Source organism: Polypterus senegalus, chromosome 9 (genome assembly GCF_016835505.1).
Source record: "Polypterus senegalus isolate Bchr_013 chromosome 9, ASM1683550v1, whole genome shotgun sequence".
Taxonomy (NCBI): Eukaryota; Metazoa; Chordata; class Cladistia; order Polypteriformes; family Polypteridae; genus Polypterus; species Polypterus senegalus.
In genome coordinates this window covers 125351357-125488955 of record NC_053162.1, presented here as the reverse complement: position 1 = coordinate 125488955, position 137599 = coordinate 125351357, and the positions used below count along the sequence as shown (strand labels likewise).

General features: G+C 39.2%; 1 protein-coding gene across 1 annotated transcript; it reads left to right on the top strand.

The window, feature by feature from the left end:
* The first annotated feature begins 75505 nt into the window (after positions 1-75505).
* Positions 75506-128728, top strand: LOC120535729 (CD209 antigen-like protein C). The gene is made up of 6 exons (XM_039763755.1): positions 75506-75636; positions 93151-93237; positions 105276-105362; positions 106224-106375; positions 107530-107639; positions 128106-128728. Exons 1-6 carry the CDS (start codon positions 75507-75509, stop codon positions 128224-128226), a joined length of 687 nt encoding a protein of 228 aa, XP_039619689.1. The 5' UTR covers position 75506; the 3' UTR covers positions 128227-128728.
* Positions 128729-137599: the final 8871 nt, after the last annotated feature.

The following is a 137599-nucleotide window of genomic DNA, read 5'->3' as shown; positions in this document are numbered from 1 at the left end:
CAAGCTAAGATCAACAAGCCTTAGTTCAAGATATGGCCTTTCAGAGACAGACCTGGATCAGATGGACGAAAGTACAGACTCCTTGGGACCACAGTCCGCTACATCTTTGCCGGCTGAGAGCGAAATGGGGAGCGAATGTACAAGCGTGAGTGAAGCAGGTCTCGATAGCTCGCCGATTGGAGAAGATCACCTGAAACTGGAAAAGGCCTTGCAGTCCATGGTCTCAATTACTCCACGCGAGCCAGGAACAGCGTGGACACCGGCTACAATAGAGCCTGTCGCTTCACCTACGGTGCAAGAAAGCAGAATTGAACTATTTGAACTGAAGGTGATGTTCACTGAGCTCATGCAAGAGATAAAGAAAAACGACAAGGCAAATGAGAAGGCAAGGGTAAAGGCAAATAAGAAGCTGCAACAGGAGCTGCAACAGGCAAATGAAAGGCTACGACAGGAGCTGCAACAGGCAAATGAAAAGCTGCGACAGGAGCTGCAACAGGAGCTGCGACAGATGCAGCAGCAGAAAAATAAAGTCTTTAATGATATGCTGGGTAAAATTGAAGAGCACATTCAGGAGAACTCGATTATACTGAGCACGCATTCATGACTTGGATTGAAACAGCCAAAAATTTAGCTGCCAGTGCTGAAGAAAAAGCAGTAAATGTCAGCTCCAAATACAAAAAACTCTGAGACAGACTGGCTGCTTTGGAAGATGGAAGCAGAAGGAATAATGTCAGAATTGAAGGTCTGCCTGAGAATTGAGAAAGTCCAAAACCTGTGAAACTCGCAGCTGAACTTTTTCTAAAATAATTGGGGAGGACTTTAAAGCAGATTCTGAGATAACAGCGGCTTATCGTGTACGCGGATCAAATACCATTAGACCTAGATCTTTTATTATTCGCTGTGAAAGATTATCATTTAAGCTAGAGGTGATGGCACTCCTCAGACACAAGCAAGAGATTATATATGAAAATAACCACATTTGTATCTTCCCTGATTTCTCTCCAGCAACGGCTACTAAACGTGCCGCCTTATACAACATTAAACAGCGGTTACGGCAAGCCAACATCAAATACAGCCTCTTGTATCCGGCCAAACTGAAAGTGGAATTGCAGGGTCAATTCTATGTCTTCGCTAGCAAGGAAGAAGCAGAAAAGGAATTAAGAAAGCTGATCCCGGGACTATTCTGATACATAATAGTGAGTCATGGCCATTAATGATATGGCAAGGATTAATAATCTACTGTCTGATCTATTTGTTTAAATTACGGGTTTTTATCATATATATTCTCATTATCACTCATTATTACTCGGGTGCTACAGTATCTGTTTATGTTTTACTGTGCTTAATTACTTTTTCTTTTTTTTCTTTTTTTATTATTATCTAATTATTTTCTCTAAACCCTAAACGAGACTGTTCAACATCATACCCTTGGTTTATTGTTATTGCTATTATTGCATTAAGACTTATTATGCTTATTCTGGACACATTTCTAACACCATCCCCCGGGTTTATTATCTGGGTATATTATCTTAATGCACTAAGATTGCTGAAGATTATATATATTTTAAGTGCACATTTTTTTTTTTAGACTATATTGGTAATAGATATCTCTATTTTTAACCCTAAAAGCGCTGTGTGGGGCTTGTTTTGCTTTGGACGTGCTCTGTCTCTGGGTATGTCAGAGGACTGGGACTGTGTGAAGTGGGTTTAGCCTCACTTGGGAGGCAAAAGGGAGGGTGGGGGGTTAAGGGGGAGAGAAAGAGAGCAGGCTTGATCTATACCTAATCTATCCTTTAATCTTTATAATTATAACTACCAACGTAATAATAGCTGCATGGCAACAACTCTTGGGAAATAGGAAATTAAGGCTAAGCTGTCTCACTTCCAGTTAAGACTATAAAATTACATCAAAAACTCAGAATCAATGTCTCCATGATGGGACAGTTAACTTCATGAGCTGGAATGTTAAAGGCCTTAATCATGAATTAAAGAGAAAGAAAGTACTCTCTCACCTAACAGGTCTAAATGCTAAAATAGTATTTTTACAGGAGACCCACTTACTAAGCAAGGATCAGTTCCGGCTGCAAAAGACTGGACTGGCCAAATGTTCCATTCTAGTTTTACAAAGAAAACTAGAGGTGGGAATTCTCATACATAGAACAGTACCATTTGTAGCATCAGATGTAGTATTGGATCCTGAAGGGAGATATGTAATGGTCATGGGAGACTTATCTAACTGTAAAATGATTTTGATAAATGTTTATGCACCTAATGTTGATGATACGGAATTTATACAAAATTTATTTGCATCCATTCCCAATCTGAACACTCATAAAGTTATAATGGCTGGGGACTTTAATTGTTTTTAAATCCACTTTAGATAGGACTTCCACAGGGGAAGCATCTAACACGCAAAGATAATTACAAAGTTTATAACTGATCACAACTTATCAGACCCCTGGAGGTTTTTAAACCCAAATTCAAGAACATATTCTTTCTACTCACCAGTACATCATTGCTACTCAAGGATTGATTATTTTTTTATAGATAATTTCTTGCCTATGATTAAATCTTGCAAATACGATGCTATTGTTATTTCTGACCATGCACCTATGATCTTGGAGCTAAATTACTAAGCCCCACACTCACCTCAGATGGCGCTCAACCCGCTTCTATTAGCACGAGAATTGTACAGAATTTATATCCAAACAAATCAAATTCTTCTAGAGACAAATACATCCTCAGAGATCTCTGCAGGAATACTCTGGGAAACTCTTAAGGCCTTCTTAAGAGGACAGATTATCTCATATCTTTCCCACAGAAATAAATTAGAAACCAAGAAAGTAGCAGAGATAAAAGCGAAATTACTAGAATAGATGAAGAACATGCCAGACTACCAAGCGAGACTCTACATAGGAAAAGGCAGGCTCTACATTCAGAATTAAACCTCTTGACAACTAAAGAAACTGAACAACTAATTTATAAATCCAGACATCATTACTATGAACATGGAGAGAAAGCTAATAAGCTTTTAGCTCAACAAATTCACAAGCAAGAAGTGCGCAACGCAATCTCAGTAATCACCAACACGAATGGAGATAAAATCATCGAACACAAAAATATAATGCACACTTTCAGAGACTACTATAAATCCTATATACTACTGAGTTTAAAGAAGACAATACACAATCTAATGCATTTCTGGATACATTACAGATACCACAAATAGACACTTTTAGTGTGGAGGAACTTGATAAACCTCTGGTGTTATCAGAATTACTAGATGCTATAAAGTCACTCCAAGGCGGGAAAGCAGCAGGCCTTGATGGCTACCCTGCAGAATTTTACAGGAAATTCTCCTCTCAGCTAGCTCCCCTCCTATTAGCAACATTTACAGAAGCCAGAGATAACCAAACTCTTCCTCAAACCTTTCGCCAAGCACTAATCACTGTTTTTCCAAAACAAAATAAGGACTTATTACAATGTGCATCATAAAGACCAATTTCACTTCTGAATAATGACGTTAAAATACTCTCTAAAATCATAGCTAGAAGGATGGAGAAAGTGCTCCCCTCGGTAATATCACAAGACCAAACTGGATTTATTAGGGGCCACACTTATCTTCAAATCTTCAACGCCTGTTTAATGTAATATACTCACCAACTAAATCAAACACCCCAGAAATATTATTATCATTGGATGCAGAAAAAGCATTTGACACGATTGAATGGAAATACCTTATTACTACATTGGAGAAATTTGGGTTTGGCCCAACATTTGTGCATGGATTAAATTACTGTATACAAACCCAGAAGCTTCAGTTTGCATCAACAACATTTGCTCAGACTACTTTAAACTAGAACGTGTAACTAGACAAGGATGCCCCTTGTCACCGCTACTTTTTGCAATTGCCATTGAACCACTGGCAATACATTGTCGAAATACTGATCAGATAAAGGGGATTATCATTATATGCAGATGATATGGTACTGTATATATCAAACCCACAAAATTCTGTGCCTGCAGTCTTAACAGCACTCACAGAATTTCAAAAGACCTCTGGTATCAGAATTAATCTGAATAAAAGTGTACTCTTTCCAGTGAATTCTCAAGCATATAATATTAGATTGGGCGGCATAGTGGCGCAGTGGTAGTGCTGCTGCCTCACAGTTAGGAGACCCGGGTTCGCTTCCCGGGTCATCCATGCGTTGAGTTTGCATGTTCTCCCTGTGTCTGTGTGGGTTTCCTCCAGGCGCTCCGGTTTCCTCCCACAGTCCAAAGACATGCCGGTTAGGTGGATTGGCGATTCTAAATTGGCCCTAGTTTGTGTGTGTCTACCCAGGATTGGTTCCTGCCTTGTGCCCTGGGATTGGCTCCCGTGACCCTGTGTTCGGATTCAGCGGGTTGGAAAATGGATGGATTAGACACCCTACCTTTTATCATTGCAGAACAGTTTAAATACCTAGGGGTAAACATTACAAGTAAACATAAAGCTATTTAACAACAAAATTTCACCATCTGCATGGAAAAAATTAAGCAAGACTTGCATAGATGGTCAACCCTTCATCTCACACTAGCTGGAAGAATTAACACTGTTAAGATGAATATTCTTCCTAAGCTCCTTTTTTATTTCAAAACATTCCAATATACATTAATAAATCATTCTTTAGGCAATTAGATTCAACAATAACCTCATTTATTTGGAATTAAAAACATCCACGCATCAAAAGAGCAACCCTACAAAGACAAAAGGCAGAAGGCGGCATGGCTCTACCTAACTTCCAGTTTTATTACTGGGCAACAAATATACAAGCGATAAAAACCTGGACACAAACAGAAGAACATACACAGGCTTGGTCCGTAATAGAAGTAGAATCCTGCAGTACTTCTTTATATTCCCTGCTCTGTGCTCCAATAAACACAAGTTATTGGCAATATACTAATAACCCAATTGTGCTTCACTCACTTAGAATATGGAACCAATGTAGAAAGTATTTTAAGACGGAGCAGATTTTCCTCATCTTGCACCCTCATCTATGCTGGAAAAAATATTGCTCAACCTCAAGGACTCAGACACCATCTCTGCAATATATAAAATTATTTTACAGTCCTTTACTTTCAAAGATCCAAGAGGACACTGGAAAAAAGATCTCTCAAATAATATATCAGAAAAGGAGTGGAAAGTAGCAATTCAGAGAATTCACTAGAGCTCCACATGCGCAAAACATACAATTATACAACTCAAAATTATATATCGAGCACATCTGTCTCGTCTAAAACTCTCTAAAATGTTTCCAGGGCATGATCCAACCTGCGAACGCTGCAACCAAGTCCCAGCCTCACTGGGTTACATGTTCTGGGCCTACACCAAATTAACATTATTCTGGATCAAAATTTTTAATTACCTTTCAGACAGCCTTGGTCTCACAATCTCTCCTAACCCATAAACAGCTGTGTTTGGGGTTCTTCCAGATGGGTTTAAAGTGGAGAAAGACAAATTGTGATTGAATTCACTACACTTTTGGCACGCAGACGTATTCTGCTAAACAGAAAGAACCCAAACTCTCCTCTTTTAAGTCAGTGGGGAACCGATGTGTTATACTACTTGAAATTGGAAAAAATCAAATACTCAGTTAGAGGATCCGTACAGACTTTTTTCAAAACTTGGCAGGATCTAATCAGTAATATTTTAAAATAAGCTCTTAAAGCACAGAGGAAGCAATTATTTCCGTATTTCTTTGTCTTCTGCATTCATCTCTATTGGCTTATCAAAGTTATTAATTTAGGTATGTTTACAAGCCATAAATTTTATGCCGTTTGCCTTGCTCTCGCTCTCAGGGGTAGGGATCGATTTGTTCTTAACTCAACTTTACTTTTTGTAAAAACTGATTGATTTGTATGGATTGCAATAAAATTATTAAAACTTCAAAAAAACAAACAAAAAAAAGGATTCAGTTATGACCGTTACGTGTAGAATTTCAAAATAAAACCTGCTTAACCTTTGTAAGTAACATGTAAGGAATGAGCCTGCCAAATTTCAGCCTTCTACCTACACAGGAAGCTGGAGAATTAGTGATGAGTGAGTCAGTGAGTGCTTTGCCTTTTATTAGTTTAGATACCTCCAAAAAGTTGACAAAAGCACAAGCATAGGTTTCCACTTGCTTTCCACCATACTCTATTCTCTCACCACCACACTGTCCTCCTCTACTCGAGTGTTGCCTTCCTTCCCTCCTCTCGGCTCGACTGAATAAGAGAGTGCGAACCCTTTTATTGAGGATGCAAGAGTACTTCCGGTGCCAGGGCTGCTGCTCGATGGAAGCACTTTCGGGTCATGCGGAAGTCCCATAAGTTGGGGAACACAGCTCCCTCTTCTTGCGGCACCCATGGACCACAACAGGGCTGTGCTGGCAGACTACAACTCTTGGCTTTCCCTGCTGGCTTTCCCTGCTTTTTCCCTGGGTGCCAATATGGAGGGCTGCTGCCATCTAACATCTGAGGGAATTAAACATTTTTTTTTTATCATGGCCAGGGAGAGTATTAAACCCATGCCCAGTCAGGAAGCCTGACCTTTTAATTGGAGCTTCCCACCTGGGTAAGGAACCATCCGTTCTGGTTGGGATGTCCGTTCATCCATTAGGGCCTCCTAGACCAGGTGCAACATTTTTCCCTCTCTTGGCTGGGATGCCTTTAAGTTCACTCTCCTTCTAACGTCCAGGTAAGGGATCTTTCTGCCTCCTGGCCAGGATGCCTGTCCATCCCGTGTGCCACATTCTACAGATATACAGTATATTGTCCCAGACGGCTGGGGACCCTATCAGCCGGGACGCCTGAATGATCCATGAGTGGGATGATTCCTTCTCTGGGCCACGAGAGGGCAGCCACCCTGGTCTGCTTGGGGACCACTGGAACAGAGCTGGGAAGATCATTTCTATGGGAGGACGTGGCCACAGCCAGGGGGCGCCTGGACGGTTATGGAACCCTGGATGGCAGCACTTCCACCACACCAGGAAGTGCTGCCGGAAGAAATCCCGGGGCACCTGGAGTGCTTCCGGATGCTCATCTGACACTTCCGCCACACCTGGAAGTGTCGTCAGACGGAGCACCTGGAGCCCATCCAGGTTATTATAAAAGGTGTTGCCTCCCTCCAGTAGACGAGCGGGGGAGGAAGGAGACAGAGCTTGTGAGGAGGGGAGTGGAGGTCAGAGAGAGGGAAAAGAGAAAGAGAAAGAGAAGGAGACAGCTGTTGGAGAATAACACATTGTGGTGCTTAAAGAATAATAAAGGAGTGTGTTTTGGGCATTCTGGTGTCTGTCTGTCTGTGGCTGGGGGCTGTCTTTCCGCAATGGCATCCCAAATGGGACTTTCCGCCTTTTTCATGGCAGGAACTAGTCACAAAAAATAATTTTGTGGAAGGCCCGGCGCAGCATGTGCACCCACACACGCGCTGCAGGAGCAGCATGCACACAACCCCATGAGACACTTGGCACCGGTCCGCAGAAGGGCCATTCCCACCTGGTCGTCATCGGGCATAGCAGGAATGCAGCGGGCTCCTACGAGAGTGCTGCTGTTGGAGGCGCCCGGGACGGCATTGCGTCTAGCGATGCCACACCGAGAACATTTTCTTGAACAAACAGGACCTGGTAGGTAAGTTCCCTGCTCACTAGCAGCCAGCCCTGGAAGGCTGGGCGTGTTTTGTGTGTCGTAGGCAGGGACTGCCTGAATCCGCATTGGTGGCTGACACATGTCGGTCTGTGGGGCTTCGACAGTGTGGCGGCAGCAGGAAGAGCAGGAGTCGCTGCAGCTTTGAAGGCTGCGGCAGCTGCAAAACTGCTCAAAGGCTTGCCACCGCATCAGGAGGGGGGGAGACAAGATGGCCGCAGACCGGAAGTCCCTCCCCGACACAGGCAAGGGATTGGATGGTGTATGTTGTATGCCCTCGAATGATTTGATGGGGGTGGGATCAACAAATGTCTATCCCGAGCCGGGGACGGACCTGATTGGGCCAGAGGAGAGGCCCCACTGGAAGCAGCCGGCGTGTGTGACTGATCGAGAGGTAAGTCCACCATCGGCTGACTTTCTGTGCTTGCCGGCAGCTCTGCGTGAGCTGGAGGAGTGCCTTCAGCCCGCAGAGTCAATTTTGCAGATGATACTTGTCCTACGTGAGGATTGAAGGAGCTGGAGGTGAAGGCAGTTGCATCCGTGACAACACTACGACAGTGGGCGGAATTGGCGTGACGCTGGAGTCTTCGGCTGGAGGGACGTGGCGGGACAGGCAAGTGGATCCGGCCCCGTAAAGAATAAGGGAGGCTCCACCGAAAAGAACCGTGACGAAAGTGATCGGATTCAAGTAGGTGGGGCTCCGATAGTGGACGCAGCAGTAAGAGATGATCGCGTGGTGAGGGGAGAGAGAACGAGAGGGCAGGCAGGACGCCGACTGATGAGTGCCGCGGGTCCTAGTGCCCTACACCCCGAGCTAGCGACAGTCTCACGCCGCTCCACGGGGATGCAGACAGGACAGGGTCTATAACATTCCCATAGGGAGACCCAAACCATCACGGCATCCCAGAGAAAGAGCAGGAATCGAGGGAAGAGAGCTGGTTCCTCCAATAAGGGCGGACGCGAGGAAGGTTGCTCACGTCCAGAGGAGGGCCGCCCTCTGTGGAGGCAGAGGGAAACCCTGAAGTCGGCTGAGGTGAAGGGGGTGCAAGTGGTCCTGTCTGAGGTCCCAACTAGGGGGGCATGAAATGCGCAGAGGAGGTGCCGAAGAGGCAAATTCCGGGGTGCCAGTCGGGTTTGCGCTGCCTGTGCGTTGCACAGAAGTCTCCGCCCTGTTTCTGCTTGTTGTGTTGCAGGACCGGACCCTGGATACGCAGTAGGATCCACTTCATCAGAGATCTGCCCTCGCGGGACGGGCCGCTGGCCCCTATTGGTCTCAGCTGGTAGACAGGCAATGTGGCAAGCGGCTGGGGGTGATACCCAGCTGGGACGCCCAGAAGGACCGGAAGAGGGGCTATGCCTCCTCCGGACCATGAGAGGGCAGCCGCCCTGGATGGTATGGGGACCACGGGAACAGAGCTTGGAAGCTCAACCATATAGGAGCCCGTGGTCACCGCCAGGGGGCGCCTGGATGCCTGAAAAGCCCTGGCCCTCAGCACTTTTGCCACAGCCGGAAGTGCTTGGGGGAAGACAAACAGGGACACCTAGAGTGATTCCGGGTGCACAGCCGGCACTTCCACCACACCAGAAAGTGCTGGCAGTCGTTTATGGGGAGGCATCTGGAGCACGTCCAGGTGATTATTAAAGGGGCCGCCTCCCTCCATTCGCTGGCTGGAGTCGGAAGTGGAGAAAGGCAAAGTCTTGAAGGAGAGAGGAGAGTGAAGGCAGACCTGAGGAAGGCAGTGTGAAGGAAGGCCTGGACTTTGGGGAAGTACTGGGGTTGTGTGTGCAACTTGTAAATAAGAATGTATAATAAACGTGTGTTGGGTGAACTATAGGTGTCCGCCTGTCTGTGTCTGGGCAATGCTCGACAATATACAGTATATACTGTATATATAGGCACGTATGTGTGTATGCGTTTGTGTACGTGTGTGTATAGTATTTATTATTCTGCTTTCAGTAATGTTCATGAAAGCTGTAAAGATGCAAAGTATTCAGTAGATTGGTTACAGGTGTTTGTTGCAAGTGTAGACAATTTCTAGAAGAGACCATATCAGAGTCTAATCTAACTCATCTTGGTATCTAACTGCTTCTTTGACATTGTACAATGCATTGTGATCAAGGACATTATGCGGGGCCTTTAGACCATCCATTTTCTGAAAATATCAATTTCAATCCTGTATTGTTGAGTGCTGAAGTCTATCATGAAATCAATGGTCACACTGAAGTGAACTAGTCATGGGTGTGACTCGGGTCATTTTCATGGCACACGTTCACAAACCCACACTGTCAGATTAAAGATGACACTGCAATAAGCAGAAGAAAAGCTGTTCATATAAGGGGAGTTGTGATGTACCAGGTTCCACACTTTTTGGCTGCTTGAAACCAGAACCAACGATAATGAAACCTAGGATGAGCCAAGAAATTGAGGAAACCCACACATAGTCAGCAAGAGTTAGGTGCAAGTGCGTTATGCAAAATAGTGCAGTGCTTCTTCTTATCTAATAAATAAATAAATACATAAATAATTAATAAAATTAAGGTATGTGGTAAAAGTTAAAATTTCATAAAATAACAATAAATCCAGAAAAACAGGTTTAAAACTTAGAGACAGTTCTTATTTAACAATACTGTATATGAGCTCCAATTCTTCTAAAATGAAGCATCTCCTCTGCTTATGCCATCAGGGCTATGTCGCAAGAGGAGATGCCTGCTGACAAGTGCAGTCAATCTCAGGTCCCCACTACCAGTCTTGCGGTGTCTGAGGGGCGCCACACCAAACCACACACCTATCTCCCTCTGCAAGTCCTTCGGTCTCACAAGGTAGATGCCATACAGTAGGCCACTCCTATTCCCAGACATCTTCACTCTATAAGAGCGCCTTCCTGCAGACCCACACAAGCACTGGACCCATGCTCAGCCTTCTGGGGCTCTAACTCCTGACCACCTACCACCACATGGAACAGCATGGACTTCTCCACGATTCTGCCTTTCCTCTCTTTATACACCTTTCTTTCTAACCCCCATTTTCCTCTTGTCCTCCTATGCTGGCACTGATTATAGCCTCTTACTATAGCCTCTGGAACAGTAATGAGGCAATAAACTGAAACCATGTGGGTCTGCACGCTCAACCAGTCACCCCAATTCACACCCAGGAGTTACTCTGCCATGCTATTACACACACCTACACCCCACAAAAGCTTGACCATTCCTTAATTAATTTATTTTTTATATACATAATGCCACCAACTCCTCTTATGTCAAGATTGTGTTCACACCTCACTTAACCAGTGTTCAGGCCAGAATATGAACTCAAGACTCAGGCTGCAGCAGTAATCACTATTCATTTGTTCTTTCCAGAGTAATTACAGTTTTACCTTAATAGAAAATTTGTGTAATACCCCTCATTTTAAACTGGACTATGACCACTGACCATTTTTTTTCAGTCTCCCCCTCTCTCTTTTTACTCTTTGCAATTCTTTATGATACCCATCTACTTTCTCCATTTTTCCTTGTACATTCCTCAACTTGTATTATAAAAGGATCTTATGCCGTTTTTGTTTATTTATTTTACTTTCTGGATGTTATAATCTATAAGTTATACATTCTTTGATGATTGAATAAGGCCAGTAGATAAGCTCAGTCACTTCATATTAAGTGTTTTTCAGATTCATTATCACACTCTGCTTTAAACTCAAATCTATTCCCTGCTTTATAATTCATGCTTGTAAAATATTCAGACACTTAAGTATGGTGAAGAGTCCTTTTTCTTTCTGTAGAAATGCCGTGCCTTTATTAAATGGAAAGGTTTGGTGACGTGTGAAATGGAAACAGAGATGTGATTGGTGCTATTTACTACCAATCAAGGTATCGCGCACCGTTATTACTCCAATGACTTTTTTTTCTTGGGGAGGTGAGTGGAAGAGCGTGTACAGTATAGACAGAACGAGTGTGTAAGAAAAAAAGAAAAGAAAAGAGAAAGCCGATACTAAGATTGGGGAAAGCGCAAGAGCGAGAATTTTTGTGGTGCTAAGTGTTAAACTTGAGAGGCACTGAGCGGGTTTGGCTAATTGGAACCCGAATAGAAAGGGGAGCTTGGCTTTGAAAAAAAAAACAAAAAAAAAAAAAAACAAAAAAAAAGGGTCAGACAAACGAAGAGCCGGATGCCTACTTTACAGAATTTGCCGTCTAAAGGAAATACGAAAAAGGGAACGCAAATAAATCCCGCATCAAGACGAAGCTACTGGCGTCATCCCAGACAGAGCTGTGAGATTCTTGTGATTCACCACGGACTTAAATGTGAAGTGTGGCGAAAGTTCTGGAAGGACACAATGAGTGCATGTGGAGTTGTGTACTGCATATGAGCTCCAACGATTTTTTTTTTTATATACTAGGGGGCTTCTGCGACAATATTTTATTGTTGATTTCTATGTGTGAACCTTGCCTGTGTTGTAACTCGGACAAATGAATTGAGTCAAGCTAAACTGTAATAATATTCTTTGAGTGGCTTGTTTAATAAATGTGTTTTATTATTATTATTATTTTTTGTTGTTTCCTATCCATGATTGTGTGGAGTGCTTACATGGTGGTTGTATTCAACATAATTAATAAAAGGAGTAAGAGTTTACAAATCATTACTTTGAAATATTATAACAGCAGGGATAAATATAATTGTTTCATTGGACCCATTGGTTATTAAAATTTATTTGGATGTGTTTTAGTTGGATCCCACCAGTGAAATTTCATCCTATGACATAGATAACGTGCCAGTTCAATGGTGGGAGGACTACAATAGATTGAAATATTCCATGAACTATATAATTTAATGAAAGTAAATTTTGTGAAGACGTGGCTGCAGATAAACAAAGAGAAGCGGCTTTAACAAAATAACAGACACTAACTTTGCAATAAGCTGCAAGCCAAGTTCTGAAGTTGAGTAGCATGTCCCATGCTAACTCCTGCATTTGGATGTCTATTTTACCCATGACTTCTGTATATCCCTTTAGAAAATATCTACAGTAACTTGTCAATTAAATGTTATGCTTTGCTAGAGTTTACAAGAACTGTAATGATTTATTCTATTGATCAAATTTAACAAGCCGACTGTAAAATAATAGAATATAAACTCTTCTCTGTTATCTTGGATACTGTGAGTGGTACCCTCATTATAAATATATTCAGTAAGGCAGGACCTACCAACCAGAATAGGGATTGTCACAATAGTTTGTGTTACTGGTAATTGGGACAGCAATTCTTGGAGGAGACAGAGAGGGACAGAAGGAGAACCACTGCAGTGACTTAAAATACTTAGCTCAAAATAAAAATGAACAAACTTTTAATCCACTGCACCCTGTAAACCCATAAACAAACACACATATAAATCTAAAGTAAGTAATCTTAAACTGTGTTCTGGAGGATTCTGCACGACCTTTTAGCAGTTCAAACTAAACTGATTATATTAATATTACTGTTTGTTTTAATACAGGTAAACAACTTAAGTCAGAGTTCTTTCCTTTTTATTATTACATACAGATATCCACTGTTTTTCACCCAGTCAGAATTTTGAAATTATTTTGTGGTAACCTGAAATGTGAAATAATTATAATCCTATCAAACAAAAACTGTGACCTTGTGCAGTTCTTCAAAGATAAAGATAGAAACAAAAAAGTTAAAGTATGTTACCTTGAGGCCTCCATGGACTGGACTTGTTTTACCAGCACATTCCACAAATGCTCAATCAGATTGACAACTTATTGAACTCTTTGTCAAGATCCTCAAACCATTTCTGAATAATTTTTGCAGTGTGTCGGCTGAAAGAGGCCACTGTCATCGGGGACTATTATTGTCATGAGGGAAAGCATGGTCTGCAACAATCTTTAGGTAGGTGGCATGTTTAAAAGGAACATTCCCATAAATGCCAGTACTCAAGATTTCCCAGCCATCTTCTATTATTCCATGGTTCAGTTCTGATGCTCACATACCTATTGTAGGTGGTTTTGGCAGTGGACAAGAGTCAACATAGGCAATGTAACTGGTCTGCTGCTATGCTGCTTCATACACAACATTATTTTGTGATTTCCTTTTTGTTTTTGCTATTTTCATAGGAGTTGTGCAAATAAGATTTAATTAATCTTATTTTAATTAGTTATAACTTAGAGATATTGAGCATCCAAAGAAGTACAGTATGCTTAATTAATTGATGACAGCAGTAGTAAATACATGTCAGATTTACAAACAATTCCTCATAGAGTTAATTAGATTTTTTTATTGTTAATTAAAATAGGAAATTATTTTTCCATTTGGTTATGAAAGGTGGGTTATCATTTTCCCAGTTATCTATACTAATAAAAGGCAAAGCCCTCACTGACTGACTGACTCACTCACTCACTGACTCATCACTAATTCTCCAACTTCCCATGTAGGTAGAAGGCTGAAATTTGGCAGGCTCATTCCTTACAGCTTACTTACAAAAGTTGGGCAGGTTTCATTTCGAAATTCTATGTGTAATGGTCATAACTGGAACCTATTTTTCTCCATATACTGTAATGGAATTCAGCTCGATGGCCATGGGGGGCAAGTTGCGTCTCACATCATCACGCCTCCCATGTAATCACATGAACTGACTGTGAACACAGTACGTGGAAAACAAGGAAGACCTCAAAAGAGCGCTAAAGAAAAACGCATACAAGCTTATTCATAAGTGCAGCTACTTCGGAAACAAAGCACGGTGTAAACCGTAAGTTTAAATGAAGTTTATGAACATGCTCCCGCTGCCGTTTGTCATGCCTTCGTCGAATACTTTATTCGCGAGATACAAGTTTAATGAGAAGACACGAGGTATAAATGAAACTTTGGATCACTTTGTAACGGAGTTAAAATTATTGTAGCGAGAAACTTTTAAGTGCCGGGTCTTAGCTAACATTAAATAAAGCCGTGTACATCGCAACATCACACAAGAGAGCAGCTCACGTGAACTGACTGAACGCAGTACGAGTGATCACTTCCATGTATCAAACCTGTTCAAAAAACACATTACAAAATTGACAAGGTATGAAAAGAATATGCTCTGAGCTGAGCTCCACAGCTAACACGGTCTTGCGGAACCAACCGTCACGCTGCCACCAAATACTCACAGACAAATCCACAAGTTAATACACAGGCTGTCTCTAGAGTTTCTCCACACTCAATGTATTCCTTGCATCCCCATTATACCATCTGATCTCCCATTTCAATTCAAAGCCTCCAATTTCCAGTAAGGCTCTGCTTCGCGATGACAAGTAATAAGTCTCAGGGACAGACCCTACAAAAGGTTGCCATTGATCTGAGGCAAGATTGCTTTTCTCCTGGACAACTATACGTTGCATTCTCAAAAGTGAGCTCGCGCAGCTTCGTCATATTACAACCGGAGTGCTGAACTGACAACATGTTATATAAAGAGATCTGTAACAATCATAATAAACGAACAATAAAACAGCGGAGAACCCGTGGATTAAATATAATGGCAGCTTCCTTAGCAAAGCAAGGAAAAACGATGGCCTTATATGTCGTTCGTTTTTAAAACAGCGGAGAAGTTGTGTAAAGGCTGCTTCACAAAAAACCAGCGGAGCGCCTTATATGAGCAGGCAGTCAGCTAAAGAAGGGAATCAATAAATATCTATAATCGTAATAAACAAACAAAAAATAGCGTACAAGCCACGGATTAAATAAAGGAAATGGGTACCTGAACAGTAAAGTAAGTCTCAAATAGCTACACAATAACTATAAGAATCGTAATAAACGAACAATAAAACAGTACAGGGCGGCACGGTGGCGCAGTGGCGCAGTGGTAGCGCTGCTGCCTCGCAGTTAGGAGACCCGGGTTCACTTCCCGGGTCCTCCCTGCGTGGAGTTTGCATGTTCTCCCCGTGTCTGCGTGGGTTTCCTCCGGGCGCTCTGGTTTCCTCCCACAGTCCAAAGACATGCAGGTTAGGTGGATTGGTAATTCTAAATTGGCCTTGGTGTATGTGTGTCCTGCGGTGGGTTGGCACCCTGCCCATTATTGGTTCCTGCCTTGTGCCCTGTGTTAGCTGGGATTGGCTCCTGCAGACCCCCGTGACCCTGTGTTCGGATTCAGCGGGTTGGAAAATGGTTGGTTGGTTTAAAACAGTACAGAACCGCGAAGCAAGGAGAAACGATGGCCTTATATGGCGTTCGTTTATAAGGCAGTGGAGAAGCTGTGTGAAGGCAGCTACACAAAAAAACAGCAGAGCGCCACACTCTGAATGTATTCCTCGCATCACCGTTATACCCTCTGAAACTCCTCAAATTTCCAGTAAGGCTCTGCTTACAACCGGAGTGCTGAACTGACAACGTGGTATACAAAGAGATCCTTAACAGATAGTTATTGGTATATTTTCCCTCCGTTTAAAAAGGTTTTCTTTTCATCTTAATAAAAATTTAAAAGCAGTACTTCATCAATGCGAAGCGTGGGGATTTTTCTATATACAGTATATATATATGTATGTATGTTAGGGTGACCATATTTTGATTTCCAAAAAAGAGGACGATCGACACAGCCTCCAGACGAATTCAGACAAGCTTCTTGGTGGTTGATGAACATTATTTATTATACTTCAATGGTGCAGAATTAACCTCTGTAATAAAATAAAATGAAATCTGTAAAAACTTATAACAAAATAATAGCTCTCTTAGACTCTTCAAATAAATAATTAAATATTGTTCTAAATATGAACTATTCTGTTCCAGCTTCAACAATGTATCTCTTAAATGTAATAAAATAAATAACAGAAGAGTCTCAGAAAGACAAAAAAAACTTAAACAAAAAGAATCTAGACTTTTCATCTTTAGTTTTCTTCTTCATCCAGCTTCTCTTCTTCATCCTCCTTGTCAGCCCATCCATATTTTGCTGTAGAGCTGATCTTTCCTAACAGTTTTCGATAGCTTAACAAATAAGCATGAAAGTCTTTGCAAGACATGTCTTTGAAGTTGTACTGAACTAGTAGAATCCCCTTTAGTGACTCTACGGAGAGCTGGTTCCTCTACTTGGTCCACTGACTTTGCATTAGTGAAAAAAACCCTCTCAACATTTACATTGTGAGAGGGAAGTGCAAAGACAAACTGTGCAATTGTCAGTAGCTCTGAGTAACATGCAATGCTTTTTGCCTTTTCAAAATATTTGGTCCACTTCTGGTGTACCTGCAGGCCACTGAACTCCTCATCATGGTTGCACGTTTCTGTGAATTTCCTCAGATTGGTGACCTGGTCAAAACACTTAACATCATCAACTGCCACCCCCTTCTCTCCAAGGTAATTGATGCATGCCTCCACATCATTCCAGTTTGGTGGCTCACTCAGATCCATCCACATGAATGTTGAGAACTCTTCCATGGGAGTCACCCACTTCTCCAGATACTCCAGACATGCACTGTACATGCCATGCACATCTGCACAGAACTGGTCACAGCCTTTTTCAAGTCCTTCTTTGAGCTTCTGTGCCAGTAGTCCCTTAACTTTAAGGGACATGAAGTTGTTGCTCTTGCGTTGAAGAAGAATAGTATGTATATCGTTTAATATCTTCTTTACTTCCATAATGGACATGTTCTCCTCTTCCATTTCTTGAATGTGGGTGTGGAACACAGACATAAGTGTGTGCATGTGCCAAAGGTAGATTTCAGCAAAATCACAATACTCCTTCAGGCTCTCAGTGCACACAGTGTAAATGTGAAAGTACTGGTAGATTTTAAATATGATATTCTCAATGTCAATTTCTTTTGTGCCTGCCCCATTGTGTGCACGATTATTCAATATGTGTGCTGGGCAACCCACACCGATCAGAGTCTTGTTTTGCAGCAAACTCTTCAAATTTGCAAACACATTCTTTCCAGCTTCATCACGTTGGATTCCTCCAAAATTTGTGCTGCAATTGTCTCCAGTAAATGCAATGCATTTTTACGACAGATTGTTTATTGCCAGGGTTTCTGTGAGATATTTTGCAATGGTTTCTGCTGTCTCATTGGGTGTGTCTTTAACTTCAATCAATTTTGTTTGCACGCCACCCTTCTTCCAGTCAAAATACTGGATTATGACTGGGAATATTTTCACTGCTCCATGGTTACTCCCATCTGTGGAAACACCACAGTACTGGATTTCTTTGAGTGCTTCATGAGTGATTTCAACAGAGTGGGGGGCTATAGCACAATTGATGATGGCTTCGGTCTTGGTGCGAGCACTACTAAACTTTTTTGCAATGTCAGAGTCAGGAAATACCTTTTTAAGCAAAGTACTGGTGCAATCCATGGACCTGTAACTGTTGTGATGTTTCACTGTATGAAAAGCCATTGCACCTTCTGCAGCATTTAAATCATCCACTGTTTTACTTGGTCTGACAAAAAACTCTGTCAACTTTGCAGATGAACTCTCACCTCGCACAGCTTTTTTATGTTTCTCGGTGTCCATGTGGGCTTTCAAATCCCCAGCACCTTTATTAGATACCGAGACATATGTACCGGCTTTGCACACGGTCCACTCCACCTCCCACTTGTCCTAACCGGGACAGTATGTGGGAAATTTTCTTTGCAGTTCATCGGTGAAGCTGCACTTACGCTTCGGCATTTTCCCTGCTATACTGCTCCGCTCTCTGCTCTGATCCCTGTCTGCACTGCTGCCCACAAGGCAGCCTCCCGGTAATTACGTCGTGCAAAAAAAGTAGTACCCTAGTATTGTGTGCAAAACGCCAGTCAATTTTCGTACACGCATAATGGTCCTATGAAAAACCGGACATTTTCGTGAATTTATAAAACCCGGCATTATGCCCCGGGCAGGACGTAAAAAGTGGACATGTCCGGGTAAAAAAGGACGCTTGGTCACCCTAATGTATGTATGTGTATATGTATATATGCAGATATGTACTGTATATATATATGTGTATATATATATGTGGATATGTATATATATACACTCACCTAAAGGATTATTAGGAACACCATACTAATACGGTGTTTGACCCCCTTTCGCCTTCAAAACTGCCTTAATTCTACGTGGCATTGATTCAACAAGGTGCTGAAAGCATTCCTTAGAAATGTTGGCCCATATTGATAGGATAGCATCTTGCAATTGATGGAGATTTGTGGGATGCACATCCATGGCATGAAGCTCCCGTTCCACCACATCCCAAAGATACTGTATTGGGTTGAGATCTGGTGACTGTGGGGGCCATTTTAGTACAGTGAACTCATTGTCATGTTCAAGAAACCAATTTGAAATGATTCGAGCTTTGTGACATGGTGCATTATCCTGCTGGAAGTAGCCATCAGAGGATGGGTACATGGTGGTCATGAAGGGATGGACATGGTCAGAAACAATGCTCAGGTAGCCCGTGGCATTTAAACAATGCCCAATTGGCACTAAGGGGCCTAAAGTGTGCCAAGAAAACATCCCCCACACCATTAGACCACCACCACCAGCCTGCACAGTGGTAACAAGGCATGATGGATCCATGTTCTCATTCTGTTTACGCCAAATTCTGACTCTACCATTTGAATGTCTCAACAGAAATCGAGACTCATCAGACCAGGCAACATTTTTCCAGTCTTCAACTGTCCAATTTTGGTGAGCTCGTGCAAATTGTAGCCTCTTTTTCCTATTTGTAGTGGAGATGAGTGGCACCCGGTGGGGTCTTCTGTTGTTGTAGCCCATCCGCCTCAAGGTTGTGCATGTTGTAGCTTCACAAATGCTTTGCTGCATACCTCGGTTGTAACGAGTGGTTATTTCAGTCAAAGTTGCTCTTCTATCAGCTTGAATCAGTCGGCCCATTCTCCTCTGACCTCTAGCATCAACAAGGCATTTTCGCCACAGGACTGCCGCATACTGGATGTTTTTCCCTTTTCACACCATTCTTTGTAAACCCTAGAAATGGTTGTGCGTGAAAATCCCAGTAACTGAGCAGATTGTGAAATACTCAGAACGGCCCGTCTGGCACCAACAACCATGCCACGCTCAAAATTGCTTAAATCACCTTTCTTTCCCATTTTGACATTCAGTTTGGAGTTCAGGAGATTGTCTTGACCAGGACCACACCCCTAAATGCATTGAAGCAACTGCCATGTGATTGGTTGATTAGATAATTGCATTAGTGAGAAATTGAACAGGTGTTCCTAATAATCCTTTAGGTGAGTGTATGTGTGTATATATGTAGATATGTATATATATGTATATATATGTGTCTGTGTGTATATATATATATATATATATATATATATATGTATATATGTATATGTGTGTGTGTATGTATGTGTGTATATGTATGTGTATATATATGTTGATATGTGTAAATATATGTATATATATGTAGATGTGTATATGTAGATATGTATATATGTATATGTATATATGTCTATATGTGTGTGTGTCTGTGTGTGTGTATATACTTTGTATATGACAGCAACACTCATAACAGTGACAAAACAATTACATTGACAATCATGTTATTTTTAAAATGTTTCCTTTTCTTTTTCATAACTTCTTTAACACACTACTTCTCTGCTGCGAAGGCAAAAAGGCAAAGCCCTCACTGACTGACTGACTGACTAACTCATCACTAATTCTCCAACTTCCCGTATAGGTGGAAGGCTAAAATTTGGCAGGCTCATTCCTTACAGCTTATTTACAAAAGTTAGGCAGGTTTCATTTCAAAATTCTGCACATAACGGTCATAACTGGAACCTACTCTCATCCATATATACGGCTATAGCCTGCAGCTCGGTCACCGTGTGAGGTGGAGTTGCGTCCCGCATCATCATGCCTCCCACGTAATTGAGTGCCTGCCCATATAAGGCCGTCCATCAGCAGCAATCCAATAGACATGTTGCCGCAAAATATCTGCGGGTGAAGGACTGTGCTTAAGCAAACGAAGATGAGATGATCAGGCACAAACTCAGCGAAAGTGCAAGGGAAACTTTTAAGTGCCGGGTCTTAGCTAACATTAAATAAAGCCGTGGACATCGCAAGATCGCATGACATAGCACAAGCACAGCTGAGAACCTTCGATGCATGTACTCCGAGCGGCTCACGTGAACTGACTTTACAGGACTGGGAAAGGTAACCCTGTGCATGCAGTGTGTGATGTAACAACCCTCTGACGTGAACAAGCCTTTTGTACACATATCAATAGGAAAGCAAGGTGTATAGCTTAAGTTTAACTTATGTTCATAGACACGCTGCCGCTAAATATTCGCAGGCAAATCCACAACTTAATACCAGGAATGCCTGTTAAACATCTTAGATTCATGAGTACCAATTTGGGTAGTGATCACTTCGATGAATGAAACCTGTTCAAAAAACGCATTACACAATTGAGAAGGCAGCAAAAGAATATGAAGAGAGTGACACATACAAGCATATTCATAAGTGCAGCTACTGCAGAAACAAAGCACGGTGTAAACCTTAAGTTTAAATTAAGTTCATAGACAGGCTGCCGCTGGCGTTTGACATGCCTACGACGAATACGATATTCGCGAGATACAAGTTTAATGAGAAGATGCAGGGTATAAACGAGACTTTTGATCACTTTGTAGCAGAGTTAAAATTGCTGTAACCGAGTTAAAATTGCTGGTGAAGGACTATGCTTATGCAAACGAATAGGAAAGCAGGGTGTAAAGAATAACTTTAAATTAGGTTCATAGACACGCTGCCGCTGGCATTTGTCATGCCTAAGATGAATACGATATTCGCAAGATAGATCGCACGAGATAGCACAAGCACAGCTGAGAAGCTTCGATGCATGTACTCCGAACGGCTCACATGAACTGACTTTGTTCTGGCTTTAACTACTGTGAAATAAACAGACATAAACTGGAAGCATGACTCTGTGCCTTTTAATAATCTCGAGAGAGAAACATGGTGGCAGCGTAGGTGATGGAACTGCATCGAAAGTCATGCCAGTTTGCTGTTAAAAGTTCAGGACGCGGAGACGCTAACACGAAAGGAAAATGGAGGGTCTGAGACCGCCACTGGAATTAAGCCTCGAAGCTAAAGACCTGGCGAAGTCATGGAGAACATCGAAGGACGAGTTCAGATTATTCACAGAACTTGCAATGGCGGAGGCAGAGGAAAACACTAAGGACAGATTATTCCGTTATCTTATTGGAGAGAGCAGCAGAGAATTATGTTAGGCGCTGACCGGTGATGTAAGACCTGGGGCCTCATGTATAATGCTGTATGTAGAACTCGCACTATAATATGGCATAAGCACAAAAGCCGAAATGTGCTTACGCACAGAAAAATCCAGATGCAGGAATCTGTGCGTACTCCAACTTCCACAATCTTCCGCTACATAAATCCCGATCAGCGTGAAAAGTAACGCTCGTGCACGCGCTTTATGTAATGCCCCCAATCCTCCCAGAATTACGCCTCTTTGAATATGCAAATCAATATAAATCGCCTTTAAGCTCAGTCTTCTGTGAAAAGACAATGGGAAAAGCATGGGGGAAAATATAAGAATTTCAGTGAATACCAAGTGGAGTCAAAGGAAAAGCATACTATTTGTTCAAATAAACCGTGGTATAATCAACAAAAGGAAGTTGATCGAGTGACATAGCATGTTGGAGAAACTTGAAAGCTCACATTCACAAAATCACGTTCACAGTGCCGGAAATAAAAAAGAAGTCACATATCAAAGTCGCTGTGAAAAGGCGAGTTGTAGCCCACTGTCTGAGTGTCATATGAAAGCTTATTAGGGTACAGAGAAAAAAAGGCACACAGTGGGGAAAAAGCACGAAATGTCAACTTCAGTCTCGACATTTCCACTTTAATCACGTAGTTTATTTTGCCATTAAAGCAGAACATCATAAGCTTCATCTTAAAATCGTTTAATTAACCAGTTTCTCAAATCACATCGTAATTAAAGTAGCACGTTAAATGCTTTGTTTTGTATTTGATTGTCTATGTGCTCTATGTGTATGAATCACTACTTGCTTCTTAAACCGGCTCTCTTCTTCCAACTGGACACAGAATCCATTACATTCATGATATTACAGCTCTCTGAATAACTAAAATACTGAGATGTATACGTGATATCATTTTTATGATGATAGGAGTTAAAGCAGGTTATTAAACATGAGTTTCAGGGCGCAGTGATTGTGTGCGACCTTCGATGAAATAATTTATTGCAGCAATACTTAGGGGCAGCTCTAGGCTTGTGGTGGCACTGGGCAGAGGAAGAATCGGTGGCTCCTTCACCCGCCAATGTCAGTAAGGTAGCTTATGCATGGTGGATGGCCACGTCAGTTGCAGACACTGCATAGCAGCCTCGTGCTCATGACACAAGCATTTAACTTTTGCCGTAATTTGTTGCTGCGTTTTTAGCTGTGTTGTTATTTTCTCTTTCTGTTTTATATTCAATATATATTGGCATAGCCACCACTGCAGTCCTTGCTTTTCCCAAATACCCAATCACCACACAATCAGCTCTGTAATAGAAGTTAAGCCATCTGTAAGCTTAGAGCGCCGATTCTTCAAAACGTTTAATGAACATTGAAATATCTTCGTAGCACATGTTTAATTATTCTATCCTTCACGACACTCCCAGTGAAGAATATTGATTATTTAAATGAAGTTAAAGTTTTATCTGCATAATATAATAAACATATTTTGCTGCATTTCATCTTAAAAATGATATCGTCATCATATGTAAATACGCGCTTTAAGTAGTATCTGCACTCCCAGATAATCCAACAAGGCATGAGCTGGGAGAGGTTTGTGAATGTTCTGTGACGGTGGGGTGATGGAATAGCAGGCTGCTTGCTGCTTGTCTTAATCGGCACATTTACAGGACAAAAGACGCTGACGGAGAGGTGCAAACGGATTTAAAGTGGGTCAGATTTACGAGTTTTCTCGCAGGCTCTGGTAATTCTACTGTTAAATGATCATTAAAGTTCACAAAATGTTTTTTAAAAGTCATTGTGTACACTTGTATGTGTGCAAAATGTAAAAAATACTAAATGTATCTCTACAAATAATCAGTCAGTAGCTTCCTCTTAGTCTTTCAGCATGAGGCATATAACAAAACTATAGAGGGTGCCAACTATTGTTGGGTCCACTCTCACAAACATCATAACTAAATGAGACATGCACCATAACCAGCAAGAGACACACTCATCGGAACATCGGAAGCAGCAGCAAAGTCACCAATGTTGAGCTTTATTTAACTTTTTTTTGTAATCAATTACAGTATTAGATGTTGTTCTTCTCCATAACAAAAGAAACATTTGTTTCATTTAGCCATCCACACCCCTTCATTAGATAAGTAACCAAATGTTTAAAAAATACTCATACCCTTGGTAGAATAAGCAATTTGATATTGTGCAAAAAAAATATGTTTTCATGTTTAGTTTGTTTTTTTGCCTTTTGGGTCATACTGCTACTGAGGGTTAAACCGGATAATTACAACATCAATGCATCAAACAGTTTTAGATTTTTTTTATCTAACATTAGAAGAAGCAAGACTTAATATCATTTGATTAAAAATATAGATAAATGGAAAGAGAAAGTCAACAGATAATGCTCATCAGTTCTCCTCACCTGCACTTGCACTGAAGTATTGTCAAAAGGATATTCAGTGTGAAAGTGAGTAGTCTAAAAAATCAGAAGGGATAGGTTGTATGGAGTAATAAAAACAGTCAAATATAAATGAAAGAATCCCTCACACATCTCACAATGACATAATAATATTCTTACTGCAATTTAATCAACAGTGGAAATGTTTGAATAATGATTAGATAGCTCTAAACATGTATTTATTGGGTTTGATACATGGACCAATGGACTGGAAGAAGAAATGCCTCAGTTTAGCCATTAATCTCTTAACAATTACTATGGATTCCTCAAAAAATCATTCCTTTCATTTAAAGATCATTGTCTTTCAGATTAATTACATCCATCCATTATCCAAACTTCTATATCCTAACTACAGGGTTACAGGGGTCTGCTGGAGCCAATCCCAGCCAATGCAGGACGCAAGGCAGGAAACAAACCCCGGGCAGGGAGCAGATTAATTACATTTTTACTATAATTTACCTTGTTGGTTTATTTTGTTTTGCCTTGTATTCTTCTTTACTTGCCATGTGATGATACACGCTATACTATGTAAAAAGAGCAAATATTCAAGAAATTTGAATACCTGGAAAACCCATATGAACCTGAGCAGAATATACAAATTCAAAATGAAAGCTCAAAGTCTGGAAATGATGCTAGGCAAAAATGCCACACATTAACATTAGTAATGATCAGCTCCAAGTAATTTCTTATGAAACTACAATTATGATAAATTTTATGCATGCATTCATTTACAGAACTGATCTTTTTCATTCTAGCGGTTTTAAGGATCTGGAGTTGTATACCTAGCAACAAGAAATACAACAAGAACCCTGAGCTGAATGTACTGTAATTCTATCAGAGAGCACACTTACACTTCCTTATATTAGTCAATTTAGAGACACCAATTAACCTAATATTAACAACTAGGTTCAAAATCCAAAGTAACATTTGTCAGTCTTAATTGATATAGGGAGAATGTGCTAACTCCATACAGATAGTGACCCAGCCAAAATGTGATACATTCTTGAACCCTATAGTTCTGTGGCTGCATTACTAATCACTGAGCCATTATGTGATCCCCCATGACAGATTTTAAGTTATAAAATGTACTAATGTGAGCAGTTTACAAGTATTATGCCACAGGATTACATTCTATATAGATATGTGACTAGATTTAATATAAATACGTTTCATTTTTGAAAGGGCTAAATGAAGGTAACCTACAAGTACAAAATGTTACTATACTACTGCATGAAACACTACCTCCAAATGAGAGGGAGGTTACCTTTAAAAGCTCTAGTCATTTGCAATACAAAAGTAACTATAATACATGCTAAGGTAATAGGCCCCGGGGCTTAATGTCACATGACAAGCAGACTTAAACAATTCTTCTCAAAAGTTTTTATGTACTGTTTTTACCTCAACACCAATAAATGTCATATTGATACAATGCCTTCAAAAAAAACTCATAATATTTTGAAGGGAAAGCTATATTGTATAGTCTTACCTGTGGTCTATGCTAAAGTACCTGTAGAAACAAAGTCTTAATTTTTCTGAGTTCCTCAGACTGTTGATTTTCACTAATTTCTTCTCTCAGACTATCATGCACTATTATGTCATTCTGCCTTTTTCCTTTCATCTGGATCTTTCTGTCTTTATCAGCATCCAATCACTGTTTGCTGACTTGTCACAGCTCTAACTCACATGGCTCATGCTGAGGTCACACCAGCTCTTAGAATATGTGGCACTTCCACAAGGAATTTCAGGAATACTATTCAGAGAGGTATAGAAAGAGAGACACATAGAAAGGGAGTGGGGTGTGAAAGATAACATGGAATTACATTCATAGCCATTTTTATTCAGGAAGGAATAAAGAATACAGTGCCTATAAAAATAAAACATTAGTGTGACAATGTGATTGCTTTAGCAGGTATGTACTATGTATAATGATAAGAAAACACTGTGTGATTAAGGCCTTTGAAGTATTATTTTTTTTAATAAAATGTTTATGCTCATTCCTTGAAATATAAAATAAACTATTGATTTTCCTTAATTTTAAAGAATAATTCATAAGATAGGAATAAAAAACATAAAATTTAGGTGTTCTTTTTGACTCATCTTTCTTTTATTATATATGTTCAAAATAAAATGATTTGCTTTAACCTTAATATATTGTTTGAATACTAAAGTAATGTAAGAATTCAATACATGTAAAAACTATTTACAGTATACATTCACATTATAATGGATTACTCTAATGCTTTACCTCTGTGGAATTTCTCTTCCTTAAAAATTACCAGGTAACACACGAAAAAGTAGCCCACAAATCATACTGTACAGACTACCATGGCCCTTGTGATTCACCCAACTGCTGTGATAATCACCACATCGGCAACCTCTGGGGTACAGACAAAATGGTTTCTTGGTTTCAGTGCATTGGTCACAGAACAAGTTGCTTGCCTTTCTACCAACTGCAGAATTTGGAATTTCGAAGGAGCACATGAAATGAGAATCCATCATATGTCAGTGTTGGAGAATAAATGAATATGACATGTTTTTGACATCATGCACACAGATAATAGCTCTAACAAAAACAAACTAAACCAACATGGGAAATTTCCACTAGCTTCATCTATGTTTGCTGCCGCTAAAATATGGGTAGCAAGGCTCCTTCCCATGTGAGTGGCTACTTTTTCATGTGCCATTCTGTATTTATCCATTTAATTACATGCATCGTAATAAATAGAGGAAATACTGTATTACTCTTTTACTTACGTATTGAAGTCCTTACAGAATCCTGCTTCCTAAAAGTCCTGAATTATCAAGATTTGGATTGTCTCACTTTGCTTTATCTTTCTCAATGTGTTAACACTGATATGCTTCATTGTACTCTGAAGTCACAAAAAGCAGGTTATATTTTAAATCTGAGAAAAAGAATAAATGTGGAAGAACCATTAGGTTTTAATCACTACAGTCTGACACTAAATACAAAGGATGTCCCATTAGTCCCTGCGTTTATGATAATACTGGCTACATTATTCTATAAACATTAATAATATTTGGTGTTACATTCAGCAAACTGAACATGTACTGTAATCAGAAGAAGAGTATTTTTCCCTTCATTTTCTGTGTGTTTGTCCTGATGAGAATAAAAATGGCAACACACCAAAGCTGGCCAAATAAGACCCGACATACCCAGCAATAGTGTACACCTCCTCCACTATACTGATTTCATATCAGTTTATTTTTTCTTCCCTGCTAGCAGTAATGTCAGTTAATTAACAAATAACGTTTTGTTGGAAGCTAAACAGACATGAAATATATTATTGCAAAACATGTTGAAATCCTACACATTGAGGAAACCATTTTCTTTTACAATAGAATTCTCTTATATAAATCAATTTGGTTACTTTCTCACCTACATGCGTAGAGAGCTGATGAGGTTGCTGTGCTCCTTTTCACACTTAAGTGAAAGAAAAACATTCAAGGAAAACATTTTTTATTTTCTTCTGAGGGCAAGAAGAGAGCTTTGGAATTTATTCATCAAAGTGTTTTTATAACTCTATTATAAAAGGTACTTGAGGAAAACACATAAGCTGAATGCATACAGCAAAGAACAGTTAGAACGAAACACATCTGTCCTTATTGGAACACTTTCTTTTTCTATGTAAACTTTAAGGGAGAAAGAATTAGCTTATGTTATTATTCAGTACCATATTAATCTTCTCTCTCTCTCTCGATATATATATATATATATATATATATATATATATATATATATATATATATATATATATATATATATATACCAGTATATATATATACTCAGCAAAAAAAGAAACGTCCCTTTTTCAGGACTGTGTATTTCAACAATAATGTTTTAAAAATTCAAATAACTTTACAGATCTTCATTGTAAAGGGTTTAAACAATGTTTTCCATGCATGTTCAATTAACCATAATCAATTAATTAACATGCACCTGTGGAATGGTCGTTAAGACCTTAACAGCTTACAGAAAGTAGGCATTTAAGGTCACAGTTCTAAAAACGCAGGACACTAAACAGACTTGTCTACCGAATGTGAAAAACACCCAAAGAAAGATGCCCAGGGTCCCTGCTCATCTGCGTGAACGTGCATTAGGCATGCTGCAGGGAGGCATGAGGACTGCTAATGTGGCTAGGGCAATAAATTGCCATGTCCGCACTGTGAGACGCCTAAGACAGCGCTACAGGGAAACAGGAAGGACAGCTGATCATCCTCGCAGTGAAAGACCACGTGTAACAACACCTGCACAGGATCGGTACATCCGAATATCACACCTGCGTGACAGGTACAGGATGGCCACAACAACTGCCCGAGTCACACCAGGAACACACAATCCCTCCATCAGTGCTCAGACTGTCCGCAATAGGCTGAGAGAGGCTGGACTGAGGGCTTGTACGCCTGTTGTAAGGCAGGTCCTTACCAGACATCACCAGCAACAACGCCGCCTATGGGCACAAACCCACCTTCGCTGGACCAGACAGGAGTGGCAAAAAGTGCTCTTCACTGATGAGTCACGGTTTTGTCTCACCAGGGTGATGGACGGATTCGTGTTTATCGTCGAAGGAATGAGCGTTACACCGAGGCCTGTACCCTGGAGCGAGATCGATTTGGATCGATGGCTAGGGCCATTCCTCCCAGAAATGTCCAGAAACTTGCAGGTGCCTTTGTGGAAGAATGGGGTAACATCTCACAGCAAGAACTGACAAATCTGGTCCAGTCCAAGAGGAGGAGATGCACTGCAGTACTTCAAGCAGCTGGTGGCCACACCAGATACTGACTGGTACTTTTGATTTTGAGCCTCCCTTCATTCAGGGACACATTGTGAAACATTTTTAGTTTATGTCTTATAGTGTTGACTCTTTTAGTGTTCATACAAATATTTACACATTAAGTTTACTGAAAGTAAAAACAGTTGAAAGTCAGAGGACGTTTCATGTCCCATGAGACGAGACTTTGTGCCAACAGATTTAACCACGCTCAGGGCTGGAAATCAAAGTCAAAGAGTAGATGAATAAGACAGCTGCTGTACAGGCTTTTAAATGTTTGAAGCACCACTCAAGATGCAGATCATGCAGCACAGCAACAGCAGCAAGCCAGTAGCTGATCTAGCAAAGAGGAGGTAAAAAAAAAACTGTATTTGTTTCCCATTGTATCACCGTTTAAGAGGGGGTTTTGGAAGAGTGAGTGCATCTCCTTCGGGTGCATTCAGCCTCCCTCTTCACAACACGAGCAGCAGAAATGCGAAGTGGCTGGCACGTAGTGCAGGCCACAGGGGTTGGCGAGCAAAGCGAGCAGGGGGTAAGCCCCCTAGTAATCCTATAAATAAGTACTTCCTGCTCATTAGACTTCTTTCACATGTTTGATTAATAGGTGCAGTATCATTTGAACTTATAGTTATATTTGCATTGTATGTTTAAATTATATACTGTACAATATGTAGGAACTGTTTTATAACTCCTAGAAATATTGCAGTATATTAAGTGCCTCTTAATCAGTCAAAAACATTTTCTTGTGACATGACATGCCTCTGAATTAAAGAATTATAGGACTTTATATGAAAAAGATATCAAGTGAAATATTACCATACCATTGAAATATAGAATTTATGAAGACTACAGTGCTATAGTACATCTGTAATGATTGTACTGTATTCAAAGTAAAATTCTTTAGGTACTAGACATTCCCAGGACAAATAGAACAGGAAAAACTTTAAAAATCAATAAACAAAAAGGTATCGCTAGCTAAGCGGAGGCAAGTTACGCTCCAAAATGCAGAGGTACACTGACTCCCCACTCTTGACATCACGCTTCCCCCTTGGCCCGCAGCATTTGACTTGGATTAGCACAAATATATCGCTCCTGCAAGCAAACTGTGATTCTTAGCATGATGAGAGAAGTCGCAAAATAAACTGGAATGTTCAAGTAAATTTTAGAAAGAAATCTGATCTAAATCCATTAAGTAGTTCTCTTGTTTGCTAGTGTAGAAGGAAAATTTTTATATTAGCATGAAAATAGCAAATTAACATGAAGAAGCATAAAAAGTAATTGAAAGCTTCTAAAACATTAGATTAAGCATAAATTAGAATGTTGAGAAAATAAGGTAGGTCAAGTGAATAGTTAACTAAAAATCAGTTATTTTGCATTATTTTTAAGCTCACAGCAGAATTGCTAGTACGGGAAAAGAACAGATAAGGACAATAAGATTGAGAACACCTGTGTCAGAGATAGGAAGCTAAAAGAATGATACCACAGAGAAAAGATGGCTCTGAAAGGCACGTACGAGGCAAGCTGAAATATTGAATCAGCAAAGATGGCAAAAAGGCATTGCTGCCAAGGTCAGGTGATGTAATGCAAGGAAAATGACAAAATATGTTCTGTATATATTTAGAAAATTAGTAATACTAGCATTTAACCTAAGTACTGGAATTAAATATAAATCAAGCATGTCACGCAAATGATTAAATAAAGGCACCTTCCATCCATTTTCTAACCCGCTGAATCCGAATACAGGGTCACGGGGGTCTGCTGGAGCCAATCCCAGCCAACACAGGAACCAATCCTGGGCAGGGTGCCAACCCACCGCAGGACACACGCAAACACACTAGGGCCAATGTAGAATCGCCAATCCACCTAACCTGCATGTCTTTGGATTGTGGGAGGAAACCGGAGTGCCCAGAGGAAACCCACACAGACACGGGGAGAACATGCAAACTCCACGGAGGGAGGACCCGGGAAGCGAACCTGGGTCACCTAACTGCGAGGCAATTATAACAAGTTTGGAAAGCTTAAAGGAAACCCACATATGGAATTGAAGCCTTGGCCAGTTAGAGAAAATGGGAACAGCATAGAAAAATAAAAATACCAGGAGGGGGCCAGTGATAGGAAAGTAAGAAAATAATAAGGGTTCCCATGGGAACTCAAGGTTCGGCCGGACAGGAGTAGAAGGAAGTCAGAGAAGATGAGCAAAAGAGCTCATTTGAGCGAGGTCGGAAAAGATAGGAAATGACATAAGAAAAGCCCAAAAATGGTGAGAGGAACCCATCTACCCAGTCTTAGACCAATCAAAATAAGCCGAACAGACACCAAGAGGAACAATGGACAGTAAAGCCTGGTGCAAAATGAGCTAATTGAGCAAGGACAAAGTGATAAGAAAATGATATATAAGTTTAAAATTTTGTACTGTTGGGGGCTCAGCTCAGTTTGGCAGTATTGGGTTGAGTCCTTGTTGTTTTTTTGTGTTGTTTTATTGCAATAAAGCTTTGAAACTCTGTCTGTCTATCCCAAGTCCTAATAGCCTTTATTTTTAGGTAAATAGCCTTCTGATGATGAATTTTTCGCCACGACACTAGCTAAGCAGATGTAAGATACGCCTCAAGGCTGGCGCGTGAGTGAGGACGGCCCCTCCCTCCTCACCTCAGCACGCAGGCGTTTTTCTCGGATTCTCGCAAATAAATCGGTACCACAAGTAAACTATCATACTTAGCACGACGAGAGAGGTCGCAAAATAAACTGGAATGTTCAAGCAAATTATAGAAAGAAATGATCTAAATCTGTTAAGTAGTTGTCTCAAGAAAAACAAACAGGTATACTGACAGTGAAACAGACAGACAGACATTGGATTTTATATATATAGAGATAACACCAAGCGTATGGTGGTATCTGTCTGTGCTGCATTTTCCCTTTAATTTCTATTTTCTGTTTTTGAATTTGAATTCTGTTGATTAGTTTGTAGATTTTATGTCATATTATAATCTTGTTTCCTGATGGTATATGCTGGTAATAGTACTATATTAAATAAACATTTAATGATTAATAATTTAGAATCATTTCATATCTTTGTGAACTGCAATAGTTACAGAGTTTGTTTAAGAGTCACATGATCTTTTTGATAATAATACAAGCCATGTTATATAACATAAAAACTTTTTTGTTCTCAAAACACTGTGTGTTTCTTACATTTTTGTTACTGTACCCCAGAATGTTTAAACACTGTACCACAGAAGCAGTACAAGTTATTCATTAAATCGGATTTAACCCCTAGCTTCTTCTTTGGTTGAAAAATAAATGCATATCCAAATGAGCTTGCTTTTGATTACAAGTGGAACAAACTCAAATGCAGTGAGCTCTTCATGTCACTTCACTGTTTTGTGATTATGCAAATTAAATTCTAACTTTATATAAGCCTACAGAAAAAAAAAATGACACCAGGCTTTCTTAAAGTGGTATATTAAATTTAAGTTTATTGTCAAGTGAACTTCTGTCACAGACACCTTTATCTAAAGTGACTTAAAAGATGAGGCTGTGTTACAACTCATTACAGATGTTTCTGTACCACTAAAGCACAACCACATTATCTTGTTCACTCAGGGTCACACAGTGACGCAGAAAGGGAACCAAACTGGCAATCTTGTTCTGGTATTGGTCCAATACCATTTATTACAACGAAGAGAAGGGAGAGAAATGATTGTGCAGGATGACTGGGGTCTTAAATAAATATAGTTGGTCTTTCTGAGCAATTTGTTATATATCTTGAATAGAAAAAAACCCTAACCTTGCAGATTTATTTTTTCTCCAGCCATCTGGAGTTTTTTTTTTTCTTTTGTTTTTTCTGTCCTCCCTTACTTTTATTCTGTGTTAATTAGTATTGCCTAATTTTATTTTTTTAGATTTTATCTTTTTTCTGTCAGTGTCACTAAAAATGTTGACAGCAGAGTTTGGTTTGGCCCATTGACAGAATCCAACATTGAAGTAGCAGGATTTTTTTTGTTTGGTAAAGTAATTGTAGTCTTGTTTGGATGTTCATTTGTATAGTGTAGGCTGGTATTTAATGAATTAGAAAAGTGGGAGCAGCATATAATCACATCATCAAAGTAATTATTATCAAATGAGCAACACAGACAGGTAAATAAGGACACTAGTAAAGAAATGCTTTTCAGAATAGATCAATTTACATGTTAGGCCCAGGATTACCAAATTCTACGTTACTCCTTCTGAGTCTATTTTTCACTTTTTTTGTTTTGAAATTCATTTGCAAATTACAATAAATCTTACCTGCATATATTGAAATATTTTGTGCCCAAAGTGAATATACTGTAGCTTACATCTGTCATGAATTTTCTGGACACAAAAATCATTTATAGTAAATTTGTTTACATGCATCTTGTTTTTATGTTGAATCATTACTTTTCTAATTTCTCAATTTATTCAGATAATAGATAATCAGTGAGTTCAAGTGTCAAGTGGCTGATTACAAGCAACAATTTTGAACAGTTTGATGATAACAGCCCTCTTCTTGCACATAAGACATAACAATTGAGATTTTAGGTGCAAAAATTATAGTAGGACGACTGTAGTTCATGAGCCTTCCTGTGAGAAGCAAGAATTAGTTTGACAGCTAGAGTATCAAGAACAATTTACTTGGGCTGGAGTTACACGTTAAAACAGAGAGATCTGAAAGAAGGAAGGGTTGAGGTAACACAGAAATATGTAAAGAAAGCAAAGAAAACAACAAGTAACATACTGTATGCTAGACCAAAGGAAAGACATGAGAGCAGTGCCAGAGTATGTGGAAAGTGCCATATTTTCCAAGAGGACATAAATGGCAGAAAAGGTCACTAGAAACAATTATCAGATAGCACTTACATGGAGTACTGTAAATTCATTGTAGAATTCCTAATTTAGTGAACTGATAAATAAGGTTTCTGGAGTAATATATTGCATTAATAATCATGGCATTCCATTCTTCTCAAAAAGATATCAATCTCTGCTCTTTGTAATTTTACATTATACAATATATCCTTATACCTGTTCGATAGATTTTCATTTCTTGACACTGTACAACATTTGTTGTTACTTAATAATAAAAAAATATCATATAGATGATTGTGCCCAAATTTAACTTATTTATTTCATCTCCAGTATTAGGTGTTCATATCCCAACCCAGACATGCGTGTTTGGAGTAAACAGCGTAAGTTCACATGGGTTTTTCACAAATCTTTAACACATACACATTAGAGCTAATTGGTGGCCCTAACTGAGCCTGTGATGAGTGACTGGAATCTCATCTAGAGTTGCCTCTTGTGTGATACCTATTGGTGTATTACTGGCTCCTGATCCTGCATACCTGTACTGGAAGAAATGAAAACAGAACTAAATTTAAAAACAATTACAACATTTTCTCAATTTCAGAAAGATCTCTTAATGTGAATAAAGAAAACAGAATTGCCAAAAATGCATCCCTTAATATGTGTTCAGTCCCTAACTCTTGCTGTCAGCAAACAGATACATCATTATACATTCAGCTTGAGTTCAAAATAACCATTTTTTAAACCTGGAGACATTACCTGCTCAAATGCAATGGTTCTATTGCATCATATTGTTATTACATTTATTGTTAATTTAATAAGATTATTCCCCTTCTTTTAAAAAGTCCATTCTCTGTCTTCACTAGACCTAACAGCAGCAGCAAATTGTACAATACAGAGTTCCATATTAGACATGCCATGCCAGTGCATCTGATGCCACTGTCAAATGTAGAATTTCTTGAGTCACCTGAAAAATAACAGCATGCATGTTTTTAATTTGTGGTAAGAAGAGGGAAAATGCTCAAGTTACTGGGAAATACATAATCAAGATTTTGCCTTTATTATAAAGAAATATAAAAATCACTCATTTCAAAAGATCTGGTTACATCATAACATGTAACTTGTGTTTGTATATACCTCAACTTAAAAAAGCTTTCACTTTTAAAGGCACTCGAGTGAGCAACTGTATTCCAAAGTGTTTGAGTATATGATTAGCAACACTGTTTGTCATTAGAGGCCCCCATTATTACACAGAAAATCTCAAATTAAAGGTTATTTTTAGCCCCACATGAAGGTAACTGTAGTCACTATTATCAGAATTCACATTGTGATGCAGGCAGTGGTGTACTGGCAACCTGGCTGGGATGAATTCTATTCCTGTACCCGGCCAGGAGGTGTAATGGGTGGTCAGAAGGAGAGGCAGGACATTCCTTTTCTAAGGGAAGAAGCTGGCATGAGAAGCCAGCATAGAATGAAAAACAGATGGGTGGACAGAAAACCATTACCTGACTGGGAGGCCATTATAATGAATGTAAAGGGATAAACAGCTTTCGTAGGTTGTATATTACCTGAAAGGCTAGGCAGCAGCATTTCTGGGCTGCTATACCAATATCAACACTTAAAGATCATACTGGGAACTGAAGACGCATTGGATATCCCTGCTGGGCTCCACAGGTGCTGCCAGGGAGAGCTGCAGGGGTTTGCTATCTCTACTTGGAAGGGCTTTAGTTTCACCTGGAAATGCTTCCTGCATGCAATATCATGGCATTGCAAGTAATTCTGAGTCCTGCATAAAATGGGGCCTCTGCGTCTTACTTGGGGAGTCAGAGTCAGGTGTGGAGGAAGGGCAAAGCTCACCTTGGAAGAGTAGAGTGGAAAGAAGGAATTGTGTTTGTGTTAATTTGGATTTTGATTGGGAAAAAGCCTGAATGAAGGTACCTTTGTTTATTAAAAAAAACATTTATCTAAACTCGGGATTGGTGCAATTGTGTCTGAGGTTTTGGAGTATGTGATGCCCTTGCTTTCACAGCATCTTCAAAACTTAGTGTGCTCGCAGTGGTGTACCAACAGTGCTGTCAGAAAAAAAATGGCTCACTAGTGCTGTTCTCTTACTTCAAAAGATCAGTACCAACTTGTCTGCAGGAGTTATCTGCACAAGACTAAAATCAAGACACCAAAGTTCAAATAAGTAAAACTGAACGGAAATGTTCTTTTATTTCATTTGTCTGTGAGGCTTTGATTTTTTTTTTATTTCTATAGGGTGGACACAGCCACGTGGCCATTTTTGCACCCCAGTGGAGTCACACGCTCATTTCTGGTGAACAACAGCAAAGAATTTAAAAAAATAAGTAAATAAAAAAAAATAAAGATGTTAATAAAGTTTTAATTTTTGAAAAAGGCTTTCACTTATATTCTACAATATTAGATTTTCACTGTGGTTACCTGTAGGAGGGGCAAAGGAGGTTGTGTGCACTGAGTTGGGTGGTGGCCGAAGGCAGGACCTTGGCAGTCTGATCCTCAGCTACACAAGCTGGTTATACTTTCATTAAAATAAAATCATATAATGTATATTTAGCCATATGTCTCTGGCATACTCTTTTATTGCTGTGACTGTGAGCTCTTATTTTACAAATGGTAGGCTGGTTGGACTTGACAAAGAACTTCATAATGACTGGTGTTTGTGCAAGTGTTGAGTCCTTAGGCTATACTTAACACCGTAGAATTTCCACTTTAAAACAGTGTTACACTGAACATTTATCCATGTCAGTTAAAACAAGAAGAAAATATTTCCACAGTTCATTAGTCTTTTTCTCCTGGTTTCTTTCAAAGGACATGAAGTTGTTTTTCCTGTTTACCAGCTTTTGTGCACTAGAGTTTTCCATCTTTCAATGTAAAGCTGAGGTAAGCATCAGTCATGCTAATCTGAAAAGAGTGTCTCTTACAGACTCGCAGGAATTTAATTGCATAAATTTAAAATAGGAAGAGTACTGTGTAGTGCATGTTTGTTTAAAAATGCATAAACATTACACTTTCGACATCTATGATCTAAAATATTTACAAGGCAAAGGTTTGACCCATACCTGCAGGGTACCCACTACACATTTTCCCTACTTGTTATGGCAGTGGATGTAAGGCAATACTTTTATCTACACCTTTGATTGTGTCGTGGACACCTATGGAAAATGAATCTGTAGCCACACATCAGTTAAGAAACTCTAGAGAAGAGGCTTCTGTTAAGGCTTGGCCCATGAGTACTTTCAGTACATCCAAAGTGAATTTCAGAAGCACTGCCAGAATAGATGAATGAGGACAAGGAAGCTGCACTAACAAGAGCTTTCACCACCAGCCCAAGCGATCCCAACCAGCGTGACCGTTCCAACTACATTTACTTTACAGCCTAGTGGATTCCAAAACCAGTGCAGTGCTGAAGGTATGCTGACATCCAGCATACGGTTGGAACATATTTACTTAGTAGGCAGTCTTCCTCTGCCCTCCACAGTATTGTCATAAGACCATCTGCAACCTCCTTCACAACAGGAATTGCAAGAATCATGCTTAGAAATTGTATATAAAAGATATTTACAGGATCACATTTTCACTTCTTTGAATTTTAATGATCAGTTATCAATTTCTAATTTATCAACAACAACAACAACATAGCACATTTTCATACAAATAATGTAGATCAAAGTGCTGACAAGATGTTAAAAAGAAAGTAACAAGAAAAGAAAAAACTATAAGATAAGGCAATCATATCAAAGAATAAAAAAGCAAATGAATCTAAACAACCTTAAAACAGATAAATATTAAGTAGACGAGTAGCATCCTTATATATTCATATTCATAAGTTCGGTGATAAGGTCAGATGACTAGAAGGAGAGAAAAAAAAATAACCTCCAGTTAGGGTGGAGAAAAAAAAAATCAGCAGAAGTTCCAAGGCCAAAAAAGTCCCCACTCCCCACTGGGCATTCTACAGTACCTAACATAAATGTTCATAATTCATTCCTCTTTTTATCCACCAATTATCTTGCCTCAACCTGCAGGCAAAAATCTTGGGGGTTGGTGGCAGAATTGGCACTCCTTCCACCATAAAAAATCCTCACACTGGCTCAATTCCATCTGAACTAGTGTTGTGCTGAGGTGACACCCCAGTTGCATGGCCGCACTCGGGTTCTAACCTGGGGTCCTGAGTTGGCTTGTCATGTGGTGGGTGTGGCAATGCACTGTATCAGCACGTGCTCCTAACACCACCACCACTTTTCCCATTTGGCTTAATAACTCAACAATTTACATAATAGAGCCAAAATAAAATTCAGGTGTGTACTACAACCTAAGGATGTTTGTGGGCATTCAAGAACTGGCTATACTTAAAATGCTCCTCTTGTGATAATGTAAAATCTTTTGCAAGAAGCAACGTTTTTCAACATAGTTGACACACTGATTGGAGTGTGGCCTAAAAGGAGTTATTTCTTTCTATGCAGTTCATGTTCTCTGCTTCATGTGAGTAATATCTTACATATAGTTCATGATTTAATATTAGTGCATGTTGTATGAGCAGCATCAAAACAAATCCTACTAATTTCACAGAAACACATGATTTCAAGGTGAAGGAACATAGTTGGTCACAATTAAAAAACATGACTCAATGCAAATTGTAAAGCCATCATTTACCGGTGGGATCCATAATATTATTTTGTAATGATGGGATGCCTTTTGCATCTTTCAGAATATTAGGGCACCAATTAGTCTTATTGAGTTAATGATGTGATAGTATGTGATAGTATATTAACATTCATAATTATGTTTTCATTAGTTTACTGCATTATTGATTTTGTTTACTAAGACTTTTGAATCCACAAATTCTTTGTAGATTTGTATATCAAGGGGTGCTTAAATCCTTTACGTGTCACCTTCACGTTCCACTCCTGATTTCATCTGATCTCTGTCTATATGTCAAATTCCCCATGTCTTCCTGGATTTAACCAGGCATGCCTTCTTTTGGTAGAGGCCAAAGATCTGCACCACATAATGATTGATGACTTAATATTAGTCTGGTGTAAGTGAGTATTGGTATGTGAGTGAATGTGAACAGCAAAGGACTGACATCCAACCCAAGATGCATCTTTTCAGTGCCTGTGATGCATGCAATATAGAATCTATCCCTCAGTGAATATATTTTGTCACATGCGGCTGAGGTTGGAGCCCACCCGGGACGCCCGAGCAGATCGGATGAGGGCTGGTGCCTCCTCCCGACCACGAGGGGGTGACCACCTTGGTTTTGTTGATGGCCTCGGGTAAGGGGCTTGGAAGCCTAACCCTGTAGGGGCCCTTGGCCATTGCCAGGCGGCACCCCGGTGTCTGAAGAAACTTGGAGCCCAGCACTTCCGCCACACCAGGAAGTGCTAGGGGGAAGAAGACAGGGGACACCCAGAGGGCTTCCGGGTGCGCAGCCAGCACTTCCGCCACACTGGGGCATGTCTGCGGAGGAATGCCGGGAAGCAGCTGGAGCCCATCTGGGGTGTGATAAAAGGGGCCGCGGAAGAGGACGGAGCTGGAGAGAGGACTGGAGGCGGCCCGAAGAAAGGCTTTAAGGACAGTGAGAGGTCCGGACTTTGGGGAATCGGTGTTTGAGGCACTGGGTTTGTGTGCACAGAACTGTTTACTGTATATAGTGTAAATAAACGTGTGTTGGGTGCAAAACGATGCCCGCCTGTCTGTCCGGGTCCCGTTCACAATGTATTCAAATGAAGTGTGTAAATTGAAATGGCCAACATCCACCATTAATGTGAAAGAGATACAGACATTTGAATCAATGTTCCTTCTAAGCTGAGCGTGTGAACGATCGCTCACATGAATTCAGAGCGTCGCTCAAACTTCCTGCACGATCGCTCATTCAACCGCCGTAGCTCGTACTTATCGCACGATCGCTTACTCCGACCGTCGGAGTCCAAAGCCGAAGGTCTTATTCTTTTAGGCCGCCACCTAAGAAATGTGCTTGCGTTATAAAAATCGTTTGAAACTTGTTTCTGTTTGTCTCAGCGAGCCAGCGTATGTGATTAACTTTGGTAAAAATTGTTTGAAACTTGTTTCTGTTTGTTTGGCTCTGCGTATGTGATTATCTTTGTTTGAACATAGGTTCGAAGTTCGAAAGTTTTATTTATTTCCGACTTCCGACTCACGTTTAAAGCCTTTCTTTATGCACATATTTTGATTTACATAGAATTAGGCGCATCAGTTTATATTAGGAGTTTAAAATCAAGAGCCATGTCTAAGCATCAGGCAGACAATTGTTCAGGAAATGCGAGTAAAAAGCGATGTTCGGAATTCAAGAAAGAAAGGTTGACAGGATGTTCAGTAGACGCAGACTTGCCACATGGCTCTGGACAACAAGTGCAGCTGGGTGAAATTTTCGAGTACTCTGAAGCACGTGGTGTTATATGCAAAATTTGAGTGAAAGCTGGAGCCAACAGTGAATGGACGACAGGAAAAACATGGACCGACTGGAAAGCTGATCATCTTTAAAAACATTTAGGTCAAAAATCTAATGTGGATTGTGTCACAAAACTTAAAAATCAAAGCAGAGGGATTTTAAAAAGCATGCTAACTGAATCAAAAGAAGATCGTGAAACCAGGAAAGAGACCACACAGCGAAAATAAGCAACCCCGGATGAGGTAAAGATTTTAATAGATAACGTTTTGCTTGCTATTAGAATAAATTCTTCAATGCTGTCAGTTCAGGATATTCATGATCACGTCGGAAAATATGTCAAAATCCCAGAGAGTTGGCGAAGTAAGAACTATGCCCTTGAGTTTAGTGAGTGTATAAACTCAGCTATCAAAACTGAAATGTATACTGAAATAAGGAAAGCAGCTTATCATACCTTGATAGTTGATGAGTCAACTGACATTTCCGTTTCGAAGATGTTAATTTTATACATAAAGTGCAGGAGTGAAAATGAATCCATCTATAAAACTGTGTTTGCGGGAATCCTGAAGTTAATAGCATGCGATAGTTCATCAATCTTTCAAGCTATTCAGAACTTTTATTTTGAAAACGGGTTTGATTTAAACAAGATGGTTATGTTTACTTCTGACGGAGCCTCGGTCATGCTGGGTAAAAGAAAAGGTGTAGCTGCACTATTGCAACAGTCAATTCCACATTTATCAGAGCAACATTGTATAGCCCATCGTGAGGATTTGGGTATAGATGATGCATGGAAGAATATACCCTTGATGAGAGAGATAGAAACTTTACTAAGGACTGTTTACACAATATTCTGCAGATTATCTGTTAAGAAGGCATAGTTTGAAGAACTAGCTAAAGCTGCTGATGCAGATGTGATTGCATTTAGACCACTGAATGAGGTTAGGTGGCTATCCAGACATTTCGCAGTAAATGCTTTGGTAAAGAATTATGATGTTTTGCTGCAATATTGCCAAGAAAAAGTGGAGGAAGACAATGATCCTGTTCACAAATATTGCTTTGAGAAGTTACGTAATCCAGAACACCATGTAGCAATTGGAATACTTAATGATGTTCTAGCAGAATTAACTAAAATTCTACAAAGAAGTGTGCTTTCAACTGTTGAAGTCTTTCAGTTTACAAAAGCAAACATTAAGAAATTGCGATCACAGTATCTGGGAGAGAATAAGCATTTCCTTGAAGAAACAAGCATTCTAATTTCTTCATTTCAAGCCAGTGAACACAACATCAATAATAAAATTTACCCAGCAGATGTGTGACCATATGGACAGCTGATTTCCAGATGATGAATTAAAAGATTGGTCAATATTTGATAAAGACTCTTTCTGTGCCACTGCAAATCAGGAGGAGTATTCATTTGGACATGAGCAGATGAAAAGCCTTGCAGCCAGATACTGTCTTCTCCTACAGAAAGATGAAGATATTCTTAAAAGTGATCTTTGTAAACAATATTCAGAATTCAAAATTCTTATTAATGAGAAGTTAAAATGTGGAACATTTTCAGATATTCTTACATTCACTCAACAATAGGATTACTTAAATGAACTCTTCTTAATCATGGATATTTGCGGCACTTTCCAGGCCTCAAGTGCAGACTGTGAAAGAGGGTTTAGCCTGATGAACAGTATAAAGACTAAAGCCAGAAACCGTTTACAAGTTGAACATTTGGAACATTTAATGAGAATTAAACTCTTCTTGAATTCTGGAAAGGCTGTAGACGTAGATACAGTTTATAACATCTGGAAAGCAGAAAAAAGCAGAAGAGAGACTATTTGAATTTGACTGAGGAACTAATTAAGTTTAACTTAGTACATTTACTTAATATAAATATTTTGCTTATGTAAACCTGCTTCTTCAATTTTTAAGTATTTTTCAAATGTCAATACAACTTGTCATTGTTCTTGTCGTGGATACCAGGGGCGATGACCCGGCCGGGATGCCTTGGAAGACCAGAAGTGGGTGTACACCCATCTGGGACCACGTGGGGGCTGCCTTCCTGGTTGCTTTGGAGGCCACGGGTACAGGGCATGGAAGCTCCACCCTGTAGGGGCCCGTGGTCACCGCCAGGAGGCGCCCCAATCCCTTGGGGACCTGTTACCCCAGCACTTCCGCCACACCAGGAAGTGCTGGGGGGAAGATTTAGGACGGAGAGCTGCCGGGAGGACAGCCGGCACTTCCGCCACGCTGGGGCGTGGCCAGAGGAGGAATGCCGGGAACACCTGGTGCTCATCCGGGAACTTATAAAAGGGGCCGTCTCTATTCATTCAGGGCTGGAGTCGGGAGGAGGAAGGACGAAGCACAGAGGAGGTGTGGAGGCGGCCCGAAGAAAGGCATTGTGGCCAGGACTTTGTATTGGGGTGAAGGTGTGCACTACTGGGTCTTAGTGACCATTATTTGAGTCTGAGTGATCATTATTTGGGTCTGTGTGACCAGAAAAATTATTGTAAATAAAAACGTGTGGTGGTATTGAACAACATGTCCGCCTGTCTGTGTCCGGGTTGACTCCACATTCTGAAATAAACCCCAGAATCGCTATGCGAAAATTTGTGCTCATAAATTTTTGGCTTAAACAAAATGTCACTTATAAACAATGTTTTTTGCTCACTATATGCTACTCCTTAGAGGGAACATTGATTTGAATGTGTGTCATCATTTTTAACAATAAAGCAAACTGAGCTTGGAAAATTCTACAAAGCTACAAAAAGACAAAATGAAAGAAAAACTCCTGTTTTTACAGGTTATATCATATACACAGAAGTATCAGACCGAAACACTCCCTTCTCATTCTCAACTTTTATCCCTTTGTTCCTTCTCATGCAGACACAAATGACTGGTCTTTCTTATTTCTGCCAGTAAATCTTTACCATAAAACCCGTCTGGATCTAAACACAACCAAAGATCTGTCCAGAGGTGGTTTTAGGCTCCATGTTGGGTGGCACTTCTGGCCATGTCACAGAACCACCTTCTAGGTCAATTGCTGTCTTGGGCTATAGGACACAAGAAAATCTCATTGAAGTTAGAGCTGACATACAGTAGTACCATGTACAGCATTTAAACCACCAACGTAAATAATGAATAGAAAGAAAGCCCATTAACATTTTTAATATACATGCTATGACAATATTTGTATATATTCTGTATTCTTTTAATAATCCATATTGCTCTTTTTTCACTAGTAAGATGTTAAATATACAAAAGGTTTTTTTAATTGAGAATCTACCAGTAAACCTGAATCACTAATTATAAAAATTAGCAAATACTTTCTAGTACTGGTAAAGATGATTTTGTTACAGATGTTTGTGGTTACTTTCAATAAGTGAAAAGTAATATCAATTTCAAAAACCCTGTAAGGATCATATTTGTGGAGCCAATTCCTTGAAATTACAATTAATGAAGGGACGCTGATTTGTTCATAAAAAATATGTTAAATGACAGCGCAGTCTAGACCTGTTGGCACTTCCATTTATAGTGTATGAAATCAGCTGAAGCTATACATTTTATGGGTCTAGAGCAAACAAACTACTCTAAAAAATCCATTAAAGTCAATGGCAGGTTAAACTGATCTGAAGGTCACAGCAGTATTCAAAATGAGTAGTGACTGTTCAAAAACGTAACATTTGGATACGTTTTTGCAAACTTTTTTGTTTTTTGTAAAGTAGGGGCACTTTGCTAAAAGCTTTCAAATTACTGTAAATGCAGCAGAAAGTTACAGTATTTAAAGTCAAGGGTGTGACAAAACTAACCTGAAAGACACAGCAAGGTAAATATTTTTAAACTGTATTGATAATGGGAAATTTGACTTTATATATTACTTTTAAATTTGGCAAAATGAACAGATGAAATTTAGGGTGCTTTTACTGATTTAAAAAATGGGTCAAATCTGACCCCAAGACATAGTGATGGATAATAACAGACACATGTCCTTTTTGTACTAATATAGATCAAGTATGATTTCTTGATCAGCTGTTGAAAACCTTACCACTGTTGTATGTTGTTCCCTGTTATGACAATTAAATGTTTCCAAACTGTAGCATGCTACACCATGTATATCATTAGCTTCAAACTTAAATAGGCTGTTCAGATATTCATGGTTCTAAAAAGGTAAAACACAACTCATTAATCCAGCAAGTGTGCTAGGTTCAAACAAAATTGATGACCTGTCATATAAGGAATTTACTGAAGTATGAAGTATGGTGAACCTTGTAAAAATGCATGTGAAATTGTGGTCCAATGGGGGAGGGGAGTTGCTGCCTCACATGGAGTATCATGCGTCTTATAAAGTCTTTGGTCCTCTTTCAAGTATTGACTGCCTAAAAACAGGACAAAATGAGACAAACAGGACATTCTGTTCAACTTCAAGTTATCATATAAGACTAGCAAGGTTAGGTACACTAACACTAATATTTAACACCAGTGTACATAGAGACTGGCCTATCTTAAAAATATGTCTCCTAATTGTACAGAATATTCACAACAATCATAAAGAAAGGCATACTTAGCTACTATAGAGATGAACATTAAAAGTATAATCTTTTATGCACTTTGGTAATAAAATAGATAAGTAGCATTATAAAATTAGATTTTTACCATGTATACCGATCAACTACAACATTAAAACCACCTGCCTAATATTATGTAGGTCTCTATTGTGCTGTCAAAACTTCTCTGAGGATTTCACAAGACCTCTGAAAGTGTCCAATTGTACCTGCCAACATGACTTCAGCAGCAGATCCTTTTTATCCTGTAAGTTGCAGGGTGGGTTCTCTATGGGTTTGACTGTTCTTCCAGTACATCCAACTGATGCTTGATTGGATTGAGATCTGGGGAATATGGGGGCCAAGTCAACCTGTTGAACTCCTTGTCATACTCCTCCAACCATTCCTGAACAATTTTGCAGTGAGTCAGTGAGCATATTATCCTGCTCAAAGAGGCCTCTGCCATCAGAAAATACTGTTGTCATGAAAGGCTGATGGGGTCTTCAACAATGTTTAAGTAAGTGGTATGTGTCAAATTAACATCCACATGAATGTTAAGTCCGAAGGTTACCCAGAAAAACATTTCCCAGAGCATCATTTGCTTTTGCAGGATTGCTTTCTTATACTTGCACTCTGCCATCCACATGTTCTAAAAGTAAATGTGATTTATCAGACCAAGCCACCTTCTTCCATTGCTCCATTGTCTAGTTCTGATTCTCACATGCCCATAGAAAGTGGTTTCGGCTGTGGTCACAATTCAGCTTGGGCATTCTAATTGGTCTGCAGCTATTCAGCCCCAAATGCAGCAAGGTGCAATGCACAGTGTGTTTTGTCACCATTCTCTCATGGCCAGCATTAAGTTTTTCAGCAATTTATATTATAGTAGCTCTTCTGTGGGATGGACCAGATGAGCTAGCCTTGAATCCCCATGCATATCAATGAGCCTTGAGTACTAATAACCCTATCACCAGTTCACATGTTGTCCTTCCGTGGAGCACTTTAGGTACTAACTACTGTATACCGGGAACACCTCACTAGGTATGCAGTTTTGGATATGCTCTGATTCAATTGTCTACCAAATTACAATTTTGCCCTTATCAAAGTCGATCACGTCCTTACACTTGCCCATTTTTCCTGTTTCCTACACATCGACTTAAAGAAGTGACTGTTCATTTGCTGCCTAATATATCCCATCCCTTGATTTATGCCATTGTAATGAGGTAATCAATGTTATTCACTTCACCTGTCAGTGTTTTTAATGGTGTGATTGATCAGTGTATTCTGTACTTTACTAGTATATATATTGTCACCCACGTGCGAGTAGGAGGCAGCAAAAGGGCCTGAGTAATTGTAATAAAACATCCAACCAGAGGGCAGCGGAGTGCGCTGACTGTCTTTCTCACTTCCCTAGAATAGACCTTTCCTGGGAAATCCTGCAAGGTTCCAGCGCCTCAGAAGACATCACTTCCAGTGCCAACCCCTTTGCTGACATCACTTCCAGACCAGAAGACATCGCTTCCGGTGCCGGGCCCTTTGCTGACGTCACTTCTGAACCATAAGACATCACATCTGGTGCCGGGCCCTTTGCTGGCACTGCATCCGGTCCAGAAGACATTGCTTTCAATTACGGCCCTTTTTTTTTATTAATTTTATTACAATCCATACATAGCAATCAAGTTTTTACAAAAAGAAGAATTATGTTAAGAACAGATGGATCCCCACCCTGAGAGGGAGAGCAAGCCAAACTGCGTAAAATTTAAGGCTTGTAAACATACCTAAATTAATAAATTCTCTGTGCTTTATAAACTTATTTTAAAATATTACTGATTAGATCCTGCCATGTTTTGAAAAAAGTCTGTACAGATCCTCTAACTGAGTATTTGATTTTTTCCAATTTCAAATAATATAACACATCAGTTTCCCACTGACTTAAAAGAGGAGAGTTTGGGTTCTTCCAGTTTATCAGAATAAGTCTGCGTGCAACAGTGTAGTGAATGCAATCACAATTTGTTTGTCTTTCTCCACTTTAAGCCCCTCTGGAAGAACCCCAAACACAGCTGTTAATGGGTTAGGAGGGATTGTGAGTCCAAGGCTGTCTGAGAGGTAATTAAAAATTTTTGTCCAGAATAATGTTAATTTGGTGCAGGCCCAGAACATGTGACCCAGTGAGGCTGGGGCTTGGTTGCAACGTTCACAGGTTGGATCATGCCCTGGAAACATTTTGGAGAGTTTTAGTCGAGACAGATGTGCTCGATATATAATTTTGAGTTGTATAATTGTATGCTTTGCGCATATGGAGCTCGAGTGAATTCTCTGCATTGCTATTTTCCACTCCTTTTCTGATATATTAATTGAGAGATCTTTTCCCAGTGTCCTCTTGGATCTTTGAAAGGAAGGGATTGTAAAATGATTTTATATATTGTAGAGATGGAGTCTAATCCTTGAGATTGAGCAATATTTTTCCAGCGTGGATGAGGGTGCAAGATGAGGAAAATCTGGAAGGTTCTGTTTAACAAAGTTCCTGATTTGAAGATAGTGAAAGAAATGTGTAGCTGGAATGTTAAATTTGGAATGTAATTGTTCATAGGATGCAAAGACGTTGTCTATATAAAGATCTCTAAGCAAGTTAATTCCAAATTTTTCCAGATATTAAAACTGCATATGTTTGTGAAGGTTGAAAGAGGTGGTTCTCTTGCAGGTGCCACAGATAGAAGCTTCTCCGTCTTAAAATGCTTTCTACATTGGTTCCAGATTCTAAGTGAGTGGAGCACAATTGGGTTATTAGTGTATTGCCGATAACGTGTGTTTATTGGAGCACAGAGCAAGGAATACAAAGAAGTACTGCAGGATTTTACTTCTATTGCGGTCCAAGCCTGTGTATGTTCTTCTATTTGTGTCCAGGTTCTTATCGCCTGTATATTTGCTGCCCAGTAATAAAACTGGAAGTTAGGTAGAGCCATGCCGCCTTCTGCCTTTTGTCTTTGTAGGGTCGCTCTTTTGATGCGTGGATGTTTTGAATTCCAAATAAATGAGGTTATTGTTGAATCTAATTGCTTAAAGAATGATTTATTAATGTATATTGGGATGTTTTGAAATAAAAAAGGAGCTTAGGAAGAATATTCATCTTAACAGTGTTAATTCTTCCAGCTAGTGTGAGATGAAGGGTTGACCATCTATGCAAGTCTTGTTTAATTTTTTCCATGCAGACGCGAAATTTTGTTGATAAAGAGCTTTATGTTTACTTGTGATGTTTACCCCTAGGTATTTAAACTGTTCTGCAATGATAAAAGGTAGGGTGTCTAATCTAATATTATATGCTTGAGAATTCACTGGAAAGAGTACACTTTTATTCAGATTAATTCTGAGACCAGAGATCTTTTGAAATTCTGTGAGTGCTGCTAAGACTGCAGGCACAGAATTTTCTGGGTCCGATATATACAGTACCATGTCATCTGCATATAATGAGATTTTCTGTTCCAGTCCTTCTCTGCTAATCCCCTTTATCTGATCAGTATTTCGTCAATGTATTGTCAGTGGTTCAATGGCAATGCAAACAGCAGCGTGACAAGGGCATCCTTGTCTAGTGCCACGTTCTAGTTTAAAGTAGTCTGAGCAAATGTTATTGATGCAAACTGAAGCTTCTGGGTTAGTATACAGTAATTTAATCCATGCACAAATGTTGGGCCAAACCCAAACTTCTCCAATGTAGTAAAAGGTATTTCCATTCAATCATGTCGAATGCTTTTTCTGCATCCAATGATAATAATATTTCTGGGGTGTTTGATTTAGTTGGTGAGTATATTACATTAAACAGGGTCGAAGATTTGAAGATAAGTGTGGCCCCTAATAAATCCAGTTTGGTCTTGTGATATTACGAGGGAGCACTTTCTCCATCCTTCTAGCTATGATTTTAGAGAGTATTTTAACGTCGTTATTCAGAAGTGAAATTGGTCTGTATGATGCACATTGTAATAAGTCCTTATTTTGTTTTGGAAAGACAGTGATTAGTGCTTGGCGAAAGGTTTGTGGAAGAAATTGGTTATCTCTGGCTTCTGTAAATGTTGCTAATAGGGGGGAGCTAGCTGAGCGGAGAATTTCTTGTAAAACTCTGCAGGGTAGCCGTCAGGGCCTGCTGCTTTTCCACCTTGGAGTGACTTTATAGCATCTAGTAATTCTGATAATGCCAGAGGTTTATCAAGTTCCTCCACACTAAAAGCGTCAATTTGTGGTATCTGTAATGTATCCAGAAATGCATTAGATTGTATATTGTCTTCTTTAAACTCAGTAGTATATAGGGATTTATAGTAGTCTCTGAAAATGTGCATTATATTTTTGTGTTCGATGATTTTATCTCCGTTCGTGTTAGTGATTACCGAGATTGCGTTGCATACATCTTACTTGTGAATTTGTTGCGCTAAAAGCTTATTAGCTTTCTCTCCATGTTCATAGTAATGATGTCTGGATTTGTAAATTAGTTATTCAGTTTCTTTAGTTGTCAAGAGGTTTAATTCTGAATGTAGAGCCTGTCTCCTCCTATGTAGAGTCTCGCTTGGTAGTCTGGCATGTTCTTCATCTATTTTAGTAATTTCGCTTTTTATCTCTGCTACTTTCTTCGCTTCGGATTTATTTCTGTGGGAAAGATATGAGATAATCTGTCCTCTTAAGAAGGCCTTAACAGATTCCCAGAGTATTCCTGCAGAGATCTTAGGGATGTATTTGTCTCTAGAAGGCAATTACGGCCCTTTTGATGACTTCACCTCCTTTACGGCCCTTTAAAGCCTCCATCTTTGTCTGTAACGATCAGTTCTGTTTTGGACTCTGTTCTATGCACATCGTGCTTCAAAAATTCAACTTTTGCAGCCGAGAAAATAATATACGGGTGGCTGTCCCAAATCTTTATGATGTTTGTATTGCTTTATTATCACAATATATATCTAGCTGCTGTACCCATATGGTGCCCTTTCAAGAAATTCAACCTGAAGCCACCTCTGATCTATTTATGCTTCAGAATCCCATGCTCTTCTGTTCTTTCCCTTCCATTATCTGTGTGTCTCTTTCATTAGGAGACTCAGTAAGGGACTTCCCCTGGACTTGGCAGCCAGCAATCACTGCAGGCTTTAGGAAATGAATACATCAAAACATTTTGTATTTTATTTCCACTGTATACATACATTTCCATTTGAATGTTTTTTCTAATTGTATTTGACTTTTGAGTTTTAACTTTTTTGGTGTTTTACTACTGATTTTATTAATTAAGTTTTTATTTAATTTCTTTTGTTTATGAAGTTTTAGGAATAATGATTAAACAACCTATGCATTTACTTTAGAATAGTATATGATTGCTGTATTGAGTCTTTTGAACTGTAAAAAAAATATGCTTTCTGTTATTCCTATTGTTTTTGCCCATTTTTCAGCATTTTTTATTTCAATAGATATGTTTATCTACTAATGTTATCATTGAAATGATATATGTGAAAGATATGTTGCAAAAATGTTTTCAGAAAGTATGACTCGGTATGATTTTCAGGAAGTAAATGATGCCTGACCATGAGGCAAACACAGTTAACCAAAGTTACTTAACAACATATCACAAGTCATTTGAAATGCAAACTTATTTCAAGAAAAGGAAGGAAAACAGGAAGAGCATTCTTTGGCCACAGATGACAGAAGCCTGCTATAAAATATTTTATAATATGTCCACAGAGTACATTCTTTGCAATGCATACCTTATTTCAATATTATGATGTTGTCCACCACTGTACCTGTGAAATCCACTCATTCTTTATGTGAATGTGTCTGATTAAATTTTAGGATCATGGAACAGCATCTTCTGCATAATACAAACCAACCTAGAAGAGAATACCAAACATAGCATGAAAGAACAAACTCTAAAAAGCAGAACAAACTAAAAATAAAAATATTTATCTTTTAACACAAAAATATGTTTTAAAGCTTATAATATACTACATAACTGGTGTGTTAATGTGTTACCTACAACTATGCTCCCAGGACTGTGCTACTGAGGTTTGGACTGTATGTTCAGCTCATCAACGTAGGTTTATTGAATTTTAAAATACTGAGACAGATTATTTCAAAAAGGAGAAAGAATAATTTCTCTCAGGAAACTTATCTTGTGGATGCTTCTACCTGTTGTGGCGACAGTGTTAAAATAACCTTATAGCTTTATGCACATTGTTAATTATCAGCAATACATAACGGAAACGATGTGGCAGGGTGGTTGCATGTGGTGTTCGTTATTGTTGATGTGTTAAATAAAAGCAACATAAAAAGAGCCACAACAGTTTATGTGCTTCTTGAAGAATATATACATCTGAGAAAGAACGACTAAAACACCTGTGACTGCTTAAAGCATGTATGAACACACGCACAAGCGAACAGAGAGCAACTGTAACCTAGTTATGGGTTTACAAGGCCGAATAATCGTGTTACTCATGGAGAAATGTACATTTGTTACCATGGTTTCTCAGAGACCAATAACCTTTTTTCTCTGATTAGAATAAGAGTTTATACTGCATTAAACTGGATTTTTCTGAATAACTGAATTATTAAAATGTGTGTGAATGCACTGGTGTATGCAATCCATCAGCTGATGAAAAGCCATCTAAAGAATAACTTACCACAATAAGACAATATCAATGTAATTTTTGACATAGCCAACATCAGTGTATACAAGTTAACTGTCAAAATGAGACTATACAGAGTCAGAGTACCTTCTTTGTTTTCTGTTGCTATAAATCATTCTAAAAAGATTGTAAGCAGCAACCCCACTAAAACTAAAAGGAAACAGATTTATCACATAACAGAAATGCCTGTTCTGCTTCCTCAATTTGTCAATTATTTTCACACCCCTATAGCCCCACCAATTTCTAACTTGCTTATCCAGGTCAGTGCTGTGGTACTAGGTAGCAATAAACTGGATACAAGAGCATTATGTTTTGCGCATACACATACACACACACACAAAATAAATATTAATATAGTAGTCACCTCTAGTGACTTCTCTGGAGTGTCTGAACAGTAAAGTATAGGTTCCTCTTTAAATATATGTTTCATTTATATAATGACTACAAGAAGCACTCAGTAAACCAGCACTCCAAAATAGCATTTTAAAACCAGCTGTCCTATTTTATTTATTTCTTTACAATTAATAATCACCCCCCTTTATGTCTTTGTGTTGTGTTCAATTGGGCAGTTATATTTTTTCTCTTGAGTATTCTGAACAAGCTTTTCAGAGTTCTAGTCCTAATAATGAAAGCAGGTAAATTGTTCCACCCTTCTCAAATCATACCCCAGCTTCAGGATACCCAGAATTAGGCCAAAAAGACACAACATACAAAAAAAGATGTGTTTATTATATGCAAACCAAGCACAAGGGAGACAAACAGGGAGAAAAATCAGAGAACAAATAAACAAGAAAAATAAAATCTTAAATCGTAGACATTGTATTAAATGATGGAATTACCTGTCTTTCTAAATTAAAGTAATTTAATTTAGTTAATTAAATTAAAGAATTTCCTATAAAGTGTAAAGAGTACCAGTCCTTAATGATCCTCAACAATGATATACAAAATGTCAGAAAAATCCAGCATTCTCTCATCATTTAGTTGGCATGCAATTCTACATCAGAGTAGAATTAGTGTTGAGATTATTGATTTCTTTTTCATTTTTCCATAAAAAGATAGCAATCCTTTCTCATGCTTGCACTCAATGATCAGTGACACACACTGCCTGTGGACTATGCCCGGCAGCTTATCCCGGCTAAGACCCCCAAGCCGCCAGATGGAGCCCTCCCTGCAATGTGGAGATGCCCCGAATTCTAGCAGGGCATCATGGACTTTGGAGTTGTAATACACAGCCCTGCTGGATAATGTCGGGGCCGCCAGGGGACGCTGCAGGGAGGCACAGAGACATTTGGTTTTCCTACAACCTGGAAGTATTTGCAGGTCACGAGGATGGAAGGAATAAAGTATTTCCGGGCTGGCAAAGAAAGAAGAGTTTCGATTTGACCCGGAAGTGCTAGGAAGTCACATGGACTGCGGGTTAAGGAGCATTTCCGGGTCGTGAACTATAAAAGGACTGGCGGAGCTACCAGATGGCGAGCTGAGCAGGGTGGTAGGAGGGCAACGCGTCTGGGAGTGAAGGATTGATTACTGATTTATTATTGTGTTTATTTGTGAGTATAGTGTGGAGTGGAGGGTGTTTAGTGCACATTATAATAAAGAATTATTGCACTTTTACCTTGTATTTGACGTGGTACCTGAGGGTTTAAGGGAGCGATAGTGCCCCCTACTGCTATATGCCCTTTTGTACACATTGTGTTTGTATCCAATTTCTGAAAGACCTATTAAAAAGGGCAGCTCTGTCTCTTCTGATATGGGTCTTTAATTGGTAACAAATCTGACTTCCATTTGCATTCCCCAAGAAGCATGCATAGAGATAAACTTCAGATGTATATGCTCATCTGGTTATTGTGGGGTTCTTAGAAATAATTTACCATGTAAGAAAAAAATATACAAGTTCTTTGTCTTTTTTTCCTCCAATTCCAGAACATTGAGACAGGAAGATTCACTATCTTGAGACAGTTCAATTGGTAACTCGCATCTGCAAAGACATTTCAGCAATTATTGCATGTTTTTTTTATTTGAGAATATTTCACTTCAATTATACAAGGTGACCATGGTGGTGCCACAAAACTTTATTGTGATCTCTCTGTGTTCTGACAATATGTACAAAATAAATCATCAAAATAAAGTATATCAGCACTATGATCCTATATCAAGACATAAATAAATGGGAATGAACTTACATAGATGCCTCAGAGCCTACATAGTAAACTCAATATTCATGCAGCAAAGTCAGTTTTAAAGTAAAATAACACAAAATAGCAAGCTTAGGTTGTCAGGCGTGTTTGCTATTAGATAGACCTAGGAAGTGAGCTCTTTTCACATACAAAGCTAAATTGGTATTCAAATTAATGTAAAAGTCTGTATTTACATCTAACAAAATCCCTAATTTTAGGTTATATGAAATCATTTAACAGCAAAATAAAAAAAATATTTTTATAAATGTTTACTGCAGAACATTATCAGTTTTATCTATTGTTGTTTTGTCTAAATATGTGTAAAGATATAAGGATATTTCACATCTACTGTACATTAGCGGCCAAAGTGACACAAATGTGTTTTGCAAATTTAATTTTTTTGGATGAATTCTCCAACTGTTTTTGACATCTGGAAAGTTGATTGTCCGGAAAGGAAAAGGAGAATGCTACCATGGGTCCTGTGTCATGCCAACAGTAAAGCATCCTTAGAAAATCCATGCGTGGGGTTGCTTCTCATCCAAGGGAGTGGGCCCACTCCCAGTTCTGCCCAAAACACAGCAATAAATTAATAGTGGTATCAAAATGTCCTCCAAGAGCAACTTCTCCCAACAATCCAGGCACAATTTGGTGATGATCTATGTATTTTCCTGCATGATGGAGCACTATGTCACAGGACAAAAGTGATAATGAAGTGGTTCAGAGATCATAACATTGAAAGTTTGGACCCATAGCCAGGAAACTCCCCAGATCTTAATTCCATTAAGAACCTGTGGTCAGTTCTCAAAAAGAAGCATTCCAGAGCAAATTGCAGAAGTTATGAAAAAGGGTCAACACTGTAAATATTGACTCTTTACATAAATTCGATGTATTTGCAAATAACAGCCTATGAAACTTATGAAATGTTTGTAATTGTTCTTCAGTATACTGTACTATAGAAACATTTAAAAAAAAATCTGAAAATGCTGAAGCAGCAAAGTTTACAAAACTCATTTGTGTCACTGCCAAAACTTTTGGCCACTACTGTACATACTGTATAATACTCCTGTTATAAATAGATGCATATAATGATGTTGACTGTTGTGGAAAAAACTTTCCTCTATTTTCCAATAAATCATTCTTGGAAACTAGATGAAAATATAAGACGATTATTTGTTTGCATATAGATATGGACAAATGGATCAGTCCATGGAGTGGGTAATCAATAAAACAATTCATTCTCTTTTATACTTTTCTGTTACCATTACCTCTCTAATATACCACATCATCCAACTCCTAATATACATCTCAGCCAATTGACTACAGCCACCAGTAACTTTGTATACATGGCGATTCTTCCATTATTCTATTATTCTATTCTATTAATATTGCTCTATTATATAGTATTGGCAGTCCAGTCCAATTTATCATCCAGCTGCACTCCCAGGTAATTATAGGTCTGTACCCTCTGCACACAGTCTTCTCTGATAATTATGTGGTGCATGAGGGGCCTGGGCCTCCTTGAATCATCAGTTCCTTGGTCTTTCTGGTGTTCAGGTGTAAGTGATTTGAGTCACACCATTTAACAAAGTGCTTGATTAGCTTCCTATACTCCTCCTCCTGCCCACTTCTGATACAGCCCACAATAGCAGTGTCATTAGCGAACATTTGCACGTAGCAGGACTCCGAGTTGTATTGGAAGTCTGATGTATATAGGCTGAACAGGACCGGAGAAAGTACAGTCCCCTGCAGCGCTCCTGTGTTGCTGACCACATTGTCATACCTGCAGTTTCTGAGATGCACATACTAAGGTCTGTCTGTAAAACAGTCCACGATCCACGCCACCAAGTGTGAATCTACTCTCATCTCTGTCAGCTTGTCCCTAAGGAGCAGAGGTTGGATGGTGTTGAAGGCGCTAGAGAAGTCCAGAAACATTATTCTTACAGCACCACTGCCTCTGTCCAAGTGGGAGAGGGATTGGTGTAGCATATAGATGATGGCATCCCTCCGCTCCTACCTTCTCCTGGTATGCGAACTGCAGAGGGTCAAGGGTGCGGCGGACCTGTGGCCTCAGGTGGTGAAGCAGCAGCTCTCTGCTCACCTGGGCTGCTGTAATTGTGGGTGGGGATGTCTCACCTATGCTGGTATCAGCAGAAGGATGGTTGGAGGATGCAGTACTCCGAGGTGAGAGTGGGTTACGGTGGTCAAACCTGTTAAAGAAGTTGTTTGGTTTGGTTTGCTCTCTCCATGTCTCTCTGGATGGTGGCACCCCGCTTCGAGCATAGCAGTGTACTGTTCTTACTGGAACTACAATGTCCATACAGAAGTTGATGTAATCAGTAGTGCTGTCAACAATCTCCTCAATGTTCTCACTATGTGATCCCTGCAGGATATCCCAGTCCGTAGTTCCAAAGCAGTCTCTCAGAGCCTGCTCTGCCTCAGGGGACCACTTTCTGAATGAGTGTGTGGTTGTAGGTAGCTCCCTCACTCTTGGTTTGTAGTGAGGCTGCAGCAGAACCAGGTTATGATCTGCTTTCCCAAGCACTGGCAGCGAGGTGGCGCTGTATGCGTCTTTAACGTTTGCATACAGTAGGTCAATAGTCCTATTTCCCCGGGTGTTACAATCCACATACTGGGAGAAGGCAGGTAATGTTTTGTTCAGCGTTACATGGTTAACGTCTCCAGCAATTAGCACAAGCACCTCAGGGTGCTGCGTTTGTAATTTAGCAACTGCGGAATGGATGACATCACTCACTATCTCCGTGTTCGCTCGAGGGGGGATGTAAACAATAACCACAATCACGTGTCCAAACTCTCTGGGCAAGTAATAGGGACGCAAACTTACGGTAAACAGTTCAATGTCCCTGCAGTGAATGATTTTAACGTTTACATATCCACTATGTCATCTTGTATTGACATAGAGAGCGACACCCCCTCCTTTTTGCTTCCCGCAGGTACTTGCATCTCTGTCTGCTCTAACTGTGTTAAACCCGGGTAGCTCCACGTTAGCATCTGGGATGTTAGTTGTTAGCCACGTTTCACTAAAACTCAGCAAACTGCATTCTCTGTAGATCCTGACATTTTTCACCAGTGCGGCCAGTTCGTCGATCTTATTTGGTAGTGAGTTGACATTTCCCAGGATCACAGAAGGCACTGAAGGTTTGTAGCGCCACTTTCTTGCTAGACGCTTGGCTTTTATCTTAGCACTGGCTCTGCTGCCCCAATACCGCCTTCTAACCTCATTAGGTAAATAGGGAACCACACCGGCGGCCTACGCCACCACCACCTACTCAGAGCATCATGATGCACCAACATTGATGGACTGAAAGCCAGAAGTCTACGTGACCATCATCATCAAGTCCTTCCATGAAAACCCTAAATACAAAGAGGACTGTTTGATTTATGTTAGGTAGATTGCCGAGAGGGGACTGGGCAGTCTCTTGGTCTGGAAACCCTACAGATTTTATTTTTTTTCTCCAGCTTTTGGAGGTTTTTTTTTTGTTTTTTCTGTCCACCTTGGCCATCGGACCTTACTTATTCTATGTTAATTAATGTTGACTTATGTTTATTTTTTATTGTCTTCTATTTTTCTATTCTTCATTTTGTAAAGCACTTTGAGCTACATTTTTTGGTATGAAAATGTGCTATATAAATAAATGTTGATTGATTGATTGATTGATGATACAAATGCATCCAGAGATGAAAGACTTTAACAATGAAAAAGAGAAAGCAGGGTGGTGTGGAGGTTATTAGTTAAAGAGCCATGTTTTGTGGAGGTTCCAGTAGAAATTAAGAAAATTCCAGGTGATTATTCTGAAGTACAAATTTGTGTCTGTGTTGACTTTAGCCTTCCCTTAAATGGATGGCAAAGGATCATCAATGTCCTCCAGAGAACATCATAAGCATAACAGGCAAAAATTAAGAAAGAATTCCACACTTTAGACTGGTAAAATCCTAATTGATTCAGAACCGATTTCAAAATAAAAAAAAACAGTTAAGCACCATCTCCCTTTTTTCCATTTTTTCTAATTACAGAATATGATTCTACAGTTGTATCATTCCAGTACTGTATATGCAGTTTTGAGATCTAAATCATTTACAAAAGAAATTCATATTTTACTATATTAAAGACTAACCACATAATTATTTTAAAATGATATCTTATCATTTCCCACATTATGTCTCTTAAATTATTTCAGTAGTTATGTAGGTCAATAGAAATTATTTTGAAACACATCTGTTAATATCTGTTAACATGCTGTCTTAAAATGTAACAGTCTGTTTATACATATTCTAGCTATATTTCTTTAATCTATTATTCTACTACTAATGAAATTAACACATACATTTCCACCTTAATCTCTAGAATTAAACTAGTGTCCGGAATGTTTAATTGTATTTTTAAATTATCTATATATATATAATTCACTAAGTCCATGGCAAGCAAGACACACGCAAGACATGGCAAGCAAGACGCATGCAAGACAGAGCCATGCCCGCCAACTCACAAGGCCCGCCCACCAACAATTCACTAAGCGGCCGACCATTGCACGCAAGAAAGACCATGGGATACGCACGACAGAGCCCTGCCCACCAACAATTCGAGTGAGAGCGAAAATATTTGCCAAGAATGTTTTCATTAATCAAGAATATATAATTCACTAAGCAGCCGACCAGGGCACGCAAGAAGCGGCACGCAAGACACACCATGTGATATGCACGACAGAGCCCCACACCATGTGATATGCACTACAGAGCCCCGCCCACCAACAATTCACTAAGCAGCCAACCATGGCACGCAAGACAGGCCATGGGATATGCACGACAGAGCCCCGCCCACCAACAACTCGAGCGAGAGCAGAAGAATTTGCCAAGAATGTTTTCATTAATCAAGAACGAAAGCTGGGGGTTCGAAGACGATCAGATACTGTCGTATACCGACTATAGACGCTGCTGAATGGCGATCCGGCGGCGTTATTCCCATGACCTGCCGGTTAGCCAACCGGGAAGCCAAAGTCTGTGGGTTCCAGGGGGAGTATGGTTGCAAAGCTGAAACTTAAAGGAATTGACGGAAGGGCACCACCAGGAGAGGAGCCTGTGGCTTAATTTGACTCAACACGGGAAACCTCGCCCGGCCCGGACACGGAGAGGATTGACAGATTGATAGCTTTATCTCGATTCTGTGGGTGCTGGTGCATGGCCGTTCTTAGTTGGTGGAGAGATCTATCTGGTTAATTCCGATAATGTGCGAGACTCCTCCTGCTAAATAGTTATGCGACCCCCTAGCGGTCGGCGTCCAATGTCTTAGAGGAACGCCGTCCAGCCTAGTCCCTCACTCTGGGAGGTGGGGGCGCGGCCATGGTTCTCCAGTTTTCTGTGGAGAATTGTATGTTGCTCTCTCCAAAGTTCCATCTTTTCATTCTCTTACAGTCATATCCTCAAACCCACCCCATTTGGACAACTGGTCTTTCAGGAAGTGATTACCCATCAATACATAATTATGCGGCATATGCTACGCTGCGGGTTGGCTAGTAGGAAATAAAACTAAACCTTCGATCAGGTATGTATTAATTCAAACACAACATTCTATTCTATTTCACACTATAACACAAGTGAATGGGAAAAAGAAATCAACATCATATTGCATCAAATGCCATATAATTAATGTAGAAAGCTCTCAGGATAGTTAGTGCATTAAACCACTTCATAAAGTGCCTTAAAGAAAATATTAATAAATAAAATTCAGCTATGCTTAATATTGATTTCTTTAGCCAACAACCTCCTGTTAAGGCTAGTTTTTTGTGCATGGTTTTTCAGTGATTTCTTCCAAGGTTGTTCTTACAGAGTACTGATTCTGTAAGGAAAAGCACAATCTACCTTTTTTTGTTAGTTAATCCCTTTTTTGTACAGCATATCTTATTATGGAACACTACCTAGACTGGAAGCCAGTGCTCATCACCTGCTTCCTTGCTGTCTTAGAGAATGTGTCTCCTTTTAACTTTAAATTTATTTTTTAGAATTACGAAAATAATCTCCTTCCAGTACTCAAAAGGAAGGTAATGTACTCATTATACCAAATCTTCAGACTTTCATTAGACCTAATCATACTCCTTTAGGTTTAAATTAAAAACAAATAACATGTGTTATCATAACATGTTATCTTATATGCTCTTTTCTCACTTGTGAAACTTTGCAGCGCATTTAGTTTTTTTAAACATTTGTTTACAGTGTGCTAATATTATCTTCGATCTCATCATGATTCCTTCATAACCATCAGTCCACTTCCTCTCACGTGGTGAACATTTACTGTCGCCACCAATAACAACACAGCATCTTCGGTTCCTGAACCTTCTTTCAGCCACCTGCCGTTACTCAGTTTACACTGCTTAAATACATACATTCCCAAATTTAAGACCTGTCCTTTGCTCTACATATTTATGTTCAGTCTTGGACTTTTTACTGTTTTTCCAACACATACAACCTCAATTTACAAAAGCAATCTCACAGTCGGAATAGTCATTTATTTTCCTTCAATTCACTGCATGTTAATATGTGTATTTATTTACAAATTAATGCACAAAAAGAAACAGTAAGAAACAGATTTTAATAAAGAAGAGTGAATTAACTGCTGTCTCTCATTTACTTTACTAATCTGGACAAACAAGCAAACATATAGCAGCCTCTGATGACATTGATGGCTGCTATAAATTTCCTGCAAAGAGCAGCTGCACAGTGTTTACTCTGCCACAAAGAGAACATACAGTCAATACACAGAAAACAAACCTTACAATCTATTGCAATGAAAAAAATCTTACCTTTTAATCTAACCCCTATTCTTTTTCTTAGAAAACCTGCACAAACACAAAGAGGACATACAATCGTATCATTCCTCTAAAACTACACTCTCTCCCTGAGCTCAAGTATTTATTGTCCATTATTCACAGAGATGTATATCATATCTATAACCTTTTCCTTCTTTTTATATATGTATATATTTTTTTATTAAATCAACACTCCTCCTTTGAGTGACCTATTAATTCTACCCTCCCAAGTTGAATGCTTTGCATCAATGGAATATTCAGCTACTTCTCCTGGAGCCTCCTAGTGATAACCTTACACAAAATGTGTAGGCTCTTTCTCTTGTAGTAAAATTGTCCCAGTCCAGTATCCATTATTTGAGATAAACCATACAAACTGGCAGGTATCCATTATTTGAGATAACCCATACAAACTGGCCTGGTTCCGGAGCTTGTGGCAAACACTTAATGCGTTTACCACAAAGTAAAACAAACTTAAGACTCACAGCAACAAAACAGAATAAGAGAACCCTTCCTAGATAATTTGCTATCACAATAGTCAGTTAACAAACAATGAGCTGGTGCCCCCAGACCTTCATGTTGAAGCAGTATTCAATACGGTTTTCACCTGCCAAACATGTCAGTATGATTTAAAAGGACTTACCTGAGCATTACTGCAATGGAATAATTATATTTTACACCATCAGGTTATAATGGGCTCTATGGTGCCTTGGTAGCACCAATGGTGTTTGTGAAGCCCAAATAACATTATCTGGTGCTACTGATGCAACATTGGATAAATAAATTTTACATGCATTCACTTAAAAAAAATCAAGTTGATGCAAAGGGTTTGTAAAATGGTGAGGCATTTGCTGCAGAAGGCTGACTGGCAATGTATGGCTTTAATAAAACATATGTAGTTGTCGGGAAACATGTTATGGACAATCTGAGTTCCCTCATGTTGTGTTCTTGAACAAAAATAATCTCTTTGTAGGACAAATTGGGCATTTCCCACTCTGCTAGGCTTTAGTGGCACATCAGGCCTGTGAGGCAGCAGATTTAGCTGAACTCCAGCTGCACAAAACCTCTACTTGCATTCTAAACTATATGATTGAACTCTTCATTTTAGGATTGCCTGTATTATTTATTTATAAAAAAGTATAAATCAGAGGTGACCTGACATATTTGCCGAGATCCTCTTTCCAGCAAAAGAGAGCTAAAATAGACAATAGGCAGGACAAAGACCTGTAATTCAAAGGATGACATGTAGGATGGACAAATTAACTCATCAATAAGAAAGCACTGATTTTGTAACTTAAAGTGACTTTAATCCTATCAAGAGGTTCAACCTTTCTTTATAAAGTAGCTACACCCTACAGAGGGAAGCAGAGAATGGTAAGTTAAGAGAAGTTCAGGAATTATCTTGGGACACATTCTTTGAAATCCCAGATGAATTCTGAGAGAACTCTGGGATCCTTCCAAGGGGCATCCCATTCACATTCTTGGAAAAGGCATTCTAAAAATATTCTTTCAGAAACTAACAAGCAGCTGAAAAAGTGAAATTCTCTTCTCTTTGTGGACAAGAAGCTTAGAATCAGTCTGCCAAGGCAAACCTGTGTGCCAGTAGTGTGACAAGGCCAAGAAACCATTACTTCCAGAAGGTAACTTCTAAATTCTTGGGCCAGAATGAGCAATGCCTTCTACCTGTGAAATGGTCAAAGAGAGAAGAAGGCAAGCTGAGGAAGCAGCAGCATAGCACTGGTAACGATCATGCAGCAAAGAGAAAGAGTACACTCCAAATGCATGAAGAATCCTCCATTTAAACCTGGGCCAATAACAGTGCAGCAGCTCCACACAACATAGGATACCATCTTTAAAGACTTGGTATCATACAACTATTTATATGTGTAAAGATAAAGCAGAATGCTAAATTCCAGAAGACAGACAGCCCATATTATATATTTGTCTGTCTAGTCTGTCTACATCCAGTCTTACATGTCAATATATACAGTATATGCACTTATCATACTTTTAGAATCCTTGTGTTATTAATAATCTGTATTATTCTGTCCCTTAAAATGAGTGTGTCTTAGTTACCTTTATATAAGTCTAAAAGCCAATTTCCTATGTCAGAGAAAGGTAAGGGTGACAGATTTGGAGCCTTGCAGAATAATTTGTGTAATTACCATTATTGGTAAGTTAAAACTAATAATTAACCAACTTAAAATTCACTCAATTCCTACATTTAAATTGAGCGTCTCTGGGTAGGCAAGTTACAGCTTCACTGGATGTTCAAGGAATGGGTATGGATGCAAAAGGAATGGGCCACGGATGATCCTGCTGGGTTGTTGACTTTTTATTAACTCTTTATATGTATCACACCATACTCGCCAGTTTTTATTAAGGCAGTGTTTCCCAACATCGGTCCTGTGCCCCCCCTGTGGCTGCAGGCTTTTGTTCCAACCAGCTTCTGTTTTTAATTGGACTCCTGGGCTAATTAAGTGATGTGTTATTTCCCAAGTTCTGTGTTTTGGGAACAATATAGAAGTTAGAAAACGAAGTTTGGTAAAAAATATACATACATATGTACATACATATACACTTTCTTTTATGTGGAATCGCTCCCTGGACACTTATTACTACTTTTACTATGTGACATGGATTTTTACACTCCGAGAATCGCCTATTCAAGTAGTCAGCTTAAAGCACTGAGAAGAAATGCTTATGCCGGTGTGGTTCCTTATTTACCTGACGAGGTAAGAAGAAAATATCGGGGCAGCCGAGCCGGCGCAAAGATGAAAGATAAGATTAAATCGAGACAACTTGAGAGAAAATGGCGTTATTAACCGTCGGTGCCTTCTGTGATCCTGGGAAATGTGAACTCACTAGCAAATAAGATCAACGAACTGGCTGTGCTGGTGAAAAATGTCAGAACCTACAGAGAATGCAGCTTGCTGTGTTTTAGTGAAACGTGGCTAACAACTACCATCCCAGATGCTAACGTGGAGCTACCCGGGTTTAGCACAGTTAGAGCGGACAGAGATGCAAGTACCTGCGGAAAGAAGTAAGGAGGAGGACTCGCTCTCTATGTCAATACAAAGTGGTGCAACTCAGGACATGTAAACGTTAAAATCTCCACTTGCTGCAGGGACATTGAACTGTTGGCCGTAAGTCTGCGTCCCTATTACTTGCCCAGAGAGTTTGGACACGTGATTGTTGTTATTGTTTACATCCCCTCAAGCAACGGAGATGGCGAGTGACATCATCCATTCCGCAGTTGCTAAGTTACAAACGCAGCACCCTGAGGCACTTGTGCTAATCGCTGGAGACTTTAACCATGTAACGCTGGACAAAACATTACCTGCCTTCTCCCAGTATGTGGATTGTAACACCCGGGGAAACAGGACTATCGACCTACTGTATGCAAACGTTAAAGAGCATACAGCGCCACCCCGCTGCCTGCGCTTGGGAAAGCAGATCATAACCTGGTTCTGCTTCAGCCTCAATACAAACCAAGAGTGAGGCGCTACCTACAACTACACGCTCATTCAGGAAGTGGTCCCTGAGGCAGAGCAGGCTCTGAGAGACTGCTTTGGAACTACAGACTGGGATATATTGCTTGGGTCACATAGTGAGAACATTGAAGAGGCTGTTGAATGCACAACTGATTACATCAACTTCTGTATGGACATTGTAGTTCCAGTAAGAACAGTACGCTGCTATGCTAACAACAAGCCATGGATTACAAGTGACATCAAGGGCCTTTTGAACCAGAAGAAAAGGGCTTTTAAAGGTGGTGATCAGCATGAGCTCAAGTGCGTGCAGAAGGAACTCCGAGTCCAGCTCAGGGCGCGAAAGAGCAGTACAGGAGAAAGCTGGAGCAGAAGTTGCAGAACAACAGCATGAAGGAAGTGTGGGATGGGATGAAGATTATCACTGGCTGCAGCTCGAACGGGTGCCGCCATCGAGACAGACGTGGAGAGAGCAAACCAAATGAACAACTTCTTTAATAGGTTTGATCACTAACCCACTCTCACCTCGAGTACTGCATCCTCCAACCATCCTTCTGCTGATACCAGCATAGGTGAGACATCCCCACCCACAATTACAGCAGCCCAGGTGAGCAGAGAGCTGAAAAGACTTTGCCAGCAAAGCAGGGGTCCAGATGGTGTATCGCCACACTGCTGAAGGCCTGTGCGTTGGAACTGGGGAGTCCTCTACAGCGCATCTTCAACCTGAGCCTGGAACAGGGGAGAGTCCCAAGGCTTTGGAAAACATCTTGTATCACCCTGTCCCAAAGGTATCACGTCCTAGTGAGCTGAATGACTTCCGCCTGTTGCTCTGACGTCACATCTGATGAAGACCATGGAGCGGCTGCTGCTTCACCACCTGAGGCCACAGGTCCGCCACGCCTCGACCCTCTGCAGTTGCATACCAGGAGAAGGTGGGAGCGGAGGATGCCATCATCTATATGCTACACGATCCCTCTCCCACCTGGACAGAGGCAGTGGTGCTGTAAGAATTATGTTTTGGACTTCTCTAGCGCCTTCAACACCATCCAACCTCTGCTCCTTAGAGACAAGCTGACTGAGATGGGAGTAGACTCACACCTGGTGGCATGGATTGTGGACTATCTTACAGACAGACCTCAATATGTGCGTCTTGGGAACTGCAGGTCTGACATTGTGTTCAGCAATACAGGGGCCGCAGGGGACTGTACTTTCTCCGGTCCTGTTCAATCTATATACATCAGACTTCCAATATGACTCGAGTCCTGCCACGTGCAAAAGTTCGCTGATGACACTGCTATTGTGGGCTGCATCAGGGTGGGCAGGAGGAGGAGTACAGAAAGTTAATCAAAGACTTTGTTAAATGGTGCGACTCAAACCACTTACACCTTAACACCAGCAAGACCAAGGAGCTGGTGGTGGATTTTAGGAGGCCCAGGCCCCTCATGGACCCTGTGATCATCAGAGGTGACTGTGTGCAGAGGGTGCAGACCTATAAATATCTGGGAGTGCAGCTGGATGACAAATTGGACTGGACTGCCAATACTGATGCTCTATGTAAGAAAGGTCAGAGCAGACTATACTTTCTGAGAAGGTTGGCATCCTTCAACATCTGCAGTAAGATGCTGCAGATGTTCTACCAGACGGTTGTGGCGAGTGCCCTCTTCTACGCGGTGGTGTGCTGGGGTGGCAGCATAAAGATGAAAGACGCCTCACGCCTGGACAAACTTGTTAAGAAGGCAGGCTCTATTGTAGGATTAAAGTTGGACAGTTTAACATCTGTGGCAGAGCGACGGGCACTAAGCAAACTCCTGTCAATCATGAATAATCCACTGCATCCACTGAACAGTGTCATCTCCAGGCAGAGGAGTAGCTTCAGTGACAGACTTTTGTCACTGTCCTGCTCCACTGACAGACTGAGGAGATCGTTCCTCCCCCACACTATGTGACTCTTCAATTCCACCGGGAGTAAATGCTAACATTACTTAAAGTTATTGTTTTTTTAATTTTTAATTTTTTATTACTATTTAATTTATTTAATTTAATATTGTTTCCTTGTATCAGTATACTTCTGCTGGATTATGTGAATTTCCCCTTGGGATTAATAAAGTATCTATTATATATATATATATATATATATATATATATATATATATATATATATATATATACACTCACCTAAAGGATTATTAGGAACACCATACTAATACGGTGTTTGACCCCCTTTCGCCTTCAGAACTGCCTTAATTCTACGTGACATTGATTCAACAAGGTGCTGAAAGCATTCTTTAGAAATGTTGGCCCATATTGATAGGATAGCATCTTGCAGTTGATGGAGATTTGTGGGATGCACATCCAGGGCACGAAGCTCCCGTTCCACCACATCCCAAAGATGCTCTATTGGATTGAGATCAGGTGACTCTGGGGGCCATTTTAGTACAGTGAACTCATTGTCATGTTCAAGAAACCAATCTGAAATGATTCAAGCTTTGTGACATGCTGCATTATCCTGCTGGAAGTAGCCATCAGAGGATGGGTACATGGTGGTCATGAAGGGATGGACATGGTCAGAAACAATGCTCAGGTAGCCCGTGGCATTTAAACAATGCCCAATTGGCACTAAGGGGCCTAAAGTGTGCCAAGAAAACATCCTCCACACCATTACACCACCACCACCAGCCTGCACAGTGGTAACAAGGCATGATGGATCCATGTTCTCATTCTGTTTACGCCAAATTCTGAGTCTACCATTTGAATGTCTCAACAGAAATCGAGACTCATCAGACCAGGCAACATTTTTCCAGTCTTCAACTGTCCAATTGTGGTGAGCTCGTGCAAATTGTAGCCTCTTTTTCCTATTTGTAGTGAAGATGAGTGATACCCGGTGGGGTCTTCTGCTGTTGTAGCCCATCCGCCTCAAGGTTGTGCGTGTTGTAGCTTCACAAATGCTTTGCTGCATACCTCGGTTGTAACGAGTGGTTATTTCAGTCAAAGTTGCTCTTCTATCAGCTTGAATCAGTCGGCCCATTCTCCTCTGACCTCTAGCATCAACAAGGCATTTTCGCCCACAGGACTGCCGCTTACTGGATATTTTTCCCTTTTCACACCATTCTTTGTAAACCCTAGAAATGGTTGTGCGTGAAAATCCCAGTAATTGAGCAGATTGTGAAATACTCAGACCGGCCCGTCTGGCACCAACAACCATGCCACGCTCAAAACTGCTTAAATCACCTTTCTTTCCCATTCTGACATTCAGTTTGGAGTTCAGGAGATTGTCTTGACCAGGACCACACCCCTAAATGCATTAAAGCAACTGCCATGTGATTGGTTGATTAGATAATTGCATTAATGAGAAATTGATCAGGTGTTCCTAATAATCCTTTAGGTGAGTGTATATATATATATATATATAGTATAATATAGTAGTGGTGGCGCTGCTGCCTCGCTGTTAGGAAACCCGGGTTTGTTTCCCAGGTCCTCCCTGCATTTAGTTTGCATGTTCTCCCCGTGTCTGCGTGGGTTTCCTCCGGGCACTCCAGTTTCCTCCCACAGTCCAAAGACATGCAGGTTAGGTGAATTGGTGATTCTAAATTGGCCCTATTGTGTACTTGGTGTGTGGGTGTGTTTGTGTGTGTCCTGTGGTGGGTTAGCACCCTGCCCGGGATTGGTTCCTGCCTTGTGCCCTGTGTTGGCTGGGATTGGCTTCAGCAGACCCCCATGACCCTGTGTTCGGATTCAGCAGGTTAGAAAATGGATGGATGGATATACATATACATATATATATGTACCAAGCAGTTATATGGGAATAATGTATTTTTTTCTTTTTAACAATATTTTCATCTTGATTTTCATTCTACTTTTCTAGGTGTTCTAATTGTTTAATTAATCCTTTATTTACTAATTAGTGGGTCTGATGCATGAAAACTCATGCTGCTGTGCTTTTCTAAATGTAGAGTAAAAGAAAAATAATACCAGCTAATTAAATGAGATCAGTGTTATCAAGTGCTGTCACTGATTAGGAATCTGGTTGAAACAAAAACCTGCAGCCACAGTGTGCCCCCAGGACCAAGGTTGGGAAACACTGTATTAAGGGCGTTTTTGTTTTATTGGTGTCCCCTCAATTACAATTTTGTATTTTTAATATTCTGCTAGTGAAAAAGAACAATATGGGCTATTATAAGAATGATAAAGGGGTTAAATACAAATAATTATTGAGCTGGAAAAAAATTCTGTTTAATTAATTACCCTTTTTTATTATACAATATGTTGAAATTTTATCATGACAAATATCATAAATGACAGTGGGTTTTATTTCTAACCATTATTTGTTCTTCTGGTTTAAAAGCTGTGAGTAATGCATAAGTTCCAACTTCTAAGAGATTTTAAGGAAATGAGTACACCATAGACACTAAAATTACTTAAAGTGGCATTTTGGTTGGACTTCACATTACTATAAATTTGTTTGTTCTACTTTAGTGTTAGAGGTTAACCACAGACATTTACTTTGGTTTCCTGTTTGTTGAAGAGTGTGTTATCTTCATGTCTACAGAAAGAAAGTTATAGATACTAATGTATCTGGAAAGGGATTTAAAAAGACCTGCAAACAAGTAAAGAAGATTTTGAACAACTGCAAAATATTTCAGACCAGGCTACCATAGCATGTTCAGCCTCAGGCAATAATTCAATATAAAGAAGTATCTAAGATCCACAGAATATCAGCATGGGACATACAGGCAGCTCTTGCCACTGTCGATGTTATAGTGTATGAGTCTACCATTAGAAAGAGGCAGCACAAATTAGATCTACATTGGGGGAAGAAAACATTGCTGTCCAGAAAGATCTTTAGAAAGATCCTTAAGTTTGCCCTTGAAAACCTAGGAAAAGACCAGAATTTCAGGAACAGTGTGCTTTAATCAAAGATATAGTAATTTGGCCATACTACCAGCAGACATGTTTAGCAAAAACCAAAAACAGCATTTGACCAGAAGAACCTCATACCAACTATAAAGCACAATGGTAAAAGTGTTATGGGCTGGTGCTGCTTTGTTGCATCAGGGCATGGGCAGCTCACCATCATAGAATTTACACGGTGAAAATGGACAGAGAACATTACATAACTGAAGCTGTAGCTGATGATATAGTTGAACATGATAACACAGAAGAACTTTTGTCAAAATAAAAAAAGAGTCACGTCTGTTGCCTGGAGATACTTTGGTTTTAAAAGGTTGGATATGCACCATTATGTTCAAATGTGTAAATACTGTTTCTATACTACTGGATAATACTGCAAGCCAAGTTGTACTTGTTTTATTTGTTTTCAATACAGTGTAATGTACCTGGGTACTGTGTAATAGTGTGACGACATGTTGACTTTAATCTTGACGCTTATGACGAGAATAAAGTCAACACGAGAATAAAGTCATTGAATTTGAATTTGTCATTAAAGTAGAACATCGTAAACTAAACTTCATCATAAAATGAATATTTAATTTACTAGATTTTAGTAAGCACATTAAATAGATAGCACATTAAATGCTTTGTGTTAAGCGTTCCCCGAGCCATGTTAAATCGGTACGTGCTTCTTAAACTGACTTCCTCTTGTATTAAGGAGGCGCCGGCAGCGATCGCCGCACAGAATACATTCACTTCATGATATTCCTGCTCTCTGAACATTTAGAATGCTAAGATAAATACTTGATATAATTTTCATGATGAAATGCATTAAAGCATGTATTAATCATTTGGGGGCACAGCGGCATGGAGGTTGCACTGCTGCCTCGCAGTAAGGGTGTCTCGGATGTTCCCTGCCTTGAATTTGCATGTTTTTCTGGTGGGTTTACTCTGCGTGCTTCAGTTTCCTTTCAACGTCATGTAGGATGTGGGTTTTTTTATGCTATATTGATCCTGCTAGTGTATATTTTGCTCGTATTCACCCTGCAATGTGCTGGTGACTCGTTCAGGATTTGCTCCTGCCTCGCACTTAATACTTGCTGGGATGGGCGCAAACCCTGAATGGATGGCATAATTAAACATGTGTAACAAAGATATTTTTAAAGTTCTGAACACTCTGTGGTCAAAGTTTATAACTAGTTTTAATTTCACAAAGACGTTTATTGTGCGGCGATTGGTTATGTGGAGAAAGAAAAAGGAAGGATAGGAACTGGGATTTTGGTATGCCAGTCAGCACGCGTGCAATAAAGAAAGCTTGCTACGCAAGTGTTGTAGTGTTCATACTTGCGCGCATACTTTACGTAAATCTGGAGAAATCCACCAGGTGGCAGTGCAAGATATTATCACGGTGAGAACATGTTCGACTTCTCTGTGTTGTGAATTGCCTAGAATACCTATTAAATTCCGATGACACCTTACCGCAATATCTCTAAAAAGGATGTTTATTGATTAAATCCATCAATCCAGGGATGTGCCCATTCCAGCAAGCATTGAGCACGAGTGAGAAACAATCCCTGGATGAGGCCTCAGCTCATCGCAAGGTGAATACAATCACACACATACACTAGCGTCATTTTAGCGGCACCAAATCCCCAAATCTGCATATCTTTGGAAGGAAACGAGACAGCAGTGCTATCACTCTACCACTGTGACACCCCCATGTGTGTAATTATTACCCCATGTGTGTAATTATTAACAGTATTCATTATTTAAATGAAATTATATGTAAAATGTAACATACACACTTAATGCATTTCATCATGAAAGTGATATCAAGTATAAATCTAAAGATTCTAAATGTGCAGAGAGTTGGAATATCATAAATTTAATTTGTTCTGTGTGGCGATCTATTGCTGCTTTCCGCTGCTGTCAGGTCCAAGAAGCTCGTATCGATTAAAAACTGGGATGACGTTTACGATGGTCTACATTAATGATAAAGTAAACTACGAAGTTAAAGTGGACATTTCGAGATTAAAGCCGAAATTTCCACTTTAATCACAAAATACACGTTTTCACCGTGTCCTTTATTTTTTTCTCAGTGGTTCAAATATAACGCTATACATTATGTTGCTGTTGTTAAGTTGCAAAAATAAAAAAATTAAAAAAGACGACACAAAAGATGGTATGTGAGACTTTTAAAATGTATCGTGTCATTACATTAGGGAACTATCTACATGTGACAGAAAGCCTCTGTGTCGATTCTACGGGATGGATGCTTCGATGTGGTGAAGCAAAATGCCGACATACAAATGCATTCGTGGTGCTTTTATATTCAAGCGTCGCATATTCCCGATCGTAATGACATGATACATTTTAAAAGTCTCAGTGCCGTCTATTATTTTTTTTTTTCTTTTTTTGCAACTTCACATCGGCAACATAATGTATAGCGCTGTATTTGAGCCACTGAGAAAAAAATAAAAGACACGGTGAAAACGTGTATTTTGTGATTAAAGTGGAAATTTCGGCTTTAATCTCAAAATGTACACTTTAACCTCATAGTTTACTTTATTATTAAAGCAGACCATCGTAAACGTCATCCCAGTTTTTCATCGCTACGAGCTTCTTGTACCTGACAGCAGGTAAAGTAAAAAAATAAAAAATAGACGGCACAAAAGATGGTATGTGAGACTTTTAAAATGTATCGTGTCATTACGATCGGGAATATGCGACGCTTGAATATAAAAGCACCACGAATGCATCTGTATGTCGGCATTTTGCTTCAACACTTTGAACCATTCATCAAACAGCAAAGCGCGCACATCGATCCCCGAAGGATCTCCATAGATGCTTGCTGTCACATGTAGATAGTAAACAGAGACTCTGACGTCACGTTCCGACTTTTAGCACACTGCGCCCCCCGACTTTTTGCTGGTACTGCAACTCGCGCACGCGTCGCGTTAATTTCTGAGGACCTGCTCAGAGGACGCGTTAAATGAACGCTGGGAACGCGTGGCAGCCATGATGCGGACGTGTACGCGTTCTGAGCGTGAAGTATAAATGAGCCCTAACAGTGAGGGAGCAGCACTACCGCCTCACTACCGTGCATGTTTAATACCTGCTTTAATGCATTTCATCATGAAAATGATATCAAGTATTTATCTTAGCATTCTAAATTTTCAGAGAGCAGGAATATCATGAAGTGAATGGATTCTGTGTGGTGATCGCTGCCGGCACCTCCTCTTAGTGCGGAGGAAGTCAGTTTAAGAAGCGTAGTGATTAACAACTGGGTCGGCGAACACTTAACACAAAGCATTTAATGTACTGCCTTAACTTATGACGGGGTTTGAGAACATCTAGTAAATTAAACATTGATTTTAGGATGAAGTTTAGTGTACGACATTTTACTTTAATTATAAAATAAACTATGAGAATAAAGTGTAAATGTCGACTTTAATCTCGACATAAGTGTCAAAATTAAAGTGTAAATGTCGAGAATAAAGTCAACATGTCTCTTCCCTGTGTCTGTATTTTTTTTTTTCTTCACTGTGGCCCTAATACGATTCCATAGGGCTATACCACAAATAAGCGAGGTCCATATTAATGCAGTTTGCCTAAATGATGGTTCATTTGGTAAAGATGTCATATCCAAGTTGCTCTTGTTTTACTGTATTTTATATTATTTTGGTGAATACTGTGTAATGTACCTGGGCTTGAAGTCTTGAAGTAATAGTGCAACTATCAGTAATAATACTATTATTTATTTTATTGTTATTATTTATTAGTTTAAATATTATGCAGTTTAATGATGGTAAAGTTGTTTAAAAAGTCACTTTAATGTGTCAGTGGACAGAGATTGTTAACATTAACAGAAAGTGTAGTTGGTTTACAAAAAATATTTACTATTTATTCGTTTTCTAAGACATGTTCAGTGCAATACAACTTTTGACAAACACCTCTGGATATTTTACTAAGTCTAAATGCCTCTTTGGATGGTTGAAAATATGTTATCAAAATTATAGTTTAAGTTTTTGCAAAATTTGTTCAGTAAAAAGGTTATACTGTATATTTTGACTGCATCTGTCATGTAATGTGATTCCTTCTTTTCATTAGTGCCACCCCCTTGAAAACTATCACTTTATGGGCCATGCAAACCTGTATTAATAGTTGTGTGCACATTAAAATGTTTTTTTGTACAATGCTCATGACAGTGGAATAGGTTATTCTTAGCCAGTCTAATGCAGTATTTGCAGTGGAAAATGTGATTAACATCCACTCATGCATGGGAAAAAAATACTGTTGAATACCATGAAACTGGGATAATTTAGAAAAATACCATGATATAGAATTTTGGTCATACCAATGTGGTGTTATGGGTCCACAGCTCGTTGAGTAAAGGCCATTTTTAAATAAGTAATCGATGTGCTCGCGGCTTAGTGAGGGGACGTTGGGCCATAGTGGGCCGCGGGGCGATCCGTAGGGTGTAGGCGTTTCTCACCTAGTGCACAGGTGAGGAACTGCCCACGTTCATGATTGTCCCGTGGCTAATGCTGCAGCTGCTGTGGCCCTCGTCATTTTAAAAAGAAGCGCGAGTCGGTTTTAAAGGGGGGAAAAAAGTGGAGAGAGAAAGGAAAGGAGAGGACGAAGGTTACCGGGAGCAGGAGAGGAAGCAGGTCGGTGAAAGAGAGAGAGCCACGAAGAGCGAGTGGACGGGCGAGCGAATGAGCGCTCGTGGACAGCTGCGTGGAAGCTGGGTGTTAGGCCGACACCCAGGTGTTTGTGTTGATGTCGCTCCCGCTGAGCGATCAGGTAGCGGGAGTGACCAGGGAAGGCGACTGGCCGCAGAGAGGCCATTGAAGGCAGCGGAAGTCGGGAGACTTGGTGGTGGGAATCCCCAACGTGAGCGACCTGGCCGTTGGTGGAAACCAAGTTCTCCGGGACTGGGATGAGTGCCATACCGGAGCCAGGGATCGGGAGGTCTCCAGTCTCGTGTGTGTGTTGTAGGAGGGCAGCTGCAGAGAGCGTCTTGCCTGCTGCTTGGCCCAAACGGGATAAGCAGGCGAGACGCTACCAGAAAAGCATCGGATTTGTTAGTGTTTTAAGACTGCTTCCATAAGAAGATTTAACCTCTCGTTTTAAAGGATTGTCTTTTCTTATTGTTGTTTTAACCTCCACGTTTTTCATTTTATGGATTATTTATTTAATGAAGAACTTTGAAGAACTGCACTATTTATGAACACTGTTTTTTTTGTTGACTGTTTTAATAAAAGCACTGTTGCACTTTCAACCATCCCCTTGCTCAGATGCTCAATTTGCCTCCATTGACTAGCTCTCTTGGTTTCATTATCGACGGTGTTGGGTTCAAGTGCTTCCAACAGCAAAGGGAGTGTGGAGCAAGAACCCACATCGTCACAACCACCCACCCTTACTATGGGGATTTGAAATTGGCTGTACATGAAAAATATTGCACAACTGAAAGGGGAAGTGGGAAAAACATTCTCCCTGTTTATGTCAGAAGCTGGCATAGAGATATAGGAAATGCATACTTGAGGTTGTTTCACCAAAGAGGGATAATATTAGTAATTAGAGCCAAAGGTGTTCTTACTTTTTCCACTGATGAATATAGCATACCTGTTCATACTTTGTTGAATAAATTATTGCAATGTTAAATTTTCATTGATTATTTTTTCAATTATATCACCTTCATCTAAAGACAATGTTAAAATGCAATTCATAGCTTGATATGTGTCCACATACTGTATGTTAAAAAAAACACACCCTTTCATTTTAAATTAAATTTCATGTACTTATTTTTTCACATGACTGTAAAAGCTTCAAGGAGGTTTTTATTCCTGTATTTTTGGTTCTGTTTTATATCTGGTCCTGATGAAGAAGCCATAGTCCCAAAGCACATTGGTCTGAGAGACAGTAGAAGATAATTCTAGTAACAGACTTTTATTGAGGATACTATGGCTTTACTCATCTTCGACACTGATTTATAACATCATACATTTATTTTACAATTACCTGATCTACCTTTATACTTGAAAATCTTCTTTGGTTAAGGCCTCAGTAGATTTAATCTCCTTGCAGAGGTGTGGTGTATCCCTGCACACATTAAATATATATTAGTCAGGCCTCCAAGACAGTTTCTGCTTCCATCCACTTTTCCAACGTTGTGTAGACTTTTTTCACTCCTCCAGTGCTGCAACTATTATCTGGGATGTCTGCCTCATAGTATTCTGTAGGAATATTTTAGATGTTTTTCTAAGGTGACACATACTTTGTTTTATTCAGTGGCATCTAGCAGATTTAGTTTAACATGATCATTTAAATAGCAGCTCATTCTGGCACCTGCTTGGTGTGTATTTTTAAGTAACCACTGATAAGAGTATAAATATGCTATTTCCTCTTTAATGAACTAAATGATTTAATAAATTACCTTGTATCTCTTAGGATGATTATATACTTTAAGTTCTTCATTTTCTAAGACTTACACATTTGCATTCAGCTAATAGTATATTAATGAAATCTGCAATGTATGAATAATGGAACTTGACTATTTTGCAATTTTACTTCTCTTTTTGTAAGATTTCAACATCACTTACATATTTATAATGGTGGCTTCAACTTCCTCAATTGACTTATTGTAGGGTGGAAGATGACCGATAAAACAGCAATGCTAACTGAAGTGACATATGCTGAAATTAAACTTGCAGTAAATACAGACACAAGTGTTCCACCAAATGATCAAAAGAAGCTGGAAAATAACTCTGAAGTAAAGACGGAAGGTAGAGTGAGTAGTATAATTTTTTTAACCTATGGATTAAATGCTTGTCTTCTGTAAAATGGTAAAATTTAAGAAATTCTTAATGAATGTTAAGAAATTTTTGATATAAAGCTCAAAGTATAACATATTTTACATCTACATGTAGATGCATAGGCATTTTAAGCTTTTTGTGATTCACAAATCCTTTTTCTGCACATTTAAACTTCATAACACACACAAGAGGATGTACAAAAATACCTTAAATCAGTAAGTAAGTCTCTTTATTAAAAAGAATGTTTCACAGAATACAACATGACAAGGCATTTCACAAAGCAAACAAGAGTACAATTGATAAACCGCAGAACAAAATGACAATGATAAAATAATAGGAGTCTCACCTTATATGGTCTATACAGGTATACATAGGAGCAGAGTGTCAACACAGCAAAAACCAGTATAGAGGATTAATATATACAGTGGAACCTCGAGATATGAGTTTAATTCGTTCCAGCACTGAGTTTGTATAGCGAATTTCTCGTATCTAGAACAAACTTCCCCATTGAAAATAATGGAAATCCAGTTAATACGTTCCGCACCCCCAAAAAAATCAACATAAAAATAAATTTTCCTAACAAATAACACTGATCTATGCTAATAAAAGGCAAAGCCCTCACTGACTGACTGACTGACTGACTCACTGACTGACTCATCACTAATTCTCCAAGTTCCCGTGTAGGTAGAAGGCTGAAATTTGGCAGGCTCATTCCTTACAGCTTACTTACAAAAGTTGGGCAGGTTTCATTTCGAAATTCTACGCGTAATGGTCATAACTGGAAGCTATTTTTCTCCATATACTGTAATGGAGTTGAGCTGGATAGCCGTGGGGGGCGGAATTTCGTGTGACGTCATCACGCCTCCCACGTAATCACGTGAACTGACTATCAACGCAGTACGTAGAAAACCAGGAAGAGCTCAAAAAAGCGCTGAAGAAAACATGCATTATATAATTGAGAAGGCAGCGAAACAATAAGAAGCGAGCGACTGACATATACAACCATATTCATGAGTGCTGCTACTTCGGAAACAAAGCACGTTGTAAACCTAAAGTTTAAATTAAGTTCATAGACAGGCTGCCACTGGTGTTTGTAATTTAGTGCCTGCCCATATAAGGCCGTCTGTCAGCGGCAATCCAATAGAAACACTGCCGCTAAATATTCACGGGTGAAGGACTGTGCTTATGCAGAGGAAGATGAGATGGTCAGGGTGGTGTTTGGCACAAACCCAGCGAAACTGCGAGAGAAACTTTTAAGTGCCGGGTCTTAGCTGACATTACATACAACCGTGGACATCACACGAGATGGCACCAGCACAGCTGGGAACCTTCGATGCAAGAACACCAAGCAGCACACGTGAACTGACGCAGTGCACAGACAAAAAGCAACAGTTCCAAAGAGTGCTGAACAAAAACCGAATTGCACAATTGAGAAGGCAGCAAAAAAATATGAAGCGTCTGATACATACAAGCATATTCATAAGTGCAGCTGCTGCGGAAACATAGCACACGGTGGAAAAAGTGAATGTCCCGCTAAAGGAAGACAGTGTAAAAAAAAAACCCGTGCATGCAGTGTGTCACATCTCAGGTAAAGAGGAAGACAAGCTGTTTATTGATGCAGTAAGAAATGAATCGATGAATGAAACCTCTTATCTTTACAACGATTGACAAACACGGAATGTAACTTAAACACAACACATCGTACAAATATGACCCTGATTGAAACAAATAATGATAATCAAATCCTTGATGATAGCAACACTCAATAACACTCACAAAACAATTACTGTATGTTGACAATCATGTTATGTTATTTTTAAAATGTTCCCTTTTCTTTTTCATAACTTCTTTAACACACTACTTCTCCGCTGCGAATATATATATATATATATATATATATATATATATATATATATATATCCTGATCTACATACTCTCAAATAGACAAGCCACACGCCAGTAGCGCAATTGTAGAGGCTTCGCCTCTAAGCGCAGACAGATGTACTGAGTATGTATGCGCGCTTCCCGATTCATTTTAACCTTGCATCTCCTTGGTGAAAAAATATTCGGTTAACGCAGAATCATGTTATGTTATTTTTAAAATCTTTCCTTTTCTTAGCACAAGCACAGCTGAGAAGCTTCGATCCATGTACTCCATAACAAAAAATAATGCATTTAATCACACTTTCAATTCCAAGCAAAGGGGAACTTTTGTCAATGTATGATTTCCTGGTACATCGATTACACTGATGCACACATCACAGCTACAAAAATGTTAGAGTCGGAATGAAGCGCGTTTCTACGACTGATCGGAGGAAAATTTCATTTCAAAAAACTACCCGAGCGAAGCCTTGATAAAAGCATGGTTTTGTGCACACTGAAAAGCAATCAAAATTAGATGCATTACAGAAAGCGATTACATACGATTAATCAAGATTAATTATTACACAGCCTCTAATTAATTGGATTAATTTTTTTAATCGAGTCCCACCCCTAATATATATATTTAGATATATATGTAGATTTGTATATATATATATATATATATATATATATATATATATATATATATATATATGTGTGTATATACAGTATATATGTAGATATGTATATGTGTGTGTGTATATATATATGTGTATATATGTATATATATTTATATGTATATGTATATATATGTATGTGTGTATATATATATATATATATATATATATATATATATATATATATATATACTAATAAAGGCAAAGCCCTCACTGACTGACTGACTGACTGACTGACTCACTGACTCATCACTAATTCTCCAACTTCCCGTGTAGGTAGAAGGCTGAAATTTGGCAGGCTCATTCATTACAGCTTCCTTGCAAAAGTTGGGCAGGTTTCATTTCGAAATGGTCATAAATGGAAGCTATTTTTCTCCATATAATGTAATGGAGTTGAGCTCGATGGCCGTGGGGGGCGGAGTTTCGTGTGACATTATCACGCCTCCCACGTAATCACGTGAACTGACTGTCAACGCATTACGTAGAAAACCAGGAAGAGCTCCAAAAAGCACTGAAGAAAACATGCACTATACAATTGAGAAGGCAGCGAAACAATAAGAAGCGAGCGAGTGACACATACTGTACAAGCATATTCATGCCTGCAGATACTTCAGAAACAAACCACGGTGTAAAACTAAAGTTTAAATTAAGTTCATAGACAGGCTGCCGCTGGCGTTTGTCATGCCCACGTTTAATGAGAGGACGCAGGGTATAAACGGCAGTTTTGATCACTTTCTAACTTAGTTCAAATTGCTGGTCAAATGCTGTGCTTATGCAAATTCCGAGAGACTGTGTTTGTGGGGGGATTGACAGTTAAGGCGTCATCATCTCCCCTCCCATTCACCTCATTTCGCTCTGAGCTGAGCTCCGCGGCAAATTGGTCGTACTGTCACCAAATACTCACAGAAAAATCCACAAGTTAATACACACGCTGTCTCTAGAGTTTCTCCACACTGAATCCTCCAGGCACTACTTACAAAAGGTTACATTGACAATCGTGTTACGTTATTTTTAAAATGTTTCCTTTTTTTCTCGATTCATTTTACCGTTGCACCCCCTTGGTTTGAGAAGTATGAAAAAATATGAGGTTAACACAGAAAAACAGATCACCAATTCAAACTTTATGAATAATCGATTCGCCATCAATAATTTGGTAAAGCCATACTTAGTGTAATCCTCCTTCCATTTTATAATTTTTCAGCCACTAGCCATGATTAAATGAACGGTAAAAAAGTAAGAGCGAAGCGAGGGTGACTTATTCAGGCAGGCATATATATGACAGCAACACTCATGACAATGTCAATCATGTTACGTTATTATTAAAATGTTTCCTCTTCTTTTTCATTACTTGTTTAGCACACTACTTCTCCGCTGCTAGGCGCGGGTATTTTGCTATATATATATATATATATATATATATATATATATATATATAAATGACCTACAAAGAGCGCTGAGACTTTTGATCACGTGAACGAGTCTGCAAAAAATGGGGTCTCCTGCCCAGCAAAAGTCGAGCAGCCAGCGCGCGCATTGCTGTGCCGGCCTTTGAGATACTGACTGCGCTTCTGCCTTAAGTCAAAGTGAGCACTTTTAATTTTTTTCATCCTCCCCCTGAGCTATAGCCCAGACAAGTGCAAACACGGGACCCCTTTTCTACACTGCGGCAAACTAATATTAAGGCGATTCGCACTTTCTTTTGCACGTATACGATTATGAGGTCGTCAGCTTGGATTATGAAGACACGCACAGGAGTGGAGGACTGACAGTGCCATCTCAGCCGATTAATGGCAGGGACGTCTCACCAGTCTACAAAAGACCCACCGCGACTGTCCCCAAAAGGCGCTCATATCGTCCGCGAACACATCTCTCTATACCATATAAAAGAAAAAGGCAAGTTTCCTTTCTTTACACCTTTTTTCCTTTTATCCCAAACCAAAGCCTTTCTCTCTTAATACTGCAGAGGACACAAAACTAATTTTCTTTAACTGCTGGTAATGCCGGTAAGGCACATTACCAGAGGCAGAAATTTGGACGTTCACATAGAAAATGTAATTTCTATACCACAGCCGTCGTGTAGCGCCTTTCAAAAGGGATCAACTACCGAGAGATGATCCATATACATTTTAGCTGCTGTTAGTACTACTTACCTGTTCTGTTACACCGTCTTTAAAATGTAGTTTACCCGCAATCACTCCAGTAGTGCTCAATGTACCTGTACTTCTTAAAACATTAATGTTTTACTGTTTAATAACTTATAGACTACATTTTATTATTTTTCCCTTGCACTCAGTGACCAAAGCTATACACACACATATAGACACATACATATATATATATACACATAAACATACCTGTGTGTATGTTTGTATGTATGTGTATATATATATATATATATATATATATATATACACACACACACACCTATCTACATTGTATATATATACACACACACAAACACACATATATATAATTTGTGTGTGTGTATGTGTATATGTATGTATGTGTGTGTATATATGATGTAGATAGGTATGTATATATATATATATATGTGTGTGTTTATGTAGATATGTATATATATATGAAAATATGTATGTGTATATATATGTATATATGTATGTATATATATAGTATATATATATATATATATATATATACACTCACCTAAAGGATTATTAGGAACACCATACTAATACGGTGTTTGACCCCCTTTCTCCTTCAGAACTGCCTTAATTCTACGTGGCATGGATTCAAAAAGGTGCTGAAAGCATTCTTTAGAAATGTTGGCCCATATTGATAGGATAGCATCTTGCAGTTGATGGAGATTTGTGGGATGCACATCCAGGGCACGAAGCTCCCGTTCCACCACATCCCAAAGATGCTCTATTGGGTTGAGATCTGGTGACTGTGGGGGCCATTTCAGTACAGTGAACTCATTGTCATGTTCAAGAAACCAATTTGAAACGATTCAAGCTTTCTGTCCTGCTGGAAGTAGCCATCAGAGGATGGGTATATGGTGGTCATGAAGGGATGGACATGGTCAGAAACAATGCTCAGGCAGCCCGTGGCATTTAAACGATGCCCAGTTGGCACTAAGGGGCCTAAAGTGTGCCAAGTAAACATCCCCCACACCATTACACCACCACCACCAGCCTGCACAGTGGTAACAAGGCATGATGGATCCATGTTCTCATTCTGTTTACGCCAAATTCTGACTGTACCATTTGAATGTCTCAACAGAAATCGAGACTCATCAGACCAGGCAACATTTTTCCAGTCTTCAACTGTCCAATTTTGGTGAGCTCGTGCAAATTGTAGCCTCTTTTTCCTATTTGTAGTGGAGATGAGTGGTACCCGGTGGGGTCTTCTGCTGTTGTAGCCAGTCCGCCTCAAGGTTGTGCGTGTTGTGGCATCACAAATGCTTTGCTGCATACCTCGGTTGTAACGAGTGGTTATTTCAGTCAAAGTTGCTCTTCTATCAGCTTGAATCAGTCAGCCCATTCTCCTCTGACCTCTAGCATCAACAAGGCATTTTTTGCCCACAGGACTGCCGCATACTGGATGTTTTTCCCTTTTCACACCATTCTTTGTAAACCCTAGAAATGGTTGTGCGTGAAAATCCCAGTAACTGAGCAGATTGTGAAATACTCAGACCAGCCCGTCTGGCACCAACAACCATGCCACGCTTAAAATTGCTTAAATCACCTTTCTTTCCCATTCTGACATTCAGTTTGTAGTTCAGGAGATTGTCTTGACCAGGACCCCTTAAATGCATTGAAGCAACTGCCATGTGATTGGTTGATTAGATAATTGCATTAATGAGAAATTGAACAGGTGTTCCTAATAATCCTTTAGGTGAGTGTATAAGTAGACTCAAACTCATTATGACAGCAGCAATCCAAGCTGTGAGAAAACAGTAAAAAGGAGGCATGTCAGACGTCGTGGTACATTTTCTGATGCAGCTAGACGAAAACAACTTTGTGACGCAGCCGCCAAATACACAAAACAATTACTTTGACAATATTGTTACGTTATTTTTAAAATGTTTCCTTTTCTTTTTCATAACTTCTTTAACACACGACATTGCTGCGAAGCGCGGGTATTTTGCTATATATATATATATATATATACTAGCAAAATACCCGCTTCGCAGCGGCGAAGTACTGCATTAAAATTTTTATTAAGAAGAAAATTAAACCTTTTTAAACTGAGGGAAAATATGCCAATAATTATTTGTTAAGGATCTCTTTGTATACCATGTTGTCAGTTCGGCCCTCCGGTTGTAACATGACCAAGCTGTGCGCTGAGCTTACTCTTGAGCATGTAACTTACAGTTGGCCATGTGAACAGTAATCTTGTCTCAAATCTCACAGCTTGGATCGCTGCTGTCATAATCGGTTTGAGTTTCATGGTTTGTTTCAATTACGACAGTATTTGTAGGACTTGTGTTTAAGAGACATTCGACATCTGTCAAGCGTTGTAAGCACACAACCGGTTTCATTGATAAAATCACATCCAGCTTTTGAGAGTTTAAACATTCATAAACATTAAAGTGTCCACCACTGAAATCGTCACCTGTCAATCTAAGATGTTTAAGAGGCATTGGCGGTTTAGAAAGGTGTAAAATATTTGGCCATTTCGGTACACTTGAAAGCGACAACCGAACAATTCAGCAGCAGCCATCAACTCACATGCAGAATCAGAGGTGAAGGGCTTAAGCATTTCACTCTTATAGTGCTCCTGTGTAGTATAATTATCTCCTGTACCGTCATCAGTCCACACCTCGAACCTGTCCCAGTCATTCAATACATAAGACAGAATGTTCCTCCGGATATCAAGAGTGAGCCTGATATGGCCGTGCAATATGTAACAAAGAGAATGGAAAAGGCATGGCAACCACTCAGTAAGTGACAGTTCTGTGATCGATAGTGATCATCTCGATAGACATGGTAATGGGGGTTGGAACGATAAAGGAAATGGGTACCTGAGAAATGTAAAATAAGTCTAAAATACCTACACAATAACTATAATTGTAATAAACAAACAATAAAACAGCGGAGAAGCCATGGATTAAACAAAAAGGCTGTAGTTATCAGTAGGGAGACGTGAATCCCGTGGCGAAGCAAGGAAGGGAATGTAGAGACCGGAGCGACGGACGCCTTATATAGGCAGGCAGCCAACAACGTGGGAGGCGTTGGGATGGGGGACCCAACGCCACCTCACATGGTGACCGAGGTGCAGGATATGGACGTATATATGTACGTAAGTAGGATTCAGTTAGCGTTGGCAACCCGCGTACCAAATTTCTTGAAGATGGGCCCATAAGTAACAAAGACTGTTGAAAAGTTCAATATGGCGGCCGACAGTGGCATCATACCACCGAAACAAGTACGTACATTGGTTTCTGTTAGCGCAAGGAAGCCACCTACCAAAATTCGTGAAGATGGGGCCATGAATAAGAAAGTTCAATATGGCGGACGTTTTTGACCGTTATGACCGTTACACATAGAATGTCGAAATGAAACCGTCTTAACTTTTGTAAGTAAGCTGTAAGGAATGGGCCTGCTAAATTTCAGCCTTCTACCTACATGGGAAGTTGGAGAATTAGTGATGAGTCAGTGAGTGAGTGAGTGCCTTTTATTATTATCTATACTAATAAAAGGCAAAGCCCTCACTCACTTACTCACTCACTGACTCACTCACTGACTCACTCACTCACTGACTCATCACTAATTCTCCAACTTCTCGTGTGGGTGGAAGGCTGAAATTTGGCAGGTTCATTCCTTACAGCTTCCTTACAAAAGTTGGGCAGGTTTTATATCGAAATTCTACGCGTAATGGTCATAACTGGAAGCAGTTTTTCTCCATTTACTGTAATGGAGATGAGCTTCAACGCCGTGGGGGCGGAGTTTCGTGTGACATCATCACGCCTCCCACGTAATCACGCAGTACATAGAAAACCAGGAAGACCTCAAAAAGCGCTCAAGAAAACATGCATTATATAATTGAGAAGGCAGCGAAACAATAAGAAGCGAGCGAGTGACATATACAACCATATTCATGAGTTCTGCTACTTCGAAACAAAGCACGCATGTAAACCTACACTTTAAATTAAGTTCATAGACAGGCTGCCGCTGGCGTTTGTAATTTAGTGCCTGCCCATATAAGGCCGTCCGTCAGCGCAATCCAATAGCAAACTGCCACGGGTAAATATTCACGGGTGAAGGACTGTGCTTATGGAGAGGAAGATGAGATGGTCAGGGTGGTGTTTGACACAAACTCAGCGAAACTGCGAGAGAAAGTTTTAAGTGCCAGGACTAAGGTAACATTAAATACAGCCATGGACATAGCACGAGGGCACCAGCACAGCTGGGAACCTTCGATGCAAGTACACCGAGTGGCTCACGTGAACTGACGCAGTGCACAGATAAAAAGCAACAGTTCCAAAGAGCGCTAAACAAAACCAATTACACAATTGAAAAGGCAGCAAAAATATGAAGCGCCTGATAAGCATATTCATAAATCCAGCTACTGCGGAAACAAAGCACACAGTGGAAAAAGTCAATGTCCCGCTAAAGGAAGACAGTGTAAAAAAAACCCGTGCATGCAGTGTGTCAGGTCTCAGATAAAGAAGAAGAAAAGCTGTTTATTGATGCAGTAAGAAACGAATCGATGAATGAAACCTGTCATCTTTACAATGATTGACAAACACGGAATGTAACTTGAACACAACACATCCTACAAATACGAACCTGATTGAAAGAAATAATGATAATCAAATCCTTGATGACAGCAACACTCAGTAACACTCACAAAACAAATACTGTATATTGACAGTCATGTTACGTTATTTTTAAAATGTTCCCTTTTCTTTTTTTACCTTTTTTACACACTACTTCTCGCTGCGATACGCGGGTATATATATATGTATATATATATATCCCGCTCTACATACTCGAATAATGGATACTTTATTCGCCATCAATGATTGTTTTGGTAAAGCCATACTCAGTGTATTCATTAGATGAACGGTAAAAAAGTAAGAGCGAGGGGAGGATGACTCATTGAGGCATGCAGGCTGTAGTGCGCGTCAACTCTATCTGAATTGCGCGATCACATTTGAAAAAATATATCTTTTCAAGTTCTATTTAGTCCATATGTGTCAAACTCAAGGGTCAAGGGCCACATCCGCCCGGGTGTAATTATATCCGCCCGCGAGATCATTTTATATACTGTATTATTGTTATTAATGGCCCGGGTATATGAAGCGCTGGTAACACAATAAACTACAGATCCCATAATGCAGCGCTTCAGCTGCCTTGCAACACTTACCGCGTTAATCAAGTCTACCTTATGATGCTGCAAGTTATTGCGGCTAGAGTTATTGCGCACTGAGTTTGCACGGCGCTTTGGTGACTTTGAAGAACAAAAAAAGTCCGTCTACATGCGGCTCGAACCTTGTGCATGTTTGGTAGCACATATCTGTGTGAGAAGCTCTTCTCAGTAATAAAGACTAACAAAACAGCACACAGGAGTCGCCTCACTGATGAGCACCTGCAATCCATCCTGAGAATCTCCACAACACAGAACCTCACACCAAACAGAAACGAACTTGTGGCCAAAAGATGCCAGGCGTCCAGCTCTAAAATGACATATGAGCAAAGACAACTGAATGATTTGATTTGTTATTGCACGTAAGAGCGGGAGTCAACTGTTTTAACAAACAGCGTATTGCACTGATACGAAATAGCTGTGTGTGTATATATGTAGATATGTATGTATATGTATATATATGTTTATATATGTGTGTGTGTATGTATGTATGTATATATATATATATGTATTTGTGTGTATATATGTGTGTGTATGTATGTATGTGTGTGTATATATGTGTGTGTATATATGTAGATATATATGTATGTATATATGTGTATATGTATAGATATGTATATATATATATGTTTATGTGTGTGTGTGTAAATATATATATATATATATATATGACAACAACACTCATCACTCACAACAGTGACAAAACATTTACGTTGACAATCAGGTTACGTTATTTTCAAAATGTTTCCTTTTCTTTTCATTGCTTCTTTAACACACTACTTCTCCGCTGTGAAGCGCGGGTATTTTGCTAGTATATATATATATATATGACAGCAACACTCATAACAGTGACAAAACAATTACATTGACAATCATGTTCCTTTTTTTTAAAATGTTTCCTTTTCTTGTTCATGACTTCTTTAACACACTACTTCTCTGCTGCGAAGCGTGGGTATTTTGCTAGTGTATATATATATATATATATGTATATATATATATACTGTATGATGTGTATATATATGTTTATATATGTGTGTGTGTGTGTCTGTGTGTATATAGTGTGAAGGATTGCCGGCTTTCCATGCCGGTCCGCACCCCCAGGCCGCCAGGAGGAGCTCTCCTGACAGCAGGATCGTGCCCCGAGGTCCAGCAGGGCCTTATGGAACTTGTAGTGTTTATACACAGCCCTGCTGGATACCTTGGGGGCCACCAGGAGTCGCTGTGGGGGGGCTTATGGGCTCTTTTGTGCCCTATGACCCGGGAGTACGTCACGGTCCCGGGTTGAAGAAAATGACCGTTTGCCCTGACCCGGAAGGAATAAGGAACTGTGGACTGTTGGGACATGAACACCTCCGGGTCAGGGGCTATAAAAGGACAGTGCCTCAGTCCAGACGCTGAGCTGTGCTGGGTGGGAGAGGAGCAAAGTGTCTGGGCGAGGAGGAGTGATTAGTGTTTTGTTATTGGTGTTTAATAGTGAATGAGTAGTGTGGAAGGTGCTTGGTGCACTGTGTTAAAAGAAAATGAAAAGGTCGTGGACTTTTACCTGGTGTCTGGAGTTGTACCTGAGGGTTCAAGGGTACACTACTGCCCCAATATATATATATATATATATATATATATATATATATATATATATATATATATATATATATATATATATATATATATATGCCAGCAACACTCATGACAATGACAAAACAATTACATTGTCAATCATGTTACGTTATTATTAAAATGTTTCCTTTTCTTTTTACTTCTCCGCTGCCAAACGCGGGCATTTTGCTATATATATAGATAGATAGATATGACAACAACACTCATATCAATGATAAAACAATTACATCAACAATCATCTTACGTTATTTTTAAAATATTTCCATTTTAACACACTACTTCTCCACTGCGAATCGCGGGCATTCTGCTAGTAAATAATATATACAAGTGGAACCTCGGTTTGCAAGTAACTTGGTTTATGACTGTTTTGCAAGACGTGCTTTTTTTTTTTTTATTAATTTTGACTTGATAAAACGAGCAATGTCTTGCAATACAAGTAGTATGGATACACTTTGTCTGCTGAGCGTCATGTGAGCATATCTGAGCTGATGGTTCTTCTCTCTTGTGCGCATTTCTCTCTCCTTATCTCTCTCGCTTACGCACGCGTCTCTCTCTCTCTCTCCTTATCTCTCGCGCAAGCACTCTCTCTCTCTCCTCTTGAGGGCAATCGTCTCCTATTCTCCGTCTGCATGTCCGCTGATTTTTGGATACGCTTATACAGCGAACTGCTGCAGCGAAACAATGAAATCACAAGCGCACAAATGCGTAGATCGTCACGCTACGGGAGAACAAGGAACACTGAGTGAGCTGACAGGCTGGCAGCGTCAGCTTGGGTGAATCCCCGAGTCGAGTCGAGGCGGATCGGGAAACGCGTCACGCATAACCACAGCCTGGCTCGTGGCTCGTTACGCAAGTCAATGCTCGTATTTAGATCCGAATTTTTCGCTCATACTTTCCTCTTATCTTGAATTTTTCGTATACAGAGGTGATCGTATCTAGACGTTCCACTGTATATATATATATATATATATATATGTATATTTATATATATATTTACTGTATATATATATATATATGTATATATATATATATATATATATCTATATATATATATGTATTCAAAGCATTCATAGTCTGAATCACAATCCGATTGTATGGGTTGTTACCTACCAGGTAACGCTTGTGGTTGGTCAGCAAGTCCGCCACAGTGCCCTCTTTCAGTTGCGAGAAGAAGATCATATAATGGTTGAAATAGTTTTTACTGTCAAATAATGCAAAGAGTACGTAACACGTGTTTCGCCCTAATTCTGGGCTCAGCAGGCGTACACACTCACTGCACTCCCTCTCGGGAATCGAACTTCGGGCATCAGCGTCAGAGGCGAAATTAGGGCAAAACACGTGTCGCTTACTCTTTGCATTATTTGACAGTAAAAACTATTTCAACTATTTCAACCATATATATATACTCAATACAACACCAAAAACCAACCAGAGAACAAAGCTACACAAATTGCTGACTACAATGTCAGGGATTTACAGTAAACATTTAAAGTGAATTCATTATGATTAGTTTCCAGAAGCTAAGTGCAACAAAGCAGTATTAGAGTATGAGACTATTAGAGTTGAATAGTAGGTGTTCAGAATAGTGATCATCTTTATTGGCTGGAAGTTTCATATGACACAAACATCAAATATAAATAATCTAAGCTGCATAAATTACCAGTTTTACAAGTTACTATCATTGTTTTAAAGATGATATGATAAAATGCTGGAAATTGGTGTAAGCAATCCAGTTTTGGGCATACAGTATATGATAATTATAATTGGCTAATTTTAGCTGTTTGATAGCTGTAGTTTATTTTGATGATGTAAAATGTTCAAACGTTGAGTAAGTGTGAAATAGGAGGATGCTGAAGCCATGAAAGACTATTTCTACATCACTGGAGGAGACAAAGGGTTTGACTCTGGTGGTAGAAGGACATCCTGACTGTGGTAAAAATGTGATTTTCAAAAATAAGAATACTGACAGGTCAACTTACAAAGTAGTGGATGATGGGAACAAAAGCTTTAGAAATAGGAAAATGGTACATCTGCTGTATGACATAAATATTCAACTTTGTAATATGATTGGAGAGCATCAGAGAGTAAAGGGGTTTCCATAAGGTGGCTGTTTTTTGCTACTTTAAGTTCATCTCATATTCGAAAGATATGCAAGTTCGGCTAACAGGTAACATTAACACAGATCTGACATGAGTGAATATGTTTTTGGGTGTCTGTTCTTGCAAGAATTTGCATGAGTCTGTATCAAATCCTGAATAAAGGTTTAATTTATGAGACTAAATATAATAAAGATTCATTTACGACAGGCTTAAGATTCAAGCAGAAGTCTTGTCTTTGATTATGTTTGCCACTTTAGTTAAGGCGAAATGTAAGCACAAGAAATGTAAAAGAGCAAGTGCAGTCTGTCCCTTAGAACTGATTTTATTGTTTCTCTTTTGCTGAGGTGCTGACTTACTATTCATATTACACAGTTTAAAATGTAGAAATGATCATTCTTTCATTCTGTAAGACACAAATAAGACAATTAGGTAGCAGAGTATAGTAATATTTGTACACATATGCTAGGTAAAACCAACCTGCAATCAACAACATTTATTTCTTTAGCATATTTTCATACATAGGATTTAGCTCAAAGTGTTTTATCAAAGGAAAAGTCATAAGAAAAGAAATTAAAATTAGACAAGATTAATAATGAATAAATAGCATACAAAAATAATTCAATATGTACTTACATAAAATAGTTATATAATTAGTAGAAAACTAGACTCTTTATGGTTTCATTTGTTAAATTTCTAAGATGGGTCCGATAATAATTTCAGGTGCCTGGTAAGGTCAAAGAAAAAAAAAAAACTCCAAATAAGCTGGATAAATAAAAAAACTAAATCTGCTGTGGTTTCAAGTCCCAAATACTACCCAGTGCCAAAGAAGCAATAGGATGAGGGGGATTTTTTTTCTTTCAAGTCATTTGAAGTTTACAGTTTTTCCAGCTTCACCATAACAGAAGAAATATTTTCCCTCTCTTAACCTTTTGAGACTACCATAGTTCATTAAACACTTGCTACCCTAATGAAGCAGCAATTCTAGTCCTTTTTTATATAACCATAGCATGAGCAAAGCTTAATACATGAAGCTGTTACCATAACTAGTTGATAAACAGTCTACTTAGAGATTAGGAACCTACAGAAAAAACAAAAAGCAAAGAATTAATGTCATTTTCTTCAATATACAAGACAAAGAACTTTGCCGAATTTAGTCAAATGCTTTTGGGAGGTGAAAGACACCAGGGGCCTCATGTATAAACAGTGTGCATGCACAAAAATGTTGCGTAAGAATGTTTGCACATATTGTTTATTAGTGTAATGCATCTGATTGTAATTAACCTGTAACAATATGTTACTCTCACTGCACCTTCTTGTCTTCTTTCAGCTGCTCCCGTTAAGCCTTGCCACAGAGGAACATCTTTTTCCATATTACTCTCACTGTACCACTCGCAGTATTTATATCACTGTATCTGAGTGGGGAATCACAGCAGCAGCTGATCGGGAAGAGAATTATCGGTATACAGCATCAAGCACATGCTGCCTCAGCCACGGCAAAACATTTCAAAGCCTTTCTTGTACGGACCTTGCGGTTCAGAAACAGTTTCATCCGAAGAACTGTAAACACACTGAATCAGTCCATCAAGTGCTCCTTGTAGAACTGTTTGTACTTATAAGTACAATTACCCCACTGTAAACTTGCACTACAGTTATAATATTGCACAACCTGCGCCACTTTATGAAGCGCGTATTTACCGTGTGCCTATTTTTTTTGTCTGTACCCTAATAAGCTTTCTTATGACACTCAGACAGTGGGCTACAACTCGCCTTTTCACGGCGACTTTGATATGTGACTTTTTTTTTATTTTGGGCACTGTGCAACTTTGTGAACTTGAGCTTTCAAGTTTCTCCAACACACTATGTCATTCGATCAACTTCCTTTTGTTGTTTATACCACTGTTTAAATCGACAAATAGTATGTTTTTCTTTTGCCTCCACTTGGTATTCGCTGAAATTCTTATATTTTCCCCCGTGCTTTTCTCATTATCTTTTCACAAAACGCTGAGTTTATGGGCTATTTATATTGATTTGCATATTCAAAGAGGAATTGGGGCAGGACAGCAGGGGCGTGCACGTGGATTTATATAGCGGAACAACTTGAAAGTTGGAGTACGCACAGATTCCTGCATCTGGATTTTTCTGTGCGTAAGCACATTTCAGCTTTTGTGCTTACGTCATGTTATAGTGCGAATTCTACGCACGGCGTTATGCATGAGGCCCCAGGTCTTTTAAGGCAACAGATTTAACAAACATCCAGATGCACAAAACTCACATTTACATTTCCAAACTAAGTGACTGAACTCCAGCTTGTACCAGAATCTGCCTGTACGTCTTCTGATAATAAAAATGTAAATCAGAATTGAATTGACATCTTTGCAGAGGCTCTTATGCAGACCTCTTGAGCCAGAAGGTTAGAAATGGACTTCAAGGAAGAACAAAGAGTTGCAAATTAATGAATGATGAACTCTGATGGACAGAAGAATTTGCCTATAAGGAGACACTGATTTTGTAACTGTAGGCACCTATCATACAAGCTGCTGACCCTCAGAGACTTGTCTTCTGATTGCATTGTGACTTTGGGTCTGCCAGATCTTTTACTATTAGAGTTTCTTCCAGTTTCCAATTGTCTTTTTGTCTGTGTAGGACACTGTGCTCATTTCAGAACAAATTTAGTTAGCATTCTAAAGCTGGACTGCAAGAGCATGGAAAATTTGGTGATGCATTTAGGGATCTTACAGAAAATATTTTTTGCTTACATTATTATTTAAATAGTTGAACATTACATTTCCAAAGATCATAACTCTACCATGCTTAGACCTTCATGTGCTCTTACTGATTATTGTTCTTTTTTTATATACTGTAAAACACTTTCTAGCAACATCTTTGCATCCATCCATTTTCTAAACCTACTTAATCATACGGGGTTGGGGCTGTTTGATGCAGTATTGTAAATTAAAAAGAAATCAGTCCTTGACAGGGTAGCAGTTCACTGCAGACTAATATTCCAAGGATATTCAGTTGTACATCTATTCATCTTCAGAGCCCACTTAATCGGTCTTGTGTGTTGGGAGTGTGGAGTTTACATTCTAATATAATTTTGTATAAAATTATTTCAAATCAATGAAAACTTAGTGGATCAATACTCTGCTGTGCATACTTCTTGAAGAAAAAATACTGCAGCAAATGTGAGACCAAATGCAGACCTATTAGGCCTTAATGTGAATACAAATCATGTTATAGTGGAATGTTGACTCTACTGATACAAGATGTAAGAAGAAGAAGCAGACATGGGTTCAAGTATAGGGTCAACTCCTCATTGCTGTAGTCTAGCTTTGAAAACAAGGACAAAATCTCTACTGAAGATAAATAAATCAGTGATCACTGTAACAACTCGGGATACTTGCATTATCTAGCAAGTTAATTCTCCTTCAGTCACTGGTCATCAAGAGATGGCCACTGCTTCTGGGTGGCCGGAACTTATTACTGCTTGTTTGGAAAAGGCAGGGCTATTGAAGCGGGATGGAGGTTGATCTAGGTGTCCTTTGAACGTGATCTGTGCTGACTATGGGTAAAAAGAAGAGGTAGCTAGAAACAGCATCCTCTGTCTCCTTGGGGTCAAAACACTCACCTAGAAAGGGCCGTAAATGCGTACCAAAGGTGTGTGTGCGTGACAAAACATTTAAATAAAGTAGATGCAGTAAAGTGTAAAATTACATTGCACTAAGGATCGAGCATCTTAGAAAAATCTACACTGGAAGTAATTCATAGAAATTTTAACAGTATACAATAATCACTTCCTAACATAATATTTAGTTTATTTCTGATTTGCAACCAATGATATGTTAATCATGAGCAAATATAAAGTAATGTACTTCTTTTCTTTCATTTATTTGTGACAGGATTGATCTCCCACTTCAATGTTACAATTGCTCTGGCAGTTGCTGTGTGCATCTTGATGATAACACTCATTGGAACTGCAATAGCATGTAAGCAGTCATCACATTATAAATTATTATTTATGTCCATTTGTCTGTATTAATGTGAGTGCAAAATTATTGGAAATGACATCCTGTTATATGTGTGGCTAAGGTAAATAACTGAGTTTCAAAATCAGGTAACATGATGTGCTTTTACTCTAGCCTTCTAAACCATTAGGTAGTTTTCTAACTCAAGGCACTGTTGATCATGCCCTTTACTCCAAAGATTACTAATTCTCATCAATATAATGTTGTATATGACAGTTCTACAGCAGAACCTTGCAGTTGTCAAGAATTATTTATGAAAAGCATAAATGATTAAAGTGATCCACAACATTATTTGTACATTAGATATTACTTATGTAAACTTTTTTTTCATCCTGTAAACTTTATAAAGCTGTTTTTTTGTTATTTTTTAATTTGAGAAATGTTTACATAGAGATGACTTAGTGTTCACAAAATGCCAAATAGTATTCAGTTGTAGGTCATTAGAGGTTTATTTGCATTGACAAAATAATTTGCAGTATTTTTTCTGCCTGTTACATGTACAGCATTAAATACTGTATATACAGTAAGAATAAAATAACCTCTTTTGTTGATTAAAAAATGTATTGAAATAAAGGAACTATATCTTATTCAAATCAAAACAAATACCCCTTAAGGCACCTACCTAGACAGCAGACTAGAAAAGCACTTAATATGATGCAAACACTGAAAGAAAGATACTGAAATATAAAAAAGGTTAGCAAGTATTCTGCATGCTCTATGAATTGAGTAAAATATTGATAAATGCTTAATTGTTTCTAAAAAAACCTTTTGAACTTTCTTTTGGTAAAGTGATTTTTTTCAATTTCAAGGGAAATAGAATATCTTATGTTAGGCAGGTTGAAAAATTTTCAAATGAGTAAAATAAGAAAGCATTCTAGCCACAGTTATCAGAGCTGAATACTCATGAAACCTCCATTGGATGCTAAACTGAACTGAACTGTTGAAGTATTACAGATTATTGTGAATTTGCAACTGTCTTTTAAGTAAAGGATTTTATTACCTGTGGTAAAAGGCGCTATAATGCACCGATCCGACACAGACTCACACTGAGGCATGTCTAAAAGCACAAAGACTTTTTATTTTTCTTCACCTGTGGAGCACGTCCTCCCCGTGAACCCCACAGGCAATACACAGTCCCAAAAGCACTAAAGATAACACACAACACTTTTCCTCTGGCACCACCACTCCTCCCAGGCAACCTCGTCCTCTTCCTCCCTATTCTGGCTCTTGAGTGGTGGATACTGGCCCTTTTTATAGCCCACCCAGAAATACTCCAGGTGCTTGATCACCTGTTGCTAATTGCACTTCCGGGCGGGGCTGTAGAGGTGTCCATGTTGGCTCCGGGATCCATGCAGCACCCCCTGGTGGCCACCCCAGATCCCCACAGGGTTGTGGAGAACACCAACATACCATAAAATTTGAACAGGGGACATCCCAAAAAGCTTGGTGATAAATGTGATTGAAAACATTGCTCACAAGTGAGTCTTGACGCAAATATATTTTAGGAAAATTTGAATTGAGAATGATGTATATCATGTATACTTTTTGGCTGGATAAGAATACATTCTTCACAATTTTAGAAAATTCATTTCTCTAAAGGGTTTATTTGCTGGATTTTTTTGAAAATGTTCTTTTTCCAGGTCGAGATATCTTTATTGTGATTAGAAAATATTATTTCTATAGTAGATCATTTCCTCGCAGTAAGGAGACCTGGGTTCGCTTCCCAGGTCCTCCCTGCGTGGAGTTTGCATGTTCTCCCCGTGTCTGCATGGGTTTCCTCCGGGTGCTCCGGTTTCCTCCCACGGTCCAAAGACATGCAGGTTAGGTGGATTGGCGATTCTAAATTGGCCCTAGTGTATGCTTGGTGTGTGGGTGGGTTTGTGTGTGTCCTGCGGTGGGTTGGCACCCTGCCCGGGATTGGTTCCTGCCTTGTGCCCTGTGTTGGCTGGGATTGGCTCCAGCAGACCCCCGTGACCCTGTGTTCGGATTCAGCGGGTTGGAAAATGAATGGATGGATAGTAGATCATGAAGGATAGCTAGGAAATGTTGACTACATTTCTTTATGTAAAGCTTTTAGCTTGGACTAAGTAAAGTAAATCTATTGAGCAAAAGATATGTTTGAGGATGCAAATATGGTGTCAATGTACAAATCTGTAAGAATCCTAATAATATGTGTTAATATCTATATTAACATATATGTATGTTAAATAATGTGCATTTTGCAGATAGATGAAATATGTTTGTCTTGTAAAAGGACAACTGATAGTAACAGTAGCTCTGCACCAACAGGATTCGTTATTATAGTTCACAACACACAAAATGGTGTTGTGGAAAAATAACTAAAATAATATAAATTAAACACTAAGATCATTGTAACATGATAAAACCAGCCCAGAAAATTCACAAAAATATTTCAAGACCTTGAAATCATAACATATGGTTTATCAGAAGTGAGTACATATAAGATGTAACAGTGTGGAGAGTAGTCTACAGAAAGCAAGTGTGACATTTTTTTTCTTGAAAGAGTGTAACAGGAGTGCAGAATGCTGATGTAGAAAATGTAAATTTAGGTATCAGCAGTGGAGTTGTTTTAGAGAAGTAGAGATGTTCTGTTACTTAGACGACATGTTAAATACAAATAAAGGTGTAGGCATAGGAGTGATAGCTAGGGTGAAAGATGCATAGAAAAAGTTCCAAAAGCTGTTCCCATTATGATTTATAAAGGAGTCTCTCTCACATTAAAGGGTCATTTTTATAAAAGCTGTGTGAGGAGTAGTATGCTCTATGGGTGTGGAACATAGCTGATAAAAGCAGAGCATGAAGCAAAGCTAGAAAGAACAGAGAGTGCAAGGAAGATAAATGCTGACTTAAGTAAAAGACTTGATGTGGGGGTGATAGGTTTTGTGCTGAAGAGCAACAGGCTAAGGTTATTTAGGCATATGGAGTGGAAGGAAGAATGTGACTGGGCAAAAAAGTCAGCCAAGATGAAGGTGAGGGGATGAAGCCAAGAAGAGGAAGCCAAAGAAGATATGGTTGAAAGGGGTGTTTGTTGATGGGAAAAGAATGGTTCTCATCCAATGGATGCCCAGAAAACTGGAGGCTGGATAAGAAAGATCTGAGGGCAACCAGCTAAACCAGTAATGTTGAACATAAAAGTGTAGAATTGATAATAATTGCATACATTTATAAATGTTCCTGTATTGAGATTAAGTTATGTGTATTTAATGGTTTAGTATTGTTTTTATTTTATTATTTTTTTATTTATCCATCCTCTTCTGCTTATCCGAGATCGGGTCGCAGGGGCAGCAGCTTGAGCAGAGATGATCAGACTTCCCTCTCACCGGCCACTTCTTTTAGCTCTTCTGGGGGAATCACTAGACGTTCCCAGGCCAGCCGGGAGACATAGTCCCTCTAATGTGTCCTGGGTTTTCCCTGGGGTCTCCTCCTGGTTGGACGTGCCCGGAACACCTCACCAGGGAGTTGTCCAGGAGGCATCCTGATCAGATGCCCGAGCCACGTCATTTGACTCCTCTTGATGTGAAGGAGCAGTGGCTCTATTCTGAGCTCCTCCCAGGTGACTGAGCTTCTCACCCTATCTTTAAGGGAAAGCCCAGACACCTTGTGGAGGAAACTCATTTCAGCCACTTGTATTCGTGATTCTGTTCTTTTGGTCACTACCCATAGCTCATGACCGTAGGTGAGGGTAGGAACATAGATCGACTGGTAAATTGAGAGCTCTGCCTTATGGCTCAGCTCCTTTTTCACCATGACAGATCGATGCAGAGCCCGTCTCACTGCGGACGCCGCACCGATCTGCCTGTTGATCTCACACTCCATTCTTCCCTTACTCGTGAACAAGAGCCCGAGATACTTGAACTCCTCCACTTGGGGCAGGATCTGGCTCCCAACCCTGAGAGGGCACTCCACCCTTTTCCGGCTGAGGACTATGGTCTCGGATTTGAAGGTGCTGATTCTCATCCCAACTGCTTCAGACTCAGCTGTGAACTGATCCAGAGAGAGCTGAAGATCACGGCCTGATGAAGCAAACAGGACAACATCATCTGCAAAAAGCAGTGACCCAATACTGAGTCCACCAAACCGGACCCCCTCAACACTCTGGCTGCACCTAGAAATTCTGTCCATAAAAGTTATGAACAGAATTGGTGACAAAGGGCAGCCCTGGTGGAGTCCAACTCTCATTGGAAATGGGTTTGACTTACTGCCGGCAATGCAGACCAAACTCTAACACCAGTTGTACAGGGACCGAACAGCCCTTATCAGGGGGTCCCGGAGCACCCCCCACAGGATTCCCAGAGGGACATGGTTGAACACCTTTTCCAAGTCCACAAAACACATGTAGACTGGTTGGGAAAACTCCCATGCACCCTCCAGGACCCTGCTAAGGGCATAGAGCTAGTCCACTGTTGCATGAACAGGACGAAAAACACTGTTCCTCCTGAGCCCGAGGTTCAACTATCTGATGGACCCTCCTCTCCAGGACCCTCAAAAAGACTTTTCCAGGGAGGCTGAGGAGTGTGATTCCTCTGTAGTTGGAACACACTCTTCTTAAAGAGGGGGACCACCACCCCGGTCTGCCAAACCAGAGGCACTGTCCCTGATGTCCATGCGATGTTGCAGAGGCGTGTCAACCAAGGCAGTCCTACAACATCCAGAGCCTTGAGGAACTCCAGGCATATCTCATCTACTCCTGGGGCCTTGCCACCAAGGAGTTTTTGACCACCTTGGTGACCTCAATCCCAGAGATGGGGGAGCCCACCTCCGAGTTCCCAGGCTCTGCTTCCTCATTGGAAGGCATGTTAGTGGGATTGAGGAGGTCTTCGAAGTACTCCACCAACCGACCCACAACATTCTGAGTCGAGGTCAGCAGCGCACCATCCCCACCGTATACAGTGTTGACACTGCACTGCTTCCCCCTCCTGAGACGCTGGTGGTGGACCAGAATATCCTCGAAGCTGTCCGAAAGTCGTTCTCCATGGCCTCCCCAAACTCCTCCCATGCCCGGGTTTTTGCCTCAGCAACCATCGAAGCCGCATTCTGCTTGGCCTGCCGGTACCTATTAGCTGCCTCCTGAGTCCCACAGGACAAAATGGTCCTGTAGGACTCCTTCTTCAGCTTGACGGCATCCCTCACCGCCGGTGTCCACCAATGGGTTTGGGGATTGCCGCCACAACAGGCACCGACCACCTTACGGCCACAGCTCCGGTCTGCCACCTCAACAATAGAGGCACAGAACATGGCACATTCAGACTCAATGTCCCCCACCTCCCTCAGGACGTGGTCGAAGTTCTGCCGGAGGTGGGAGTTGAAGCTACTTCTGACTGGTGACTCTGCCAGACTTCCCAGCAGACCCTCACAACACGTTTGAGTCTACCAGGCCTGACCGGCATCCTCACCTACCATCGAAGCCTACTCACCACCAGGTGGTGATCAGTTGATAGCTCCGCCCCTCTCTTCACCCAGTGTCCAGGACATGTGGCCGCAAGTCCAACAACACGACCACAGAGTCGATCATCAAACTGAGGCCTAGGGTGTCCTGGTGCCAAGTGCACATATGAACACCCCAATGCTTGAACATGGTGTTCATTATAGACAATCCGTGACGAGCACAAAAGTCCACAGCAAAACACCATTCCTCCCAATCACGCCCTTCCAGGTCTCACTGTCATTGCCCATGTGAGCATGGAAGTCTTCCAGCAGAATGAGGGAGTCCTCAGAAGGTATGCCCTCTAGCACCCCCTCCAGGGACTCCAAAAAGGGGGGGTACTCCAAACTGCTGTTCGTTGCATACGCACAAACAACAGTTAGGAATAGGCGGGGGAAGGCTACCTTCTTGTCCACCGGTGTAAACCCCAATTAACAAGCTCCAAGTCGGGGGGCAATAAGTATGCCCACAGCCGCTTGGTACCTCACACTGGGGGCAACTCCAGAGTGGTAGAGAGTCCAGCCCCTCTCAAGGAGATTAGTTCCAGAGTCCAAGCTGTGTTTTCGAGGTGAGCCTGACTATATCAAGCCACTAGCTCAGGCTCCTTCCCCTTTAGATAGGTGACATTCTATGTCCCAAGAGCCAGCTTCTGGATGGATAGATAGATAGATAGATAGATAGATAGATAGATAGATAGATAGATAGATAGATAGATAGATAGATAGATAGATAGATAGATAGATAGATAGATAGATAGATAGATAGATAGATAGATAGAATAATATTAAATTAAATAGTAATAAAAATTAAATAAAATAAAAATAAAAAAGCCGACAATAACTTTGAGTAATGTTAGCATTTACTCCCCCGGGTGGAATTGAAGAGTCGCATAGTGTGGGGGAGGAACAATCTCCTCAGTCTGTCAGTGGAGCAGGACAGTGACAAAAATCTGTCACTAAAGCTACTCCTCTGCCTGGAAATGACACTGTTCAGTGGATGCAGTGGATTCTTCATGATTGACAGGAGTTTGCTTAGTGCCCGTCGCTCTGCCACAGATGTTAAACTGTCCAACTTTACTCCTACAATAGAGCCTGCCTTCTTAACAAGTTTGTCCAGGCGTGAGGCATCTTTCATCTTTATGCTGCCTCCCCAGCACACCACCGCGTAGAAGAGGGCACTCGCCACAACCGTCTGGTAGAACATCTGCAGGATCTTATTGCAGATGTTGAAGGATGCCAACCTTCTCAGAAAGTATAGTCGGCTCTGACCTTTATTACATAGAGCATCAGTATTGGCAGAAATTGGTCCAATTTGTCATCCAGCTGCACTCCCAGATATTTATAGGTCTGCACCCTCTGCACACAGTCACCTCTGATTATCAAAGGGTCCATGAGGGGCCTGGGCCTCCTAAAATCCACCACCAGCTCCTTGGTTTTGCTGGTGTTAAGATGTAAGTGGTTTGAGTCGCACCATTTAACAAAGTCTTTGATTAGCTTCCTGTACTCCTCCTCCTGCCCACTCCTGATGCAGCCCACAATAGCAGTGTCATCAGTGAACTTTTGCACGTGACAGGACTCCGAGTCATATTGGAAGTCTGATGTATATAGATTGAACAGGACCGGAGAAAGTACAGTCCCCTGCGGCGCCCCTGTATTGCTGAACACGTCAGACCTGCAGTTCCCAAGAAGCACATATTGAGGTCTATCTGTAAGATAGTCAACAATCCATGCCACCAGGTGTGAGTCTAATCCCATCTCAGTCAGCTTGTCTCTAAGGAGCAGAGGCTGGATGGTGTTGAAGGCACTAGAGAAGTCCAAAAACATAATTCTTACAGCACCACTGCCTCTGTCCAAGTGGGAGAGGGATCGGTGTAGCATATAGATGATGGCATCCTCCGCTCCCACCTTCTCCTGGTATGCAAACTGCAGAGGGTCGAGGGCGTGGAGGATCTGTGGCCTCAGGTGGTGAAGCAGTAGCCGCTCCATGGTCTTCATCAGATGAGACGTCATAGAAACAGGCCGGAAGTCATTCAGCTCACTAGGACGTGATATCTTTGGGACAGGGGTGATACAAGATGTTTTTCAAAGTCTTGGGACTCTTCCCTGTTCCAGGCTCAGGTTGAAGATGCGCTGTAGAGGACTCCCCAGTTCCAACGCACAGGCCTTCTGCAGTCATGGCGATACACCATCTGGACCCGCTGCTTTACTGGCACGAAGTCTTCTAAGCTCTCTGCTCACATGGGCTGCTGTAATTGTGGCTTGGGATGTCTCACCCATGCTGGTATCAGCAGAAGGATGGTTTGAGGATGCAGTACTCCGACGTGAGAGTGGGTTAGTGTGATCAAACCTGTTAAAGAAGTAGAGTATTGTATATTCTGTAGCCAAGGATCGGACCGCCAAGGTCCCCACCTTCGGCCACCACCCAACTCACCCTGCACCCGACCACCTTGGCCCCTCCCATAGGTGGTGAACCCATGGGAATTATTTATGTTATTGTTATTGGTTTTTATATGTGATTATGTATTGTATGTATTGGTGGACTGTGTCTTTAAATGTGAGTATGTTTTATGTTCTTTGTGGGTGGAAGCCCAAGAGGTGAGGTCACATGTTCAACCCTGTTTAGGAATTGCCACCAGCCTTATGTAGTGAAAAGTCAAACAAAATGACACCTTTTATTGGCTAACTAAGATTCAAGATTTTTAAAGATTTACACAACATATTGACAAATAATGCCTAGAGTTGTGATACTTCTATTTTATTTTAAAAATCATCAATTGTAATGATTATAAAAGGAGGTCGTGGGAATTAAGAGTGGAATTGGTGTAAGGGCTGGTAAGCACAAAAAGCAAGGGATGTAATTGGGAGGTTAAAGATCTAAAGAACAAACTCAGGATCTGAAATTAAAGTCATCTATTAAAGAATGTTGCAAAAGGATCAAAAACCAATAAATATAATTAAAACAAAAACAGCACCCAACTAGAAAGACAAAAATCATAGCCAGGAAGCAGAAAGTAATTTACGACCAGGAAAGTTTTATGTCTTTTCACAAATCCACAAACGTGGACACTGAAGGCGCAATAACATCCAAGGACATGCCATAACAAACATACCTCATATCATTACTACAATGACCCAGAATAGTGGTGCCCATAAGAAAAATAAAATGGCATAGTGAGAGAATATGATTTAACTATAAGATGGTTAAAAATACATAAAATCAAAAACAAATGTAGCCTCTAAATTCTTGATTTCCAAAACCTCCAAAAAGATATTATAATTATTTTTAGAAGCCAAGGAAAAGGTTATAAAAACACAAAAGTCAAAATCATAAACTTGATTAGGGCATCATTATTATTATCTTTAGATAAGCAGAACATCTTATTCCTTAGACATGCTTCCCATCTCTTGATGTTTAGTAACTTTGGTTTGACAGCATTGTTCTTGTATGTGATAAGTGTTCCGTTCTTTATTATGCATTTATTGAACCAGCAACTTATAAGCCTTTTCCCAATGCTCATAACAATTAAAATAATATTTGTTTCCTTTCTCAGTGATTCGAAAACCATTTGCAAAGGTTTTTGTTTTTTGCAGAATTCAGCTATGGTAATCTTGCTTAATCATGTTCAGTTTTGGAGATGTGACAAAATAATTTTTTTCTGTTCTGGTTTACAATTTATTTTTGTGTGAAATATATTAATTTTTTATTCCTCTCAGATATACTTTTGATTTTCCTAAGGGACTTCTGGTAAATATCCCTGGAGATATATCAGTTTCAGTAAAATTATTTTGTGCAGAATCACCCACAAAGCACAAAAGACATAACAGAACAACATGATCACACATAGGAACTAAACTGCATATTGATTACATATTATGAATTAAACATAAATTAACATAACACACATATAAAAACTACTTATACAGAAAGCAAAAAACATATATTCTATACAAATCCAAATCATATTATGTAATGTCATCCTCTGTTAAATTCTGCTACGTACTTCTAAAATTTTTATTTTTATACTGTATTGAGGATTTGTTCAGTTCTGTGTATTGCATTGTATTGTATTGTATTGACCCCCTTCTTTTTGACACCCACTGCACGCCCAACCTACCTGGAAAGGGGTCTCTCTTTGAACTGCCTTTCCCGAGGTTTCTTCCATTTTTTACCTGCTGGGGTTTTTTTGGGAGTTTTTACTTGTTTTCTTAGAGAGTCAAAGCTGGGGGGCTGTCAAGAGGCAGGGCCTGTTAAAGCCCATTGTGGCATTCCTTGTGTGATTTTGGGCTATACAAAAATAAATTGTATTGTATATACAAATACATATATTGTATAAAAGCAGTTAAGCTCTCCAAGTTTTTGTCTATGATTAAACATACCGGGAACTGAACATTCACTACAAATTCTTTAATGTTCCATTTAGGTGAGTATATGTTAGCTGGAATTAGTCTAGTTTTACCCAGTTTTTCTGCTTCTATAATGTAGCAGCCTCCGCTACCGCATGGGCTACTAAAGGAATTGACATTCTTATTGTTCTTTATTTATTGCTATAATTGAAACTAAATACACCTCCAACTTCTTCTTTCTTCAACTTGTGTTGACTGTTTATTTTCAACAAGGCTATACCTGACTTTGGTTATAAGGTCTGAAATTGCCATTACTTTGCTAGTCCAAGTCCACAAGATTTTTTTTGTTGTTCTAGTACTTGTAGCCATACTAATAGTCAAAAAGAGTACACACTTTTTCACGGTAAGCATTCATGATAAAATTTAGGCAGAAAAATGATACTAATATAAGCCTATTATGAAATTATCCTTAGATAGATGGATCATTGGGATAGTTGGTATGACAACATCATGCAGAAGAGACACTTACAAATCCAATTAGTCAGTTCAGCTAATTAGGTTCTTTATTGTCTCAACTAGCTTAGATGAATGTTTTGTCATATTCAACTTATGATGTAGACATAAGTTAGCCTCCTGTGAAACCAGTGGGGATGCAATATAAAGGTGGTACCATCTGAGCAATGCAGGATATAGGATGAAGTTTGTGGTTTAGTTGTACCGATGTACTGAACGGTATGATGCAGTTCTGTTATTTTTAATTTGACATTGTTTCTCTGTACATTCTTCTTTAGTAGCTTTGTATAACATCTCATCTTATTGCTTCTGAGGACTGAGCTGTAAGCTCTTACCTGTTCCTCTTTAATACTTGTTTCCTTTTTACTAGATACTCATGCTGCTTTGCTTTGATTAATCCTGCTTTGTCATGGCAACACTATAGCCTAGTTTTGAGAGTTTCTAGTTGACTAATTTTCCATCTTATAGTTGCTGCATGACTAAGAAAGTGTTTAGATGTGTTGTTTGATTCAAGATGTTTTTAGGTCTACTTGTAAGCTGTGACTCTTAATTTGATATAAACTTTGTAATGTTGCTAAACATTTTGTTTAGTAATTCAAATTTGTGGGGTTTTTTTTTGTCCATAGACATAGATGAGCACAAATTCACCATTGATTGATGGCCAAGGAGTAGTAGAATTTGTTTAGGCAACCATAGACATTTTTTGGCCATAATAACCTGCAGCCACTAAGAACATCTTCTTTTGTTGTTATTAATGCAGTCACAGTTGGTAATATCTAGGATGTATCAGAAGCAACAATGGTGGAAAACATTAAGTCTTCATCCTGTCTGTGAGGTAATCTTATGTGTCTCACTGATATACTCTTGTATAAACTAAGAAGTTGTAGAGGCAGAGCTTGGCAGCAGTGGCAGTTGTTGATGATAACCAGTAAAGGAAATACTGTTGATGCCTGGCAAAGCAACCACTGCACTCAGGTCCCAGTCCAGGTGGTTCACTGTATAGTGGGTGCTGCAACGTGCTATCGGCACATACTCCCAACCTCCTGCCAAAGCTGGCAGGCAGTGTCTGCGTCCACGCCACCTTCATCAGTCAGTATGCTGCTGATTTAGTTAAACTGACCAAAACATTATCATGCCCTGGTTCCCAAAACTAACTTGTATAATCTTCATTTTACCTGTGCTAATTCTTATGCCAGCTTTGCTAGCTATGTTCTTTAGGGAGCTGGTTAGAGTGTGTAAGGATTTTTATCCTTAATAGAGGTAGGATAATCGCAGGACTCACTTGAGCACACGTTCACTCTACTCCAGTTTAGAGCTGCCAGTTTCCCTACAATCCCCTTTGTAATGTGAGAAAAAACAGATTACCTGGATAAAAAAACACAAGAACATGGTGAAATAATGCAAGCTACACACGCTGTAAATTGGATTTGTGAGGCAGCAGCGCTGAACACTGTGGCACTGTTTTGTAGTGTAATGGGTGTTTTTTTTTAAATAAAGTATCTAATTACTTTAATTACTTTTTAATTACTTTAAGCAATGAATAATTTTTCCTAATACTTGAATGTTTTTGTCATTATTTCCTCATTTTCATCACATGGCAGTACACAAAGGGTGGTCTTTGGGTGCAAGTCCACTTTGCAGAGGTATTGTACATGCTGAATCATTTAAAAATTAATTATATTAATAATTATCTTTTGTAGATGCATCTTGTTCAAAACAATTAAAGTGGATGGAAATACAATTGAATAAAGTAGCCACATCACCAGGTGGAAAAAATAACAGTAAAGGTAAATGGTAATTGTTTTTAATTAATTAATCTTTACATTCTGATCTGATTAATAATGAGTGGTTTTTGTTTTTGCTATCTTCAAATTAAATCATTTTTGTAACAAAAAAGTAACAATTCAGTATAATTCTCAAATTGTAGTAACTCAGTGGTGGCAAGGTAAGTGATATTAGACTACCACCTACTGTATTTCTTTTCCAATCTCTCAGTCTTATATAGCATCTTGACCCAAATGTAATTTGGTGATAAAAAGAATGCAATGTTAACAAAACAACAACAAATGATGTCTGAACATTTTTGTCAGTTCTGTTAAACCATATACTGTACATTGTAGATCTGAACTCTTCACATTTAACAGTTACTTATATTTTCATGTTATATTTTTTGAACTCTTATAATGTTCCAGATACAAACTTACTGACATATTCTATCTAGCCATCTATCAAACCATTTTTTAACCCATATAATCTGATTCAGGGTTGCTGAGAGCTGCTGTCTATCCCTACAGTATAAGCATGCAAGGCATGGGCCAGCTCTGGACAAAATGGCAGTCGATATTAGGGAACACTTACACACACTTCCCACTCATTCATATTAGTTCAGCTTAGAATTTCAGGCAAAACTTTGGGACATGGAAGGATAACTGCAAATCCCAGAGGAAAACTTATGCATACATGGAAATAATGTTCAATCTCTGGATAGGCAATGCCTTGGCCCAGACTCAGACCCAGGACTATGATACTGTGAGGCTCATGGTTAGTTTTTTTAAGATATTTTTCCACCATTAAATATTTTTTAAGACAAGATAATCATAATTTTCTTTTACATTTAATAGCTAGTTCTTGTTTTTGTTTTTCCACAGTGAGTCAACGTGACATTTGTGCAAAAGGCTGGACGATATGTAATGAAAGCTGTTACTTTTTCTCTAAAGAAAAGAAATATTTTGACAACAGTAAACTACTTTGTGAAGACATGAATGCAACATTAATTGTTTTTGAAGATGTCAAGAAACAGGTTAGTAATGGACAGAGTTTGATATTGGCTTAATACGTTCAACTTCTTATGCACATTTGAAATATATTACTGGACATTTGTTAGGCAAAACATTTCAATTATAAATTCCACTAGTTTTTTTTCATATAGTACACTTCTATTTGCGAGCCTAAAGATATTTACATTTTGGAGCTGCCAGGAAGGAAGGGCAGGCATCCTGGCCGGGATAAAGGAAGGATTCATACTTGGCCAGGAGACCATAATGAATGGACTGGATGAACAGGCTTACTGGGAGTTCATTCCCCCACATGACAGGTGGCAGTGTCCCTCAAGGCTGGACCAGATTAAGATATCCACAGGGTGGCATTGGAGTTGGAGTCCATAAATGCAGCCCTGTTGGTGTCTTTGGATACCACCAGAGGGTGCTGCTGGGGGAGGACTGCCAAGGTTTTCACATGACCTGGAAATTGTCCAGACAGCAGGAGACTGGAGCAGTTCCTGGGTCTAATTTAGAAGAAAGCTTGCTGTCTCACTTAAACTGAATCAGAGCTGGGAGGCAGCAGGCAACACTCTTGAAGGTGGAAGGACAAAATTGTGTATTTGGTGCATTTTAGCTGGTGTTTCTGTAAAAGGTGTTGGAAAAGCCTTTATTTGAACCCAGAGTTGAGCTTGAACATCATTGTGTCTGTGGTTTGGGGCTCAATAGCACCCCCTTGTGGTTACAGTGCTTACAAACTTAAATTATAAAATACGCAAGAAAAATGCACAATACTGTGCTGAACACACAAATAGTATGCATTAAATAAATTAGAAATATATGCACATATTATTACATTTTAAGTAGTGTCTTATTAGACCTAAACATTGATAATCAAATGGAATGAAATAAAGAAATTAAGAGAAAATAAGATGCCAACAAAGGAAAAAAAAAAAAAAACTAATTAAAGGATTAAACTAATTAAAGTGCAATTGCCTACACTCTGAAACAGTGACGTGCTTGTCTTTTTACTGCACCCAAGCAGTAATTCTTAACTCTTTTATTCTTTCTCTCCGGGTCAAGCAAACAGTCTCTCTCTACCAGTGATGTCTAGCTCTTGGTTCATGATTTTACTCTTATGTGATCTATATGAGATAAAAATAATTATTCAAATTGTCCTTTATCATTTTTTCATCAGGAAATTGCGAGATGTATCAATAATGAAAATCAATTTTATTGGATTGGACTAACTAAGAATGAGAGCAGTGAAATGTGGAACTGGATAAATAACTTGCCTTTTCATAACCTGTGAGTACTAATTTTATGCTAATATTTTAGCAGGGGAAATGTTAAACAAAAAATGTGTTAAATTTAAAAGATGGAATTTATTTAGTATTGGTAGAGCAAGCATAACTTATTTAGTATTAACTGCTGAATAAAATTGTACATTTTTACATTAAACAAACAATAATTTGAATTTCGCAGTACAAATTATTTTTATGCTAGATTTCTTTTGATTCTGATGCATAATCAGCATTAAATGACTATAATAATATTAGTGATGGGCACAGACCTTTTAAAAAGTGGCTCACTTTTTAGAAGAGTAGGGACATGATATGAGACAGGGTTTGTTGAATGTTAAAGCTGGACACAAATTAGTGCTTACTTTTATCTCTGTGTGTTTAATTTTACTGGACATTTGGATGAAACTTCAGGGGCTTTTTTATATTGTGTGGCGGATGGCCGGCACCCTTGCCCAGCTGGGATGCCTTCAGACTGTAAAGACCGGGGTTGAGAACATGTACCGGGCATTATTTCTCCCAGGGTGCTAGATGACAGCCCCCAGGGTTGTTGCAATGGTGCCTCAGATTCCCTCAGGGCTCCATGAGAGTTGGAGTTGTATTGGGTTCCGTGGGTGCCATCAGGGGTTGCTGCAAGGGCTGCAGAGCCCTACTATGTTGGGCTTCCACCTTATCCAGAAGTTTTTCCGGATCATGCTAATGGGCCACCGGAAGTGCTCCTGGGAGTAGTATAAAAGGAGCCCGCTGCCACTGCTCCAGGAGGGAGTGAGGAGGGAGAGGATAAAACTTCCTGGAGGAGGAGTGAAGGCAGAAAGACAAAGAGAGAGAGAGAAAGAGATGGAAGAGATGAACATTGCTTTGTGCATTTCATTGTACTGTGGTTGGTTCAAGTGAGAAATGGGTGAAAAGCATTTCCCCCTTGGAAAAAAAAGCCTTGTGTGTTGCAGAAATTTGTGTCTGTGTCTGTCTGTGTCAGGTTTGGGGAGCTGGAGCACCCCCTGTTGGCCACAATTCATAACCTTCAAACAAAATATTTGTTCATGATAGCTACTAATATTAAATTATCCAAAAAGACACTGCACACTTCTACTGGCATTGAATGTATTTTCCTGATATAGCACATCTTAATGAGATTAAAGTGCAAATTGAAGAATTTTCATCTAGTTATATGAAGTGCCAAACTGATCTTAATAGCTAGAGTTCACATCATTGCACATTAAATCAAAGTTTTTCTTTCCTCCATAAGCTGCCTATTTTGAGTTAGACATTGAGGAATCCACGAGAACTGATCACCTGGTACCACAAATCACCATTTATTTTGGTGCATCAGCCTTTCAGCAATTAAAAGTAAAATAAATATGATCAAGAACCTTAAAATATAAGCTCTTATATATATTTCTCTTCTGGTTCCACTATACACTAACACTTCAACCTCTCCAGGATATGGGCAGTTGTATGTTTTTGACACAGCAGCAAGCTACTGAAGTACGCTTACAAAACAAAGCAAAGTGCATGCAGTGAAAATTTACTTCTCCAGCTAGATTCCATGCTCAGAACCATCAACCCCTTCAGTAAATCATACAAACACATGCATGAAATCGCTCAGTCCAATCCAACAGCATCTGTATGAATGGCTTTCAAGGGAAACCCTGGGCAGGATTTACGACGATACAATGCCCCAACATGTCACACCGATGTTGCAGCGATTTTCGTCTGAGAAGATGGTGAACCCCCTACTGAAATGGACATTTGCATCTATCTAGAGGCAGCTCCTGTAAACAAATTTCCACGCTCAGTATGAATTGCGATCCTGTGGTTTACCCACTTTTATTCCCTAACGGAGACATTGGCTGGCACAAAGATTTACAACGTGTTCCCGATAAAAGAACCGCCAAACGAATCAGGTCTAGATAGATAGATAGATAGATACTTTATTAATCCCAAGGGTCTACTCCATGCCATTTTTACGCATAGGCCTACAGATTATCAATGAGGAATACATTTAGTACTTTGCACTCTAGCGGCAAACTATTCCAACAGTACGTCGTAGATGCGTATGTTAAAACAGAGGGCACGCGTCTCAACTATCTCAGATTACATCAACAACATCTGCGCGTGGAACAATACAAATGACTATCAGACGCACTGCAAGCAAAGGGTGAAAATAACAACGTACGTGTAGGCAAAATGATCATATTTCCGTCCACATTTCCAGGAAGTCCAAAATACATGCAACAAAACTATTGTTGTACGTGGCTTTTTCTACGGGTAGATCTTTCGACTCATTATCTGTCGTCTCCAGCAAAACACCTATTCATAACTGCGTCTTTCAAGAAGTATTTCTTTCTTCTTGATTTCTGAATTCCTTTCTCACCGTTTTCCGCTCCTATTCTTACACCACCGTATGCTGCGGCGGGCGTTGGCTAGTATAAAATTATTTTTATATATACTACAGTATTTGTATAAAGCTCTCTCTGTAATAAAAAGAAAACAAACATAATACATTTTCAGTTTCTAGGTGCCTTCTATTAGTTTTTGGGTTTTAGAGCAAATATTCTTTTTGGATCCTATATTTAGATAGATGACAATAACTTCATCTTTGTAAATGCATATCTTTCTGAGCAGACTTAGAATCAGATCACTGAGCCATTCGTGTCTACATAGATTTCTGAATTTGGATTTGAGCCTAGAAAAACTTCCTTCAGCAGTTGCTACTGATGCAGGCATTTGTATTATGAATTCTTTAGAAAGATAAATGGCAAGCTCTAATGACACCTAAACTCTTAAACTTGAAGTATCTTCCACTAGGCATACCTCTTTTTTCCTGGATAGGGCCATAAGCCCAGATGCCGATTACCAGAAGACCATGTTCAAATGAAGGCAAAGTAATGTTTGTTACAACATAATGAGCTAATGGGTATGTGATTGTAGTTACATGCACGTGCTTTAGTTATTGTTTATGTTCACACACTCATGTTTGTCAATCATAAAAAAACATGTTTTGGGTGCAATGGAGTTTGTGTTGCTGCTACAGTTATTGATACAGTATATGCAGTGGTGCACATACATCTTCTGAAAGAGAGAAAGAATGACAGATATGTCGAATATGTTATGTTCATATTGTCTTTGTAAGTTAATGGGACAATATGCATAAAAAAGAGATAGTGCATATGATAAACCTGTTTCAGCCTCTTCCTTTGGACTACAAAATATTACCAATAAAAAAGGTCTTTTATTTCTGTAGCCATCCTAATTGTTTGCACCATCAGGTTAGCCCCCTGAGCAGTGAGCTACACTGGCTGACTTGAAAACATTTTGACAAAGCAAACAGCGGTGCATCTGAAAGAAAGGAGAGAACTGAGCAAAACAGTCATTGTTACAAATTGCATATGCACTAAAACACAATGAATTTTTAAAACTTCTGGTCCTAAGGCATTTCTGTAAATATTGATGCTTTCTCAATTCATCTAACAACTGCATGCACAGGATAGTGAGCAAGTTCAGTTTGTAATAGTGTGGAGTCTAAAACAGGTATTAAAAGTGCAGAGCTTTTCATGGCAAATTTATTATAGACCATCACGCTGAACAATCTAATAACTTTTGAGCCTTGAAAAAACTGTTCATGGTCACAGGCAGCCTATGGAATGGTATTACAGATTGAAACTGATGCTGAACTTGTTAATAAACTACCCCACTCAGCTTTTAATTATTGCACATTATGTGCCTGATTCCTTCTTCTCTGCCGTCCTAATTGTTTTTGTGATGCGTCCAATGTTCATTACACAGGCTGTAGGTATGCTCATGACAGTGCTATGGTAGTTTTTGCTCCATTGATCATACCAGTATAGTTTAGAGATTTTCTGCACAGGGAGGCAAAATTCAGGGACTGTAAAAAATAGTTGCTGTTCTGCCCCTTCCTCCTTTTCTTCACTTCTGCACCCAAAAGCATTCAGCAAAACTACTTCCCACACCTCAAAAACTGCACTATAGACAGTATGTTCTTCTTACTACTACTACTTTCTATCAGCTTACATTTACTGTTCTGTCTGCTGTCCTGTGTAGTTTTGGCAGGTCTAACATTTAAATGGCAGCTCACTTGTCTTGCCATTAGGCTTTGGTCCAAAGTTATAGTATATCTTCACCGTCCAATAGCCAGTTATGATGCACTTACGTTTTAAAAATAGTATGCCAGTACATGAAATCAGTGGCAAGATCCATGTCCCATTTCCAAATTATACGTAGAGCTTATCCTTATAAGTATATTGTACCTCTCAGAAGTACATATACTGTATAGTAGAAACAGGTTTAACACTAGAATTACCAGAGCCAACGAAAAAACTCATAAATCCGGCCCACCTTAAATCCCTTCACACCTCTCCATCAGCGTCTTTTGTCTTCTAAATGTGTCGATAAGCCCAAGCAGCAAGGAGCCTGCTATACCATCCCCCCACCGCCGCAGAACGGGCAAGAAGTTCTCCCAGTTCCTTCCTTGATTGATTATCCGGGAGTTGTAAGGGGAAATAATTTGATGTGTGTTTTGTGTCTACAACAATCTATGAAAACTCATCGTTAAAATAGAAATGTTTTTCATGTTTTAGTAATAAATGACAAAATGTAGACATGAACTGTATAATGTGTGAAGGCTGATGGCCAAATATCAAATAAACACATTCACAAAAGGTGCAGGTACAACATGATAGCTTCCATGGTGCAGCGGATAGAAATTCCGATTTATAATCCAGAGAATGTGAGTTTGAAACCAGCACCCCCACAAATTTACTGTTTTGAGTAGTGAGCTACTCTAATTGTTAGTATTATAAAATAAAAACATACATTTGATTTGTGTCTGTAACAGCCAGTGTAAATTTATAGAACTTGTAAAAGTTAGCATTTTTTTTTTTAACTTTTATTCTCCCAGTCACGATCATGATGCATACTACCGCTCCCCAGGGATCTGACGTTATTAGTTCCCGTGTGGGTAGAAGGCTGAAATTTGGCAGGCACATTCCTTACAGCTTACTTACAAAAGTTTGGCAGGTTTCATTTCGAAATTCTACGCGTAATGGTCATAACTGGAAGGTATTTATCTCCATTTACTGTAATGGAGTTGAGCTCGAAAGCCGTGGGGGGGCGGAGTTTCATGTGACATCATCACGCCTCCCACGTAATCACATGAACTGACTGTCAACGCAGTGCGTAGAAAACCAGGAAGACCTCCAAAAAGCGCAGAAGAAAACATGCATTATATAATTGAGAAGGCAGCGAAACAATAAGAAGTGAGCGAGTGACATATACTACCATATTCATGAGTGTTGCTACTTCGGAAAGAAGGCAAGGTGTAAACCTAAACTTTTAACTAAGTTCATAGACAGGCTGCCGCTGGCGTTTCTCATGCCCACGGGTAATGCGGGATACAAGTTTAATGAGAGGACGCAGGATATAAACGAGAGTTTTGATCACTTTGTAACTAAGTTAAAATTGTAGGTGAAGGGGTGTGCTTATGTAAATTCCGGGAGACTGTGTTTGTGGGGGATTGACAGTTAAGGCGGGTGGGGGAGTCACATCATCTCCCCTCCCATTTACCTCATTTCGCTCTGAGCAGAGCTCCACGGCTAACGCCGTCTTTCAAAGCAACTTCGTCACACTGCCACAAAATACTCACAGAAAAATCCACAAGTTAGTACACACGCTGTCTCTAGAGTTTCTCCACACTGAATCCTCCAGGCACTACTTACAAAAGGTTACATTGACAATCGTGTTATTTTTAAAATCTTTCCTTTTCTTAGCACAAGCACAACTGAGAAGCTTCGATGCATGTGCTCCATAACGCGTTAAAAAATAATGCATTTAATCACACTTTGCATTACAAGCAAAGGGGATCTTTTGTCAATGCATGATTTCCTGGTACACCGATTACTTTGATCAGCGCATCCCTATTCATTGTACCCTCGCACCACCTTGGTTTGAGAAGAAGTATGAAAAAATATGAGGTTAACACAGAAAAACAGATCACCAATTCAAGCTTTATGAATAATCGATTCGCCATCAATAATTGTTTTGGTAAAGCCATACTCAGTGTAATCCTCCTTCCATTTTATAATTTTTCCGCCACTAGCCATGATTAAATGAGTAAAATGTAAAATGTAAAAAAGTAAGAGCGAAGCGAGGGTGACTTATTTAGGCAGGCATATATATGACAGCAACACTCATGACATTGTCAATCATGTTAAAATGTTTCCTTTTCTTTTTCATTACTTTTTTAACACACTACTTCTCCGCTGCGAGGCGCGGGTATTTTGAGATATATATATATATATATGTATATATATGAATGACCTCCAAAGAGCGCTGAGACTTTTGATCACGTGAATGTGTCTGCAAAAACTGGGGTCTCCTGCCTAGCAAAAGTCGAGCAGCCGCACGCGCGCATAGCTGTGCTGGCCTTTGAGACGCTGACTGCGCTTCTGCCTTAAGTCAAAGTGAGCACTTTTAATTTTTTTTATCCTCCCCCTGAGCTATAGCCCAGACAAGTGCAAACACAGGACCCCTTTTCTACACCGCGGGAAACTAATATTAAGGCGATTCGCAGTTTCTTTTGCACGTATACGATTATGAGGTCGTCAGCTCGGATTATGAAGACACGCACACGAGTGGAGGATTGACAGTGCCATCACAGCCGATTAATGGCAGGGTCGTCTCACCAGTCTACACAAAACCCACCGCGACTGTCCCCAAAAGGCGATCATAACGTCAGCGAACACATCTCTCTATACTATATAAAAGAAAAAGGCAACTTTCCTTTCTTTACACATTTTTTCCTTTTATCCCAAACCAAAGCCTTTCTCTCTTAACACTGCAGAGGACACAAAACTAATTTTCTTTAAATGCCGGTAAGGTACATTACCAGAGGCAGAAATTTGGACGTTCACATAGAAAATGTAATTTCTGTACCACAGCCGTCGTGTAGCGCCTTTCAAAAGGGATCAACTACCGAGAGATGATCCATATACATTTTAGCTGCTGTTAGTACTACTTACCTGTTCTGTTACACAGTCTTTAAAATGTAGTTTACCCGCAACCACTCCAGTAGTGCTCAATGTAGATTTACTTCTTAAAACGTTAATGTTTTACTGTTTAATAACTTATAGACTACATTTTATTTTCCCTTGCACTCAGTGACCAAAGCTATACACACACATATAGACACATACATATATATACACATATATATACCTGTGTGTATGTTTGTATGTATGTGTATATATATATATATACACACACACACACCTATCTACATTATATATATATACACACACACACACACATACATACATACATACACACACACACACATATATATAATTTGTGTGTGTGTGTATATATGATGTAGATAGGTATGTATATACTGTATATATATATATATATGTGTATATGTAGATATGTATATATGTATATAGATATGAAGATATGTATGTGTATATATATATATGTATATATATATATATGTAGACTCAAACTCATTATGACAGCAGCAGTCCAAGCTGTGAGAAAACAGTAAAAATGAGGCGTGTCAGACAGCGTGGTACATTTACTGATGCAGCTAGACGAAAACAACTTCGTGACGCTGCCACCAAATACACAAAACAATTACTTTGACAATCATATTACATTATTTTTAAAATGTTTCCTTTTCTTTTTCATAACTTCATTAACACACGACATCGCATGCGCGGTATTTTGCAATATATATATCACAGCGACACTCATAACAGTGACAAAACAATTACATTGACAATCATGTTACGTTATTTTTCAAATTTTTCCTTTTCTTTTTCATACCTTCTTTAACACACTACTTCTCTGCTGCGAAGCGCGGGTATTCTGCTAGTGGATGGATAAAAGCCAACACACAAACGCTATAAGACATAAACTAAAAATGTTTCACAATGTGTCCCTGAATGAAGGGAGGCTCAAAATCAAAAGTACCAGTCAGTATCTGGTGTGGCCACCAGTTGCTTGAAGTACTGCAGTGCATCTCCTCCTCATGGACTGGACCAGATTTGTCAGTTCTTGCTGTGAGATGTTACCCCACTCTTCCACCAAGGCACCTACAAGTTCCTGGACATTTCTGGGGGGAATGGCCCTAGCCCTCACCCTGCGATCCAACAGGTCCCAGACGTGCTCAATTCCTTCGACGTAAAACACGAATCCGTCCATCACCCCTGGTGAGATAAAACCGTGACTCATCTGTGAAGAGCACTTTTTGCCACTCCTGTCTGGTCCAGCGAAGGTGGGTTTGTGCCCATAGGCGGCGTTGTTGCTGGTGATGTCTGGTAAGGACCTGCCTTACAACAGGCCTACAAGCCTCAGTCCAGCCTCTCTCAGCCTATTGCGGACAGTCTGAGCACTGATGGAGGGATTGTGTGTTCCTGGTGTGACTCGGGCAGTTGTTGTGGCCATCCTGTACCTGTCACGCAGGTGTGATATTCGGATGTACCAATCCTGTGCAGGTGTTGTTACACCTGGTCTTCCACTGCGAGGATGATCAGCTGTCCTTCCTGTCTCCCTGTAGCGCTGTCTTAGGCGTCTCACAGTGCTGACATGGCAATTTATTGCCCTAGCCACATCAGCAGTCCTCATGCCTCCCTGCAGCATGCCTAATGCACGTTCACGCAGATGAGCAGGGACCCTGGGCATCTTTCTTTCGGTGTTTTTCACAGTCGGTAGACAAGTCTCTTTAGTGTCCTGCGTTTTTAGAACTGTGATCTTAAATGCCTACTTTCTGTAAGCTGTTATGGTCTTAACGACCATTCCATAGGTGCATGTTAATTAATTGATTATGGTTAATTGAACATGCATGGAAAACATTGTTTAAACCCTTTACAATGAAGATCTGTAAAGTTATTTGGATTTTTAAAACATTATTGTTGAAATACACAGTCCTGAAAAAGGGATGTTTCTTTTTTTTGCTGAGTATATATATATATATATATATATATATATATACACATACATCCACATATATATACATATCTACATACAGTGGGATTGCAAAAGTCTGGGGAACCTTGTTAATAGTCATTATTTTCATGTATAAATCATTGTTTGTTACGATAAAAAATGTCAGTTAAATATATCATATAGGAGACACACACAGTGATATTTGAGAAGTGAAATGAAGTTTATTGGATTTACAGAAAGTGTGCAATAATTGTTCAGACAAAATCAGGCAGGTGCATAAATTTGTGCACCATTGTCATTTTATTGATTCCAAAACTTTTAGAACTAATTATTGGAACTCAAATTGGCTTGGTAAGCTCAGTGACCCCTGACCTACATACACAGGTGAATCCTATAATGAGAAAGAGTATTTAAGGGGGTCAATTGTAAGTTTCCCTCCTCCTTTAATTTTCTCTGAAGAATAGCAACATGGGGGTCACAAAACAACTCTCAAATGACCTGAAGACAAAGATTGTTCACCGTCATGGTTTAGGGGAAAGATACAGAAAGCTGTCCCAGAGATTTAAGCTGTCTGTTTACACAGTTAGGAACATATTGAGGAAATGGAAGACCACAGGCTCAGTTCAAGTTAAGGCTCGAAGTGGCAGACCAAGAAAGATTTCGGATAGACAGAAGCGACGAATGGTGAGAACAGTCAGAGTTAACCCACAGACCTAGCCAAAAGGCCAAGGCACCAAAGACCTACAACATCATCTTACAGCAGATGGAGTCACTGTGCATCGTTCAACCATTCAGTGCACTTTACACAAGGAGATGCTGTATGCGAGAGTGATGCTTAGGAAGCCTTTTCTCCGCCCACAGCACAAACAGAGCCGCTTGAGGTATGCTCAAGCACATTTGGACAAGCCAGCTTCATTTTGAAATAAGGTGCTGTGGACTGATGAAACTAAAATTGAGTTATTTGGGCATAACAAGGGGCGTTATAGAGGAGAAAGAACACAGCATTCCAAGAAAAACACCTGCTACCTACAGTAAAATATGGTGGTGGTTCCATCATGCTGTGGGGCTGTGTGACCAGTGCAGGGAATGGGAATCTTGTCAAAGTTGAGGGACGCATGGATTCCACTCAGTATCAGCAGATTATGGAGACCAATGTCCAGGAATCAGTGACAAAGCTGAAGCTGCGCCGGGGCTGGATCTTTCAACAAGACAACGATCCGAAACACTGCTCAAAATCCACTAAGGCATTCATGCAGAGGAACAAGTACAACGTTCTGGAATGGCCATCTCAGTCCCCAGACCTGAATATAATTGAAAATCTGTGGTATGAGTTAAAGAGAGTTGTCTATGCTCGGAAGCCATCAAACCTGAATGAACTAGAGATGTTTTGTAAAGAGGAATGGTCCAAAATACCTTCAACCACAATCCAGACTCTCATTGGAACCTACAGGAAGCGTTTAGAGGCTGTAATTTCTGCAAAAGGCAGATCTACTAAATATTGATTTCATTTCTTTTTTGTGATGCCCAAATTTATGCACCTGTCTGATTTTGTTTGAACAATTATTGCACACTTTCTGTAAATCCAATAAACTTCATTTCACTTCTCAAATATCACTGTGTGTGTCTCCTATATGATATATTTAACTGACATTTTTTATCGTAACAACCAACAATTTATATAGGAAAATAATGACTATTAACAAGGTTGCCCAAACTTTTGCATCCCACTTTATATACACATACATATACATACACACATACATACATACACACACATATACGTATACACACAAATACATATATATATATACATACACACACACATATATAAACATATATATACATATCTACATATATACATATACACAAACACACACACATACACATATATATACTGCTCAAAAGAATTAAAGGAACACTTTTTAATCAGAGTATAGCATAAAGTCAATGAAACTTATAGGATATTAATCTGGTCAGTTAAGTAGCAGAGGGGGTTGTTAATCAGTTTCAGCTGCTGTGGTGTTAATGAAATTAACAACAGATGCACTAGAGGGGCAACAATGACATGACCCCCAAAACAAGAATGGTTTAACAGGTGGAGGCCACTGACATTTTTCCCTCCTCATCTTTTCTGACTGTTTCTTCACTAGTTTTGCATTTGGCTACAGTCAGTGTCACTACTGGTAGCATGAGGCGATACCTGGACCCTACAGAGGTTGCACAGGTAGTCCAACTTCTCCAGGATGGCACATCAATACGTGTCATTGCCAGAAGGTTTGCTGTGTCTCCCTGCACAGTCTCAAGGGCATGGAGGAGATTCTAGGAGACAAGCAGTTACTCTAGGAGAGCTGGAGAGGGCCATAGAAGGTCCATAACCCATCAGCAGGACCAGTATCTGCTCCTTTGGGCAAGGAGGAACAGGATGAGCACTGCCAGAGGCCTACAAAATGACCTCCAGCAGGCCACTGGTGTGAATGTCTCTGACCAAACAACCAGAAAGACTTCATGAGGGTGACCCAAGGGCCCCATGTCCTCTAATGGGCCCTGAGCTCACCGCCCAGCACCATGCAGCTCGATTGGCATTCGCCATAGAATACCAGAATTGGCAGATGCACCACTGGTGCCCTGTGCTTTTTACAGATGAGAGCAGGTTTACCCTGAGCACGTGACAGAAGTGAAAGGGTCTGGAGAAGCCATGGAGAACATTATGCATGAGAAGTTTGGTGGTGGGTTAATGATTGTCTGGGGAGGTATATCCATGGAGGGTCACACAGACCGCTACAGGCTTGACAAAGGCATCTTGGCTGCCATTAGGTATCAGGATGAAATCCTTGGACCCATTGTCAGACCCTATGCTGGTACAGTGGCTCCTGGTGCACGACAATTCCTGGCCTCATGTGGTGAGAGTATGCAGGCAGTTCCTGGAGGATGAAGGAATTGATACCATTGACTGGCCACCACACTTTCCTGACCTAAATCCAATGAAACACCTCTGGGACATTATGTTTTGGTCCATCCAATGCCACCAGGTTGCACCTCAGACTGTCCAGGAGCTCAGTGATGCTCTGGTCCAGATCTGGGAGGAGATCCCCCAGAACACCATCTGTCATCTCATTAGAAGCATGCACCGATGTTGTCAGGCATGTATAAAAGAACACAGGGGCCATACAAAGTGCTGCGTACAATTTTGAGTTGCTGCAATTAAATTTTGGCAAAATGGATTAGCCTGCCACATAATTTTTTCACTCTGATTTTTGGGGCATCTTTGAATTCAGGGCTCTGTAGGTTGATCATTTTCATTTCCATCAACGATGTGGCATCCTTTCGTTCCTAACACATTACCCAGTCTATATTAGTATAGATATCCAGGAGGATTTCTTTTTCCCATTGAGATCTGATGTGTTTTCAAAGTGTTCCTTTAATTTTTTTGAGCAGTTTATATATAAGTAGTGTGTTAAAGAAGTAATGAAAAAGAAAAGGAAACATCTTGAAAATAACGTAACATGATCATCAATGTAATTGTTTTGTCACTGTTATGAGTGTTGCTGTCATATATATATATACTTTATATATATACTGTATATATAAACACATTCACACATACACACACACATTATATATACAGTATATATATCTATATCAATATATATATATTTAATATCTACAGTATATATATATCTATATATATCTATATGTATATCTCTCTCTAAATAAATATACACATACATACTGTACATACATACACACACACACATTATTTCTATATCTATATCTATATCTATATATATATGTAGCAAATTACCTGCGCTTCGCAGCGGTGAAGTACTGCCTTAAAAGTTTTATTAAGAAGAAAATTAAACCTTTTTAAACTGAGGGAAAATATACCAATAATTATTTGTTAAGGATCTCTTTGTATACCACATTGTGAGTTCGGCCCTCCGGTTGTAATATGACCAAGCTGTGCACTGAGCTTACTCTTAAGCATGCAAGTACAGTTGGCCATGTGAACAGTAATCTTGTTTCAAATCTCACAGCTTGGATTGCTGCTGTCATAATCGGTTTGAGTTTCATGGTTTGTTTCAATTACGACAGTATTTGTAGGACTTGTGTTGAAGTGACATTCGGCATCTGTCAAGCGTTGTAAGTATACAACCAGTTTCATTGATAACTTCACATGCAGCTTTTGAGAGTTTAAACATTCATAAACATCAAAGTGTCCACTACTGAAATCGTCACCTGTCAATCTAAGATGTTTAAGAGGCATTGGCGGTTGTCCAAAGGTGTAAAATATTTGGCCATTTCGTACACTTGAAAGCTTACAACGAACAATTCAGCGGCAGCCATCAACTCACATGCAGAACAATAGGTGAAGGGCTTAAGCATTTCACTCTTATAGTGCTCCTGTGTAGTATAATTATCTCCTGTTCCGTCATCAGTCCACACCTTGAACCTGTCCCCGTCATTCAATACATAAGACATAATGTTTCTCCAGATATCAAGAGTGAGCCTGATATGGCTGTGCAATATGTAACAAAGAGAATGGAAAAGATAGGTGCCATCTCCGGGCATGGAAACCACTCGGTAAGTGACAGTTCTTTGATTGATGGTGATCACCTCGATAGACATGTTAATGCGGGTACGGTTGGAATGATAAAGGAAATGGGTACCTGAACAATGTAAAGTAAGTCTAAAATACCTACACAATAACTATAATCGTAATAAATGAACAATAAAACAGCAGAGAAGCCGTGGATTAAATAAAAAGACTGTAGTTATCAGCAGGGAGACGTGAATCTCGTGGCGAAGCAAGGAAGGGAATGTAGAGACTGGAGCGACGGACAGCCTTATATAGGCTGGCAGCCAACAACGTGGGAGGCATTGGGATGGGGGACCCAATGCCGCCTCACACGGTGACTGAGCTGCAGGCTATGGACGATATATGTAATGTAAGTAGTATTCAGTTAGCGTTGGGAACCCGCGTACCAAATTTCTTGAAGATGGGCCCATAAGTAACAAAGACTGTTGAAAAGTTGAATGTGTGGCCAACAGTGGTATCATACCACCAAAATAAGTAACAAATTTCAGCCTTCTACCTACACGAGAATTTGGAGAATTAGTGACATTGGAAAGTTCAATATGGTGGCTGACAGTGGCGTCATACCACCGAAATAAGTATGTACATTGGTTTCGGTTAGCGCAGGGAAGCCGCCTACCAAATTTTGTGAAGATGGGGCCATAAATAACAAAGTTCAACATGGCGGACGTTGTCGGCCGTTATGCGTAGAATTTCGAAATGAAACCTGCTTAACTTAAAAGTAAGCTGTAAGGAATAAGCCTGCCAAATTTCAGCCTTTTACCTACACGGGAAGTTGGAGAATTAGCGATGTGTCATTCAGTGAGTGAGTGAGTGAGTGAGTCAGTGAGGGCTTTGCCTTTTATTAGTATACTAGTAGAATACCAAGGCCGAGCGAGAAGTAGTGTGTAAAAGAAACTATGAAAAGAAAAGGAAAATTTTAAAAATAACGTAACATGATTGTTAATGTAATTGTTTTGTCATTGATATGAGTGTTGTTGTCATATCTATATATATCTATATATATATATATATATATATATATATATATATATATATATATATATATATATAGCAAAATACCCGCGCTTGGCAGTGGAGAAGTAAAAAGAAAAGGAAACATTTCAATAATAACGTAACATGATTGACAACGTAATTGTTTTGTCATGTGTACATATATACACACACACATATACTATGGGGTGCGAAACAGGCAAATATATTGATTTTCTAAATATATAAAGTCGGCGTCAGAATATATAAAGTGAAAACTGGAATATATACTGTAAAGTCATTGCCGAATATATAAAGTCAAAAGTTGAATATATAAAGTCAGTGTCAGTATATATAAAGTCAAACTTGTTTCTGAATATATAAAGTCAAAAGTTGAATATATAAAGTCATCGCTGGAATATAATATATAAAGTGAAAACCTGAATATATAAAGTCAGCGTCGGAATTTATAAAGTCATTCCTGATTATATAAAGTCAAAGTCAAAATATATTGATTGAAACGACTCTGAACTGAAGTAAGTTAACAAAAACGTATTCAGAAAAATTAATTAAAAAAACACTGTTCGGTTAATGTTTTGAAAATGATGCATGTGCCCTACCCAGGATTGGTTCCTGCCTTGTGCCCAGTGTTGGCTGGGATTGGCTCCAGCAGATCCCCGTGACCCTGTGATCAGATTCAACAGGTTGGAAAATGGATGGATATTCCAGCACTGACTTTGTATATTCCGACGATGACTTTATATATTGAAGTTTTGTGTTTATATATTCCAGCGCTTACTTTATATTGTGAGGTGGAGGGCTTCGCTATTACTTGTGGGGACGAAACTTCACTTTGGTAACTGATCATGGTCCACTTCAATGGTTATACCGACAGAAAGATACAAACTCTCGCCTCATGAGATGGTTTCTGGGCTTACAACCTTACCGTTTCACAGTAAAACATCGACCAGGTTCTGAACACGTCAACGCAGACGTATTATCACGACTAAATGAACCTGGTACAGAGAGTCGCTTGATTCACAGGAATGTGAATAAAGCTGAGGGGGAGGGTGTGAGCTGGAGGGCTGATCGCACCCCAAGAAGATACAGACGCCCCTGGGCAAACCAGAACCCCTGAAACACAGACTACCCTCACATTGCTCTTTACTTTCTGACTTGCGCTATAACGCGTAATGCAAACCTCGCGCGATACTCCGCTAACTTAAAAGCTTTTTTTTTGCTTTTATCTCTCTCTCTCTCTGCTCCTAGCAGAACTGTCATCTCTGACTTGTCATGGAGCACGTTTAAGCGCATTTGTTGCAGTGTTTGAATAAAAATCCTTCTTGTTTCTACGACCTCCTGTGTCTCTGTGCAAATCTGTGACCCAAGCGTGACAATATATTCCGACGCTGACTTTATATATTCAAGATTTGACTTTATATATTCCAGCTTACATTATATATTTCGAAATATTTCAACGCCGTCTTTACATACTGAGGTTTTGGGAAGCACTGATCAATGTAATCGGTGTACCATGAAATCATGCATTGACAGAAGTTCCCCTTTGGTTGGGCACAGTCTAATCCAGTTGCACGGATGGGTGGGTGGATCTTATACAGTATGTCTGTGCAGGTTTGTTGTTGACCCTGCTCTAACGGATATTTTCATATTCTGCACTTAGCTTTAAAGTCTCCAATATCACTGAAATGCAGCCAGATGCTGCTTCTTTTTCGGCTTTCACTCATTTCTTTACTCTTCTTTTTTCTTCACGATGCGCTTGCATTTAAATCTGGCTCCTCGTCTGTCGCAGCGACAGGTACACAGAGCGACAGTGTTGCTCTGTGTACCTGGCCTGTACCAACACTCGCTGTCTTCGGAGCGTCTGCCCCCCTTCCTTCTTTCACATAATGGTATGATCCTAGTCCGATGTGGAGTGGCGAGTTTCGCTCTGCTCGACGGACATCGGCTCCTCTCGCTCACTTGAAAGCATCGGCACTTAGAGCCGGCTCGTTCGCGAACGACACATCACTATTACTTTCTCACTTGCGCTATAACGCGTAATGCAAACCTTGCGCTATACTCCGCTAACTTAAAAGCCTTGTGCAGCGCCTGTCAGTTGAAAATTGATTGTTTGCTTGCTTTTATCTCTCTCTCTGCTCCTAGCGGAACTGTCATCTCTGACTTGTCATGGAGCACGCTTTAAGCGCATGTGTTGCAGTGTTTGAATAAAAATCCTTCTTGTTTCTACGACCTCCTGTGTCTCTGTGCAAATCATGCATTGACAGAAGTTCCCCTTTGGTTGGAATTGAAACTGTGATTAAATGCATTCTTTTTTTAATGCGTTATGGAGCACATGCATTGAAGCTTCTCAGCTGTGCGATTGTCAATGTAACCTTTTGTAAGTAGTGCCTGGAGGATTCAGTGTGGAGAAACTCTAGACACAGCGTGTGTATTAACTTGTGGATTTTTCTGTGAGTATTTGGTGGCAGTCTGACGAAGTTGTTTCGGAAGACGGCGTTAGCCGCGGAGCTCAGCTCAGAGCGAAATGAGGTAAATGGGGAGGTGATGATGACGTGACTCCCCCACCCGCCTTAACTGTCAATCCCCACAAACACAGTCTCTCGGAATTTGCATAAGCACACCCCTTCACCTACAATTTTAACTTAGTTACAAAGTAATCAAAACTCTCGTTTATATCCTGCGTCCTCTCATTAAACTTGTATCCCGCATTACCTGTGGGCATGTGAAACGCCAGCGGTAGCCTGTCTATGAACTTAATTTAAAGTTTAGGTTTACACCTTGCTTTCTTTCCGAGGTAGCACTACTCATGAATATGGTAGTATATGTCACTCGCTCGCTTCTTCTTGTTTCGCTGCCTTCTCAATTATATAATGCATGTTTTCTTAAACGCTTTTTGGAGGTCTTCCTGGTTTTCTACGCACTGCGTTGACAGTCAGTTTACGTGATTACGTGGGAGGCGTGATGATGTCACATGAAACTCCGCCCCCCACGTCATTCCAGCTCAACTCCATTACAGTTAATGGAGAAAAATACCTTCCAGTTATGACCATTAGGCGTAGAATTTCGAAATGAAACCTGCCCAACTTTTGTAAGTAAGCTGTAAGGAATGAGCCTGCCAAATTTCAGCCTTCTACCTACACGGGAAGTAGGAGAATTAGTGATGAGTGAGTGAGTGAGTGAGTGAGTGAGTGAGGGCTTTGCCTTTTATTAGTATAGATATTTGGAATTATTCATTTTATAACCTGTATAGTACATTTCAGAAAACATTGTGGCACGGATGCAACATTATTCATATGATTCATATTAATTTGCACGCCTTGTAATCAGTGACCGCATGCTTTTTTTTTTCCCGATCTTTCCAGTCCCCACATGTTGCTGTATGTTGCTGTTTCTTTTGTACTCCAGGACATGCAGAGGAAAGAATAGTACAGAGAGGTCAGTTAAGCCTATATGCAATCATCAAATTCAAATGTTAACAGTTCATACACATGCAAGTACTGTCCTTCCTACATTTCCGACATGTGTACCTGTTGCATTATACACACTTCTCTCTATGCTTTGGTTCCTATTACATTGAAAGGACACCTGACACTGACTCAGTTTACTTTCCTGTGGAAAGTGGCGGTCTTTGAACAGAAGCTTGTTGATTTTGCATCCTCTTTTGCTTTATCTATCACCTTTTCTTGTAAGAAGATAAAAACAATCAGATAGATGAAATACCAGTTGAAATAAAGGCGCTTATTGCTTCAAGGGCTCTCCCAGGGCATGGAACAGCTGTTGATTCCCAGCAAAGAAATGGAATAATTTTGCCAGGTAAGGCAAAAAAGTGGAAAGACCTGTTTCTCTGTCTCTTTTAAGAACTAAGATGTCACCTTGCAGGTCTGTGCAGTCTGAATGCTGTCATCGGTAAAGAAAATAATTTTTCTCCCCTTAAAGAGAAAAAAAGGGAAAATCAGGGAATTAAGAAGCAGAATGCAATGAGCACACTGATATAAAAACATGTACCACTGGGCAACTTGATGATGTCATTAGATGTGGCACATCAATAACATGTAGAACCCCTGGCTTCAGACAGTGTTTAAGGAGTTAGCCAGTCACAACTTTACACTTAATGCTGATGGTTGTTCCATCTTTTTGTCCCTGTCTTTCTGCATTTTTCATAGCTGCCAGCTTCATTTACTCTTATGTGCAAGCAGCCTGAACCATTTAAAACCATTATCTTATCTCAACATGCTTCACTCTTTAGAATGACTGTTTATCTACTTTGTCTTTACCATAGCACTGGGGCAGTTTTTCAAAATTATGTTTAGTACTGGGAGCTGGACAAGTTGTGGATGTTGGTTACAGATGTGATTTTCCAGTGACTGTGTTTTTTTTTCTCTAAGCTTGAATTGCAATACATTTTCCATCCATAGGATGGAGTAGACAACTATGAGACTAATCATGCATGTGCATGCTTTGCTGATGAGTTCCTTTTAAATTCACCTTTACTTGCGTGCATGTGTCATGGATTCACATTTCACTGCTTATCAGTTTGAGGGCAGGATTTTAATGAAAGGGGTGTAGTTAAAACAAGTATGAAATACATGCTGCAGATAAAAATAAGCCTAGGGAATTATACACAATCTCCCATAGCTAAGACAGTTAAATCAGTTTGGCTATTAAAACGTTTGTTGTTTAATTAACTGAGATACAAAAAACTATTTTTTGAAATATGAAATATATGGGCACTTCACAAAAATAATGTGGAGCACTTACTGTACATTTTAGGTACTTTCCTGACATCTTGTTTTAGAGAAACTAGCTCCATGGTAGTAAAAAGTAATTTCCATACGTTTTATAGAGGACACAGGTCATTAGTGAACATGCACTGCATTGTTTTTAAATTTTTAGCAGATTGGAGCATAACATTGTGTACCCAACCAACACCCTGCGAGTTGAAGAAGTAAATATATCCTGATAACCTAAAGATAATAAATTCAACAAGCAGTGCATCTTAACCTTTTGTCTATCGTGATCCCTTTTCCAACCATTTAAGAAATATGTGTCCATATCCCATTGAAAACTGCTATTAATTACAATTTCCCTGAAAGGTTTTTTGTTTATTTAGTCAGTCAGTTATTTTCCAACCCGCTATACTGTATATAAGGTGGTCCAGATCTAATTATGCATTTTTTAATACGCTATAACTTATTAAGTTTATTAAATATAAAATCACCTGAAAAATCCCGGACCATTGAGAAGTGTGCGAACTGACGACATGAAGAATCGAGTACAGTGCAGGCATTTACAAAATAAAGTATGCTAGAAATCTGGATCACAATTCTGGGACTACATTTGCTTGGTGCCTAATATTTATTAACTGGTCAGATATCTTATTAAAATAAATAAGCTGTGAAGTAAAACTCTATGTGTGACCAGATAAAGGATAACTGGAAGTTAGATTTAATTTAATGAAAGTGGATGTTCCATCCATCGTTTATGGACATCACTTAATCCATTTCAAAGTAGCAAGAGCTGGAACATAACCTGTCATCTTCGGGATACAAAAGAATACACATTCCAGCTCAGCCTATCTATTAGTAGAAACAGTAGTAGTAGTAAAATGCAATGTTTTCAGCAACTTACTGTTAGAGTGAGCTTTCCATAACTTTTCAGTACTTTCAACAACTTAATATTAGTTATGAACTTAAGTGAAACACTATGATAATTATTTTTTAATATTTTCATTACATAAAGTTGAAAGATATGATCAAATATATTAAGATATACTGTATTATTTACTTTTATATTAATCATTTTACATATCAGTAATATATACTTAAATTTAAAATCGGTTTAATAAAGGTTTATATATACAGTTTAAGGAAAAATAAATGTTGCTATATTTTTTTCTAGCTGACATTAATCAATTTTGTTCTGTAGGAATTTATTTAATAATACCAATCACACAGGCAAGAACTGTGCCTCTATATCCCAGACTAAATGGTATGCAGAAGATTGCAAGCAAGACAGGTACTGGATCTGTGAGAAGAAAGCTTTGTGAAGTACAGAATACAAATTAAATTACCAGCCATCTCAGAAAATTCATATATTGTGACATGATAGCAAGAGTTTACTTATTTGAGCATCTTCTTATTTATTTAAAGAAAATGAATGTTAAACAATTTGTAATGCTAAGTCAGAGGTATGTTTAACATATAATGCTGATGCTTTGTTACCAACTGCATTTACACTATATACAAAAAAATAGCAAAAATGGAAATGGATGAAAATGATATTTTGTACTGTATACTCAATGCCACCTAAATAATTTGTTCAGTAGTAATGCAACTTGTTAACCTTATTGTTGAGAAACTGTAATTTTTTTATGTTTGCTTTCCAGATTAAGATCAAATGTTTTTCTAAAATGGTGAAATAAAAATGTTAATTTTCTTGATCTTCTTCTGCTTATATTAAAATAAGATAGGTAAAGATTGGGATGCCTGGAATAAGAAAAGTAAATGTAAAATAAATGGATAAACCAAAATATACTCTGTACTCTGTAACAAGCTCTTATATGACTTATCATCTTTTTTATGTAAATTTTATAGTTTCATTGTGACATAACATTTCATTTAGTGATTTATTGTAATCCCTAATGTTTTTAAAGAAACTGGTGTTCAATCATTTTGGCAATGATTAAACTTAGGAATAGAAATGTTGTGGTTGGAACATGCAAGTATATTACTGTATAAGTTATATTTTTTATAAACTCATAGTACAATAAAATGAAAGCTCTAGTTTCTTGAGTAAATGCAGATTAGGCATATCTCACATTATTTATGTGTAGAAATCAAATAATAGGCTTATAGGTAAACTGTACAAATAATTTAGTAGATATTTATAAGTAAACCATAAGAATAATTTAGTAGGCATTCAATAGATGTGCTAAACTTACTCTTGTTTATTAAAAGCAGGACAATATTATAGTTGTTACTACTGCTGCCTCATAATGCCACTGTTGCAGGATTTCACCCCTACCTATTGTGTGCTGTTAATTTAGCCATGTGTCTACTGTATATGGGTTTTGCTCCAAATACTCTGGTTGCTCCCTACAGCCCTCTGACAAACATGTTAAAAATAACTGGCCTCTCTGAATTGGCCAGCTGTTAGTGGGTATTGATCTGTGCATCAATGTGTCCTGCAATGTACTGGAACCTTATCCAGAATTGTTTCTTATCTACCTCCTTGTATCTAAAATGGACTTCAGGTCCAGACAACCATATAATTGCATGAAAACGTATTGAAAAGTATTGAAAGTGATATCATTAAGCCATCAGAATTGTGGTGAATTATTCTGTAATGATCATTTCATGTCAAATCAACTGATATTCCAGAAATCCCACATACTTTGGTTTCAAAGAATTCTGAAAAAAAAAGGAAAAAACAGGTGTACCCATGTTATCCGGAAGACACCCTGTAAAATTATTTTGATGTAAGATCAATACTTTCCAATATACAGCCAATTTTGTGAGGGGAGATCAGTTTCACAAGACCATATCTAAAATCTGAAAGCAGGCTCAAATTTTGCATACTGCACCTTTATAGGTATAGCATGTAAAAAATCTAAATGTTTGATCAAAAAATGAAAAAAAATATTTTGGCTTTGCCATGTTTAGGATTTCAGAATGCACACTTCTAAATGATACAGCCTGCTGAAATTTTTTCCATGTTTAAATACATTAACAGGGCTTTTCAAAAGGTTATAAACAAACAAGAAACTGTATCAGGTTTTGACCAGCAGACCTCTCAAATGTGAAAAAATAATTTTGGGTCTAATTTTCAGACCAGCTTAATGCTCTGTGGGAATGCCCAGACATTTTAAAAATTATATTCCCTGTATCCTACATGGTGCCTTCTTTTTTAAAAAACAAGTCTTACTTTTCTTATGTTAGCCTTTCACATTTATTTTCCATTCTAAACTTGGTTTAAATTCACAACTTGTCAGTAATGATAATTATCAAGTTCTTCATCACTAACTTGGGTACAGAATTAATGGCAAAAAATAAATCACTAAAGGCACATTAAGTCCAACACATGAACAACAGCTGCTTGATTTATCATTAAATACAACACTACTTAGAATGAAATGTTGATATCTTGGTATTGCAGCAGCAGGAATGTGAGTCAATTCATTTCTGTTTCAATCGAAGTGCAGAGTGTAGGGCATCTTGGTCTTTGAGATCAAGATGGAACTGTCTCCCACTGACTGTTGTAGATACACTAAACTAAGCAGTGCAATGACACACTGTAATGGCACCCAACAAATATTGTCTTTAGGTGGCCAATGGAATGACTGTGTGATACAGTTTGGATACATGAAACATAGGATGTCTGATTCCACTTCAGTCTTGTCACGAATTAGACCAATCCAATATTTTTAATCAAAAATGCACCCAACATAGCTTCCCATAGGACACTGGTCCAACGTAAGAGACACATCTGATCCATCAGCTGTGTTATTCTGTGAGGGCAGGATCTCAGCTGCTGCTTCAGTGGTGAATATTCGGACAGTCAATTTACTGTCTTCACCAGACACCCAGCTGACTCTGAGTTTGCCATCTTCTGTAGGGATGTAACAGTGGTACTCTCAAGTAGCAAGTACTCTTTTAACCATGGAGAATTGCATTCACTGTTCAGCAACATGAGAAAGGACATTGTCATTTGATATGAAAAAAAATTGACATTTTTGATAACTTAATGATTGAATACTCAATAGTTACCATTATTGACACATTGCACAATCAGCCTATGTTTAAGATGGAAACTAATCATGAAAGATTTGCATAAGAAAAGTAATGTTTGTGTTTTGAGAAAGAAGGGACAATGTAGAATAAAAGAAAAATATTTTTAAAATGATCTGCACATTCCCACATGCTGTTACGGTGCTCTGAAAATGAAGTCCAAAATGTACAAGCGTGTGTGAGCCTGCTTGGTGGTTTAGTTCTTGAGCTGTGGACATGGGAAATTTGATAAAAAAAACGAGGCTGGATAAAATCAACACCCCAAAAGGCAAACTAGCTTTATCTTGCAAAGTATTGATTTTACATCAAAAATATGTACAATGTACAAGGTGTCTACTGACTAACATGGTTACCCCTGGTGATTTTCCATTATTTTTTGAGTATGAAGTGCATTAGCCATTATTTAATTTGACATGGAAAGACACGTCAGTGCTTGTCAGAGGTACATCACAAATTATTCATTAAACATTCAAATGCTACTGGAAAACCCAATGAAAAAATACAATACATTACAACAAATGATCCAAAATATTTTGCAGGAATGGAAACAAGTAACTGCAACAGTAAGTAAAGTAGTGTATTGCTATGGACTTGCACTGCAAAGCGTCTCAGTTCAAAAATTTGCAATGAGGTGAACTGCCAGAAGTCAGCCACGCTCCTGAAATGGGTGTCTCTGAAGTGCTCTCCTTACAGTGTAAGCTTATAGGAGAACTTCTAGTCTCAGCACCGCAGAGACTGCTTCTGAACATTGTGAGTGAAGCGCTTCCTTGGTAACATTTATGGACTCGGCTCTCACTTTACCAGCATGTTCTTTTGAAGCATCTCCTAAACTTCTGTTGTATTGATTTATTGGTCAGCCTTTTGACCACTCGTATTTTTTGCAAACAAGACCCCAGATATGTGAACTTCTCCTCTTGTGTCAGTCACTGCTCCATTTTATGCAAAAAGTTATACTGTAGGTTGTAATAATCATCCCCATTACATCACAATGAAGCGGACAAATTACATACTTGCCAAACATTAACTGTGCCTTTGAAGCAAATTTGATATTGTGGGATCTGGGAAAAATGGATACAGAAATAGAGTTCTGTACTTCACAGAGTTATTCACTCTGTTGATGAAACAGTATGATACAAGTATCTTACCTGCTAATGAAACACAGCAATACCAGCAATTTAATATTTCTAACATACAAATTACTCTATTATAATTAAACAATTAATCTCCCACTGAGTCAATGCCACTTGAACAGAATAATGTGTTTAGTGTTTGTTTAGGTATTTTCGAGATGGAAATCTGAACAACTGAACATCTTATAGAACATTATGATATACACACACAATTTTGAACTAATATCTAACAGGTTATACAAAGAAAATTAATGTAATTTATACAACAAGAAAAAACATTTCACTAAACAATTATTTATACTGTATTTGCAACCATTTAAGAACTAACAAATGGCACTGGAAAGTGGTGATGTGTTGTGCGCTTCTCCTTGTGAATATGTATTTTTTAAATATAATTTTGTTATTTTAATGTATTGTGTGGTCAGTTATCGTGATTATTAATTAAGATTGGCAAAGCCTTTTAAATAACTGGATCAAGTATTCAGAATTTGACATTTAACCTATTAAATATGGAGTTACTGCAATTAGTTAGGCAACAGAACTGGCATGACTCAAGAGTAACCGATCAAAGAGACCTAGGAAAAGGAGAGAAAAGACAGGTGATAAAGTAAGAGGATAACACCAAGGCAACTGAACTCCTTTGCCCAGTATTTTTCTTGCTAGTGTGCAATGGCTGGATAATAAACTAGATGACATTTAGGAAAGACTGACTATGATGAGAGAAATAAGAAACTGCTTATATTTTTTTATCTCTCTTAGTGATGTGGCTTACTGCTGATACACTAGGCACTGGAATACATTCAAAAGGCTTTACTGTCTTTCACAGGGAAGATACATATGTTTTATGGTGAACAATGCATGGTGCACGATTGTTAGAGTTGTTACTAAAATTTGTTCTGGAATTGTTTAAGTGTTATCTGTTTCATCTTTCCTGGGAGTTCTCTGCTATTATTTTTGGTTGTTTACATTTTTAAGTAAGCCAGCTTGAACAATGAGCTGAATGACCTCTACAATGTTATTGCAAAATACAAACATAGTATTGAGGGATTACTAAATTTTTTATTTATTTTATATCTTTTATTGAATTTATTAAAAGCATGTAATGTTCCATACAATCAAGTCAAACTTAACAAAACTAAATTCAATTCAAACCCCACCTCCCCCCGAAAAAGACATAAAGGCCAACATCCAGAGTAATACTTTGAGAGTAGTAAAGAGAGAAAGAGATCCTTCTCCTCAGTATAAATATTTATTCTAAAATGTTATTGATTAGATCCTGCCAGGTTTTTTTAAAGTTTTGAACAGTTCCTCTAAGTGAGAATTTGATTTTTTTACAATTTCAAATTGTATATAACATCAGTGACCCACTGAATTAAAACAGGTAGGCTAGGATTCTTCCAGTTGAGCAAGATAATTCTACATGCTAATAGTGAAGTAAAGGCAATTACAGTGTGTTTGTTCTTCTCCACTTTAAGCCCATCTGGTAGTACACAAAACACAGCCATTAATGGATTAGAAGTGATTGTGACACCAAGGCTGTGTAATAGGCATTTAAAATTTTTTGTTCAGAATGATGTTAAATTGGTGCACACTCAAAACATGTGGCCTAGTGTGGCTGAAGTTCAAATTGCAATGTTTGCAGGTTGGATCTTGCCCTGGAAACCTTTTGGACAATTTTAAATGAGACAGATGTGCTTGGTAAAAGATTTTATGTTGAAAAATTGAATGGTTTGCACATATGGAGCTAGAGTGAATTCTGTGCATGGCTGCGTTCCACTCCCTTTCTAAAATATTGAGTGAGAGACCCTTTTCCCCCTGTACTCTGGGATCTTTAAAAGGAAGTGACTTTAAAATGGTTTTATATAGCATATTAAAGAAATGCTGTCTGAATCTTCCAGACTGATCAATATTTGTTCTGGAACAGAAATAGATTGGGCAGATTTCATTTAGCAAAGTTTCTAATTTGGATATAGTAGAAAAATTGTGTTGATGGGAAGTAAAATTGGGAGTGTAAATGTCCATAGGATATAAAGACATTAAATGATTAAATCCTGTATGTTTTCCAAACATTAAAAACTGTGCAAATTTCAGAGGGTGGAAAAGGTGGTTATCATGTAGATAAAAAATTATCTGACGTGAAGTTCTTCCTACATTGGTTCCATATTCTGAGTGAATGAAGGACAATTGAGTTGTTAGTGTATTGATGAAACCTTGCATTTACTGGTGTACAAAGCAAGGACTATAAAGAAATACTGCAGGTTTTAATTTTGGATATCTTTTAAAATTCTTCTATGCAGTTATGGCTGTAGGCACATAATTTTGTCATCTGATATATACAGTGCCATATCATCTGCATATAGTGATATTTTCTGTTCAAGTCCTTCTCTGAAAATCCCCTTTATCTCTGATGCATTTCAAAAGTGAACAGACAATAGCTCAATGGCGATTACAAATAGAAGTGGTGACAAGGGGCATCCTTGTCTAGTACTGTGTTTTAGTTTGAAGTAGTCTGAAATAATGTTGTTAAAACAAATAGAAGCTTCTAGACTGGTATACAGTAGTTTGCTCCATACACAAATGTTCAGGTCAACCCCAAATGTTTGCAATGTGATCTCCGGCGTGTTAGACTTTATGGGTGAATATATTACACTAAATAGGCATTGAAGATTGAAAGCTAAGTGCCTACCTTTAATAAATCTGGTTTGTCTTGTGATATTACCAAAGGGAGCACTTTCTCAATCCTTCTAGCTAGAACTTTGGAGAGTATCTTAACATTGTTATTCATCAGTGAGATTGGTCTGCATGATGCACATTGTAAAACGTACTTTTTTTTTTTATGAAAAATGGTAGTTAATGCTTGGTGAAAAGTTTGAGGTAGAATTTTATTGTCTCTGGCATCTATAGATGTTTCTAATAAAAGGAGAACTAATTTAATTACATTATTTTTTTTTATAAAATTCAGCTGGGTAGCCATCAAGACCTGGGGCCTCATGTATAAACGGTGCGTATGCACAGAAATGTTGCGTAAGAACTTTTCCACGTTCAAATCGCGATGTATAAAACCTATACTTGGCGTAAAGCCACGCACTTTTCCACAGTACCTCATGCCTTGTCGTACACAAGTTCTCCGCTCGGTTTTGCAAACTGGCGGCACCCAGCGTCAAAGCAATGGTACTGTTCTTGTGTGATTACTCATTATTTTCATGACGCGGCTTTATAAATACACAGAAACTAACCGCATATTGTTTATTAGTGTAATGCATCTGATTGTAATTAACTCGTAACAATATAATGGTCCAGGGAACAGCCATAGTATTCCAAATACCATAACTGCTTTAGCGTTGTTACTCTCACTTCTCCTTCTTCTTCTTCTTCTTCTTCTTCTTCTTCTTTCAGCTCCTCCCGTTAGGAGTTGCCACAGCGGATCATCTTTTTCCATATTACTCTCACTGCACGACTCGGAGTATTTATATCACTGTATCTGAGTGTGAATCACAGCAGCAGCTGATCGGAAAGAGAATTATCGGTATACAGCTTTAAGGACACGCTGTCTCAGCCACTGCAAAATGTTTTAAAGCCTTCCCTATACGGACCTCGCGGTTCAGAAACAGTTTAATCCCAAGAACTTTAAATGCACTCAATCAATTGCTCCTTGTAGAACGGTTTGTACTTATAAGTACAATCACCCCACTGTAAACTTGCACTACAGTTATAATATCTCACAACCTGAGCCACTTTATAAAGCGCGTATTTACATATGATGACAATATCATTTTTAAGGTGAAATGCAGCAAAATATGTTTGCTAAATTATACACATAAAACTTTAACTTCATTTAAATGATCTATATTCTTCACTGGGAGTGTCGTGAAGGATAGAATAATTAAACATGTACTACGAAGATATTTCAATGTTCTTTAAACGTTTTGAAGAATCGGCGCTAAGCTTACAGATGGCTTAACGTCTATTACAGAGCTGATTGTATGGCGATCGGTTACTTGGGGAAAGAAAAGCAAGGACTCTTGGGCGCACATAATATATACTGAATATAAAACAGAAAGAGAAAATAACAACACAGCTAAAAACGCAGCGATAAATTTCGACAAAAGATAAATGCTTGTCATGAGCACGAGGCTCATGAAACACATGTTTAATAATGTGCTTTAGCTCCTATCATCATGAAAATGACATCACGTATACATCTCACTATTTTAGTTATTCAGAGAGCTGTAATATCACAAATGTAATGGACTCTGTGTCCAGTTGGAGGAAGAGAGCCAGTTTAAGAAGCAAGTAGTGATTCACACACATAGATCACATACGAGTAGAAGATCAAATACAAAACAAAGCATTTAACGTGCTACTTTAATTACGATGTAATTTTGAGAAACTGGTTAATTAAACGATTTTAAGATGAAATTTATAATGTTCTACTAAATGACAAAATAAACTACGTGATTAAAGTGGAAAATACGAGATTAAAGTTGACATTTCGTGCTTTTTCCCCACCGTGTGCCTTTTTTCTCTGTACCCTAATAAACTTTCATATGACACTCAGACAGTGGGCTTACAACTCTTCTTTTCACGGCAACTTTGATATGTGACTTCTTTTATATTTCCGGCACTGTGCGATTTTGTGAAAGTGAGCTTTCAAGTTTCTCCAACACGCTATGTCACTCGATCAACTTCATTTTGTTGATTATACCACGGTTTATTTGAACAAATATTATGTTTTTCTTTTGCCTCCACTTGGTATTCGCTGAAATTCTTATATTTTCCCCATGCTTTTCCCATTGTCTTTTCACAGAAGGCTGCACTTAAGGGTGATTTATATTGATTTGCATATTCAAATAGGCGTAATTCTTGGAGGATTTGGGGCGTTACATAATGCGCGTGCACGAGCGTTAGTTTTCACGCTGATCGGGATTTATGTAACGGAAGGACGTGGAAGTTGGAGTACGCACAGATTCCTGCATCTGGATTTTTCTGTGCGTAAACACATTTCGGCTTTTGTGCTTACGCCATGTTATAGTACGAGTTCTACGCATACACATACATATACATGAGGCCCCTGGAGCTTTCCTGGAAGTAAGTTTATAGTGTTGAGTAATTCTCATAGTGTCAGAGGTTTATCCAATTCCTCTGCATTGAGGGTATCTAGCTGTGGTATCCTTAATGTGTCAAAACGTGCATTAGATTGTGTCTTATATTCTTTAAACTGAGTAGAATATAAGGACTTAAGTAGTCTCTAAATGTGTGCAATATATTTTTATGGTCAATAGTTTTATCTGTTTCTGTGTTGGTTATTATTGATATTGCATGGCAAACTTTCTGCTTGTGGATTTGTTGAACTAAGACCATTTAGTCTTCTTTCCGTGTTCATAGTAATGATGCTACAATTTAAAAATGAGTTGTTATGTCTATTTTGTTGTCAAGAGGTTGAGTTCTGATAGAAAAGCTTGTCTTTTCTTAAAAAGTACCTCATTTGGAAACCTGGGGCCTC

Excerpts from the sequence above, each read along its gene's own strand:
- LOC120535729 (XM_039763755.1), top strand. The coding sequence starts at position 75,507 with ATGACCGATAAAACAGCAATGCTAACTGAAGTGACATATGCTGAAATT. Across the intron at positions 93,238-105,275 it reads CATTGGAACTGCAATAGCAT|ATGCATCTTGTTCAAAACAA; the intron begins GTAAGCAGTCAT and ends TATCTTTTGTAG. Across the intron at positions 107,640-128,105 it reads AACTTGCCTTTTCATAACCT|GAATTTATTTAATAATACCA; the intron begins GTGAGTACTAAT and ends TTTGTTCTGTAG.